Below are 144179 nucleotides of genomic sequence, written 5' to 3'. Positions count from 1 at the left end.
CCACTCATAAGTTTTTTCACTTGTTCCACCACCTGCACACCCATCAATCACCTTCTTGATGATAAAGGGATTGAGGCTGGACAGGGAGTGGGACCAACCGCATGGATCTGTACAAACTCGGCGTTTCTAAAATCAATGTCAAGACGGATACGTGTCTGGGGCCGTTCAGTCTGGGGTAGTCAGTCCGTGAGACAGTCGTGGGTCGGTCAGGACTACCTCCCCTGAAGGGGAGGGAGGCAGCAGTGGCGTCCGCCATAGTTACCACTTCCCCCGTGAGGGGGAAGTGGGATGAGAGAGAAAAACGACCAAGGGAGAAATTGCCCGGGGAACACACACCTAATCTGAGATTACCCTCTCAAACCACTCTCGGGAGGACGCGCCTGTGTGTAACTCACACCCCAGAGCGATCAGTGGGGGGTACACTCCAGAGGTGAATAAGCAAAGGCGATCTCAGTAATTAGATATAGACACCCACTATATCTAGTAAGGCCAGGGAGGAAAATTAGGTCTAGCTAACCTAACTTTATTGAAAAACGCCCTAGTGGCGAAAAAAGAAAAAGCTAACGCCGGTGAGGCAACCCTGCAGCTAGAGGGGAGATCAGCACACGTCCTTTCTCTCCGCAACCATCCATCAAAGTTCCGCAACCCCAACAGTGAACACGGTGTGAGTCACTAGTTCAGTTCCATCAGCCAGGGTTGCCAGGTCTGGTATAATTACGCCAGCATGGCTTATTTCGGGAGCGGTTGGCTGGAAAATGTCTAATCCATATACCAGGTACCGGCTGGCTATATATCTGGATGTCAAATTTAAATCTTTGCGTCAAATCAGATTAATTGATGAATTTTGAGCCAAATATTTGTCCTCACTACGTTTTGACCCAAGGATAATACTGCCTTATTATTTGTTCTTAAAAGGGAAATATATAATTGGAAATTTTCCTTTATCAAGCATATTATATTGTTAATCATGAATTACTGAATATATATGTTAAAATTTGTATGTATTTAAAATGTTTTTACAAATGTATTTAAGTACAGTTGATGTATTTAGTATTTAAATAAATTCATAAATTGTATTTAGTATTTGGTATTTCAATACATTTCTGCCATGTATTTAGTATTAGTATTTAAATACATTCAGTGTATTTAGTGCCCAGCTCTGCATGTGAGTAGCCTTGTTCACGTTAGGATACTGATGTCGATGTGTGGCGACCACGTGAAGCAGGTACTGCTTTTGGTCCTCGCATTTTGTAGCTGAAGTGTTTTAGTCCTGAATGAGTTTCACTGCTCTTTCAGCCACACCATTTACCACGTTCATCTGTTTGAGGAAAGATACATAATTCCTCCGAGCTTCAAACACTTCAGGAACCTTGAACCACATCGGACCATCGACAAGAGCAACAAAGCCGTGGTACGATTTTTCTCCTTGACAGTCAGCTGGATCTGGTGTTGAAACATGAATGTGTGGAGACAGTGCAATGCTCTAGACATACAGCGATCATGGTGTATATGGCAGGGACTATCCAAAACGATTCCTTTGGAGAGGAGTTCCATCCACGAAGATCACACAGAGTTCCATTAGTCGGAGGTAGTCATCCCTGGTCTGAGTCTGCTTGAGAGCTTCCATGTAGTAGTTGAGAACGTTTTACACCCATACAGAATTTTCCTTCAGCACTGCACTGATACGACTGCTTGTGTTTCCCGTCTGGAAATCGAACTGGTTGATTTGATGCCACTTTTTCCTTAAACCGTTGGAACAAGAGAACACTTGGTGTGTAAGGCTGTAAGTTTTGACTAAGTGTAGTCAAAGATTGTGTGCTCTGATAACCACAGTGCAGTGGCACAGTTATGAGAAGACAGTGCAGTGTTTGACGTATTTTGAATAACCCAACCAAAATGTTTAGAGTACAATCGCTAAAATGCCCTTTCCTCTTTTAACATGCCTCAGGAGTGATTAGGTTCTTGTGATGTGTCAGACAAGTGTGACGCTGAACTTTTTCAGTGTTTCAGCAACACAGAGAGTAGGCCAGCATGCTTTCCAGTAGAGGTAACTGCTTACACCAGACTACATGCATATTGTACAGTACACTTCCTATTCAAATTTTTAAAAATGGCGTCATATTACCATGCCTCGGAGTCTCCAAGGGGGGGGGGAAGGCCATCGAAGTCCCCACCATCTGCCCTCTCCCTGTGACGACCAAGCGAGATGCCTCAAACCACTAACTGGCTCACTTCCTCTACATTTCTGCAACATTCATGGCCTTTCCTATAACTGTCTCTCTGTTGAGCACCACTTCTCCTCCTCTAAACCTCACCTTCTCTTTCTAACTGAGACTTAGCTAAGACGACTGGTATCAAACCCTTCTCTGTATCCTCCTATTTTCTCTATACTCATTTCAAAGCCAAAGGTGGCTGTTGCGTACAGGTATGCAACAACATATCTTGCTGTCGTGTTCCTGAGCTTGAATCTTCTGAATTCTCTACTCTCTGGCTTTGGCTTTCCAGTTATTCTCTGACTGAATATATATGTGCTATTTACTTATCCCCCTATTCTACTGACCATGTAAAATTCTTTGACTATCTTACTTCTAAGATGGAACACATCCTATCAGATTCTCCTTTTTCTGAAATGTCCATTCTAGGAGATTTCAATGTTCACCACCACCTTTGGCTCTTGTCTCATTTCACTGATCCACCTGGTGATCATGGCTACAATTTTTCTATCCCCAATGACCTAGAGCAGCTTGTACAGCACCATACCCATATCCCTGACCACGTTAGAGAGAGTTCCAACATATTTGACATCTTCCTCACAACTAATCCTTCTGCTTACGCTGTTAATCTTTCCTCCCACTGAGCTCCTCTGATCACAACCTTATCACCGTAACCGGTCCTATCACTTCTATAAGGCCTCTGGACCCTCCCAAGAAGCATCGGTTGTGGCACTTTGGAACTGCTGATTGGGAGATCCTCAGGCAGTACTTCTTTGATTTTCCATGGAATGATTATTGCTTCCATGGCATCTGAGTGTGCCTTGCACATTGCGGAGGTTATTTCCTTGGGCATGGAAACATACCATCCTTTCTCATATTCTTTGACTAATGCAAGAAAGCCTTGGTTAAATCACACTTGTTCTAATGCTGTCCACAACAAGGAGAGGGCCTATAAAATGTACCAGAGCCAACTGACCCCTGAATCTCATCTCTCATGTTTCCGTCCTTAGTCGTGCTAAGTCTGTTCTTTGCTCTGCTAAAAGTAATTTCATTTGTACCAAATGCTCTGAACTCGCCAACTTGAATTCGTCCTGCTCCTTCTGGAACCATGCCATTCCACCTTAGATGATTCTGGTGCTGTTCCTCCATCACTTCCCTCATCTGACTTCCCATGGCTGACATTAAAATGTCTTTAATCGATGTATTTTCTGCCATCACTGGCCTCAAAACTGACAAGGCATATGGACCTGATGGGGTCCGTCCTGTTGTCCTCAAGAACTGTACTTCTGTGCTCACATTCTGCCTAGGTAAACTGTTTTGCCTTTGTTTCTCAACTTGTACCTTTCCTTCATGCTGGAAGTTTGCTCTCAATCATCCTCTCCCAGAGAAGGGTGACCTTTCCCATCTCTCTAACGATCGCCTAGTTGCTGTAACATCCTGTGTTTCAAAAGTTTTCGAGTCTATTCTTAACAAGAAAATATACATACTTGACCTCTTCCTCACAGCTAATCCTCTTCTTACACTGTTAATCATTCCTCCCCATTGAGCTGCTACGATCACAACCTCATTGCCTTAACCTATCCTATCGCTCCAGTAAGGCCTGTAGACCCTCCCAAGAAGAGTCGGTTGTGCTGCTTTGGAACTGCTGGTTGGGAGGCCCCTCAGGCAGTACTTCTTTGATTTTCTATGTAATGATTATTATTACTTCCATGACCGAGAGCTATCTGAGTGTGCCTTGCGCTTTACGGAGGTTATTCTCTCAGGAATGGAAACATACATTCCTTTGTCATATTCTTTGACTAATGCAAACAAACTTTGGTTTAATCACGCTTGTTCTAATGCTATCCACAACAAGAAGGCCTACAAAAGGTAACAAGCTAACCCACCCGTGAATCTCATCTCTTTAATGTTTCTGCCCGGAATCGTGCTAAGTCTGTTCTTCGCTCTGCTAAAAATAATTTCATTCGTACTTAATGCTTTGAACTCTCCAAACTCAGTTCTTTCTGCTCCTTCTGGCACCTTGGCAAAAACCTTTCTATCAACTTTACTTCATCATCCTTCCCTCCCTTTTTCCACTCTGATGACTCTGTAGCTATTTCTTCCACTGATAAAGCAGAACTCTTCACTCAGACTTTCTCCTCCAACTTCACCTTAGATGATTCCGGTGCTGTTCCTCCATCACTTCGCCCCTCTGACTTTCTCATGGCTGACATTAAAATTTCTTCAATTGATGTACTTGTATTTTCTGCCATCACTGGCCTCAGTACTAAGAAAGCATGTGGGCATGATGGGTTCCCTCCTGTTGTACTCAAGAACTGTGGTTCTGTGCTTACACATTGCGTAGGTAAACTATTTCGCTTTTGTCTATCAACTTGTACCTTTCCTTCTTGCTGGAAGTCTGCTCTCTTTCAGCCTGTCCCAAAGAAGGGTGACCATTCCCAACCCTCTAAATATCGTCCAATTGCTTTAACATCCTGTGTCTCAAAAGCTTTTGAGTCTATTCTTAATAGAAAAGTTTTAAAGCATCTTTCCTATCACAATCTTCTTTCTGATCGTCAGTATGGGTTCCGTCAGACGCTCCGCTGGCGATCTTCTCACCTACCTTTCAGACTCCTGGTCATCTTCCTTTCGGGACTTTGGCGAAAGCTTTGCCATTGCACTTGACATCTCAAATGCTTTCGATCGAGTCTGGGAAAAATCTTTAATTTCTAAACTGCCCTCTTCCGGTTTCTATCCTTCTGTGCCTCCATTTATAGCTTCCTTTCTGGTCATTTTGTATCTGCTGTTGTAGACGGCCACCGTTCTTTTCCTAGAGCTATCTATTGTGGCGTTCTTCAGGACTCTGCCCTATCACCAAGTCTCTTCCTTTTATTCATAATGTTCTAAGCTGTACTTCTAACCCTATGCACTCATGCGCTGATGATTCCACCCTTCACCTTTTCCATTCACTTCCCACATCGTCCATCTCAGCAGTTATTTCAACAAACAAGGGATGAGGCTATAGCACACCTAATGTCTGACTTGGCTCATATCTCTTATTGGGGTAAAAATAATCTTGTTGTTTTTAATGCATAAAAAACTCAGTTCCTACATCTATCAACTTGGCAAAACCGTCCACAGGAGCACCCTCTAATTTTTAACAACATCCAGCTCAATCCTGCATCATCTTTAAAACATACTTGGAGTTTCATTCACTCGGGATTTATCTTGGAAAGAACATATTTCCTCTCTTGTCAAATCTGCTTCCAAGATATTTAGGTGTGCTAAGCCGATTCCATGCCTTCTTTCCCCCATGCAGAGTGGTTGACTTTAATCATGGATTTCATTCGCCCCTGTGTAGAGTACAGCTCTCACATGTGGGAAGGCTCCCCACATACAGCTCTTCTCAACAAAGTGGAGGCCACAGGCTTTTCACCTCATTACTCCTCCTCCTATTACTGGTTCCCTTCAACCTCTGTCTCTTTGCCTCACTGTTGCATCTTTATCTCTTTTCTGTCGGTACTGGAATGGTCACTGCTCCTCTGAACTGTCTGCTTGCATCCCAACACCACTTCAGCAGGCACGTAGCACCCATCTAGCAACAAACTCTCATCCCTTTTCTGTCCAGCTTTCTAATGCTAGAGTTAAGCGTTACTCCCAGTCCTCCATGTATGCAACAGGTCATCTCTGGGACTGTCTCCCTCTGTCTGTACTTCCTACTGCCTATGATCTCCAGTTTTTCAAATACAGTGTGTCGAGGCATCTCGAAATGAACAGATCGTGAATTTGGCTCTGTGTTATCTTGTTTTTGTTTCTCTTGGAGAGAACATTTACGGGCTCTTGGCATTTGGTTCCTTCTTTCTTGCGTTAAAAAAAAAAAAAAAAAAGTATAGATTTCTTCCCAACCGCTCATCGATCAATTTACAAGCTCTACGAATACGATCTGTTTTAGCAGCTGTTGTATTGAAGAACATAGCAACAACTCTGTCGATGACGCTCCATTCCTTCAGGGTATACACTACGACATTAGCTTGTGCCATTCCTGTTCCACATGATATTTGTGGAATGCCTAGCAGTTGGACTTTTTCTCCTGAAGATGATACATTCTTCCCCGAGATCAGTATTGATAGCCGTTCAACAGATTCATTTTCTATCAGAGATGGAAGAGGCTTACCATCTCAATGGACTACATTTCCAGTTTTAGCTACAGAGGCTTCGACGCCTTGCTTCGTAGAAGTGATATGGTTTTCACGATATCAGATGCGGGCTCTCCTGATTTAGGGCAGCTCCCATAAGTTCATTCGAAGATTTGCTGCAGCAGCTGCCACAGTGTGAACGTCTTGTCGGTCATTTGTATTGGTTTTGTCCAAGGCAGCTGCGAGATGGCCGGAAAGTATGTTTCCAGCTTTGTTCCCAGTGACAGATGAGAAGTAGCAGTTGACGGACATGAACCGTAAAATTTGGATCCATTTTGACTCGGGGCTTCTTTTGACATGAAATGTGTTCATCATCATCAGAGCTGCTAGCTGACTCCAACTGAATGGTTTCTAGCACTTCATGTATCCGCTACCTTGCATTTTCCTCTCGCATTTTCTTTTGCTTTTTTGATACATTTGCTTCATTTCCCTCCTGGCTAGGGTTTTGCCAGACCGTCCCATGTGAAACTTAGCTTTTCCTTTTTGATCCTGCAGGAAAACCAGGTCTTCTTTCAGTTGAATCAGTTTTTCGGCATCACGATGCTTGATGTTGAACAGATTCAAGATTTTTTGTGAACGTCTCTTTCTGCGTGGTAGCTGATTGTTCCTGATAGAGCCCTTCTTCAACTTCTTCCAGGTGATTTGATTTCCATTTAACGTTCTTTTGATATTCCACTCCTCTTGCATGGGGATTCGAGCCATTTTCTATATATCCATTGTCTCCTTCACCATCATACTGATGCACTCCTTTTTTGAAGTTGTTGGTGTTCTTAGTTTCAAATGATGAAAAAAAAAAAAAAAATGAAGAATCTGTCTTATTGTAGGTAGACATGACTTTTGGATGACTTCAATAATTATACTTCCTGTACGGTAGATAGCTGTCTTTTTACCATAGTCGCCATTATTTCCGTCTGTGAGAAAACAGAATTTAATGAAAAATACATTATGCCATGCTAAAATGAAACACACATACATACTGAATAAATATACTCATATTCAGTAGTATCTGACACTCTCTATCTTTGCCAGACGCCTTAGTCCCGCACAAAGAAATTGCCTCCATGTCGCCCTGTCCAGAGCCATTTCACAGCCCTCTCATCAGCTCACACACCCCTCTCTCATATATGTCTCCACTCCATCCCTCCATCTCATCCTCAGCCACCCCAGCCGTCTCCCCCTCCACCCCCACTCACATTCACTCTCCTTGTTAGTTTCTCACTCTCAATCCTCTCTACATGGCCAAACCACCTCAGTGTATTTTTCCTAACTCTTTCCATCACATCCACATCCACACCACACCTTCACTTCCTTAATTGTCAGTCTGTCTCTCCACGTAACTCCACATGCTCCTCTGAGATAACTGATTTCCAGTGCTCTCACTCTTAATTTTGTGTCTTTCCAACTAGGTCCAAGTTTCACTTCCAAACGTTAGAGTTGGTATCAGAATAAAAATCACACGGCGACTTTTGTACTTCCATGCTCACTTCCCTATAAGTTATCTCTGCTTTAAAAGAACCAGCCACCTTTCTTCCTTGCTGTACCCATTCAGGCAAGTCATCCTCCAAACTTCCATTCTTACCGAGCACACTACCCAAGTACGTAAACGCACTTACATTTTCCATTTCCTCATCATCCAACTTCACTGTACATTCAGTGACTTCATTATTCTCGAAGATCTTAACATTACTCTTCCCTGCATTCACGTTTAGATTCCGTTTCTAACACACTCTCCCAAACTCATTCACCAAGCCTTGCAGTTCCCCTTCGCCTTCAGTTAACAGTACAGTATCATCTGCAAACGACAATACAGGAAGCTTCCAAACTTTGCCCTGTCTCATTAGGGTCGCTCCAACATCCACTGCCCTACCTTGTATCTCTTTTATAACCCTATCCATATACAGATCGAACAACCATAGAGACATGACACCCCAGTTTCAATTCAACATCCTATCTGAATGTTGGATTCACTCAATTCACTATCAACGCGCATTGCAACCTTAGTACCCTCAAACATACTCTTCACAGCATTGAACACCTTCCCATTTACTCCATATATTCTTAGTATTTTCCACATTCGTTGTCAATCCGCTCTGTCATATGCTTTCCCCATATCCGTGAAGGCTGCAAACAACTTCTTTCCCTTCTTTGAAACTTTTCCACTGAAGATCTAAGGATGAATATCCGATCTGCACAACCTGTTCCCTTCCTAAAACCTCCCTGTTCATCCCCAGCTAATTCCTCTGTTATATCTCTAACTCTGTCAACAAGTATCCTACCATATACTTTGCCTGTTACACTAAGAAGACAAATGCCCCTATGATGACCACATACTTCTTTTTCCCTTTATCCTTCGTACAGAAGAATAATTATACCTGATTTCCAATCCTTGGGGACTCTACCTTCCTTCGAAGCCAAACTGCACATCTTCCATATCCATTCTACTTCTATCTCTCCCTCATGTATCATAATTTCATCACACACCTCATCAATTCCTGAGGCTGTCCCCATTTTCACTTCATTGCTTCCACAGCTTCCATCTTACTGATTTCTTCCTTTCTTTGTACCTCCCTCATTCTCCCAGCCATTCCCCAACCACTTATACTCGCATTTCTTTATGTTTCACAGTTACTTATATTGTTCTCTCCATCTGTTCACGTTCTCTACCCTTTTCCACCAACAATCTACCATTTTTATCTTTCATTCCTCTACTAACTTCTCTATTGCCCTGTCTAACTCTGTTTGCCTCCTTCCAGAACATTTTCTTACATTTCCCCCACTTTACACTCAGATTCCTTCCAATTTCCTCACCCACTTTTTTCTTTCTCTCTTACTAATCATTTCACACCTCTCTTCCTCTCTTCCGTCTCTCAGCTTTCTCCTGCTTCCTCATCCCATCAGCTCACAATATGCTTTCTTCCTTTACGCCACAGCTTGCCTCACCTCTTCATTCCACCATGCTGTTCCTTGCACCCCATTTCGTCTTTTCTTCATCCCACACATCATCTCACATGCTGCACAGATTTCCTCTGTAAATATCTTGCGCACACCTTCGACCTTCCCCATCTGCCGCAAATCATATTTACCCAATCACTCCTCTGCTTTTCTCTTATATTCTGCCTTTTTTCCCATCCTTTTGCAACGTTTCTGCCCTCCTTGTATGGATTACTTTCTCCTGTCCTTCCCTCCTCCTACTCCTCCATTGCACTTGAACCTTGACTTTCACCTCCACCTGGTGGCAGTCAGAAAGTCCACTCCTCCAACCTCTGTATGCCCTTACATACATTCCATACCTTCTCATTTTGTCATCCACGCACACATAATGAGGCACTAATTAATGACATTAATTTACGTGAATCCGTATACATGATAAACGAGGCTTAGAGTTACAACTGAGCATTGCTGAACACATCTTACGTGCTACTGCACTGGAGTCGGCAGACTGAGCCAAGCAGCTAGGAAGTTGCTATGTCATACATTTCCCAGGGTGCAAGATGGGTTAGCAGAGATTGCAAATATAAGTTTCCTCTGCGTATACTGAGGAAATTTTTACAGGGTCATATATTGTCTTACAATACCGAACTTTTACTGAAGGACATGAATTACGGCTAACGTGTGCATACCCTAAAAATCATTAGATTTAAGAAAAAATTCATCCGAAGCGTTTTTTCATCCAGTGGATATGTTTGATTGATGAACACTAAAGAAAAAACGAGGGAAAAAATCACCCATAAATATACAGTATAATAGATCATATATATATATATATATATATATATATATATATATATATATATATATATATATATATATATATATATATATATATATATATTTAACGTTCCTGACCAGGAATCTCCATCATAAAAAGACGCTCGTGTACTAGCTGGGATAGTTTAAAACTGCTCTGTAACTTGCCGAGTTGCGTGGAGTTAAGCAAAAATCCTGGTGTGTTGAGACTGAAATATATCCTCAACGGAATTACCTGGTTCCTCGTAGAATTCAGGTGGCTAAGCTTTCATCACGCCATGGTATAGTGGTTACAGTGCCTGAATGTTACCTAGAAGTCTCGGGTTCGATTCCCGGTCAGGAGCGATAAAAATATTTGTACAGACGCATGTAATGTGTGTTTCTCTAATATATATATATATATATATGTGTGTGTGTGTATCATCTATCTATATATATAACCCTAGCATGGTCATTGAATATTACAATGATCATAATATCTCGATATATGTCAGTGAATACTTGTCCATCAACATCAAACTTGTTGTTCATGAGCTTGATGTTATTCAAACATATATTTAAGTTTGCTGTATTCTGATATTAAATGCTTTGACTTTAATTTTCCAAAAAAATAATCCTGGATTATATCAGTTTCGCTACTGTAAAATGTTATTTTAAACTAATTACACCAAAGAAATCTGCTGTGCATTAACAGATAGCTTAGCCTAGTCGACACAAACGTGCTCAACCGACGGAATGTAAGGCACATCCAGTGTCACCAAACCCACCACACAGTGTCCTGGGTATTGGTTGACCGCCTACAAGTGACCGTTTTGGATGCTTCCAGCCTTTGATTTCTTCTGTTCGAATAAAAAAGTATATACCTTGTTCACTGGACCGTTATATTCCCTTCCGTTTTGTTACAATGAGGAAATGTTAGTGTCAGTATTTATGTGTATGTGTGTTTATATGTATGTACATGTATGTAGCAGCGGTGGCTGAGTGGGTAGCATTGCTGACTGTGAAGCTGCCGGCCCGTCAGCACCAGGGTTCGAATCCTGGTACAGACAGCTGGCATCACTCAACTCAGATGTCCATCCACCCTTCGTGGGTTGGTAGGTAGAATGATTACCTATGATAACACCTAGGGGGGTAACTATGGTGGTCTGGATGGGTGAGTGGCCTTGTATCCCAGGATATTGGGTGAATAACCCACCACAGGCTCAAAGGCCATGTTATGGAAATGAGCACCGTGGCTAAGCGTCTCATACCGTCTGCATCCCACATTTATCTTTATCTCTATGTACGGTATGTATGTATACATGCATGTATATATGTATGTATACGTATCCAATATACTGTATTTCTGGGCGTGTGTGTGTGTGTGTGTGTGTGTGTGTGTGTGTGTGTGTGCAATCAAAAATGAAATAAACGGATTTTGGTGAAACTTGGCAGGATAATAGAAATCGGGTCCTAGATGGGCCAGTTTCAACTTCACATCGGTTGATGTTTTCTGTAGAGGTGTTTTAGCTTCAAATACCTGACCCCATTGGTGCTGCAATACACCCACTTGGAAGACGAGGCGGGGATTTCTGCAGAGATTCATACGTGTTTGCAGAGAGAGGGGTTGTACATGCACTGTCCAGTGTCTCATGCTTCACTGATGCCCAGAACAGACTATTTTATTCAGCAGAAAATGCTGGTAGCTGTGGTGGTGGTGGTGGTGGTTGTAATGATGGGAGCTGTGGTTGTGGTGGTGGTTATGGTGGCAGCTGTGGTGGTAGCGGTGGCAGCTGTGGTGGTGGTGGTAGTGGTGGCAGCTGTGATGGTGATGGTAGTGGTGGCAGCTGTGGTGGTGGTGGTAGTGGTGGCAGCTGTGATGGTGATGGTAGTGGTGGCAGCTGTGGTGGTGGTGGTAGTGGTGGCAGCTGTGATGGTGATGGTAGTGGTGGCAGCTGTGGTGGTGGTGGTAGTGGTGGCAGCTGTGATGGTGGTGGTAGTGGTGGCAGCTGTGATGGTGACGGTAGTGGTGGCAGCTGTGGTGGTGATGGTGGTGGTGACTGTTATGGTGGTGGTGGTGGTATCTATGATAATGATGATGGTGGTGATGGTAGCTCTGATGGTGACGATGGTAGTGGTGGCAGTGATAATGGTGTTGGTGGTGATGGTAACTGTGGTTGTGGAGGTGATGGTGGTGGTAGGTGTGAGGATGATCGTGGTGATGGCGGCTGTGGTGGTGGTGGCGGCGACAGTTGTCATGATGACGATGGTGATGGTAGCTGTGGCGTTGGTGGTGTTGATCGTTGCTGTGATGGTGGTGGTTGTGGTGATGATGATGGTAATAGCTGTGGTTGTGGTGCTTGCAGCAGCTGTTCAGAAACTGCTCACATTTGGCCAAGTGCACTGAGGTCAGTCAGGACCGCAGGGATCTTGTATTTCACAAATATAATTATAAGTAAATAGATATAGACTATATATATATATATATATATATATATATATATATATATATATATATATATATATATATATATCTGCCAGACGCCTCAATTCCGTACGGGATGGCCACAAACAAATCGCCTCCACGTCGCCCTGTCCTCCGCCATTTCACTGCCCTGCTTCCAGCTCACACCCCCATCTCTCATATACCTCTCCACTCCATCCCTCCATCTCATCCTCGGCCTCCCCCTCCCTCTCCTTCCCTCCGTCTCACTCACATACACTCTCCTCGTCAGTCTCTCACCCTCCATCCTCTCCACATGGCCAAACCACCTCGGTGTGTTCCTCATAACGCTTCCTATCACATCCACATCAACACCACAGCGCTCCTTTATATCCTCATTTGTCAGCCTGTCTCTCCATCTGACTCCACAGGCTCCTCTTAAATAACTCATTTCCACTGCTCTCACTCTTGACTTGTTTCTTTCCAACACCGTCCAAGCTTCACTTCCATACGTGTGAGTTGGTATCACAATACTGTCTTGTAGTAACTTTTTCACTTCCATGCTCACTTCCCTGTTTCTTATCACTGCTTTCGAGGAACCAGCAACCTTTCTTCCTTGTTGTACCCTTTCAAGCACTTCACCCTCCAAACTTCCATCCTTATTCATCACTCTACCCAAGTACTTAAACGTACTCACATTTTCCATTTCCTCACCATCCAACCTCACTGTACATTCACTGACTTCACCTCTCTCGAAGGCCATCACTTTACTTTTCCTTACATTCATCTTTAGATTCCGTTTCTTACACACTCTCCCAAACTCATCCACCAAGACTTGCAGCTCCCCTTCGTCTTCACTCAACAACACAGTATCATCTGCAAACAACAGTACATGGAGTTTCCAAACACTACCCTCTCTCACCAGGGCCACTCCACCATCCACTGCCCTACCTTGTACCTCTTTTATTACCCCATCCATGTACAGATTGAACAACAATGGAGACATGACACATCCCTGTTTCAACCCAACCTTCAAAGAGAAAAATTCTACTCAGTTCATCAGCCACACGCACTGCAGCCTTAACACCATCATATATATATATATATATATATATATATATATATATATATATATATATATATATATATATTCTCTCTCTTTTAACAGAAATGTCTAAATCCAACGCGACTCGCTTGAGATGGTGGCAGCCATCACAGGATGGGCACTTCGCTTCCCAATGGGCCATTGATCAGGTATGTATATTTGCACCAATCAGTAAGGCATCTGGAAAGATTAGTTCATGTCTTAGGACCTAGATCGCTTGCCTTATCTGTATTGTTTATAACTGTGAGTTCCTTTTCATATGTTCGCAATGAAAATCTATCATTTTGGATAGATATTATTGTTGTGGACTGAACAAACATCGGTATGATAACCATAGCTCTAGTGACGGTGATGCATGAATGCTGTTGCAGATTCACATAGGGAGCACGGCTGATGGTCTGCCAGCCTTCTCCGATACAGACACTGGTCATGGATGGCTCCTCCGACCTGGCTCAGTCCTCGAGCCTGTCTGTGGAAATTCTCACCCATCTCTTCATTTCACCAGTGAGTCTGTATAACGCATGTCAAAATGCAAGTTAATTCTTTACCCTTAAACCCGGGTTGACAGCATTTGAGATTTCAGCTTCCCACCATGAATCTTAATCAAGCATGGAATGGCTCTTTAGGTTTTCTTACAAGCAAATCGTGTCTCTTTTGCATGGTATGAATGGGAAATTAAGGAATGCTAGGATATATGGAGCGGTTCGAAAGTGGAGTGTGCCTACTGAGATGGAAAGAAATAGTAGTGTTTTAGTGGACGCCATTGTAAGTAAGGATTAGCAAAGAGTCAATATCCTTCCCAGGCACAAGATGATCTACAGGTATACACAGCAAGTGACGAGGAGGATGGGAGGTGGGTTAGATGAATGGAAGGCAATGACTGAAAGTGCGTGTGTGGATAATCTTACGAGAAGCTTTGAGCTTAACATGAGAGTGTATAGAAGTTGAGGGAGTGAACATTCTGATCACAACATAGCAGTATCTAAGACAGAGGTGCAAAAGCGATGGGGGAAAAGAGATAGGCGAAGTCAGAAGAAAACAATTCCTGCTAGGAGATTAGAAAGGCTGCAGGAGAAAGGAAAAAAATAAAGACAGAGTCCGAAAGAGAACTGGAGGAGCAATTTGGTAGATATAATTTGGAGGAGATGAAGGAGGTGGGTGATACACGAGCACACAGCGGTATATAAGTAGTACAGGTAACTGGAAGCCTATTGATCCATAAGGAGACCATAGGATAAAAGAGAAAGTCATCTAAGTTCAACTCAACCTGTGTGAGGAAAGGATAGAAAAGAGGAAGGCTCTCTTCCACCCACAACACCATCTTAAAATAAGAGACGGGAAAAATACCTGGCTATTTTGAAAGAAAAGGTTTGGAAATTGCTATAGAAAAGGCAAAAAAGGAAAAACTATGCAAATCTGTAATCACCAATATACAGACATGAAAAAATGGCACATAGGAATACTCTCACACAATATTCAAATAAATAATAAAATCGTGTCACTGTTGCCAGCATGGATATCAGCCTGGAAATGAGCAACACTTAGTTGTGGTCCATAGTTTTGTATAATTCCTGTAGCTCGATTAGAATAATATCTATGGCTCTTGCACAGACTGCTGTTGCTGGTAGCTTATTCCGTTGTTTCACAACTTGAATATGAATGTACTGCCACCAGCTCTCTTCCTTACTTTTTATTAATGCTCTGAGCTACACATCTAATCATATATATTCATATGTTAATGGCCCCACCCTTTACCTACCCGTCCGCATTTCACAACGTCCATCACAACAGTCCTTAAACAATCACGGAATGAGGTACACATAACTTCTGACTTGGCTTATATTTCTGACTGAGATAAAAGAAAGAAGGAAGGAAGGAACAATAAGCAACTAGCACCAGGCCACAGATGGCTATATGACACTTAAGGTTGGAGATAGCAGGTGGAATAATTAAATTAAATGCAAATGTGAAGACAGATTCGGCTCTGAAGTCGTAGGCGTTGATAGATTCGACGTTGACAAATTTGGCGTTGGCAGAATCAAACTGTGTGGGAGACCCTATCCAAAGGACAGTGAGATTCCCAGCCCCTACCACCTCCTAGCTTTTAGTCATCACTTACGACACCCAAGGAATACGGGGGTAGTATTCTACATCCCCAGTACCCAGATCCCCTACCCTTGGGGGATGAGGTAAAAATAGACCTTGCTGTTTTTTATGCATTAAAAACTCAGTTCCTACATCTTTCGACTCGCCAAAATCTTCTGCAGGAGAATTCCTTAATACTGACCAGTATACACCCCAGTCCTTCATCTTCTTTCAGTATTTTTGGGGTTTCATTCCCCTGGGACAAACCACAGAAAGACCACATTACTCCTCTCGCAAAAATTGTTTCCAAGAGATCAGGTGTACTAAGCAGACCCCATGCCTTTTTTACCTTCGTACAGCACATGACTTAAAATGGCTTGTATTCTCCTTGTGTGGAGTGTAGCTCTCCTGCTTGAAGGGACTTCTTACACACTGCTCTTCTAAACAGGGTTGAGTAAAAGATTTTTTTGTCCCATCAACTTGTCTCCTCCAAGAGCAAGGCCTCGTAACCACCTCGGCGCTGCAGGTCTAAAGGGTGTGAGAGCACCACGTATTCCTTTTGGATTCTCATACCCCGACTCATTGCGGTGGGGGTGACTGTGAATTTAAGTTAATACCGCCATGGTTGTTGACAAATATATGCAAAATGACAGTTTGCAATATACCATCAGGTCGATCTCACACTTTTTAGACCGGCAGCAATGAGGTGGCCTCGTTGTTTAATGGACCTGATGTACTGTATATTGCAAACTGTCGTTCTGCATTTATTTGTCAACCATAATGGATGCATTAACTTAAATTCACTGTCGCCTCCACTGCAATGGGTTGGGGTGTGGGAATGCGGAAGGAAACATCACTATCTGTGGTGCTCTGACACCTTTTAGGCCTGCAGTTGCAAGGTGGCTACGAGGCCTCGTTCTTAGAGGTGTTTAATCGACTTGACGATATATTGCAAAATGTCATTCTGTACTTCAATCAGTTCCAGTAGTTTTACCAGGGATGGCAGAATCATCGTCAGATCTAGGGGGTACACCATAGGCAACTAACTTCTTGTGGCTTTTCTTGAATTTCCTAATAAGGTCCCTATACTTCCTACGTATCTCATATGACCTGCCCGAAGCTGTATTATTAGTTCCTCCTACAGTAACAAATCCCAGAGCCCTCTGAGGTGTTGTTGACTAAGTCATGAACTCTCTAAGTCACCGCTGTATTCTATGCCCAGGAGAGCAAAATCACTTTCTCCATTAACTATTAGCACAAAGTTCCTTTTTTTTTTACCTGAGAGCCATTCACAAACGTAATCTGTGCATCATATGAGATCTTGTGCAGGGTGAAGAAAATATGTTAGGAGAGGAAAGAAACAGCGTCGTAGAATAATGAGGAGAAACAAGCTATGGAAGAGAAGGCTAAAGCATATAGTGACTGGATGGGGAGGAGTGGAATGGAGGATATGGAGGACTGGAAAGAAAGTTGTCTGTTAGGAAGAGGACAAGTGTAAAGAGACAAGTAATGAAAACTAATAAAAAGGCGATTATGAGTTTGGAAGAAGTGTAAAATGGAGTTAATTTAAGATTTTTTTTTTCTTTTTTACGCATCCATTAGGGGCGGCCAAACAGAGAGCATGTTCCTGATTGTGTCAGTCGTCACCCCCTCCCTCATTTACTCATTCACTGATTTACTGTACTTTCTTGAAGACTGGAGTCTAGGCCTTAAGGAAGGCGTATTAGGAAAAAGAAATTTTGCACAGTAGTAGACCTTCTTCTGGGCCAAATTTTAGGCAGAATGGGACCATCAAGGTAGGGCGGCCCCCTGGTGTCCCACTCCAAGCCGATGCAGGGCTTGTTATCTTTTTTAAGTAAGGGCAATAGTAGAGCATCACTCGCGCCAGGTCATGACCATGATGGGATCCATGACCCCCCCCCCCACCGACAGCTTGGCCTCCGGTGGTCTTCGTAACAATTGTTATGCACAGCTAAAGTTTTCAACTGAAGAATATGAAATGTTACATATTGATCGACGTTCACCCCTGCAACGTTTTGAGATTGGTGTTACCACCGAGGGTCGCCCCTCAAGCTGGAAGGGGTGTCCCCCAGGGTACCTGACAGACATTATGCACAGCCATAGTTTTTATCTGAGGAACACAAAATGCTGCAGATTGGTAGGCGTTTACCCAGCAACATTTTCTATAGGGAGGGACGCCTGATGACCACAACCATTGGTGACGGGGGCGACCCCCAGGGGCGACAGTGCAAAATTTATTTTTACCTAACAATATGAAGCTTTGCAGAATGGTAGCTCTGTACTGGGACTGTGTTTTAGGCAGGGTGAATACATCATAGGTCACCCCCACCTCCTCTGAGGGGAGGGAAGCCCCGTGGGTTTCCTGGCCAAAAACATTTTACACGGTCTCGGTCTTTAATGTTGGAACACTAAGTTCTGTATTCTGCTTGACGTTCCCCAACACTCGTGTTTTAGGCAGGGTGAGACCTCCAATGGACACCCTTGACCGGTGGGGGACGTTGTCCATGACGGATAACGCTGCAGTGTTTACATAGACATGTACAATTTTGCCAGAGATTACAGAGGGTGAGACCCTCAGGGTTCGCCTCTCCACCTCCCCTATGAATAATTGTTTCTTTCCCCCAGCAGTATTCAAGGGGAGTATGTGACTATCAAAGGATTCCTTTGCCTTGTTGGAAGGAGGCCGAGAAAGTAAGACAGAGGAGGTAGAAGAAGGATGAAAGATAACAGTGAGAGAATACTGGAGAGAGAGAGAGAGAGAGAGAGAGAGAGAGAGAGAGAGAGAGAGAGAGAGAGAGAGAGAGAGAAAGCAAAGCAGGTTGTTGAATACAGAGAATTAGTGTAGATATAAGTGGTTGAAAAATGGCAGGGAGAAAGAGGAGAGAACAAAGGAGATGAATGCGAGGGAAGTGTGTGAGGCATTGAGGGAAGTCAAAATGGTGAAAGCCACAGGAATTTATGAAGTGTGTGGCGAAATAATGAAATACAGTGGACTGTTAGTAACTGGCTGGATGTGACAAGCATGCAGATTGGCCTGGGAAGAAGGTAGAGTTCCAGAGGACTGAAAGTCAAGTATAATAGTTTCCCTATACAAAGGAAAAGGGAAAAAAGAAGTGTGTGGCAGTCATAGGAGCATTTGTTCTCTTAGTGCAATAAGAAAGATATATGGTAGGATTCTTGTTGACAGACTTAGGCAGATAATCGAAGACTTAGTTGGCGAGGAATAACTGGCATTACGAAGAGGAGGTGATGTGTTGATGAGGTACTTGTTCTAAGATATTTAGTGGAAAAGTAGTCAGGGAAGGGAATGAACCTGATTGCTGCATTTATGGATCTGTAGAAGGCGACCATCATCCACTCACTTGATGTAGTGCTGCCTACTTCTTCCTTAGCCTTTATCATTCTTTTTCTGTGCCTGCCCTCCTCTCTTCCTATTTGTCCTATCTTTCCTGTCACTTCTTATTCATTTTCTTTCCGTTACAGGTGGCTTTATATTGAGTGACAAGCCAAATGGTTTCCTGTAAGCCAAGAAACCATTTACAACGCTGGGTGGTAACCATATAACCAAACCACACGTGTTCCCTACGTGTCAAGTGGGTTGGTGGAGGGTTAGTGCCCCTCCCTGTAAAACAAATAACTCAGAGTCAAATGGCCACCCCGTAAGGGATTATGGCGTCTGGCAATAGATAGATAGATAGATAGATAGAAAGTGACGAGAAATTGTTGAAAACTGTCAAAAGTAAGTATGAGAGTGCAAGGACCATAGTACGTGTGGAAAGTGAACTAGCTCTTTAATCTGACTGTTGAACTGAACTGGGATGTGTCGTGTCTCTAGTTAGGTATTATAAATACGATGGTGTTATAATAGAAACTCCATGTAAGGCAGTGAATGTTGGAATGTCCTTAGTGAAAGAAGGTAGAAAATTGTCTGTACTGTTATTTGCTGACGATACTCTGTTGTTAAGTGAAGATGAATGGGAGTCACTGGGCTTAGTGAACGACTTAGTTAAGAGGGAAGTTACAGTCTTTGAGAGAAATGAAGTCATGGAATGAACATGAGTGTGTTAATAAGGGCACTTAAAATAATTAGGTTGTGTGATAAGTAATGATGTAAGCTTAGAAAATGAAGTGCAGGAAACGGTACAGTAGGGAAGAAAGGTTGCTGGAACACTGAAAGCAGCAATAAGGAATAGCGATGTGAGCATGGAGGTAAAAAAGTCGTTGCATAACAGGAACGTGATCTCTAAGTAGGAAAGTGAATCCTGGACCATGTTGGAAGGACACACGTCATACGTGACAGCAGCGGAAATGAGGTAACGGAGAACGCGTCCAAACGTGTCCTCCACAATGTGTTAACAGCAGATCGCAGCAAGTCTCGATGTATGTATGCAGCAATGTTTATACAGATATATGCAAACATGTTTCAGTGCTTCTTCCGACTTTGGGCCGTACTATAAAACCCCAGAATTTAGGCGGTCCAACGGCGACGTTCAGTCGTCAGACGTTCCTGAGCGTCAGTCATCCTTACTATAAAAAATTTGGACCGTCAGTCTTGGCGAAGCCCAGCTCTGGCATTTGAATGTCACAACAGTCGCTGGAGTGGGCGGGAATGCGCTGCATGAGTTCTAAAAGCGCGCAGATTTTGAATGTTTCTTCTGTTTAATAAACCAGACACTTCGCTAACCCATTCTAAACTTTTATTTTATTTTAGGAAATAAGTATATTTGCGCTAGAATTGGTATCAAGTGATTGTAGAACGCATGAGGATTCATTTACAAGCAAGATACAGTGTAATGTATGGCTTAGACTAAAATATGATTTATCCTCCTTTTGCAGTTATTTGCATGAAAATAATAACTGAGATTATCCAGACTTGATTTCATACGAGCAAAGTGAATGAATGTATTATTGCATTCTTCATAGATTTCCATGTTGTTCCTGGCCAGCTCACCAGTCATGAATTATACAGCAGTTTATCCAAATTATGTGCACTTTTACTAATGCAGCAGTACATCATGTGTTCCTAAATTTATATTGCAAATTGTAAACACGGAGTTACTGGAGAATTATTTTAAGCATGGAGACTAATTTACTTCTTTACAAAGCTGGTTGAATGGTGACATTCATTGCGGCACCAACATAAGAGGCAGGGACACTCCGTTCTTTTTCAGCTGCTTCTTTCCACACCTGTCATCCAGCCATAACCAGCAGACCATATTGGAAAATATAGGTTATGTGTGTACTGTAACAGTTGTTCTTTCAATTTCTATGTATATAGCTGTAGTTTTTTCCCTACATTATTGTCACCTTCCCTGTTTGAGGTATAGTGAATTTCCAGTTTAGCTCAGTAATTATACTACTCTGAGATTCACATTCTTTACCATTACCTTTCCCTTCAACCAGTATGCAATGATTTCCTAAGTTACATGGTATATACAGTAGCTAATTATTTCTGTCCCAGTCTGCTAGACAAGCTTTCCTTTTTGTTTCCCAGAAATCATTCCACTTCCATAGTACTTTCATCCAGTTCTGTTTTATATATTTTTAGACTATTTACTGTTCTGTTTTCCTGGCTTTCTCCTACTCTGGTCATGTGCTTGATGTTTGTCTCCTTCACTAAATATTTATCTCATTACTTCCTGTTTGTTAGTCATTACTTAACTGCACCTTTCTTACTTTTGTATAACCCTTCCACCCGAACCAATATTCCATGACTTTACTACACCTATCTACTCCTCCATTACAATAACTGTTATTTCTATCCAATTACTGTAACTAGTTTTTATATAATATATGCATGGAACAGGCCATTTCCTCAGGCCTGCAGCTATTTGTAAGAACAGCTCTTGGGATAGAAAGATGTTTTTTTTTTTTTTCCTTCATGAATAAATCTGCATATACTAACAAGTTTTGCTTCAAAGCCAACACACCTATGCTCAAATCTGAGTGCTTGATTGAAACAGGGGTAAATTTTTAGAAGTAGCCAAAGTTTTTTTTTACTATTATTCTTTTGGTTTCCAATGCAAAATAGTGTGTTCTAATTAATTTTGACGGTATAACTTTAGAAGTAACCAACGTTACCGATTTTCATTATATTACGTCCCTGAACTGTTCTAACTAAGACTTACCTTTTAGGCCTAGTTTGAGTTGGGGGAGCGAATTTTGTAGGGTTAGTCATGTAGTGGCTTAGGTTAGGCTGTTGCTCAGTAACGGATGAATGTCGCGCCATATTGGCTGGTGCAGGCGTGTGAACTCGGTCTATGTCAGGCCTTAGGTTAGGCCTAGGTTAGGTTAGGTTAGGTTAGTTTAATGCAAAATAGTGTTTTAAATTAATTTTGATCTTGATTTTGGGGGATAAACCCACTTTTGGAAATCTCACTCAAAATTCCAAAAGGGGGATTATCCCCCCAAAATGAAGGTCAAAATGGTAATATTTCAGCCAGCATCCTAACCAACCAATTCACTCATACCGGTATCTGGTAACCTTACCCAACTATCTTAACTACTGTACATCAGCTTTATCAATTTATTTTGGTGCAAAAACGAGTCACATTTTTCAAGAAAGGACTTAAGTGATTGCACATACTTGTCGGTACTGATGAAAAATTTGTCTGTTTTATTATCAATTTCAGAAACTTAACTGTGAGAGAACACTGAAACAGGTGAAAAATACAAACCAAACTAACCATTTATCAACGCTGACCAAACTCTGATATGTGTAATTTGTCATGTTATATAATATTGTATATGCACTTCTTACACGTCATTTATTCATGAGTTTTCAGAGGCAAGAAGTCACTTGCCCGAGTGCCAGGGGGTTAACTCATCCTCTTGATGCCCACAGTGGGGGCGGAGGGACGTTGGTTACAAGATTGTGACAACGTGAGTTAACTCTTACCTGGTCGTGGTATAGTGGTATGCTGCCTGGCTCTCATCTGAGAGTCCCTGGTTCGATTCCCAGCATATTGGTAATTTACCAGATGATTTTTCCTGTGTACAGTACAGGTTTCTCCCTTCATTCTGAGTTGCCGTAAGTGTTTGGGATAGATTAAAAGCATCTACTTGCCCGAGTGCCAGGGGGTTAACTCATCCTCTTGATGCCCACAGTGGGGGCGGAGGGACGTTGGTTACAAGATTGTGACAACGTGAGTTAACTTTTACCTGGTCGTGGTGTAGTGGTATGCTGCCTGGCTCTCATCTGAGAGTCCCTGGTTCGATTCCCAGCATATTGGTAATTTACCAGATGATTTTTCCTGTGTACAGTACAGGTTTCTCCCTTCATTCTGAGTTGCCGTAAGTGTTTGGGATAGATTAAAAGCATCTACTTGCCCGAGTGCCAGGGGTTAACTCATCCTCTTGATGCCCACAGTGGGGGCGGAGGGACGTTGGTTACAAGATTGTGACAACGTGAGTTAACTTTTACCTGGTCGTGGTGTAGTGGTATGCTGCCTGGCTCTCATCTGAGAGTCCCTGGTTCGATTCCCAGCATATTGGTAATTTACCAGATGATTTTTCCTGTGTACAGTACAGGTTTCTCCCTTCATTCTGAGTTGCCGTAAGTGTTTGGGATAGATTAAAAGCATCTACTTGCCCGAGTGCCAGGGGGTTAACTCATCCTCTTGATGCCCACAGTGGGGGCGGAGGGACGTTGGTTACAAGATTGTGACAACGTGAGTTAACTTTTACCTGGTCGTGGTGTAGTGGTATGCTGCCTGGCTCTCATCTGAGAGTCCCTGGTTCGATTCCCAGCATATTGGTAATTTACCAGATGATTTTTCCTGTGTACAGTACAGGTTTCTCCCTTCCCTCCCTTCAAGTCACAATGTTGTTAGACTAGAGGCTGAAGCTTACTGGCATGTCCTCAAATGTGCTAACTAACGCACTGAGCTGGCTAACACACAAACTTTCAAACAGCTTCCGTTTCAAAAATCTATTCAGAAAGTACACAGGTAGTCTGAAATAAACTAGAAAACATAATTTAATATCCTAACTCAATATTCCGCACCACATCGCCACCATATTAGTTTTTGTTTACTCGCATTCGTTACGGAAGCGTTAGTCTTGTAAAATCTTATGAACAGCCTTGTATTTCTCATATTTTAGCCTGCTAGGGAAAATTTGATTCATGAATTATTCAGTTTTTATAAATGGAAAAACCGGTTATCATATTTATGAATATTTAAATTTGTTATACGAAAGAGGGGTCTCTTGTGGCGTTTATCCTCCTATGACATTCCAATACTATTTAACGCCATAACCAGATGACGAACGCCTGGCGTGAACAGCACATTTATTTATGGTACGAAAAACAGGAACGTTAGACGCTCACTTTCGTCAATACTGACGTTAGTTTTTATAGTACGGCTCTTACAGGCAGCAGAGGTGCTGCGATGAATGTGTCCCTGGTGTGTGTCCCTATGACACAGCTGAGACTTCATCGTGAATTTCGTGATGTTGGCAACATGCCCTGGACGCTGGTCTTCCGAGCATGTGGCAGCTTGTTTGTTTCTGTGTTGTTTACACGTTGCCAGGATTTGTTTGAGCACATTTGTGGACGCGTCTTGAGAGGAGCAATGTGGATGAACGTGGTGAGACAGACAGGCATATGAGAAAGTGAAGGAGTGTTGTGGTGTTGACAAGGAGCATTAGGAGAAATGCTTTGAGTTGGTTTGGTTATGTACAGAGAACGGGGAATGAGAGACTGACTGACTGAGAGTGTGTATGTGAGGGAGGTGAAGGGGAAGGGGAAGAGGAGACCGATGATGAGATGGACGAATGGGGTAGAGGGGCATAATTATGGAAGATGGGGTACGAGAATTGGAGTGAGGGCAGCGAGATAGAGACGTCTGAAGGTACGGTGATAGGCAGATGGATAGATGACCTACATTTATAGTGTAGGGATCAGTCAGTTACTCAAAGATAATATTCATTATAAGACTGTATCAGAAATGAAATGAAAAGGATGTAAAAGAAATGACACGAAAAAGAAGAATAACTTGGAATAAAACAATTTGCATAGAGAAGGATAAAGGAAAAGACATCTACACATGTAAAAGAGCCACGTTGTTTGTTTATCCTTCAATCACGGCCAAACCAAGGGCCAGAGACCCCCAGACCCATATATATATATTCTGAATCAGGGTGACCCAAAGATGGTATTAGGGGGTCAAAATTCAGATTTGGGTCATTTGAGGTCACCGGTAGACTGTTCGCCTTTTTTGGACCGGGCAACACCGGGTACCCTTACAACCCAATTTATAGCATGGAGACACATGACCTCCAGTTCGGACATACGCTATGTGAGGTTGACCTCCGAGGTCATTTGAGGTCACTGGTCGGAGGTCATTTGAGATCACCGGTAATACGCGCTCGATTGACTGGACCTAGCAACCCAATTTTTGGCATGGAGAATCACATGACCTCCAGTTTGGACATAGGCAATGTGAAGTTGACCTCCGATGTCATTTTAGGTCACCGGTCGGAGGTCACTTGAAGTCACCGGTAATAGTAAACAAGTGTACACAAATACTGTGCGTTAGTCTGCAAAGGCTGAATTACAGAGTTCCTGGAACTCTTATAATTCCTTTTCAGATGCATGAGAGGTACAGTGCATGGTCTTTCTGGAATAGAAAGAAAAACTGAACTATAATAGGACAAATAGGATCAGAGTGTTCGCCTTTTTGGTCGGGCAACTCAGGGTAGCCTTGTTAGTCTCTAATATTTGGTACGGCAAATTTAAATTGCCATTCTTCAAAGTTACAAAGCAGCACATACAGGGGACGACAGCAGTATACTTACTACCATCGCTTATTTCAGAGATACAGACAAGGAACATGGAGTAGGATTTTACATTATCCTAGTATCAGTTGGTGATTTTATGCTTTCTGGCCTTGACCTTTATTGATAACGCAGTTACCCTTGTGGAGTCACTGGACCCACTCCAGAGTCCTCTCAAAGGAGTTTACGAGGTGCAGCCACTGGGACTTAGGATCTTCTGGGCCAAGACCAAGGTCCAGGCATTTACGGCCTCTTGGGTGAAGCAGTGCAGTTTTATTGAGCATATGGTATGGATATAATTATGGGTCATGAGAGATTCACTCATCTTGGTAGAGTGATCCATGACAGTGTTGGGGATTTCCTGTTGCATAAACCTGGCACTGGGGCTTCAGTGCTTGTGGATAGTGAATTAAATTAGTTCTTTTATCTAAATGTTGGACTGAAGCAGGGGTGTCATGTCTCCGAGGTTGTTCAGTTTGTATATGAATGCATGTTGGAGTGTCTCTACTGAGGGGGAGTTGGGTGTGGAAACTTCCTGTACTGCTGTTTGGTGATGATTCTGTATTGATGTTTACTGAAGGTGAATGTAAGCCCCAAGATTTGGTGAATGAGTCTGGGAGTGTATGGAGGACACGAAATCTGAAAATGAATGCAGATAAAAGTAAAGTTATAGTCTTTGAATGAAATGATATCACTGCATAAATAGTCAGGCTGAATGGCCAAGGAAAGGAGGATGTGAGTGCATTCAATTACTTGGTCAGTGTGATGAGTAAGGATGAAAGTTTAGATAGTGAAGTACATGAAAGGGTATAGCAGGGTAGAAAGGTTGATTGTTCCTGAAAGGAATGAAGTATAATAGTCGCTGCCGGACAGGTGATTCCCACACTAACGTATAAAGTGAAGCTGGAACACTGTTGTAAGGACGCAAATTAAGCAGTGGAAATTTGTTATTTGAGAGAAGCATCTGTAGGTACATTGAGAGACAGACAGATGAATGAGGAAATAAGTGAGCGTTGTTCTTTTGCTGTGGGTATGATTGAAAGTGATAAGGGAAATACTTTGCGATGGTTTGGCCAGGGGGACAGGACGGAGAATGAGAGACGACTAGAAGACTATATGTGAATGAAATGGAGGGGGAAAGGAGAATGAACGGGAAGATCAAGGATGAGATGGAAGGACAGAGTGAAGAGATCTGAGACAGGAGGGTGTGACGTTGCAGGGAGAGCAGTCAAATGGTAGAAGAGAGTGACTTGGAGGCGATTTGTTTGTGACCACACCTTGCGGGATTGAGATGTCTTGCAATAGATAGATAGATAAAGAGACACAGATAGACAGGCAGACAGACGGACATATAGATAGATAGAAAAACAGACAAACAGACAGACATATAGATAGATAGGCAAACCTGGCTTATGATGTTATGGATTCACTGAATTCGAGTATTTGGCGATGTAATTTGTGTAGGACGAAGATTTGCATCTTCAAGGCAGTGGTTGTCCCCGATTTATATGATACCTGTGAGACATGATCCAAACAGCACTTTGAAGCAACATACAACTTCACCGGTGCCAGGTGTCTTCGCAGAATCATTGGGTGTGTTTCGTATAAACGTGTGCATTGCTGGAGCAAGTTGATTGTTTGTGCGGAAGTTACTTACGATGGGAAGACTCGCTGCTTGGAGACTCACGGTTTTCGTGATCTGAGTGGGAAAACAAATAAGTATATGAACTGCCAAGGTCTCTGACCCAATGAGTGAGTGGGTGACTCTTTTCCGGTAGTCAGTCTATTGCCAGACGCCTTAATCCCGTAAGGGGTGGCCACAAACAAATCGTGTCTATGTCGCCCTGTTCCCCGCCATTTCACTGCCCAGCTCCCAGCTCACACCCCCCTCCCTCATATACTTCTCCAATCCATCCCTCCACCGCATCCTTGGCCTCCCCCCTCCCTCTCCCTCCCTCCACCTCACTCACATACATTCTCCTTGTCAGTCTCTCACTTTCTATCCTCTCCACATGGCCAAATCACCTCAATGTGTTGTCTCCTAACGCTTCCTATCACACCCACAGCCACACCACAATGCTTCTTCATTTCCTCATTTGTCAGTCTGTCTCTCTATGTGACTCCACAGGCTCCTCTCAAATAATTCATTTCCACTGCTCTCACTCTTGACTTCTGTCCCTCCAACAAGGTGCAAGCTTCACATCCATACGTCAGAGTTGGTATCACAATACTGTCATGTAGTAACTTTTTCACTTCCATGCTCACTTCCCTGTTTCTTATCACTACTTTTAAAGAACCAGCAACCTTTCTTCCTTGTTGTGCCCTTTCAAGCACTTCACCCTCCAAACTTCCATCCTTATTCATCACACTACCAAAGTACTTAAACGCATTTATATTTCCCATTCCCTCCTCATCCAACCTCACTGTACATTCAGTGACATCGTTTCTCTCGAAGACCATAACTTTACTCCTCCCTACATTTACCTTTAAATTCCGTTTCTTAAACACTTTCCCAGACTCATCCACCAAGCCTTGCAGCTCCCCTTCATCTTCACTTAACAACACAGTATCATCTGCAAACAACAGTACTGAAAGTTTCCAAACACTGCCCTCTCTCACTAGGTCCACTCCAACATCCACTGCCCTACCTTGTACTGTATCTCTTTTCTAACCCCATCCATATACAGATTGAACAATCATGGAGACATGAATCATCTATCTATCTATCTACTGCCAGACGCCTCAATCCCATTTGGGGTGGCCACAAACAAATCGCCTCCAAGTCGCCCTGTCCCCCGCCATTTCACTGCCCTGCTCCCAACTCATACCCCCCTCTCTCATATACCTCTCCACCCCATCCCTCCATCTCATCCTCGGCCTCCCCCTCCCTCTTCCCCCCTCCACCTCACTCACATACACTCTCTTCGTCAGTCTTTCACCCTCCATCCTCTCCACATGGCTAAACCACCTCAGTGTGTTCCTCATAACGCTTCCTATCACATCCACATCAACACCACAACGCTCCTTTATATCCTCATTCGTCAGCCTGTCTCTCCACGTGACTCCACAGGCTTCTCTTAAATAACTCATTTCCACTGCTCTCACTCTTGACTTGTGTCCTTCCAACAATGTCCAAGCTCCACTTCCGTACGTTAGAGTTGGTATCACAATACTGTCATGTAGTAACTTTTTCACTTCCATGCTCACTTCCCTGTTTCTTATCACTGCTTTCAAAGAACCAGCAACCTTTCTTCCTTGTTGTGCCCTTTCAAGCACTTCACCCTCCAAACTTCCATCCTTATTCATCACACTACCAAAGTACTTAAACGCATTTATATTTTCCATTCCCTCCTCATCCAGCATCACTGTACATTCAGTGACATCGTTTCTCTTGAAGACCATAACTTTACTCCTCCCTACATTTACCTTTAAATTCCGTTTCTTAAACACTTTCCCAGACTCATCCACCAAGCCTTGCAGCTCCCCTTCATCTTCACTTAACAACACAGTATCATCTGCAAACAACAGTACTGAAAGTTTCCAAACACTGCCCTCTCTCATCAGGGCCACTCCAACATCCACTGCCCTACCTTGTACTGTATCTCTTTTATAACCCCATCCATATACAGATTGAACAATCATGGAGACATGAAACATCTATCTATCTATCTATTGCCAGACGCCTCAATCCCGTTTGGGGTGGCCACAAACAAATCGCCTCCAAGTCGCCCTGTCCCCCGCCATTTCACTGCCCTGCTCCCAACTCATACCCCCCTCTCTCATATACCTCTCCACCCCATCCCTCCATCTCATCCTCGGCCTCCCCCTCCCTTTACCCCCCTCCACCTCACTCACATACACTCTCTTCGTCAGTCTTTCACCCTCCATCCTCTCCACATGGCCAAACCACCTCAGTGTGTTCCTCATAACGCTTCCTATCACATCCACATCAACACCACAACGCTCCTTTATATCCTCATTCGTCAGCCTGTCTCTCCACGTGACTCCACAGGCTTCTCTTAAATAACTCATTTCCACTGCTCTCACTCTTGACTTGTGTCCTTCCAACAATGTCCAAGCTTCACTTCCGTACGTTAGAGTTGGTATCACAATACTGTCATGTAGTAACTTTTTCACTTCCATGCTCACTTCCCTGTTTCTTATCACTGCTTTCAAAGAACCAGCAACCTTTCTTCCCTGCTGTACCCTTTCAAGCACTTCACCCTCCAAACCTCCATCCTTACTCATCACACAACCCAAGTACTTAAACGTACTCATATTTTCCAATTCCTTACCATCCAACCTCGCTGTACATTCACTAACTTCACCTCTCTCAAAGACCATCACTTTACTCTTCCCTACATTCACCTTTAGATTCCGTTTCTTACACACTCTCTCAAACTCATCCACCAAGCCTTGCAGCTCCCCTTCGTCTTCACTCAACAACACAGTATCATCTGCAAACAACAGTACAAGGAGTTTCCAAACACTATCCTCTCTCACCAGGGCCACTCCAACATCCACTACCCTACCTTGTACCTCTTTTATTACCCCATCCATGTACAGATTGAACAACCATGGAGACATGACACATCCCTGTTTCAACCCAACTTTCAAAGAGAAAAATTCACTTAGTTCACCATCCACACGCACTGCAGCCTTCGCACCATCGTACATACTCTTCACAGCATTCAGCAACTTCCCATCTACTCCATTTATTCTTAACACTTTCCACAATCCTTGTCTATCCACCCTGTCATATGCTTTCTCCAAATCCATGAAAGCCGCATACAACTTCTTTCCCTTCTCTAGAAACTTTTCCACTAAAGATCTAAGAATGAATATCTGATCTACACAACCTCTTCCCCTCCTAAAGCCTCCCTGTTCTTCTGCAACTAATTTCTCTGTTCTTTCTCTAACTCTGTCTATAAGTATCCTACCATACACTTTTCCTATTATACTAAGAAGACAAATGCCCCTATGATTACCACACACTTCTTTTTCCCCTTTTCCTCTGTACAAGGGAATAATTATACCTGACTTCCAATCCTCCGGGACTCTACCTTCCTCCCAGGCCAATCTGCACATCTTCCACATCCATTCTACTACTATCTCTCCCCCATGCTTCAGCATTTCACCACACACTCCATCAATTCCTGGTGCTTTCCCCGATTTAACTTTCTTCATGGCTTCCACAACTTCTATCCTACTGATTTCTTCCTGTCTTCTCACCTCCCTCCTTCTCCCAGCCATTCCCCAGCCACTTATACTCGCATTACTTCCATCCTCTACTTTCAACAATTCCTTAAAGTGTTCTCTCCATCTGCTCACTTTTTCTCCCTTCTCCACTAGTAATCTACCATTATTATCTTTCACTCCCCTGCTAACTTCACTTCCACCCTGTCTTACTCTTTTCACCACTCTCCAGAACATTTTCTTACAGTCCCTCCACTTTACACTCAAATTCCTTCCAAATTCCTCATCCACTCTCTTCTTACTCTTCTTACTAATCTTTTCACCTCTCTCTTTCTTTCCACATATAACTCTCTCTTCCGCCTCTCAACTTCTTCCACGCCCCTATTTCTCATCCATTCATTGTATGCTTTCTTCTTTTGTGCCACAGCCTGTTTCACCTCTTCAGTCCACCACGCTGTTCCTTGCACCCCCCTCCATCTTCTCTCCCTTCCACACACCACATCACATGCTGCACATATTTCTTCTGTAAATATCTTACACACACCCTGTTTCAATCCAACCTTCAAATAGAAAAACTCACTCAGTTCACTACCCACACGCACTGCAGCTTTAGCACCCTCATACATACTCTTCACGGCATTCAACAACTTCCCATCTACTCCATAGATTCTTAATACTTTCCACAGTCCTTGTCTCTCCACCCTGTAATATGGATTCTCCAAATCCATGAAGGCCGCAAACAACATCTTTCCCTTCTCTTGAAACTTTTCCACTAAGGATCTAAGAATGAATATCTAATCTACACAACCTTTTCCCATCCTAAAACCTTCCTGTTCTTCTCCAACTAATTCGTCTGTTATTCCCTTAACTCTGTCAATAAGTATCCTACCGTATACTTTTCCTATTACACTAAGAAGACAAATGCCCCTATGATTACCACATCCTCCTTTTTCTCCTTTTCCATAGTACAGGGGAATAATTATACCTGACTTCCAATCCTCCGGGACTCTACATTCCTCCCAGGCCAATCTGCACATCTTCCACATCCATTCTACTACTATCTCTCCCCCATGCCTCAGCATTTCACCACACACTCCACCAATTCATGGGGCTTTCCCCATTTTGACTTTCTTCATTGCTTCCACAACTTCCATCCTACTGATTTCTTCCTGTCTTCTCACCTCCCTCCTTCTCCCAGCCATTCCCCAGCAACTTATACTCGCATTACTTTCATTCTCTATGTTCAACAATTCATTAAAGTGTTCTCTCCATCTGCTCACTTTTTCTCCTTTCTCCACTGTAATCTATCATCATTTTTATCTTTAACTCCCCGACTAACTTCATTGCCACCTTGTCTAACTCTCTTTACCTATTTCCGGTTCTTACAGTCCCTCCACTTGACACTCCGATTCCTTCCAAATTCCTCATCCACTCGCATCTTACCCTGTCTTAATAATCTTATCACCTCTCTGTTCCTTTCTACATATAACTTTCTCTTCCATCTCTCAACACCTTCCACGCCCCTATTTCTCATCCATTCATTGTATGTTTTCTTCTTTTGTGCCACAGCCTGTTTCACCTCTTCATTCCACCTTGCTGTTCCTTGCACCCCCTTTCGTCTTCTCTTCGCCCCACACACCACGTCACATGCTGCGCATATTTCTTCTGTGAATATCTTGCACACACCTTCCACGTCCCCCATCTGCTCCAGTTCATATTTACCCAATCATTCCTCCACTTCTCTCTTATATTCTACCTTTTTCTCATCCTTGTAACCTTTCCACTCTCCTTGCATATACTACTTCCTCCCGTCCTTCCCTTCTTCTATTTCTCCATTTTACTTGGACCTTGATTCTCACCACCACCAAGTGGTGATCAGAAAGTCCACTCCCCCAACCTCTATATGCTCTTGCATCCATTACACATCTTTGGATCCTTTCATCCACACACACACACACACACACACTATCTATCTATCTATCTATTGCCAGACGCCTCAATCCCGTTTGGGGTGGCCACAAACAAATCGCCTCCAAGTCGCCCTGTCCCCCGCCATTTCACTCCCCTGCTCCCAACTCACACCCCCCTCTCTCATATACCTCTCCAATCCATCTCTCCATCTCATCCTCGGCCTCCCCCTCCCTCTTTCCCCCTCCACCTCACTCACATACACTCTCTTCGTCAGTCTTTGACCCTCCATCCTCTCCACATGGCCAAACCACCTCAGTGTGTTCCTCATAACGCTTCCTATCACATCCACACCAACACCACAACGCTCCTTTATATCCTCATTCGTCAGCCTGTCTCTCCATGTGACTCCACAGGCTCCTCTTAAATAACTCATTTCCACGGCTCTCACTCTTGACTTGTGTCCTTCCAACAACGTCCAAGCTTCACTTCCGTACGTTAGAGTTGGTATCACAATACTGTCATGTAGTAACTTTTTCACTTCCATGCTCACTTCCCTGTTTCTTATCACTGCTTTCAAAGAACCAGCAACCTTTCTTCCCTGCTGTACCCTTTCAAGCACTTCACCCTCCAAACCTCCATCCTTACTCATCACACTACCCAAGTACTTAAACGTACTCACATTTTCCAATTCCTCACCATCCAACACACACACACACACATAAATAATCATTGCCTTCCGTTCATTCAGTTCACCACCCACCCTTCTCATCATTCTCCATGTATACCTGTGGATCATTTTGTGCCTGAAGAGGGTATTGGCCATCACCAACCCAGCACAAATGTCAACTAAAGCACTGCCATTCTCATCTACTGCTGCAGGCACATCCCACTCACCAACTACTCCATCCACCTTCACATTCCCTACTTTTCCATTCATATCTCCAATCAAAAACACTCTCTTATTCCTTTCAAACTTTTCCATGCATGCTTCCACATTTGTCCAGAACTCTTCTCTCACTCTGCTTGCACGATCTTGCATTGGCGCATAGATGCACACAATCACCCACATTTGTGGTCCAACTTTCAATCTTATCCACACAATCCTTGAACCAACTGATCCATACTCTCTTATATTCTCCTTCCATATGCTACTCACAACAATACACACGCCTTTTTTGCTCTCTCATTCTCATCTACTCCTGCGCATAAACCCCATCCATACTCCCATTCGCATTCTCTCACCTCACTGTTTAGTTTCAGTTAATCCATATGCATCCACTTTCGCACCCTCAGGGACCTGGACAATTTCTCTCTCTTTCACCTCATCATTTGCACCCCTTACATTCCATGTAGCCATCCGTATCATGTCCTTTGTTCGGTCCTTATTATAGTCGTCATCTTTTGGTCAGTCCTGGTCTGAGGCTTCTTGTTCGTATTTTTAGCTAGTTGTTCTCCGGGGAGGGGTACTAACCCTCTCCCAACCCATTTGCTGTCACGCAGGGACCACGAGTTGATTGGTTATAAGGTTACCACCCAGCGTTGTAAATGCTTTCCTGGTTCACAGGAAATCATTTGGCTTGCTACTCGATGAAGAGCTACCTTGAAACAGAGTACCACTTCACTAAGTGGGTGGATGATGAGCGCCCCCACCTACCACAAATCGAAACTTCCATCCATCCATCCATGATCCAGTCCTACATTGCCCCATGAGGAGCGTAGAAGCCCGGGGCTAGGCAAATGGACCTGACATTTAAGATGAGAGTGACCAGCCTCACTCATCCCTGAGTGGCATTGCGTAAGCAGTAAACCCCAACCATCCCTTGGATATAAACCTTCACTGGCTCAATCCAATTGGAGCGCATTATTACCCACTAAACCACCAGGCTCCAAAAGATGGTTATATGGTTACCACCCAGCGTAGTAAATCGCTTCCTGGTGTACAGGACACCATTTGACTTGTCACTCAGTGTAGAGTCACGCACAGGCAGAAGGATAAGGAAAAGAATGGAGGAAAGAAGGACAGAAGCGGGAGTGTAAAGTCACCCGTTTGCAGAAGGACAAGGAAAGAAAGACAGAAAAGGATGGAAGGAAAGAAGGATGGAGGAGAGGAAACAGCAGACACCCGACAGCAGCACTACATCGAGTGATTGGATGGTAAGCGCCCCCAAATACCACATAATATCGAAACTTAAGTTCTTAAAATAATAAATAGCTAACCTGTTGAGCTAGGACACTAATACCCCTCAAAGTAGGCCCCTTCTAACTTGACACACGTAGCCCAGCGTTCTTTCCACCGCCTGAAACATTTTTCAAGGTCGGTTTTCGGTATCTCCTGCAGGTGCTTTGTCGCATTCGTCATGATCTCTTCTCTCGTCTCAAATCGGGAACCCATCAGTGGAGTTTCGAGCTTGGGGAATCACCAAGAGTCACACGGAGCCATGTCTGGTGAGTAGGGAACCTGCCGGATCTGCGGGATGTTGTGCTTGTCCAAAAATTTCTGAATCAGTTGAAGAGAAGGGGCAGGGGCATTGTCATGGTGCAGCTTCCAACTTGCCACTTTCTCCTCCACCGAACTGCGTCACGAAGACGACAAATAACGTCTGCGTAATAATGTTTCTTGACAGTCTGACCTTCTGGTGGGTATTCGTCATGTACAACACCACGGTAGTCGAAAAAAAAATGTCAACATGCAAGTGCATATCACCTTGCTGTGGACCCGTAGTGCATTTTTTGGCTGAGGCGACCCTGATTGCTTCCACTGGGACGACTGTGCTTTGGCTTCTGGATCGTACCTGTACGCCCAAGTCTCACCTCCAATGATTACAATATTCAGTTAGTTTGGGTCGCGATTTGCACATTGCAACATGTTATGAAGAACTTTCATCCGAGAGATCAGAACATGACGAATGCGACGACGCACCTGATGGAGATACCGAAAACTGGCTTTAAGAAGAGTTTTAGGCAGTGAAAAGTCCGCTGGGCTACATGTGTTAAGCCAGTAGAGGCCTACTTTGAGGGGGATTAGTGTCCTAGCTCAATAGGTTAGCTATTTTTTTTCGTTTTAGAGCCTAAGGTCAAATACTTTCTGAACAGACCTCGTATAAAGAAAAGTAACATCACTTTCACATTAATTTACTGTTGCTGTATTTTCCACGATGTTAAAGAGAGGAAACCATTTAATAAAGTTTTAATATTTTTCAACCACGAACGTCTGTAATCGGGGATTCAGATCTGGATACATATCCAATGATTTTGAGATGTCATTACTAAACTACAGTCTTCCACATTCCTACCCAATTTGTTTCACATGTTGATAACACTTGAAGAGTTATTGCTACGTTTGACAAGAAACATTTGCTGATGATTTTTATACCCGTTTCTTGTAGTGTAAATCGACAGGTTAACTGTGAACTACTTACGAGTAACCATATAGTCATGTCCTTTTTTTTTTTTGTTGTTGTTGTAATACTTGCATCAGTTTCTTTCGTAATGTTTGTGCTTTGATAGGTGAAATAGCATAACATTTCTGAACGTTCCTTATAGTCTACCGTTTGTACGTTCATGTACAGAACATCTGCGTATAACATGTTATTCTTTGCTGTATTCGTTCTAAGTTCTCCATGATTTTCTTGTAATATGGTGACCAAAACTGAAAACAATACTCCAGATGCAGACACACTAACAAATTGTAGAAGGATTATATTATCTTATTTGGATATGAAATGATCTGCCAATAAATACTTGGTTTTAAAACACATTGTTATAATTATTTTTTCAAGCTTTTTTCTTGGTTTATGTTCATAAGTTGAGGATCATTCAGTGTAGATAATTTTTTGTTTTCATTTTTATTCCCAATATTTAGGACTTTGCATGCTAAACATGAGTCCAGTCGAATACTTTAGTTTATCATGATCTCGAATCAGTTTTCTTTTCTTCTCTTTTCATTCCTTTTTTTTTTTTTTTTTTTTTTTTTTTTGTTCAAGGGTATTTGCCACTGAGCTCTGTAATATGGAGAAGCTTTCCAATGGGTAACACAACTTAATTTATGTAGCCGCCGCTAGGGCGGCGCTGGTGTAGCGGCAGCCATGTTACACCTCGCCTGATGCCCATGGTTTTTGAACTGAGGTGTTCGTTGGGTTTTTGAAAGCAGCCGATGATTCCGTAATATATAGCGCCAAGGTCAGCCGTGCAGCTTCTGGATGCAAAAATGAGTACAGGAATTCGTCAACGAGAGATGGCGTTACATTTCACAAGTAAGAAATATATCTTGTTGCTAATCTACAACATTACTGTCTTCTGGGGTGGGGCGGGAAGATTTTTTCCCCGGTATCCCTGCATGAATGAGGCCACTAAAACGGGCCCATTTATCTCCAGTCTTTCTCTCCATGTCCTCTTCTCTTCTGCTCACACTCTTCTGTAGATATTTCCATGTTTCTTCCGCCGTTATCAATCTGGATATTCGGTTTCATGACATGGGTACTCTAAGGACTTCCATCATTTCAACACCATTACTTCGACATAAAACAGATTTAACATCATTATCATTTCAACGGTCATACCACACTATCTTTTCCCTTTCTGCCATTACCTTTCTCTGTCTTAGTGCCATAAAGGGTAAGTTCTGCACTGCAGCAACCTATAGCGTTGTTTTATACTCATTGACTAAATGTACCCGATGTAAATCGTTGAATTAGGCAGAAAAGAAAAATCATAATCCATATATGTTTTTGTACTTTAAGCGACGAGTGTATCTTTATTAATAACCACTGCTTAGTGGAAATAAAGTATTTGAATTTGAATTTGAGTGCTGGTGTTCCAATATGGCGGCCAAAATCACACGCTCGCGGCGGAGATAGCCTCTCCATACCATAGAGCTCAGTGACATTTGCTCTGTTGCTGATTTTTCTACTGTCAGTGAGTCTGGATATTTTGCAACACAAACGATCGTCAAGACAATCGTTATAAATCGGAAATAGTATAAGACCTAAACCTGAACTCTGAGATACTGTACGTGCAACATTCATCGTCTGATTCTTTTCCGTTAATAACAACTCTACGTTCTGCGATCGATCCATCGCAATACTCTGCCTCTGATACTACAGACACTGAGTTTCTCAGGGAGTCGATTATAAGGAACTTTATCGAATGCTTTCAGGAAACAGATTACACCACCTGATTTATGTTTATCGTATATACTAATAACATAATTGAAAATGTTTGAGATTGATGAAACATGATTGTTTCAAATCAATGCAGTGAGTCTAGGACAAGATTATGTAGTGCTCAGTTTGTAAGTAATTGATCTCTGTTTAATTGCTTCCAACAGCCTGCATACAGTTGACACTAAGCTACTGAACGGTAATTTCCTGGTTTTGAATTTTTTACCTTTCTGTGTAATGGATTTACATTTGCCAGATTCCAGCCACGTGAGACAGTCCCACCATTTAGTGAACTGTAGAATATTTTGACTGAGGATTTTGATATTTAAGTCTCCTTTATAACTCTTGGAGATATTTCGTCTGATCCCGATTTTTCTTGACTTTTTTTTTTTTTAATTATTATTAAAAGCATTTTTCTCTTACTGAACCTGTCACTAAATATACTACTGCCCATTTAGTTTAAAATTAGTGGTTTGCAGATTGCTTGAAACAATTATCAGAGACAAGTTTGTGAAACACCTAGAAACGTACAAAATCATTACAGAATCGCAAACATGGTTTTCGAAATAATCTCTCTTGCCTCACTAATCTGTCGGACTTTTTCAATATAATATTGAACATGTATGACGGTACTAAACCTTTTGACAGTGTCTGCCTCGATTTTCAAAAAGCTTTTGACAAAGTTCCACACAAAAGACTCCTTTAGAAGATAAAGACATATGGTTTCAGCGGCAGTGTGCTCAGGTGGGTAGAAGATTGGCTCACCGGACAAAAGCAGAGAGTTGTAATAAATGGGAAAGAGCCAGCCAGGGTAAACGTTACAAGTGGAGTGCCGCAGGGTTCAGTGTTAGGTCCTATTCTTTTTCTAATATGTGTAAATGATAATGATGAAGAATTATATTGTAAGATTTCAAAATTTGCTGACGATACTAAATAGGTAACAGAGAAGATACATCACTGCAGAGGCATGCAGTTCAGAGAGATCTTGATCAGCTGTTTAACATGGCCCCAAACATGACAAATTGATTTCTATAATTATAAAAGTAAAGTTCTAAACATTGGCAGTAAAAATGTAAGAGCTAGTTTTAACGTGAATAATGTCCAATATGATAGCGTAAGCAATGAGATAGACGTAGGAGTTAAAATAACAAAATTGATTTAAAACCAAGCAAACAATGTATAGAAGCTGTAAAGAAAGCCAATAAATTGACTGGATTCATAGGTAGAGCATTTGAATACAAATCCGATAATGACATCCTTACTTTGTATAATTCGTCAGTATGCCCGCACTTGGAGTGTTGTATTTAGTTTTGGTCACCCTAATATAAAAGGGATGTGGAGAAAACTGAGAGTACAGTGAAGGGTGACAAAGATGGTTCCTAGATTGAGAAATAAGTCATTTGAGGAACGTTTAGAAGCCCTGAATCTCTTCATCCATCCATCATCCAATCCTATGTTGCCCCATGAGGAGCTTAGGAGCTAGGGGCTAGGCAAGTTGGTCCCTGAGTGGCAATACGTGAGCAATAAATCCCAACCATCCCTTGGATACAAACCTCCACCGGCTCAATCCGATTGGACACAGTAATTACCCACTAAATCACCAGGCTCCGGAATTTGGTTATATGGTTACCAGCCAGCATAGTAAATGGTTTCCTTGTGTACAGGAAACTATTTGTCCTGTCACTCAGTGTAGTCACCCACAGGCAGAAGGAAGAGGAAAGACTGAAGGAAGGAAATACAGAAGAGGAAGTGTGAAGTCATTTGTAGCCGGAAGGACAAGGACAGAATGAAAGAAAGAAAGACAGAAGAGGATGGAAGGAAAGAATGATTGAGGAGAAGAAAGGGCAGACACCCGAGAGCAGCACTACATCGAATGAGTGGATGTTAAACTTTACCCTAACTAAACGAAGGTTATGAAGGGATTTAGTTCAAGTATTCAAAATATTCAAAGGACACGTATATTTCACAGTGAATCGCTCAAATTATACTAGAGGGAAAGGGCATGAAACTGTTGATAAACGATTTCAGTCACATGAAGCTAAGTATTTTTTCTTTAATAGAGTTGTAAATATAGGAAAAAATTGCCCTCAAAAATAATGAACTGTGTTACAGTACTAACTTTTCATAATCGATTGGATTATCTGTCACATAACCCCTAGCTAAGTATGTTCACTCCTGAATAACATTTCTGTGGTGTGTTATTTTTTTCTTTTTCAGAGCCTGGAAGATATGACAACTTTTTTTTTTTTTTTTTTTATGCGAGGAAGAAGGAACCAAAGGCCATGAGCCCGCAGTAACAGTTCCCTCCAAGAGAAAAACAAAATACAATAGAGAGCCAAATTCAAGATCCGATCATTTGGAGATGCCTGGACACACTACGTTTGAAAGACTGGAGATCATAGGCAGGAGGAAATACAGACAGAGGGAGACAGTTCCAGAGCTGACCTGTTGCATAAATGAAAGACTGGGAGTAACGGTTAACTCTTGCATTAGAGAGTTGGACAGAAAAGGGATGAGAGTTTGCTGCTAGACGGGTGCTACGCGCCCGTCGTAGAGGTGGAGGAATGCAAGCAGACAGTTCAGAGGAGCAGTGACCATTAAAGTAGCGATAGAAAAGAGATAAAGATGCAACAGTGCGGCGAAGAGACAGAGGTTGAAGGGAGTCAGTAAGAGGAGGAGAGTTAATGAGACGAAAAGCCTTTGACTCCACCCTATTGAGAAGAGCTGTATGTGGGGAGCCTCCCACACATGAGAGTTGTACTCCACACAGGGGCGGATAAAACCCCTGTATAGAGTCAACAATTGTGCAGGGGTAAAGAAAGAGCGGAGTCGGCTTAGCACACCCAATCTCTTGGAAGCAGATTTTACAAGAGATGTAATATGATCTTTCCAAGATAAGTCCCGAGTAAATGAAACCCCAAGCATGTTCAAGGATGATGCAGGATTAATTTGAATATTATTAAACATTAGTGGGTATACCTGTGGAAGATTTTGTCGGGTTGATAGGTGTAAGAACTGAGTCTTAGATGCATTAAAGACAACCATATTATTTTTACCCCAGTCAGAGATATGAGCCAAGTCAGACATTAGGTGTGCCATAGCCTCATCCCTTGTTTCTTGAAGTAACTGTTGAGATGGGCGTTGCGGGAACCGAATGGAAAGGTGAAGGGTGGAGTCATCAGCGTATGAGTGGATAGGGTTAGATGTACAGCTTAGAAGATCATTGATGAATAAAAGGAAGAGAGTTGGTGATAGGACAGAGCCCTGAGGAACACCACTGTTGATAGATCTAGGAGAAGAACGATGGCCGTCTACGACAGCGGCTATAGAACGACCAGAAAGGAAGCTAGCGATGAAGGCACAGATAGAAGGATAGAAACCGTAGGAGGGCAGTTTGGAAATTAAAGATTTATGCCAGACTCGATCGAAAGCCTTTGAGATGTCAAGTGCAATGGCAAAGCTTTCGCCAAAGTCCCGAAAGGAGGATGACCAGGAGTCTGAAAGGTAGGTGAGAAGATCGCCAGTGGAGCGTCCCTGACGGAACCCATACTGACGATCGGAAAGAAGGTTGTGATAGGAAAGATGCCTTAAAATTTTTTTATTAAGAATTGACTCGAAAACTTTTGAAATACAGGACGTTAAAGCAATTGGACGATAGTTGGAGGGTTGGGAGTGGTCACCCTTCTTTGGGACTGGCTGAATGAGAGCAAACTTCCAGCAAGAAGGAAAGGTACAAGTTGACAGACAAAGGCGAAAGAGTTTGCCTAGGCAGGGTGTAAGCACAGAAGCACAGTTTTTGAGAACAACAGGAGGGACCCCATCAGGCCCATATGCCTTGTTAGTACTGAGGCCAGTAATGGCAGAAAATACATCAACTGAAGAAATTTTAATGTCAGCCATGAGGAAGTCAGAGGGGGGAAGTGATGGAGGAACAGCACCGGAATCGTCTAAGATGGAATTGGAGGAGAAAGTCTGTGCGAAGAGATCTGCTTTATCAGTAGAAGAAATAGCTACAGAACCATCAGAGTAGAAAAGAGGAGGGAAGGATGATGAGGTAAAGTTGTTAGAAAGATTTTAGGCAAGGTGCCAGAAGGAGCGAGAAGAATTCGAGTTGGAGAGTTGAGAGCATTTAGTATGGATGAAATTGTTTTTAGTAGAGCGAAGAACAGACTTAGCACGATTCCGGGCAGAAACGTAAAGATGATGTGATTCAGGGGTGGGTTGGCTCCGGTACCTTTTGTAGGCCTTCTCCTTGTTGCTGACAGCATTAGAACAAGCGTGATTAAACCAAGGCTTTCTTGCGTTAGTCAACATCGATAAATATTGATGATTTAATGTTACTCTCCCTTTCAGGTAGATAGTGTAAAACAAAATTTCCTGTCCCTCTTTCCTATGAAATTTCCATGACAGTTTTTCTATGCTGCATGGTGGTCCTTCTCACTATTTCCTGCCAGTTTTGGCTGGAGGGTTTGGTGGGTTTGGGAGGGAGCCTTCCTTCTTCTCTACCCTTGTCTTTGGCTGATAGATCAGTTTTGTTAGTTACAACCTTCCCTATACCACGCACCCACGAAAGACCCAACAGCTCTATTGCTTTTTCCTTTCCTATCTACTCCTTTGTACATGTACAAAAGAAAACAAAAGAATTAAGTTTGAATCTTGTACTAAAAATGTTGTAAAATATGAAATTGCTCGCCATCTCAGCTTTACTGTTTGTATGCAGATCTAACACCGGTAAAGTGAGCTTTGTGAGCGCGTGTCGAACGCGCGAGGGCCGTGTTTTGACAATTTCCCCCTGATATATTATTCCTTCATGATGGTAGCTGAACAATGAAAAATATTCTGGAATGAAAGACTATCTCTCTCATACACCCACACCTACACCCCCCCCACACACACACATACACACACACACACACACACACACACACGTAATAGTGAAAACGATTCCAATGGGTTCCAACGCCTTTATGGATGAGTTTTTAGTTGATAAAATTTATTACCTCGCCTGGACGGAATCCGACGATGTATTGTTTTTGGTAGTTTATTTATTCGTTTGTTTGTTTGTTTTTCATCAACATTGCGGAAAAACGGCTGAATGAAATTACATTAAACTTTCAGGATATGTGGGCATTGGTCCCAAAAGAAAGTAATTAAATTTTGGAGGTAACTGAGTGACCCTGAAAGGTCTAAACCGAAGTCACGGATTTTCAGAGGACTATAACTAGAAACCGGTTGAAGATAGGGACATTTACCATCATCAGCATAAGGGAACTCCAATATGGGCTTCCAGTTGGCACCAAAGCCTTTGACCTTGAGTGACCTTGAAAGGTCAAACTCAAAGTCACGGATATTAAGGGAGTTATAACTCGAAACTGGTTGCAGTAGATATTTACTATTATCAACATACAGGAAATCCCAGAAGGGCATTTAATTGGTACAATGAACTTTGACCTTAATTGACCCTGAAAGGTCAAACTCAAGGTCACGGGTATTCAGATGGCCACATCTCGAAGCTGCTTGAAGATAGTGATATTTACTGTTATCAAGATATAGGATGTCTCATATGGGTTTTCATTTGGCACCATGACCTTTGACCTTGAGTGAACTTGAATGGTCAAACACAAGCGCACAGATTTTTGAGGGCTATAACTTGAAAGCAGATGACAATAAAATAACTGCTATCGGGTGAGGTTTGTTGTGCCTGACACCTCTTGTTGAATTTATGTACCACATGCAGAAAAAATTTCAACTCTACTTCACATAGGAGTAGAGTTATTAGCTTCGCTTAGCGTGACAGTCAGGTCGGGCCAGGCCAGTTGGGGTCGGACCATTCATTTCCAAACTTAACTGAGAGTAAACATTGCTTGCTCGCTCGTAATAATTGTTGATGTAATTAAAGAATTCACTTGGGCTTGATTAAGATTGTTCTTGCTTTGTTGTATTTTGTGATTTCAGCGAGGATGGTGATAAGTATTTTTATTTTTTCCATTCCATGTGATTTTGTTGATAATGGAGTTTGTTTTGCTGTGCAACAGTTCTAAGCGATGCTATTCCACCATTTTAGTGTATAACTTTGTACAGACTGCATATTGTACAACCGTACACATTCCTTGATAGCTTCATTTGGATTTTCTAAATACCTTATCCATGTATTATTGGTAGTTGTCCAAATAATCGATTTTCAATTACTAACCATAATTATCTTAATTATTTGAAAGCCAGAATTTTTAAAGTATGGAATTTTCCTGTAGCATGATATTTATGCTGCTGTCACTGAGGTTAAAGTTTGTTGGATGATCGCTATCACTGAACTCATCTCTGCACAAAATTCATCTTCTACAAGGACATTATCGACCAAGTTTTCTGATGTAGCCAGTACAAGTTGGAGGATAATTTCTCCACGCGTTGGTTGTTGTATGAACTGTTGTAGTAACTTTCAAGCAAGTTTTTGTACAAGGTCACTTTTGTCTGAGGACAATGATTCATTTTATCTTCCAGTGGTTACATTAAAACCACCGTAAATTATAGTACTGTGGATGCAACTTATTTCCCAATTTGTTATATATAATTTATTGTCAGTTCCCCTTCACTAAGCTGGCTGACAATAGATTATTTCAGCCACTGTATTACAATGTGATTCATTTTAAACCTGAACGTTTATTGTGTCAGTATTGTCGATAGGTGGTTTTGAAATTAGTAATAGATGGAGATTCTTTGTAATATAAATAGGAATGCATCCCTTCCCATCCATTCATTTGTCACTGTTAATTATACTAGAACCAGGCAAATAATATTCCTGTATAAAGTCCTTGTTCAGTATTTACCCATGGTTTGGTAATTCCGATTACATTACAGTCGTCAACCGAACCACGAGTCCAATTCAATAAATTTCATATGCAGAGTTCGCGCATTTACGGGAGAAACTTTAACACGTTAATTTCTTTGACCGAGAGTTTGAGATTTCTGTCTTACCTTGGTCTGAGGTTATATTAACTTGCCCTTTCCCGTGATTCATAAGTGTTCTTTCTCCAGAAAGAGCGCATGTCATTCAAGAGACGGCCAAGAAGAAATGTGTGAGACTGATGTAAAGCGTTTTGGAATATGTACCTAATATGTCAAAATTTGCGGAAAGAAACAGCCGTGACTTGATGAATATCACTCAAAAGAGTGCAGGAATGAACGTTGGGAGGATACAACACTTGCCATTGTCCAAGCAAGGCTTACCCTGATACTGGTGCGTTGGACAGAAAATGGTACAATTTTGATCACCATAACCAGCATCACACTGTCTTGAATCAATGTCTGTCAGTTCCATGCATCAAATATCACATGTTTGAACACTGCTAACCCGCTTCACACTTCGCCCCATGCACCACAGTTCATAGGTGTATGGTAAATATCAGTTCAGCTGATTTTCAAGGTTTCAGCTAACACCCTCCTCCCATAACACAGGTGCATCAAAATGAGTAGAAACTGTATCTCAGTAACTTGGCAACATTTGGTTGTAGAACTTTACACATCCAATGCCTATGCCAAACCCCAGCCTACTGATTTTCAAATTGCTAGACACCATCTTGCATGTCAGCATTCCTTGAAATTAAATACATAACAGAACAAGAAAAATATATGTTAAAGTGATTGTTAAGGTGTACGAATGGAAAAGCTGCAGAAACAAGAGATGAAAAAGCACAGAACCAAGAGAGATTTAGGGTGGGAGGAGAACAAGTTCTATACCCATTACTACATTCTACCAGCAACAAACTTTTTGTGAGAACAGTGCGCAATGTAGTAATGGCTACAGAACTCTGACTCTCCACCCATCCCAAATGCTGTCTTGTTTAGTGTGCTTTTTTATGTATCCCTACATCTCAACAATCATTTTAGAATAAGATTTTTGTTTTTCTAGTTTATCATCTTTATGGAAGCAAGCTCCGAAATACACATTAGCTATACTATTAAACTGCTTAACTTTATGTTAATCGCAACAGCGATTACCAGTTCAGTATACGTAAAATGCTTATGTGGCACTGACTTGCACATTTCACAAAAAATTCCCAATGTATCTTGAGAACAGTTAAGAATATGTCAAAGGACTTAATATAACTGGTGAGGAATTGAACAGTCTTGGAATTTGCTGCAGACATATTTCTTTTCAGTGACTTGGGGGGATGAGCTGCAGCAAGTGATTGTTGAGCACAGCAGGGAACTGCAAACAGGAATGCTGTGATAACGAAAGTTATAGTATTTAATAAGGATATGGAATCACTGCCAAAATAATTAAGGAAAGATGGGGAATAAAACATAATTTTTATAATAACGAGGATATATTAATTTTGTCCCCCCCCCCCGTTGTAATTTATGGATGAAAACACTGTGTTTAACAAAGTCCCTAGAAAATAGCAATAGTAAGAAAAGAATGGAAATGATAGCATAAGTAACAGTGCTTACTGGGATATGATGAAAGTTCCTTAGGTAAGGAAACTGAAGGAAATTGAGTCCAAGCACCACAGTAAACCCCTTCATCTTGAGGATCTTTTTATTCGTTTTGTCAACTATACTGCTGGCGTTGAATCAGTCTGTATGTTTGTATGTCGTCATTTCCTGACAAACGTCCTATCCATACTTTGCACACGCACCCACTGTGGATCCCATTGGTGTAATTCCGAGGTTGGTTCAGGTTCTCGGCTTCATTCGTGAAATGTGGGTGGCAAGACGCTTAGAGTTAAAAAAATACTCTGACCATTTAGATATACTGGTAGATGTGCATGTGTTTGTGAGAGAGAGAGAGAGAGAGAGAGAGAGAGAGAGAGAGAGAGAGAGAATTTCCTTTAACCTGTCTGCGGCCAGTGTTGTCAGTATAGGACAGACTAGGCATTTTCAAAAGCTAATAAAGAAGTTAGCCTTGCTGAAAGGACCTGTGAACTTCGCGACTATGAGCCGATAGGCGGACGGCAGTACACATAGTATCCTTCCGGCACAATCCCTCACACAGGAACCCTGGGAGCTAATGGGTTAATGATGCATTTGGCTTTGTGCTGCTGCGACGGCGAAGTTGTCACGCCTCTGACAGGGCAAACAGCTTTGTATGCACAGCGAGCTGGTACGCATGTTCTACCTGCCAAGAGTCGATAACATTTTCAGCTGAAGAGATGCGCTGTAGCCGAGTGCATTGTGAAGTGTGTTTCTAACCCTTTCACCTTAATGGCTCCTATTGAGATTGATTAATTCGTCTGGCAAAGCGATAAAAAGAAATGGGCATAACCATGATCACACTGGAAACTAGGATAACAGTTCCAACCAATATTTGGAGAGAGAGAGAGAGAGAGAGAGAGAGAGAGAGAGAGAGAGAGAATGATATGGAGTAGTAATATTTGTAACCCAAGGTTCACCAAAATATGAACCCAGTAGACTGCAGGGTAGAGTTGCCTCATTCCTGCAGTCCACCATCCATCCTTCAGGGAATAGGGAGGGAGCTGAGGGGCGTTTGCATAACGAGGCAGCGGAGCCGTCCAGTTATGTCAGTGCCACCGCGCGAAGGCTCCCCTCTTCGGCACTAAAAAAGCTTTAATCCGTTTATATATGTCTAGTTTAAATGGAACAGAGTAACGACCAATTGATCAGAGAGCAGAAGTGTTGGAGAGGTTTTTGTCTGCAGCTCGTTGATACAGCCCGCCGATGATGATGATGATGATGATGATGATGATGATGATAATGATGATGATGATGATGTTTCTTCCACAGGCCGGGAAGGATACAGGATGGCAGAGACTCCAGACATTGTTATGAGTGAACACACCTACATCCAGTTCACAGTGTCTCTGGCCTGCAAGGAGTCTGTCGCTTGCTTCAGTGAGTCCAGCGGCTACAGGCTGGCCCCGACACCCGCCGTTAACTCTACATTTACTCTAAATAATGAATGGACTGAAACTATACACAACAAATATGGCTCTGTTTTAATAATTCTTTCAAGTAAAGCTAATTAAGAAGTAAGGAACGTGGAAAAATTATTCCATACTCATATTCTGCACACACCTGTACAGGTGTGGAGGTTGAGTACTCTGTAGACCACGGTGCGTCGTGGCGGGCAGTTAGAGAGGCGTGTCTGCCATCACAGCCAGACTGCACAGAGTACTGGTCAGCCTCCTCCCTCATCTCAGATTTGCACGTTGGTTCCACCAGCCTCATATATCCTCTGCCTAAATCAGTCAGGTGAGTGACTCCGGGTTTCCTCATTTTATGTATCCAGCATTTTGTACAAATGTATACCCAGTGTGTTTGCTAAACCTAAGGATTTTAGTTATGCAAACAAAAGAGAAGATCGTCAGGTATGTTCTTGATAGGAGTAGTGTTTAATGTCTTGACTGTGTAGAAAAAGAGTTACTGTGTCAGTTTACCGGTGAGAGCGATGAAGTGAGAGATCTGTGTATAGTGCGGACCTCTCAGTCATCTTGAATATTTTTCCCTCCTAATAATGTTTCCTTTTTACTCTGATGTAGAGGGCCCATATCAAAACTAAATATTATTGCGTGACCCTAATCAAAATATAGGTTAAAATAGTTTTCTTCCTGGAGGCAGTAATCTTGGCAAGGTTTCTAGTCAGGTTTTCTCAGAATTTCAGTCCGCGTTCTTCACAGAGTCTCCTTAACTGGTTTCTTTTCCATGTCTTCAAAGACGAACACCATAAGAAATAAAAGCCTAACTTTCTTAATTATAATATTAGGCGGTTGGGCAGATGTTTGCGGTGCTGCACATACAGTGAACACGGTTTGTGTCTGTAAATAAGGATATGCTGAGTATGGGCGAAGTCCTAAACAAGAACTCAGAGCGCAACACTTGCATCCTGCCTTTGTTTTAACCCTGGAACGCATTCGAGGACACTAACGTGACCCACGCAAACTTTGGCCACATGGCCCTTGCTTCCAATGTGGCCCAAGTGGGTGGTGTTCTCAGTAGCTTCCTAAAATGATTGGCTGTGTCGGGTGAAGGTAGTTGGTGCGCGCTCCTTGGCTAGGTTTTTCATATAACACAGGTGTGGGCTATAAAAGTGTCCACGAATGTGTTACACTACTAGACATTTAGTGCATGGACAAAATCGATGTTTTTTGCCAGGAGACAGGGAGTCGGCTTGCTGCCCCCCCCCCCCACACCCCCACACACCCCCACTGCCCACTGGTCAACGGACATCGAGTTCCATTCCTTATACTCGTGCCTATAGTCTTTACTTAATTTTTTAAAAATTGTCTTTGAGGAGGATGGATGGTGAACTTGTTGAACGAAAGGCAATGATAGACTACGTGTGTGTGGATGAGCGAATGAGAAGACAAGTGTTGGATGCAAGAGTGTGGAGAGGGTGGGGGAATGGAGTCTCGGACCATCACTTAGTGATGGCCAAGGTAGAGCTGCAAAGAAAGTGGTTGAGGAGACGAAGGAGAAGACAGGAGGAAGCAGCTCCTGTGAGAAGAGTGGAGAAATTGCAAGATAGTGAGAAAATAACAAAGTATAAGAGCATAGTGGAAGAAAGATTGGGAAGGTATGAGCTAGAGCAGATGGAAGGAGTGGAAGACGTATGTAAGATATTCACGGAAGAGATAAGCGCAGCGTGTGAGGCGGTTTGTGGAGTGAGGAGGAGATGCAAGGGTGTGCAAGGGACAGCATGGTGGAATGATGAGGTGAAACGAGCTGTGGAACAAAAGAAGAAGGCATATGGTGAATGGTTGGCGAGTAGAGGTAGGGGAGAAGATGAGAGAGAGAAGAGAGAGGTATATGTGAGCAGGAGAAGGGAGGTTAAGAGACTGGTGAAGGAGAGTAAGAAGAAAGTGGATGAAGAGTTTGGGAGGAATCTGAGTGTGAAATGGAGGGAGAGTAAGAAATTGTTTTGGAAGGAGGTAAAGAAAGTAAGGCAGTGTGAAAGGGGAAATAATAGGGGAGTGAAAGATAGGAATAATAGATTGTTGGTGGTGAAGAGAGAGAAATTGAGGAGATGGAAGGAGCACTTTGAGGATTTGTTGAATGTAGAGAGTGAGAGCAGTATGAGTATAAGTGGTTGGAGAATGGCTGGGAGAAGAAGAGATGAGAGGAGGGAGGAAGAGATCAGTAGGTCGGAAGTAGTGGAAGCGATGAAGAAGATTAAGCTGGGAAAGGCCCCAGGAATTGATGGAGTGTGTGGTGAAATGCTTAGGTATGGGGGTGAGATTGTTGTGGAGTGGATATGGAAGTTGTGTAGATTGGCTTGGGAAGAGGGAAGGGTTCCAGAGGACTGGAAATCAGGAATAACTGTTCCTCTGTACAAAGGAAAAGGGGAGAGAGAAGTATGTGGTAACCATAGAGGTATTTGCCTTCTTAGTGTGACTGGTAAAATATATGGTAGAATACTCATTGATAGGGTTAGGCATATGACAGAGAAGCTAGTTGGAGAAGAACAAGGGGGATTTAGGAAGGGAAAAGGGTGTGTAGATCAGATATTTGTTCTAAGATGTTTAGTGGAGAAGTATCTAGAGAAGGGAAGGAAAGTGTATGCTGCCTTCATGGACTTGGAGAAAGCTTATGACAGAATAGATAGGCAAGGTTTGTGGAAGGTATTAAGAATATATGGAGTGGATGGGAAATTGTTGAGTGCTGTGAAGAGTATGTACGAGGGAGCTAGGGCTACGGTGCGAGTGGATGGTGAGCTGAGTGAGTTCTTTGATCTCAATGTGGGACTGAAACAGGGGTGTGTGATGTCTCCATGGCTGTTTAATATATATATGGATGGGGTTGTAAAGGAGGTGCAAGGTAGGGCAGTGGATGTGGGGCTGGCCCTAATGAATGAGGGTGAGATTTGGAAACTTCCGGTGTTGCTGTTTGCTGATGATACAGTATTGTTGAGTGAAGATGAATGGGAGTTGCAAGGTTTGGTGAATGAATTTGGGACAGTGTGTAGGAGGAGGAAGCTGAAAGTTAATGTAAACAAAAGTAAAGTTATGGTGTTTGAGAGGAATGAAGTCACAGTGTGTGCAGTGAGGTTGGATGGTGAGGATATGGAGAATGTGAGTGCATTCAAGTACTTGGGTAGTGTGATGAGTAAGGATGGAACTTTGGGGGATGAAGTACGTGAAAGGGTACAGCAGGGAAGAAAGGTTGTTGGTACACTGAAAGCAGTGATGAGAAATAGGGAGGTGAGTATGGAAGTTAAGAAGTCACTGCATGATGGTATTGTGATCCCTACCCTGACGTATGGATGCGAGGCGTGGACCTTGCAAGAGGGGAACAAGTCAAGAGTGAGAGCAGTGGAAATGAGTTACTTGAGAGGAGCATGTGGAGTGACGTGGAGGGACAGGTTGACGAATGAAGAAGTGAAGGAACGTTGTGGGGTAGATGTGGATGTGGTTGAAAAGATTAGGAGAAATACACTGAGGTGGTTTGGACATGTGGAGAGAATGAAGAATGAAAGACTGACTAAGAGGGTATATGTAGGTGAGGTGGAGGGAGGAAGAGGGAGGGGTAGACCGAGGATGAGGTGGAGGGATGGAGTTGAGAGGTATATGAGGGAGGGGAGGGTGAGTTGGGGGTAGGGTAGTCAAATGGTGGGTGACAGAGTGACTTGGAGGCGTTTTGTCTGCGGCCACCCTTTGCGGGATTAGGGCGTCGGGCTATAGATAGATAGATAGATAGTCTTTAGTTACCCCTGGAGGATTACACTATTTTTTTTTTTTTTTTCTGTCAGACTGTAGTGTTAAGAGTACACTTTAAGTCCATACCTTGTAGGTTTAATAAAAACAACTCCAGTTTTTATTTTTTATTTGGTACACAAGAGTGACCGCGAATGTGGTGGCGTACCAAAAAAAAAAAAAAAAAAAATCGAATGGTTACCAGGGGCCAGACGTTTGACTTTGTCCTATAACCTTGACCTAGGACCGATGGTTCTAAAAATCAAATAACTTCATCCTTGACTGATCATCAACCAGTCCACCAAGTTTGGTTCAAACGGGATCAAATCTGTGAGCTGACCTTGCCCTTTAACGCAGTGATCACAAAATTTAATTTCTTAATTCTTGCCCGACATTCAACCCTTCTACCAAGTTTGGTCCAGAGCAATGAAAACTGTTGTGATAAAGGTTCGGTCATCTCACCGTGCTTTGTGACCTTGAACAATGTTCTTAAAATCGAGTAATTTCATCCTTGACTTGCACTCAATCCCTGGATAGCTCTCAACACTTACGTCAAGTCTGGTCATCACCCGCCTTTAGCCAGCAGAGCGACAATGTTTTTGCCTGCCTCTGTGTGTGTGTGTGTGTGTGTGTGTGTGTGTGTGTGTGTGTGTGTGTGTGTGTGTGTGTGTGTGTGTGTGTCCATTTTATCTCATGAACGGCTTGAGCTATCAACATGAAACCTTCAGGGTATCAAGATATGGGCAAAGTCTTGGCCGAGTTCGAAAATGAGCTCTTGGGGTCAAGGTCAGGGTCACCAAAATGGCTGCCAAAGGTCAACTAGTTTTTATCGCCCTCCTTAATCATCTCATCAATAATCAAATTTTTATCGTTTCGGTTTCGTCGACACGGCAGGTTGGCAGCGGAGATAGTTGAATTTAGCAATGTGCGTATGATGAATGCTACGGCGCCTCGCTTTACACCAGCACTCGCGTACCGTTAGAATCCATGTTGCTCAAACAAACTGGACTATTTTATTGTTTTCACTTTGACGTGTGTTTGTGTGTGTGTGTGTGTGTGTGTGTGTGTGTGTGTGTGTGTGTGTGTGTGTGTGTGTGTGTGTGTGGTGCAGGTGCTAACGGTGTATCTGTGGTTGCAGTGGAGGTGCTAATGGTGTGTGTGTGTGTGTGTGTGTGTGTGTGTGTGTGTGTGTGTGTGTGTGTGGTGCAGGTGCTAATGCTGTATGTGTGTGTGTGGTGCAGGTCAGAAGTGGGGCGGGTGCGGTGGGTGCAGCGGGCTGGGTGGAAGCAGCAGCAGACATGGGCTTTGTCTCACGTGTACGTTGGTGATGAGTGTGTTCATCGGTGCTCCGGCCGTGGCCTCTGTGACGCCGGGGTCTGCCACTGCAACAAGGGATGGACTGGTAAGAACTTGTCTCGCTGTGGTTGTTAAATCAGCTTCTTAATTAAACAAGTGTAAATACATCGACCAACCTTATTGCACCATGTTCTTCACTAATATAAACTGTGGTGGGTCTGTTCGTAGATTTAGTTCTCAGACAGTTAACAATGATATTAAGTGTTTTTGCTCAGCCTACGCTGCCTATTCCAGAAATCTGCTATTCCAACAACACAACAGCTTATTGCTAACCAACACTTTTCACCTGTGAATGACCATCAATGCTCAACGTTTGTGTTGCATGGTCGGTGGGGACGCCCATCTTGCACTTACTGGGTGTAATGGTACTCTGTTTCCGGGTGACTCAACATTGAGTGACAAGCCAACTGATTTCCTGTGAGCCAGGAAATCATTGTGTACGCTGGGTGATAACCTTATAACCAACCAACACGTGTTCCCTACGTGTCAACAAGTGGGTTGGCGGGGGGCTAGTGCCCCTCCCCGGCAAACAACTAACTAATGAGAAGCCACGGAACAGGACTGACCAACAGGTGACGACCAAGGATTGGACAAAAGACATAGTGCGGATTGCAACATGGAATGTCATGGGTGCGAATGATGAAGTGAAAGAGAGGGAGATTGTCCAGGTTCTTGAGGGTGCAACAGTGGACATATGTGTATTAACCATGACTAAATAGATAAGTGAGAGTGTGAGATGGAGAATATGGATGTGGTATATGCGTGGGAGTAGGTGAGAATGAGAGGGCTAAAGAGTGTGTATGCATTGTTGTGTGCAAGAGATGGAAGGAGAATATAAATGTGTATGGATGAGTTGGTTCAAGGATTTTGTGGGTAAAATTGAAAGTGGGAATACAAACGTGGGCGATTGTGTGTGTGTGTGTGTGTGTGTGTGTGTGTGTGTGTTTGTGTGTGTGTGTGTGTGTATGTATGTGTGTGTGTGTGTGTGTGTGTGTGTGTGTGTGTGTGTGTGTGTGTGTGTGTGTGTGTGTGTGTGTGTGTGTGTGTGTGTGTGTGTGTGTGCGCGCGCCAGTGCAAGATCGTGCAAGCAGAATGAAAGAAGAGTTATAGGCAAATGTGGACGCGTGCCTGGAAAAGTTTGAGAGGAGTGAGGGAGTGTTTTTGATTGGATAAATGAATGGAAAAATAGGGAATGTGAAGGTGGATGGAGTTGGTGAGTGGGGTGTGCCTGCAGCAGTGGATGAGAATGGCAGTACTGTAATGAACACTTGTGCTGGGAAGGGGTTGGTGATACCCAATACCCTTTTTAGGCACAAAATGATCCACAGGTAGATGTGGTGAATGATGAAAAAGGTGGGTGGTAAACTGAATGAATGGAAGGCAGTGATTGATTATGTGTTTGTGGATGAGGCAATAAGGAATGTAATGAGTGCGAGATCATTTTGAAGTTGGGGGAGTGGACTTTCTAACCACCACTTGGTAGTGTGATGGTGAAAGTCAAGGTTCAAGTGCAATGGGCGAATAGAAGGAAGGAAGAACAGGAGGAAGTAGTCCATAGAAGGTTGGTAGAATGGTTGCAAAAGCATGGAGAAAAGGAAGAATATAAGAGAGAAGTGGAGGAGCAATTGGGTAAAGATGATTTGAAGCAGATGGGGGAGGTAGAAAGTGTGTACGAGATATTCACAGAACAAATCTGTGCGGCATGTGAGGTGGTGTGTTGAATGAAGAGAAGATGAAGAAAGGGGATCCAAGGAACAACATGGTGGAATGAAGAGGTGAGACAAATTGTGGCACAAAAGAAAGCATATAGTCAGGGAATAGGAAGCAGAGGCATGAAGGAAGTTTACAGACGGAAGAGAGGGTTATATGTAGAGAGGAAGAGAGAGGTGAATAGATTAGTGAGAGAAAGTAAGAAAGAGTGGATGAGAAATTTGGAAGGAATATGAGTGTAAAGTGAAGGACATGTAAGGCAATGTTTTGGAAGCAGCTAAGGAGAGTAAGACAGGGAGATAAAGAGGTTAGTAGGTGAGTGAAAGATAAAAATGGTAGATTGACAGTGGAGAAGGGAGAAAAAGTGAGCAGATGGAGAGAACACATAAAGGAACTGTTAAATATACAGAATGAAAGTAATGCGAGTATAAGTGACTGGGGAATGGCTGATAGAACGAGGGAGGTGAGAAGGGAGGAATAGATCAGTAGTATGGAAGTAGTGGAAGCAGTGAAGTAAGTCAAAATGGAGAAAGTCCCATGAATTGATGGAGTGTGTGATGAAAAAATGAAGCATGGGGGAGATAGTAGTGGAATGGATATGGAAGATGTGCAGATTAGCCTGGGAGGAAGGTAGAGTCCTAGATGACTGTAAGTCAAGTATAATTAATCCCCTGTACAAAAGAAAAGGGCAAAAAGGAGTGTGTAATTATCATGGGGGCGTTTATCTTCGTAGTGTAATAGGAAAAGTATATGGTATGATACTTATTGATAGAGTTAGGGAAATAACAGAGGAATTAGTTGGAGAAGAAGAGGGAGATTTTAGGAATGGAGGAGGCTGTGTAGATCAGCTATTCATCCTTAGGTCTTTAGTGGATAAGTTTCTAAAGAAGGGAGAGAAGTTATATGCGGCCTTCATGGATTTGAAGAATACATATGACAGGGTGGATAGATATGGAATAAGGAAAGTACTAAAAATATATGGAGTAAATGTTAGGTTGTTGAATCCCGTTAGGAGTATGGATGAGGGGGCTAAGGCTGCAGTGCGTGTGGAAAGTGAACTGAGTGAATTTTTCTATTTAAATGTTGGATTGAAGCAGAGATGTGTCATGTCTCCATGGTTGTTCAATTTGTATATGGATAGGGTTATAAAAGAGATTCAAGGTAGGGCAGTGGATGTTGGAGCGACCCTAATGAGAGAGGTCAGTGTTTGGAAACTCCCTGTACTGTTGTTTGCAGATAATACTGTATTGTTATGTGAAGACGAAGAAGAATTGCAAAGCTTGCTGAATGAGTCTGGAAGAGTGTGTATGAAACGGAATCTAAGGATGAATGTAGGGAGGAGTAAAGTTATGGTCTTTGAGAGAAATGAAGTTACTGAATGTACAGTGAGGTTGGATGAGGAGGAAATGGAAAATGTGAGTGCGTTTAAGTACTTGGGTAGTGTGATGAATAACGATGGAAATTTAAAGGATGAACTGCTTCTAACGGTACAACAGGGAAGAAAGGTTGCTGCTTCTTTGAAGGCAGTGATAAGAAACTGAGAAGCGAGCATGGAAGTAAAAAAGTCGCTGCATGATAGTATTGTGATACCAGTTCTAACATTTGGAAGTGAAACTTAGACCTCGTTGGAAGGACAAAAGTACAAGAGTGAGGGTAGTGGAAATGAGCTGAGAGTCGCATGTGGAGTTACATGGAGAGACAGACTGACAAATGAGGTAGTGAAGGAGCATTGTGGTGTGTATGTGGATGTGATAGAAAGCGTTAGGAGAAAAACACTGAGGTGATGTGCCCATGTGGAGAGGATAGAGAGTGAAAGTCTAACGAGGAGAGTGTATGCGACTGAAGAGGAGGGAGGTGGAAGAGACAGGAGGAGGCCGAGGAGGAGATGGAAGGCTGGAGTGGAGAGGTATGTGAGAGAGGGGGTTTGAGCTGGGAGCAAGGCATTGAAATGGCGTTGGACAGGGCGACATGGAGGCGATTTGTCTGTGGCCACCCCTTACGGGATTGAGGCGCCAGGCAAAAGATAGATAGACAGAAGAAATGGGGAAAAAAGAAGTATGTGGTAATCATAGAGGCTTTTGTCTTCTTACTGTAATAGGAAAAGTATATTTTAGAATAATTACTGGCGGAGTTAGGGAAACAGCAGAGGATTTAGTTGGAGAAGAACAAGAAGGTTTTAGGAAGGAAAGAGATTGTGTAGATCAGATGTTCATCCTTAGGTCTTTAGTGGAAAAGTGTCTGGAGAAGAGAGAGAAGTTGTATGCGGCCTTCAGGGATTTGGAGAAAGCATGTGACAGAGTGGATAGAGAAGGAATGTGGAAAATATTGAGAATATATGCAGTAAATGGGAAACTGCTGAATGCCGTGAAGAGTATGTATGAGGGTGCTAAGGCTACATTGCGTATCGATAGTGAACTGAGTGAATTTATCTGATTATTGAATTGAAACAGGTATGTGGCATGTCTAGAAAGCTGCTCAATCTGTATACGAATGGGGTTATAAAAATGATACAAGGTAGGTCAGTGGATGTTGGAGCGACCCTAATGAGAGAGGGCAGCGTTTGGAAACTTCCTTTATTGTTGTCTGCAGATGATACTGTATTGTTATGTGAAGACGAAGGAGAACTGCAAGGCTTGGTGAATGAGTTTGGGAGAGTGTGTAAGAAACGGAATATAAAAGTGAATGTAGGGAAGAGTAAAGTTATGGTCTTTGAGAGAAATGAAGTCACTGAATTGAAGGTACAGTGAGGTTCGATGATGAGGAAATGGAAAATGTAGTGCATTTAAGTACTTGGGTAGTGTGATGTGTAAGGATGGAAGTTCTGTGGATGAAGTGCTCTAAAGGGTACAACAAGGAAGAAAGGTGGCTGGTTCTTTTAAGGCAGTGATAAGAAACATGGAAGTGAACATGTAAGTAAAAAAGTCGCTGCATGATAGTACTGTGATACCAACTCTAACATTTGGAAGTGACACTTGGACCTTGTTGGAAGGACACAAGCCAAGAGTGAGAGCAGTGGAAATTTGAGAGGAGCTTGTGGGTTACATGGAGAGACAGACTGACAAAATTATAAGGAAGTGAAGGAGCGTTGTGGTGTGGTTGTGGATGTGACAGAAAGCATTACGAGATATAAACTGAGGTGGTTTGGCCATGTGGAGAGGATGGAGAGCGAGGGATTAATGAGAGTGTATGTGAGTGAGGTGAAAGGAGGGGAGAGGAAAGGGGATGCCGAGGATGAGATAGAGGAAAGGAGTGGAGAGGTATATGAGAGAGAGTTGGTGTGACCTGGGGGGAGGGCAGTGATATGGCTTGGGACAGGGCGACGGGGAGGCTATTTGTTTGTGACCACCCCTTACGGGAGTAAGGCGCCTGGCAGTAGATAGACAAATACAGTAGTTTGTGTTGTGAAATGCTAAGATTCGGAGGTTTACAGCTTGACCACCACATTCTACTCCCTCTACGCTGTGTAACATCATAGAATGATTCTCAGCAGCAGCAGCACCACTCCTTGGTAGTCTACTTCAAAAGAAAGGCTTATGCCAACTCTGTCAACTCTGATCCTTAGGTTGTTGAGCTGTTAATGTAGTGGTGCTTGCTTCGTCCTTAGGTGACCCTAACTGAGTGACAAGCAAACTGATTTCCTTCATCACAGGAAGCCATATCCAAATGCTTTGATGTTTCTATGTAACTAAATATTGGGGTAATGTGCAGCCCTTTATAGTGCCACAGTTAACTAAGTGGAAAGACACAGTTGTGACATCCATTCAGGAACCAAACCCATGCACTAGCCCACACGTCGTTGTGCGAGATGCTGTCCACAGCAAGAGAACTTCAATTCACTGCACGAGTTGGCCGTGTAGGGGTGATTGCTTGCCTGAGGTTGATGGGTCTGCTGTACTACTACTACTACTACTACTACTACTACTACTACTACTACTACTACTACTACTACCACCACCACCACCACCACCACCACCACCACCACCACCACCACTACTACTACTACTACTACTACTACTACTACTACTACTACTACTACTACTACTACTACCACCACCACCACCACCACCACCACCACTACTACTACTACTACTACTACTATTACTACTACTACTACCACCACCACCACCACCATCACCACCACCACTACTACTACTACTACTACTTCTACTACTACTGCTACCACTACTACTACTACTACTACTACTACTACTACTACTACTACTACCACCACCACCACCACCACCACCACCACCACCACCACCACCACTACTACTACTACTACTACTACTTCTACTACTACTACTACTACTACTACTACTACCACTACCACCACCACTACCACCACCATCATCACCACCACTACTACTACTACTACTACTTCTACTACTACTACCACCACCACCACCACCACCACCATCACCACCACCACCACCACCACCACCACTACTACTACTACTACTACTACTACTACTTCTACTACTACTACTACTACTACTACTACTACTAGTACCATCACATCCCAGATCAGCATAATTATGAGTATTATCTTGTCATCAGGCTGTTACTCCATCTCTTGGTTGCCACCTTGTCATTGTTATTGTCCGCCTCGTGAGGTGATAATGTAATGCCTGCATCTGTGTGTGTGTGTGTGTGTGTGTGTGTGTGTTCTTACCTAATTGTTCTTACCTAATTGTATCTTTACAGGAATGAGTCAAGCTCGTACTGTCCCGTGTCTTAAACCATTTTTATCGAACAAATACTTGAATTTATGAATTGTTTTGGCACACTATTTCATTCGGTAGTGAATTCCACTGATCAATAACCCTATTTGGGAAACTAAATTTCCTTACATCTTTATCGCCTCTCTTTTTATGCAGTTTTTTGCAGTGTCCTCTTGGTGACGCATCCCCATAGATTATGTTATCATTTATGTCTATTTTCTCCTTCCCTGATATGCATTTGTATAGCGTAATCATGTCTTCTCTTTTCCTTCTCCTCTGTAGTGTAGGTAGATTCAGTTTTTCTAGTCTTTATTCGTAGCTTAGATCCCTTAAGCTTGGTACCCATCTTGTAGCTGCCCTTTGAACTTTTTCAATCTTATCTATGTGTTTTTTGAGATGAAGGCTCCAGACTACTGACGCATACTCCAGGGTTGGTCTGATGAATGATGTTATTATCTTTCTTAGCATGTCTTCATTTATGTATGTGAATGCTATTCTCATATTTGCAAGCAGTGTATACATGTTCAGTACCTTCTCACTGATGTGGTCAGCCGGAGATAGTCTGTTATTGATAATCACACCTAGGTCCTGCTCTTTGTCTGATGTGTGTAGGGTTTTACTTCCTAACTTATAATCCCAATCAGGTCTTTTTCCACTTTTACCGAACTTGATTACATGACACTTGTACTCATTGAATTCCATTTGCCATGTATTGCTCCATTCTTGAAGTTTATTTAATTCTTCTTGTAGCTCTTTACAGGAGTCTGCATTAGTAATTCTCCTTTGTATTTTTGCATCATTAGCAAACATATTTAGATAGCTTTCATTTCCAATGTTGCTATCTGTGTCATATATGTACACTAAAACATAATCGGTGCCAGCACTGAGCCCTGTGGAACTCCACTAGTCACTTCCCTCCATGATGAATAATTTCCCCTTAGTACTGTTCTCATTTCCCTTTTTTTGAGAAAATCTTGCATCCAACAATACAGTTTGCCTCGGATTCCTCCTTGATGGTACAGTTTCCATAAAAGTCTTTGGTGCGGTACTCTGTCAAACGCTTTCTTGAAATCTAAGTAGATACTGTACACCCATCCTTCTCTGTTCTGTAATGTTTTTGTTGCTCTATCACAGTAGCTCAACAAATTGGTAACACATGATTTTCCCTTTCTGAAACAAACCTGTCTTTTTGTTATCATATTGTGTTCTAGATGATTTACCCAAACTTTTCTTATCAGCTTTTCTAATACCTTGCTTACAACACTGGTTAGTTATACTAGTCGGTAGTTGAGTGTATTCTGTCTATTCTCCTTCTTGAATAACGGAACAATGTTTGCTTTCTTCCAAATATCAGGTAGTTTACCTTGTCTCAAGGATTCCATAAAAATTAAAGATAATGGTTTAATTAACTCCTTTGCACATTCATGTAGCACCCAACATGGAATTTCATCAGAACCATTTGCTTTTCCTTTGTCTAATTTACTTAGCACCTCCTGTATTTCTTTTTCTGATATATGTATATCTGGTAGTATGTGTGGGCATGCATGTTCCATATCATCCTTCTCAAATTTATTTTCTTCTGTAAAAACTGATTGGAAATTCTTATTGAGTGCTTCAAAAATATCTTTCTCTTGTGTATAGATGATCCCCTCATCCGTAATAGATTGTATTTTATGTTTTACTTTGGTTTTTGCTTCGGATGTAGTTGTATAATAGCTTCGATTGATCACTACTTGTATTTATGATGTCCTCCTCAAACTGTCTTTGGGCTTCCCTCCTTATTCTTGTATAATCGTTTCTTGCCTGTTTATAGTTGTTATATGCCCTCTCACTATTGTGTCTTCTGTATCTGTTCCACAACAAATCCCTTTTTTCTTTTGATTTTTTACATTCTGTATTAAACCATTTCTTTATTTTCTTTTCTGCTTCTTTGTGCTGTGGGATGTACTTCTGGACTCCTATTTCATAAAGTTCACAGAATTTTTTATATATAACATTTAAATCTTGTCCTCTAAGCTCCTTTTCCCAATCTGTTACTAAGAAGTACTTCTTTTGGTCATGGTAGTTTCCCTTTTTATAATCTAGGCTCTTTTTGTATCTTTCATTGCTGTTAACTGTGTCATAAGCAATCCTGAAGTTGCAATTTAGTATTGCATGGTCGCATTTGCCGAATGGAGGGTGATACATTCAACTGTCAATATCGTTTTCTTGGCCAGTAAATATAAGATCTAGTACTGAGGGTACATCCAGTCCTCTTTTTCTGGTGCTTTCCCTTGCATGTTGCGTTAGGAAAAACCGCACTAGATCCAGGAGCTGTTGCTTCCAACAGCTTTCTTGGCTTATTATATCTAGAGTATTCCAATTTATATTTGTATTAAAATCTCCAGTTAGTATAATTCTTTCCAATTTCTCCTCCATTCTATGCAGTCATGCTCTTAAACTCTGAATTGTACTCTCTGCCAGATCCTCATATTCGCCTCATTCCCATGAGTTTGATCTGAGTGGCATGTATAAATTTGCTACAGTTACTTTTCCTTCAGATGTATTGATCTCTACTGCAATCAGTTTTACTTGTGAGGGTATATCTAATTTTATTTCTTTGACTTTTAGATTTTTCTTTGTTAATATTATAATTCCTCCTCTTTTTTTTTTTTTTTTTTAAGTTCCTATCTCTTCTCCATATATTGTATTCCTCTAAGTTTAGGATGTCGTTTGATATCCTTGGTGTTAATTTTGTTTCAGTTAGGCATATATTATGTGGTTCATCTTCTCTGATGTAATCATTCATCTCTAATAATTTAGATCCCATTCCATCTACATTTGAGTACATCAACTTCATCATCTTGTTTACATACTTGTCATGACTTGGGCCTACTACCTTTCTCCTTTTTATTCCCTCCTGGTTATGTACCACTTTCGAACTTGCAGTCCAATTACTTTGTAAAAAAAATGTATTTTTCTCCTCTGATCTTCCCTTGTTATTGGTTTTTGCTTCCTCTCTCTTCTCTTTTAGTAATTCCAGTTCTTCTTGAATTAGGCATCTTTTTATCCATACATTTTTTAATTCCTATTTTTCCTTGTGTTTCTTTGCATTTTTTAGTATCTCCACAGTTTTTACACTCTGGAAAGTTACTTTTAGGGGCCTTGACTTATTTCTCTCATATTTCCCTAGCCTTTTGTGTTCCTCTATGTCTTTATTAGTGATTTCCTCTGATATGTCTTCATTATGTGTGTGTGTGTGTGTGTGTGTGTGTGTGTGTGTGTGTGTGTGTGTGTGTGTGTGTGTGTGTGTGTGTTTGTGTGTGTGTGTGTGTGTGTGTACCCAAAATATCTCAGAATCAAGTGGGCACATTGCAGCCAAACTCTGTAGGCAGTATTGTGGGATATATGGCTTGTTTGCTAAGAATGCTGGCAAAGCTGTGATGACATGCCTTAGATCGCCAGAGGATATTGCAAGAAAAAAAAAACTAACATTTTCTTTTAGCTTGCCATTAGCCACCATTTTCTGTTGTACCATCAACGATGAGAACAGCTATTAGAAATTCTTCAAAGGCCCTTTATACTCAGTGACCTTCACGACAATAATCTCCCTGTCTTCAGGCTTCTGAATGCTAGCGTGATAATTCATTAGTAGGAGCGATCTTCCAAAACTTTTTAGATTCGATTTTTGCGAATCAGTGATGAATGCCTCCGATCACCAGAGGATTACTGATCTAGGTTTTAAGTTATGGCGGGCAACACTCATTCATGGGCGAATGCTTTGGATTTCATTATCCATTTCTTCTCTTTTTTGCAGAATATTTGACATACTTATGAATACATGAAATCTACCCTAGTGTTTATTCTAACCATATAATTTTCAAAAATGATCATATCTCCTTCTTTCCATCCATTTGATTTTAATATGATGATTTCCACTTTTCTTTGGGAAATTACACACACACACACACACACACACACACACACACACACACACACACACACACACACACACACACACACACACACGCACACACACATAGATAGGTAGATATATAGATAGATATATAGGTAGATATGAGTGACTCTACACTGAGTAACAAGCCATGTGGTTTCCTGTACACCATTTACCGCGCTGGGTGGTAACCATATAACCAAATTACGGCGACTGGTGGTATAGTGGGTAATTAAGGTGCTCCAATCAGATTGAGCGTACGTATGTTTATATCCAAGAGATGGTTGGGGTTAATTCCTCACGTAATGCCTCTCAGGGATGAGTGAGGCTGGTCACTCTCATCTTAAATGTCAGGATCAACTTGCCTAGCCCCGGGCTTCTACGCTCCTCATGGGGTGACATAGGATTGGATGATGGATGAATGGATATACGAGAGTATGTATATATATATATATATATATATATATATATATATATATATATATATATATTGTTACGGAACAGAGAGATAATGAACACTTCAAGTGAGACTACTAAATCACTACTGTCCCGCAACGTTCCAGGTTCAAAACAAAAGAGTTAGGTAAAATTACAAGTTAAAGTTTAATGCTCAGACTAACAACTAAACATTCAGGACTCATAAGGATAATGTAATGGCAAAAACAGGTTAAATATATGGTTAACTGCAATAGCCTCTATTAACACGAAATTAGCAAGAGTAAATTTATCTAAGTCAGCCCTGATAAACTGAGAAAACCGGATAATGCTCAGTTAATGCAAGATATATTATTACAGATACAAAATATTATTACTACTGGCTGACAGTAAAACTTTACATTAATCACAAAAACCTCACCAGGCCCACGAATCAACACCTTATACTATACAGTACAAGAACAAAATGTAATAACACTTATACTCAAATTACACAGCAGCTAGATGGTTGGAGACTTCCTGAGCACTCACAAAAATAATAACAACTGTACAGGGGAGGACAGAGATGTGAACAAAATGAGGAGTAGATCTAAGTGGCAATTAATGCAGAGACTGAGCTCAATATATAGGGGCCGGCAGAGCTTGATACAACTTTTAAGAAGGACGGACAAATGAAGCCATAGGGGACAAAGAGTTGACACTCCTGTTCTGAACAACAGAAAGAACCACTTACTCTACTATAAGGGAGGAGAAGAGGGGAGGGAGGTAGAACACGGAAGCTTGGTCACTATGGAAGCCACGAGGCGAATCGTGATCAAACATGCAGCATACTGTACGTTAGAATTATGCAAAGGATGATGAAATCATAGGCTATGTAACACCTCCCCAAAAAAAAAAAAAAAAAAAAAAAAAAAAAAAAAAAATTACAAAGGAAATTTCTTATTACTCTAAAACAATCTGTCTAAAATCTAGATAAGCAATCTGCAATAACATTTTCTTTCCCCTTGACATGTTGTATGTCTAATGAATACTCCTGAAGAAGTAGACTCCATCTTGTCAATCTCTGATTTTTATCTTTAAACTTACTAAGGAATTTCAGTAGGTTATGATCGGTATAAATGACTATGGGGTCAAAACCAGGACACAAATAAAATGAAAAATGCTGTAAACCCAAAATCAAGGCCAAAAGCTCATTCTCAATAGTTGAGTAGTTCTTTTGAGGTGGAGTGAACTTCTTACTGTGATAAGATACAGGGTGTTCAATACCCTGATCATCCTCTTGCAGCAAAACAGCCCCAGCTCCTGTATCACTTGCATCAACAGCCATCTTAAAAGGCTTAGCAAAATTTGGAGTAGCAAGCACTGGCTGACTTAATAGGATAGCTTTAAGTTTACTGAAAGAGGATTCACAGTTATCGGTCCAGACAACTTTAACTCCCTTTTTCAGTGGGTCTGTAAGTGGTGATACGAGAATTGAAAAGTTAAGAACAAATCTCCTGTAATAACCTACCATTCCCAAAAATCTTTGTAGCTCTTTCCTACTTTTAGGTCTGGGAAGATCACTTATAACCTGAACCTTAGCTGCTGGTGGTGCAACATGTCCATCACCAATTACGTACCCAAGGTACTGAACTTTAGCTTGACCAAACTCACACTTTGATAAATTAGCTACAAGATTAGCCTGAACCAAACGCTCAAGAAATTTACTGACATGGCATAGGTGATCTTTCCAGTTGTCACTGAAGATTATTACATCATCAATATAAACAACACACCCTGCCAAACCCTCTGTTACAACATTCATGAGCTTCTGAAATGTGGCTGGTGCATTCTTCATACCATATGGCATTACAGAACATGCAAAAGTCTTTCCTAGTGTTACAAAACATGAGATCTCCCTAGCACGTTCAGTCATAGGTACTTCTTTGCCAGTATCCCTTTAACAAATCAAACTTACTTATGTACCTAGCCTTTCCAATCTTGTCTATGCAATCTTCCACGCGAGGGAGAGGGTAAGTGTCTGTTTTGGTTATCTGATTAACACGTCTGTAGTCGATGCAAAGCCGCTGTGACCCACCTGGCTTAGGGACTAGAGTGACAGGAGAACTCCATTCGCTCTGACAGGGCTCAATCATCTTGTGGTCCAACAGGTAGCCAAGCTCCTTCTGGATGAGAGGAACTTTCACTGGGTTCACACGGTAAGGAGGCAGTTTAATTGGCTTTGCGTCTCCAACATCGACATCATGCATCAACACAGTGGTTCTTCCTGGAGTGGCACGGAACACTTGCGGGTACTCCTGCAGTAATGCCGAAAACTCCTGCCTTTCCTCGGGAGCTAGATGAGAAAGCTTAGTCTGGAGATCATTCATGATATCAGGATTCTTCCCCAAACTATCACTCAGGCTCATACTGCATGGGAGAACTTCACTTGCAGACTCGGGTGGAACAGCTACAGTGGAGACTGGGTTATTTTCGTCCCGCCTGTGATATAACTTTAGAATGTTGATGTGACAAAATTGCTTGTTCTTTCTACGATCTGGTGTGGCGATGACATAGTTGACATCACTGAGTTTCTTCTCCACGAAATAAGGACCACTAAACTTGGCTTGAAGAGGATGTCCATGCACTGGTAGCAGAATCAAAACCTGATCTCCTGGCTGAAAGTGGCGTAACCTGGACTTCTTATCATACCAAGTCTTCATCTTCTCCTGAGCAGCTCCTAAATTCTCTCTCGCCAGCTGTAAAGAAGTGGACAGCCGTTCTTTGAACTTCATCACATACTCCAGCAGGTTGATGTCATCTTCCTCCGACAGCCAGCATTCCTTGAGTAGCTTAAGGGGTCCTCTTACTTCATGGCCAAACAGTAGTTGAAAGGGTGAGAAGCCCAGTGATTCATTTGGAGATTCTCTTGCAGCAAATACAACGAATGGAAGACTTTTATCCCAGTCTTTCTGATGTTCCAAACAGTATTTCCTGAGCATCGATTTGAGTGTTTGGTGATATCTCTCCAACGCTCCTTGGGTCTGGGGATGGTAAGCTGAAGACATGATCTGGGTAATGCTCAACTCTTTCAGAGACTGCTTGAAAACATTTGACATGAAATTACTTCCCCGGTCTGACTGTACCTCCTTGGGCAGACCAAACTTGGTGAAGAACCCTAGCATTTCCTTAACCACGTTCTTTGCAGAGATATTTCTAGGTGGAATGGCTTCAGGATAACAAGTAGCCATATCAATCAGGGTCAACACATAAGAAAATCCTGAAGAAGTCTTAAGAAGAGGGCCCACAATATCCACCAACACACGGGTGAAAGGCACCTCAAAAGGAGGAATGGGAACTAGAGGTGCAACCCTTTCGTTCTGATTACACTTCCCCACAACTTGACAGGTGTGACAAGACTTACAATACCAGGAAACATCTCTGAAGATACCTGGCCAGTAGAAGTTTTCAAAATGCATGCCACAGTCTTCCTCACTCCAAGGTGTCCTGCCAAACTGGAATCATGAGCCACTCTAATGATATCCTGCCTACAAACACGAGGGATGACAACTTGATGTACAACCTCCCATTCACAGTCGGCTGATGCTGTTGGGGGTCTCCACTTTCTCATAAGTACTCCTGACTTTATATAATAACAAGTAGAAGCACCAGCTGACTCTTCCTCACTGCAAGCAGAGTTAGCTAGACCTTTCAACTCAGGGTCAGCAACCCGCAACTCAACCAACTCTTGACGAGACAAATTATCAACACTACGGGGTACTGCCTCATCTGGTGAGTGGTCCAAATTAGCAAGAAAAGTGTCAGCTAGGATAACATCATCATCATCATTATCCTCTAAGTCACCAGTAACTTTAGACTTAGCCCTAGTGACAGCACATGCAAGGAACACATCAGGGATATCACAATCCTGGGTCGCAGTCACTGGCTCACCAGACAACTGAGGAGCTGGGCACACCTGACTTCCACCAATATCATTTCCAAGTAAGAAAGTTACACCTGACATTCGGTGTCTCAACCAACCCAACCATAACGGAACCATTAACAAAACCAGACTCTAAATTCACTCTGCACAGAGGGACAGAGAAGTAATTATTCCCTACACCTTGTAAGATTACAGTTTCATCAGAGGAATTAACATTAGAGCCTAGAACACTGGTTAGCATAAGGAATTGGCAAGCACCTGTATCACGATATATTTTAACTGATTTCCTGTCATTATTGTCCAGAGGACTGACAAAACCATCAGACAGGAAATTAGCACATGAACTCTTGTGCCCCACTTGTTTGCCTTACTCTTTATCTATTCTTCTCCTATGGAAGACTAAGTTCAGTTACATTAAGTCCAATTAAGTTAGTCAGATTTAATTAAGTTTCATTTTGGTAGCGCTGGATAAGTCCAAGTGGGAAACCCGACATAACAACACATCAAGTAAACACAAGTCCATTTAAGGCCGGCGCTACGTGGGAGCGTCTCGTTCCTTATTAAGAGGAAGGGATTCTAGGGTTACTCAAACTAATTTTCTTTCTTTTGTTTATCTATAAATTATGTACAATTTATATACTAAGTCAAAGCAATCAACTGATTTGGTCAACTCTATGAACTCCAAGTTATGCAACTACTTTACAATAAAACTATTAAATCATGCCACCTTACAATGGTAATCAATAATACAACTAAATTCCATTAAACAAGTAACAGTTCACGAATATTATCACTCGTCACTGAAGATAATATTCTCTCTTACTAAAATAAAACCAAGACTACTATGGTTAAACACAAGATAATACTAAAGGTAATATTCTCTTACACATAGGGTAATACTAAGAACAATACTCTAGCACATCATCATCTTCTCTTTGCAATATTACTACTAGAACATTAATGTCTGTAACATTTTATTCTCGTATCACTTTACCTCAAGTTATTTCAATATATTTCTGCAAAATTAACATCACTCTTTAACAGTCATGTACCCTAACTCAATACTTCTCCATAAAGACACTTAACTTTTATATAATCTTTGTTCCTTTCACCATTGAGCAAATAAGTTAATTTAACAATTATACAAACTATCTGGCCCGTCCTGTTATACCCTACCACGAATCTACAGTATACTCTTAATATTTTTCACAGTATATTTCACTTTCTTCTTTTTTCTTTCTCTTTCCTTTTCTCAGTTCCACTTTCCTCTATGTTCTCTAACAAGAATATCTACTCACTGATACCGTAGTGTACCAAGACATCGCCAGTCTCTGTCGTCGTGGTAGGGTGCTCAGGCGGCCTTCTCGCTAAGATCTTCCCCCAGGTGCTTCTCGACTCTTTGCCCTCTCTGCTTCTACTGACTCCCAACCTTCTGCTTCTCCCTCAGGAAAAGTACAGGGGCCGGAAGTAGGCGTGCACTCTACATATCCTTCGTTCACTTCTCTCAGCGTTCTTAGTCGGGTCTGATCCGCAACATTTTGAAACAATGTCCATTATATAACGTTAATTTACACTAGACATTACTACCCTTTAGTTTTGACTCACTCTTCTCTTATCTCTGTATCCATTAAGGTATCCATTAGGTCGTATCTAGCTCTCCGTCAAATCTAATTAAGTGTAGACAGTAGAGGGCTGTGAGAGTACTGTGTGCCTCGGCACTCCTCTTATTATTATTCATTGTTCATTCACTTTTCATTTTTCATTCTTCATCATTCACTGATCTGCGGCTTCTTCCATCTTTTCAAGGTGCCGCAGGTAACGATATTTGTCACGTAACGTTTTTCGATATCCTTTATCCCTTACTGATTGTTGTGGATGACGTGGTTGTGGTATGGGTGGTTGTGGTTGGATGCTGGGTGGTCCGATGGTGGGTGAGTCAGCCGCAGCCGCGTGTGCGCTCTCATCGAATGTCTGGTGTTCGTCATCAGCGTCGTCAGTACCGTCTTTGTCCTCCGTATTGCTGTAGTTGTTGCCGCAGCTTGCCGTGCGGCGACATTCTCCGATGCCAAGAATGTCTTTCCTCGTGACATCTCCTGACGACGAAACTCCTCGAAGGCCCATGATTCTGCACGTTGAAGAACTGGTAGTGGGGAGGTGGCTCGGTAGAAGCGATAGCATAGGAAAGCTACCACCACAAGCCAGGATAACCACACCAACTACAAGCACATAAGTCGTCAAAGGTGTAGCAGCGCTCAGGTGGTGACGCAGGGGTTGAATGACCTTCATACGGTGGATAAGGGTCTGCAGTGGAAGTGAGTCACCCAGCTCGACATCATCTGCTGTACTTTGAAATGATAGATTCAGTAATGCTGATTTTTCTAAGGGCGTCAGAGATACATTAATGGGAATCGCTATGGGGGTGATCTTTAATTCTTGCTCTCGAATAACTGTGGCATAAGCAGGCAAAACCAAGGCACTGCTATGAGCACTACATCCTTCACCTAGGGCAAGTAAGCCTGTATTTTGAGCTACATGCTCTGACTGAGACTCTACTTTATTAGGGCATGTGAGAGTGAAGTGAATTGGGTAGGGCGTAGAAAAAGCCCAACCAGTTTTATATCTGATGAAAACTGGGTTAAAACTCTTCAACACAACCTTTGAGCATAACTTACTAGCCTCAGGCTTATTCAAAAACAATGCAGTTTCACACGTTAGAACAGAGGTATCATATATTGGTCTTATAGGCGGACATATTAATAATTGACCATGCTCTCTACACAAGTCAAATGACTCTAGTGTTACATAATGTCTTCTGGTTTGGCTGATCGCCAAATATTGAGCAACTCTATCATGACGAACAAAGTATGGTGTGTCTGGGACTCTGAAAGGTAGAGACGTTATCTGATACACATCAAAAATGTCATCAGGATCACCCCTCAGAGGGACCAATAAGTAGAAATTAATTGTCTGAGAACTAGAGGATCTTTGTGGAACTACAGTTATAGCATCCTGATAAACAGCTAAAAATTCCAAACGTGCAGGATATAACAGGCCAGGTTTTAACAAGGAAGCTTCTCTCAGAAGTGATAAAAGTACCGAATTGGGAACTAGGAATGATGAAAATTTTCCTGCCAACATTTTCTCTAGACCTAACTTTAAACCGAAATGATCATTTTGAATGTCTATTAAAGCAAGGGACAGATCATTCATAGCCTCTGTTATCCTTATCCCCTCTTCATTTTTTAGTGTCAATAAGCTAACCTGTCTAACTAAATAGTTAGAGACATTAGCAGCCTTCTCTAATCGCTGTATAGCTTTCTGCATGGCACGCATGTCTCTTACAGTGGCATTTAGTATCTCAGAATGTAAATTAAGCTCTACTCTTTCCTCCTCTGTGAAAGATTCTATATTATCTAACTGGTGGTGTATAAGATCTATCTGCTCTTGTGTTGCTGTACCAAACAAAGCGTTAGAAATGGTTCCTAATATATTAAAGGCTCCTCGCTTACTGCGAGATCCCGACGGGGTAGTGGCATCATTTAATAATGAAGACAAATAATCATTAAGAGAGTGAAATAGTTTAGCAAATTCCAAATCAAAGGATGTTAATGTCTCTCGTAAAACGTTAACAATAACTGATGAATCATCCATATGGTCTATTGACCATGCAACATCGGCAGCTAGTTTACGAGCACGCATCAGGGGCTGATAAAACTCATCCATGTCAATAACATACGGTATAATAAAAGAATTTCCTGTAAAGTGGGCCTGACGCTGTGCGGTGAATGCAAGTCCCGCTCTCACTGGTAGGTCTTCCCATGCTTGACTTCCAAGTCCACTGATGATCACGGTCAGTAGGACCTGTAAAAAAGTTCAACTTTATTTTAGATATTCTATAGGCTTATCCATAATATTAGGTAATTCTGTTGCCTGTCCTTTAGATCTTAAACTATAGGTTTGTCTTCCTCCTTCGGCATTATCAATCAAATCAGCCACTGCACCTTCTTCTTGCTCTTCGTGCAAGCTCTGCACACTTTGAGTATTTTCCTCTGTTCCCTGCAATTGTGAGGCATTTCCTTCTTCCGCTCTTTCTACGTCTAAAATATCTCTCAATTCATAATCCTGCACTTCCTCTGGGGGTAGAGTGCCCTTATGAATGGGATATGCTCTCCGTACATTACCATTCATTGTCTCGTCTAAATTATCTTCATGGGCTAGCCTGACTCTGTCTGTGTGGACTTTCATGACTCTCCCCGTGTTTATGTCTACCAGTTTTACTATCACATCACTAATTTTCCCTTTTACTCTAAAAGGTCCATCATATAGGGGTTGAAGTTTCTTAGGCTCTCCTGGCTTGGGAATCTTTCGTACATAAACCCTATCTCCTGTACGAATCTCTTTTACTTTTGCTCTCGGTGTCTGTTGCTTCTCCATGGCCTCCTGACTTTCTTCAATGTACCTTAAACATCTCCTAAAGGTACGATTAGCCTTAATGGTCATTTCATTTTTATAGTCATCCAGATCATAACAGATCGGTTCCTGTTTTACGACATCATACGGGACACCAGGGTCCCTGAGGAACATGAGGTAGAATGGGGATTCCTTCAACACTCTGTGATATGCTGTGTTGTATGCCCATGTGGCAAAGCACAACATTGAATCCCATATTTGTGGATTATCCTCTACTAAACTCCTTAGGTATTTCATTACTGTGGCATTGGCTCTTTCAATCACCCCATTGGCAGACGGGTGATACGCTTTTGTTGTTGTCTTTTTCGTCTTTAGCAACTCAGCTATCCCTTTAAGAGTGGCATTGACGAACTCTGTTCCTTGGTCTGTAACCATCCAGCGTGGTGCTCCATGAACACACACGACATTTTTCACGAACGCTCTGGCAACCTCATCAGCAGTTTTCGTGCGAAGCGGAACGGATATCAAATATCGTGTCATCACATCTATTACTGTCATAATATATTTATATCCTTCTTCACTGGGATTTATGGGGCCGATCAAGTCCATATGAATTCTCTCAAAGGGTACTCCTACCCTAGGGTATCGCTGCAACGGCGCCGGGGCGTCCCCCGACGGCTTGAAGCGGTTGCAAGTAAGGCACGCCTTGCAATAACTCTCAACATCTCTACTCATCCGTGGCCACCAACTAAATCGTTTTAGTCTTTCTAAAGTTACTTTGATTCCTCCATGACCTACAGTAGGTAATTTATGAGCTATCTCTAGAGCACTCTGTTTGCATTCATCAGGAGTTACAACTTGTTTTAGACTCTCATCATACTCATTGGTATCATAATGATAGAGTAATCCATCTTCAACTATGAACTCACTAGTACTAACTCCTACAGCTCTGCGTTCATCTTTAATTTCTTCTCTAGTCACTTCTACTTCTCCATCTCGTATACACTGGAGATATTGTTCCTTCATTCTTTTATACAATGGATGCGCATCCTGTCTGGGTCTCACTACCAACTCTCTCCATCTTATTATGTCTCTCTCTCTATCTTCATCAATTCTGGATATTTGATAATCTTCTTTTTCGCACTCGCTATCATCATCATCATCTTTGGTTCTTTCTCTTATCTTTGGTTTTGTACCCGTAACTGCGAGAACTCTGTCCTCCGACAACACTTGACCTCGAAGTCTAGATAAGGCATCTGCTACAACATTATCTTTGCCTGGTATATAGGTTATCTTAATGTTATACTCGGCAACCAAAAGTTGCCACCTAGCAATCCGTCCACTAGGGCTAGTTGTGTTCAGCAGCCAGACCAGGGGTCTATGATCCACACGAAGCTCTACCTCGTAACCCAATATTAAGCTCCTATTTACCTGGAGACCATATACTATAGCCAAAGCTTCTCTCTCTATAGTGCTATACTTCACTTCAGCAGAATTTAACCGTCGGCTAAAATAAGTGATAGGCCGTAAATGACCTGCGTCGTCTTCCTGCTGTAATACTCCTCCTATAGCAGAAGAAGAAGCGTCTGTAGTCAGCACAAATTTCCTTGTGAAGTCTGGAAACTGCAAAGTCACTCCTTCAAGCAACTCGTGTTTCAGTGTTTGAAACACAGTCTCTGCTTCAACACTCCATTGTATCGGGGTGTTATCTCTCTTTTTATTCTTTCTACCACCTGTCAATTTAATGAGGGGTCCAGCCTTCTCAGCGTAACCCTGAATATACCGTCGGTAGTAATTAGTCATTCCGAGGAAGGACTGCAGTTCACAGACAGTTTTGGGAGTGGCTATATCACGAATAGCGTTCACCTTTTGGGGTTGTGGTTTTATGCCTGTGGCACTAACAACATGTCCCAAATAGTCCACTTCTGATTTTAAAAAATGACATTTGGACAATCTTAAAGAAAGATTTACATCACTCAATCTTCTCAGTACTATATCTAAATTTTTTAAATGTTCCTCCCAAGTCTCGCCCTGAATTATTATGTCATCCAGGTACACATGTGTGATGGAGCCCGTAAGCCCAATTAACACATGGTTAATCACTCTCTGAAACGCAGCTGGCGCTTCCTTAAGTCCAAAGGGAAGCACATTGTACTCCCAGTGACCTTCAGGAGAGGAAAAGGCTGTCTTTTCCTTACAATCCTCTGTTAATGGTATCTGATGGTACCCCTGACGGAGGTCCAAACAGCTGAAGTAACGACTCTTTCCCAGCTGTGCTAAGATGTTTTGAATGTTAGGTAGAGGGAATCGATCCTCTCTGATATTAGCATTCAGCTTCCTAAAATCCAAACATAATCTCAATCCGCCCTCTTTTTTAGCTATCGGCACCAGGGGTGCGTTGTAAGGACTTCGGGAGGGTCGTATAACTCCTTGCTCCAACATAGTTTTCAAGCTTTCCTTGACCTCTTCATGATGCTTTACCGGTATAGGATAAGGTTTTCTATAAGCTACTTCCGGGGTCACAGTTATTATTTCATGATAGTAGTAAGGGGTTACATTCAAAGGTTCATCCTCCAATGCGAACACTGTCGGATACTTCATTATCAGTACTCTCAGAGCTTCATTCTCCTTACTCATCAAATGTGGGGAAAACATACTATCAACTAAGGCAAACAGTTTCTTCGTTCGTGCTCTCTCGGTCATTCTAGTCTCTTTCATCATGACTCCTGATACAATTTCTCCTAGGCCTTTCTGTTTATTCTCATTTGTATTCCACAATACTCTACTACACGGCCTGATATGACCCAGACATGTACCTCTCTTGAGTTCGATCCTGTCCGGACTAGGATTGGCGAACCTCACCTTAAAATGAAATCGCGATTTCTCTCGTGCCTTCTCTACCTCCTCTAACTCTTCTCGTTCTCGTTCTCGTTCTCGAAGAACGTTCTCGTTCTCGTTCTCGTTCTGATTCTCGTTCTCGTTCTGGTTCTCGTTCTCTCTCTGGGATCCCAGCTTTCTCCTGTAATAACACTAATCCTGGACACAATGTAGATGCCAACATGTTTCCTTCCTGAGGTTCAAAGATAGCCGCTTCGCTTGACCGCATTCTTACCTCTAAAATGACGGTACCGCAAGTCCAAGGACCTAGCTCCGTACTCGTCGGTATCACAGCTTTTGCTACCTCTACGTCTGCTTCTGACTCACTGTTCACTGGTGCCGCTCCTTTATACTCTAGAGGGACAATATTCACAGATTCACCCTCTATATACAAGGTTAGAGGATTCGTTAGTAACTCCATCCTAGTGCTGAGCATAAAATCCATCCCAAGCAACATGGGTGCTGGTAAGCCTAAGCTTCCTACTATAATAAAAGTATGAGCATACCACTTATTTCCAATCTGAAGTTCAACTTTTATAGCTCCATCAGTCAATATCTCATCTCCACTTACGTTAAATAATTTAACCGTTTCCTCTGATTCCCAGTCATCTTGCTCAACGCTTCTTTTTAACTGTTGATATACTTCTCTCGTAATCAACGACCTAGCAGCTCCTGTGTCAATCAAGGCTAAGACACTTTCATCTAGGCCTTTCACATTCACCATCATTGCGACTAGTTTCTCGTAGCCCACGAGTGAGGCAATCGGAATTGGATCGGCGTTTTTTTTTTCTGAGTCCAAGGTACTGCACCTGACTGTCTTTCACCTGACGCCTGTCCCCATGGATCACTTCTCCCTCTTCCTCTATTATCTTCTCTCTCCCATTCTTGCGCTCTCCTTCTGCCTGCCCAACACTGACGTGCCTGATGACCAGGTTTATTGCAGTTATAACATCTTCCTGGCTGATTACTAGTAACGCCTGTCTGACTAGAAGTAGGGCCAAACCTCCAGTTGCATTCTCGAGCAATATGGCCTTTACCGTGGCAGTAATAGCACTCAGCCATGGGGCAATTCTTAGCAATGTGTCCTGTCTTTTTGCATGAATAGCAAGTAATAGGTGGAGGCCCACCCCCTCTTATTCCTTGAGCTCCACCACTTTTGAGGCCAGTGCGAGGTTTCGGCTTTTCTGTCGTCACTACATTTATATTTGATTTGTTTCTCTCTGTCCTCTCTAACAACTTTAACTTGGGATGTGTTTCTGCATATCTTAGCATGGCTGCCAAGATCCTATAAGGGTCGTCACGCTCCGCATCGCTCAACATGTCTTGCACCTCCGGCGGTACACTCTTAAGTAATGCACCTGCAGCTACTTTATCAACAACATCATCATGACCTGGCTCTAACTCGTTCGCTTGAGTACTCAAAGTCTCAAGACGCACAAAGAATTGGTGAAACGTCTCTCCAGGGGCGCGAACAGCAGATCCCAGTTCACTTAAAAGTGTACTGGCTCGTGCATCAGCAGGATAAATTCTTAAAAATTCAGCTTTAACAGCTCTCCAGTCCGCACCGACTTTCTTAATCGTATTGAGAAGATGTGAATAGGCAGCATCTATGCTATGTGTTTTAGCTAGCTCTAATCGACCTTCATCAGTCCAAAGTGGTCCAACTGTCATATCATCTATAGTTTGTAACCAACGTCGCGCACTTGTGATACATCTATACTGAGGGAAATCCGGTGATATCACTTCTCCACCACAGAAATAAGGAAGACCCGTTATCTTAGCATAATTATTTACAGCATTGCCAGTTAAAGTCTGACTCAATTTATCAGCAAGATTCTGCAAAGGGTCCGCATGAGCAGAGGCGGCAGCGGCCGCACCTCCTACTGGAGAGTGTGGTCTGCTCATGTTAACTTCTCTAACTCCCCCAAAATAATCTAATAAATGATCAGAAAACGCGGAGTCACACCGGGGTGGGGCTTGAATACGAAGATTCGCAAGATACTGATGTAACTCTTCCTCTGATGCGCACCTACGCAATCTAAACCACTCTTCAGGACTCTGTATTAAACCACGAGACACTGGGGATGGAGAACGTGGAGGGCTTAGAGGACCAATATTCATAACAAATCTGAATAACAAGTTTTTTCACCTTAGAATCCCACCACAGCTGCCACCAGTATGTCGTGCCCCACTTGTTTGCCTTACTCTTTATCTATTCTTCTCCTATGGAAGACTAAGTTCAGTTACATTAAGTCCAATTAAGTTAGTCAGATTTAATTAAGTTTCATTTTGGTAGCGCTGGATAAGTCCAAGTGGGAAACCCGACATAACAACACATCAAGTAAACACAAGTCCATTTAAGGCCGGCGCTACGTGGGAGCGTCTCGTTCCTTATTAAGAGGAAGGGATTCTAGGGTTACTCAAACTAATTTTCTTTCTTTTGTTTATCTATAAATTATGTACAATTTATATACTAAGTCAAAGCAATCAACTGATTTGGTCTACTCTATGAACTCCAAGTTATGCAACTACTTTACAATAAAACTATTAAATCATGCCACCTTACAATGGTAATCAATAATACAACTAAATTCCATTAAACAAGTAACAGTTCACGAATATTATCACTCGTCACTGAAGATAATATTCTCTCTTACTAAAATAAAACCAAGACTACTATGGTTAAACACAAGATAATACTAAAGGTAATATTCTCTTACACATAGGGTAATACTAAGAACAATACTCTAGCACATCATCATCTTCTCTTTGCAATATTACTACTAGAACATTAATGTCTGTAACATTTTATTCTCGTATCACTTTACCTCAAGTTATTTCAATATATTTCTGCAAAATTAACATCACTCTTTAACAGTCATGTACCCTAACTCAATACTTCTCCATAAAGACACTTAACTTTTATATAATCTTTGTTCCTTTCACCATTGAGCAAATAAGTTAATTTAACAATTATACAAACTATCTGGCCCGTCCTGTTATACCCTACCACGAATCTACAGTATACTCTTAATATTTTTCACAGTATATTTCACTTTCTTCTTTTTTCTTTCTCTTTCCTTTTCTCAGTTCCACTTTCCTCTATGTTCTCTAACAAGAATATCTACTCACTGATACCGTAGTGTACCAAGACATCGCCAGTCTCTGTCGTCGTGGTAGGGTGCTCAGGCGGCCTTCTCGCTAAGATCTTCCCCCAGGTGCTTCTCGACTCTTTGCCCTCTCTGCTTCTACTGACTCCCAACCTTCTGCTTCTCCCTCAGGAAAAGTACAGGGGCCGGAAGTAGGCGTGCACTCTACATATCCTTCGTTCACTTCTCTCAGCGTTCTTAGTCGGGTCTGATCCGCAACATTTTGAAACAATGTCCATTATATAACGTTAATTTACACTAGACATTACTACCCTTTAGTTTTGACTCACTCTTCTCTTATCTCTGTATCCATTAAGGTATCCATTAGGTCGTATCTAGCTCTCCGTCAAATCTAATTAAGTGTAGACAGTAGAGGGCTGTGAGAGTACTGTGTGCCTCGGCACTCCCTCTTATTATTATTCATTGTTCATTCACTTTTCATTTTTCATTCTTCATCATTCACTGATCTGCGGCTTCTTCCATCTTTTCAAGGTGCCGCAGGTAACGATATTTGTCACGTAACGTTTTTCGATATCCTTTATCCCTTACTGATTGTTGTGGATGACGTGGTTGTGGTATGGGTGGTTGTGGTTGGATGCTGGGTGGTCCGATGGTGGGTGAGTCAGCCGCAGCCGCGTGTGCGCTCTCATCGAATGTCTGGTGTTCGTCATCAGCGTCGTCAGTACCGTCTTTGTCCTCCGTATTGCTGTAGTTGTTGCCGCAGCTTGCCGTGCGGCTACACTCTTGAGAGTGTCACCCACGTTACTGCTCAAAAGAGGAGCTTCATCATGAGAATTTAATTTACCCCTCAAAACAGGTTCAGTTAACTCGGTTAAAGAATTCTGGGAACTCTCAAGGGTGGACACTAGACCAATTGACTGAATATTTAAAGACTCCTTTTTGTTCACATCACGCTGTCTCCTGAAACATTTCTCCGTAGTATGACCAAGCTTACTACAATAAATACATTTACTTTTCTGAAATCTAGAGGGGAAGCTGGTATTTACTTCTTGAGAAACATCATCTATATTCTCTTTCCTGTTACCTGTACTCTGAGTAGAGGCAATGTACTTACTCTCAGCTTTCCTCTTTTCTTTAGAATATCTCTTGTGAGTGAGAACATATTCATCAGCTAAAACTGCAGCATCAGACAAATTATCTATTCTTTTCTCATCAAGATATAGGCTTACATCTTTATTAATACACCTTTTGAAGTCCTCCAGCAAAATCATCTGCTTAAATTTATCAAAATCAGAACTTACATTCTTAGAATTTAACCACTGCTCTAACAGATCTTCTTTGATTTTTGCATACTCAACATGGGATTGCTTATCTTGCTTATAAGTTGTCCTAAATTTTACTCTATAGGCTTCAGGAACAAGCTCATAGGCCTTAAGAATCAAGCTCTTAACTACATCATATTTATCAGATTGATCCTGAGGCAAAGATGTATAAGTTACTTGAGATTTACCGGTGAGAACAGTTTGAAGGAGTACTGGCCAATACTTTTTGGGCAAATTAAAACCTGTAGCTACCCTCTCAAACAACTGAAAATACTTTGTTAAATCAGATTCATTAAAAGGAGGGACAAGTTTAACATTTTTAGCCACATCGAAATCATCAGAACTAGATAATCCAGTTCCACCTTGTTTCATGCGATACTCATGGTCTGCCTGAATCCTAGCAATTTCGATTTGTGCCTGTGCCTCCTGAATACGAGCCTGAGATTCAGCCTCCTTAGGACGAGCCTCCTGCAGGGCTGGCTGTAACTTAGCTATTTCAATCTGCGTTTGCTCATCTGGAGGACTTACATTAAACAAGCTTTTATTAATCATGTCAACAATTTGATCTTTAGACTGATGAGAGCAAACAGCAATTCCCAATTGTTGAGCAACAAGCTTAAGTTCATTCTTTGTTCTATTTTCAACATCACACACTGATTCCACATTTGACAAAAAATCTTTGGCTTCATCAAGCGCACTAATAGCAGACATCATGAATAAATCACAGTCACAAAATATCAAGCAATATCCTTATGATAATATCCTGAATATCCTGGCAAGGTCGCCAAATTTATGTTACGGAACAGAGAGATAATGAACACTTCAAGTGAGACTACTAAATCACTACTGTCCCGCAACGTTCCAGGTTCAAAACAAAAGAGTTAGGTAAAATTACAAGTTAAAGTTTAATGCTCAGACTAACAACTAAACATTCAGGACTCATAAGGATAATGTAATGGCAAAAACAGGTTAAATATATGGTTAACTGCAATAGCCTCTATTAACACGAAATTAGCAAGAGTAAATTTATCTAATTCAGCTCTGATAAAATAAGAAAACCGGATAATGCTCAGTTAATGCAAGATATATTATTACAGATACAAAATATTATTACTACTGGCTGACAGTAAAACTTTACATTAATCACAAAAACCTCACCAGGCCCACGAATCAACACCTTATACTATACAGTACAAGAAAAAATGTAATAACACTAATACTCAAATTACACAGCAGCTAGATGGTTGGAGACTTCCTGAGCACTCACAAAAATAATAACAACTGTACAGGGGAGGACAGAGATGTGAACAAAATGAGGAGTAGATCTAAGTGGCAATTAATGCAGAGACTGAGCTCAATATATAGGGGCCGGCAGAGCTTGATACAACTTGTAAGAAGGACGGACAAATGAAGCCATAGGGGACAAAGAGTTGACACTCCTGCTCTGAACAACAGAAAGAACGACTTACTCTACTATAAGGGAGGAGAAGGGGGGAGTGAGATAGAACACGGAAGCTTGGTCACTATGGAAGCCACGAGGCGAATCGTGATCAAACATGCAGCATACTGTACGTTAGAATTATACAAAGGATGATGAAATCATAGGCTATGTAACAATATATATATATATATATATATATATATATATATATATATATATATATATATATATATATATATATATATATATATATATATATATATATATATATATATATATATATATATATATATATATATATATATATATATAAAGGAGCGTTTCGGTGTTGATGTGGATGTGATAGGAAGCTTTATGAGGAACACACTGAGGTGGTTTGGCCATGTGGAGAGGATGGAGGGTGAAAGACTGACGAAGAGAGTGTATGTGAGTGAGATGGAGGGGGGAAGAGGGAGGGGGAGGCCGAGGGATGAGAGGGAGGGATGGGCTGGAGATGTATATGAGAGAGGGGGGTGTGAGTTGGGAGCAGGGCAGTGAAATGGCAGGGGACAGGGCGACTTAGAGGCGATTTGTTTGTGGCCACCCCAAACGTGATTGAGGAATCTGGTAATATATATATATATAAATATATATATATATATATATATATATATATATATATATATATATATATATATATATATATATATATATATATATATATATATATATATATTGCCAGACGCCTTAATCCCGTACGGGGTGGCCACAAACAAATTGCTTCCATGTCGCTCTGTCCCCCACCATCTCACTGCCCTTCTTCCAGCTGACACCCCCATCTCCCGTGTACCTCTTCACTCCATCCCTCCATCTCATCCTTGGCCACCACCTCCCTCTCTCCCCCTCCACCTCACTCACATACACTCTCATCATTAATCCCTCGCCCTCCATCCCTCCACATGGCCAAACCACCTCAGTGTGTTTCTCCTACCGCTTCCTATCACATCCATATCCACACCACAATGTTCCTTCACCTCCTCATTTGTTAGTCTGCCTCTCCATGTGAGTCCACATGCTCCTTTCAGATAACTTCACCCTCCAAACTTCCATCCTTTCTCATCACACTACCCAAGTACTTAAACGCACTTTTATTTTCCATTTCCTCCTCATCCAACCTCACTCTACATTCACTGACTTTACTTCTTGCGAAGACCATAACTTTACTCTTCCCTACATTCACCTTTAGATTCCGTTTCTTACACATTCTCCCAGACTCATTCACCATGCCTTGCAGCTCCCCTTCGTCATCACTTAAAAATACAGTATCATCTGCAAACAACAGTACAGGGAGTTTCCAAACACTGCCCTCTTTCATTAGGGCCACTCCAACATTCACTGCCCTACCTTGTATCTCTTTTATAACCCTATTCATATGCAGATTGAACAACCATGGAGACATGACACATTCCTGTTTCAATCCAACCTTCAAGTAGAAAATTTCACTCAGTTCACTATCCACACGCACTACAGCCTTAACACCCTCTACATACTCTTCACAGCGTTCAACAACTTCCCATCTACTCCATATATTCTTATTACTTTCCACAATCCCGTCTATCCACTCTGTCATATGCTTTCTCCAAATCCTTGAAGGATGCATACAACTTCTTTTCCTTCTCTTGAAACTTTTTCACTAAAGATCTAAGACTGAATATTTGATATACACAACCTCTTCCCTTCCTAAAACCTCCCTGTTCTTCTCCAACTAATTCCTCTGTTATTTCCCTAACTCTGACAATAAGTATCCTACCGTATAATTTTCCTATTACACTAAGAAGACAGATGACCTATTATTACTACACACTTCCTTTTCCCGTATTCCTTTGTACAAGGAAATAATTATACCTGACATCCAATCCTCCGGGACTCTACATTCCTCCCAGGCCAATCTGCACATCTCCACATCCATTCTTCTACAATCTCTCCCCCATGCTTCAGCATTTCACCACACACTCCATCAGTCCCTGGGGCTTTCCCCGATTTAACTTTCTTCATTGCTTCCACAGCTTCCATCCTACTGATTTCTTCCTCTCATCTCACATCCCTCCTCCCAGCCAGTCCCCAGCCACTTATACTTGCATTACTATCATTCTCTATGTTCAACAGTTCCTTAAAGTGTTCTTTCCATCTGCTCACTTTTTCTCCCTTTTCCACTAGTAACCAGCTATTTTTTCTCTCACCCCCCAACTAAGTTTATTGCCACCCTGTCTAACTCTCTTTACCTCTTTCCAGAACATTTTCTTACATTCTCTCCACTTTACACTCAAACTCCTTCCAAATTGCTCGTCCACTCTCTTCTTACTCTTTCTTACTAATCTTTTCACCTGTCTCTTCCTCTCTACATATAACTCTCTCTTCCTTCTCTCAACTTCTTCCACGTCCCTATTTCTCATCCACTCAGTATATGCTTTCCTCTTTTGTGCCACAACCTGTCTCACATCTTCATTCCACCTTGCTGTTCCTTGCACCCCCTTTCGTCTTCATTTCACCCCACACACCACCTCACATGCTGCACATATTTCTGCCACCCTGTCTAACTCTTTTTACCTCTTTCCAGAACATTTTCTTACATTCTCTCCACTTTACACTCAAACTCCTTCCAAATTCCTCATCCACTCTCTTCTTACTCTCTCTTACTAATCTTTTCACCTTTCTCTTCCTCTCTACATATAACTCTCTCTTCCGTCTCTCAACTTCTTCCACGTCCCTATTTCTCATCCACTCACTATATGCTTTCCTCTTTTGTGCCACAACCTGTCTCACCTCTTCATTGCACCTTGCTGTTCCTTGCACCACCTTTCGTCTTCACTTCACCCCACACACCACCTCACATGCTGCACATATTTCTTCTGAGAATATCTTGCACACACCTTCCAAGTCCCCCATCTGCTCCAATCCATATTTACCCAATCGCTCCTCCACTTCTCTCTTATATTCTGCCTTTTTCTCATCCTCTTGTAACCTTTCCACTCTCCTTGCATATATTACTTCCTCCTGTCCTTTCTTCTTCTATTTCTCCATTTCACATGGACCTTGATTCTCACCACCACCAAGTGGTGGTCAGAAATTCCACTCCTCCAATCTCTATATGCTCTTGCATCCATTACACCCCTTTGTATCCTTTCATCCGTACGCACATAATCAGTCATTGCCTTCCATTCATTCAGTTCACCACCCACCCTTCTCATCACTCGCCATGTATGCCTGTGGATCATATTGTACCTGAAGAGGGTATTGGCTTTCACAAATGTCCACTAAAGCACTGCCATTCTCATCCACTGCTGCTAGCACACCCCATTCACCAACTACTCCATCCACCTTCACATCCCTACTTTACCATTCATATCACCAATCAAAAACACTTTCTTATTCCTTTCAAACTATTCCATGCACACTTCCACATTTGTCCATAACTCTTCTCTCACTTTGCTTGCATGATCTTGCATTGGAGCATAGATGCACACAATCACCCACATTTGTAGTCCAACTTCCAGTCTTACTCACACAATCCATGAGCCAACTGATCCATACTCTTTTATATTCTCCTTCCATCTGTTACTCACAACAATGCACACTCCTTTTGCCTTGTCATTATCACATACTTCCGCACAAATACCCCATCCATACTCCCGTTCTCTCACACTCTCACCTCCCCATTTAGATTCAGTTAATGCACAGACATCCACTCTCGCACCCTCAAGCACCTGTACAATCTCTTTCTCGTTTGCCTTATCACTTGCACCCCTTCCATTCCATGTAGCTATCCGCACCATGTCCTTTGTTTGGTCCTTTGTCGTCACCTTTTGGTCAGTCCTGGTCCGAGGCTTCTTGTCCGTATTTTTAGTTAGTTGTTTTCCGGGAAGGAGCACTAACGCTCCGCCAACCCACTTGTTGTCTCGTAGGCAACACGTGTTGATTGGTTATAAGGTTACCAGCCAGCGCTGAAAATGATTTCCTGGTTTACAGGAAATCATTTTACTTGCCACTTATTGTAGAGCTACCCTAAAAACAGAGAACCACTACACTTAGTGGGTGGATGGTGGGTGCCCCCACCTACAACAAATATATATATATATATATATATATATATATATATATATATATATATATATATATATATATATATATATATATATATATATATATATATATATATATATATATATATATAAAATCATCATCAGCCGTTTCAGTATCCACTGCAGGACCGGCCAATCCCGACCGAAGTCGGGACAATACAGCCAGTGTATCTCTACCAAGTAACTTAGGCTAGGCTGTCTGGTAAAGATTGTATGTAGGGTGAGAAGTGCTTGTAAGTGTAACTGTAGTCTTGGAGTGGCTTTGGATGTGTGTGTAGTCTGTGAACCAAGTGTAATCGGCCCATGCAAGTCGACTGGGTGCAAGCATATTTTATAGTAAGCGACATTGGTTCAACCAGAGCACCCCTTGTGGCCGCCAATGCAGTACATGGCCGGGTGAACACTCCCAAAGTTTATTACCCTGGCGGGGCGCGAACCTTCGTTCACCCGCGTACGAAACGCACACTCAACCACTGTACCACACAGTCTCCATATATATATATATATAGAGAGAGAGAGAGAGAGAGAGAGAGAGAGAGAGAGAGAGAGAGAGAGAGAGAGAGAGAGAGAGAGAGGATCTGTGTGTGTGTGTGTGTGTGTGTGTGTGTGTGTGTCTACTGCAGTAATTATGGGGGACCAGTTTAAAGGTCCCCAAAGAGGTCAAAGGCGCGTCCACGCATGTCGTCGCACATGCTCACAACACAAGGCCATTACAAGTGTGGATGAATCTATGAAACATTTTTTAGATATGTGTATGGAAACATGTTCAAATACTGCTTCTAACTTACTGGCATCAGAGGTGCTGGCAACATGATCTGGACGCCGGTGTTCCGGGCATGTTTGCAGCTTGGTCGTTGTGTTGTTTACATGTTACCAGCACTTGCTTGAGCACACGTGTGGACGTGCCATATCAGGGGTAATTTTTAAGTAGAAATTTATGTGACTTAGGGCGCGTCCACATATGTGCTTCAACAAGCGCTTGCAGCATGTAAGCAATACATTAACGAACACACTGCCAACATGTTGGGAACAGCAGTGTCCAGATCATGTTGGCAACAGCATGATAAAGACTCAGCAGCCAAGTATGGACACACTTATCCCATCGCCTCTGCTGCCAGTGTTTGAAGCTGCACTGGAACATGTTTCCATACATCTGTCCAATTACTGCGTCATACCTGTACCCGAACATGTTGCCAGCCATGTTGCCAACATATGTTCGAGGGCACGTGTGGACGCGCGCTTAAAGTTACTAAGTTGCGCCCCTGATGACCAAAATTAGAACTGTTCGTCACTAGTCAAGTCAAGGTGATGGTACTTTGGGGTCAATTACCATAGAATTTTTTAACTTTCTCCCACAACCATACCAGTATTATTACAGTGAGCTGGGAGGCTGCGCGGGTGGGTGAAGTGGATGTGGTGTTGCACAGTGAGGTACCGTGGCTGAGTGAGTGGGTGGGAAGGGTACGTGGGCAGGTGGGACAGTGTGGGTAGATAGGTGATCATAGTAAGTGGGTGGGTGAATGGGTTTGAACCGGATGGGTAGGTGGGCAGGTTGAGTGGGTGAGTGAGTTTGAACAGGATGGGTAGGTGGGCAGGTTGGGTAGGTGAGTGGGTCTGAACAGGGTGGGAGGATGGGTGGGTGGACAGGATAAGTGCGTGGACAGGATAGGTGATTGGGTGGGTAAGTAGGAAGGCATGATGGGTGGCCAGGGTAGGTAGGTGGGTAATGTGAAACTAAGCTCATGGTGTACATCGGTTCATGGGGAATATATCCCATAGAAGCTGGGTCCAAGGAGAAACAGGAGTCCAGTGGGTAAAGTGACACCCCGGAGCTCGTCTGACCTTATGGAGATGGCCCTCCCTAGAGTCCCAGCCTATGCCAAGGTGCACGGTCATATTTTTTTTATTTCCCCGGTTCCTTGCTAGTATATATATATATATATATATATATATATATATATATATATATATATATAAAGTAAAATAATAATAATTTGGTTTTACGCCAGGTATCCCAGAAGGGCTAAGGCGTTGCCACTGAGCCACCGCTGATATATATATATATATATATATATATATATATATATATATATATATATATATATATATATATATATATATATATATATATATATATATATATACACACACACACAGTATATATCCCATTGGAGCCCAATGTTCACAGTTTTGGACAAAACTGGGAATCTTCCAATCTTAATAAAGTAGGGAATCCCCGGGTAGGGATCTATGAGCTTCGCGACTATAAGCCAATAGGCGAAGGGCGGTACACCTAGTACCCTAACAGCACGGTGCTTCGCCCTGCAGCTCTGGGATCCAATGGCATATATATATATATATATATATATATATATATATATATATATATATATATATATATATATATATCTGGACAGCCTGTGGAATGCATATAGGGATTGCTTTGTTAGGAATGCTAAAGCGGTGTGTGGTGTGGCAAGGGTAACAACAAAGAAGAAAGGTACGGCACGGTAGGATAAGGAGGTAAAGAGAACGGTGGAGGAAAAGAGGAAGTGGCTATGGTGGTTACAGAACTGGGGTTCAATTGAAATAAGAACTGAATATGTTGAGAGCAAAAAGCATGTAAAAAGACTAGTGAAGAGGAAAAAGAAGGAGGTAAATGAGGATCTAAGAAGAGTAATGATTGCGAACTACAGCACTCTGAAAATAGAAAGTTATTCTGGAAAGAGGTGCGGAAATTTAGAAGTGAAAGTGGAAAGAAATGTGATGGTGTGAAGGATGTAGGTGGTAGGTTATTAACCCTTGGAGATGAAGTAACAACCAGATGGAAAGAATATTTTGAAAGCCTGATGACTGGGAATAGAGAGAGCAGAGCGGTTGTAAACATGATTGGCTTTGGGGGTGTGCAGACATGGAATGCAGTACCAGGAGACGTGACACTCGCACAGGTGAAGAGTGCTATGAAGCAGCTGAAAAATGGGAAAGCAGCTGGGGTTGATGAGGTGTATGCAGAGATGCTTAAGTGTAGTGGAGAGAATGAAATGAAGTGCTTATTGGGGATATGTAAGAAGGCATGGAGGAGTGGAACTGTGCCTGCAGAGTGGAAGAAGGCTGTGATTGTACCTCTGTACAAAAATAAAGGTGAGCGAATTGAGTGCAAGAATTATCGTGGCATAAGTTTATTGAGTGTGGTAGGGAAGGTATATGGAAGAATTATTATAGAGAAAGTAAGAGATATCAGAAGTCCTAGTGAGTGATAAACAGGGTGGCTTTAGGGGTGGCAGAGGATGTGTGGACCAAATATTTGCAGTGAGACAGATAGTAGAGAAGGCATGTGAGAAGGACCATAAGGTATTTATGGCATTCATGGATCTGGAAAAAACATATGACAAAGTGGACAGAGATGGATTGTGGAAAATTTTGCGCATGTACGGTGTAGATGGTACGCTACTAGGTGCCGTTAAGAGTTTTTATGATGGTAGAGAAGCTTGTGTAAGGGTTAATGGGCATCTAAATGAGTGGTTCACGATTGGTGTGGGCGTGCGACAAGGTTGTGTGATGTCCCCATAGTTGTTATATATATATATATATATATATATATATATATATATGGAAGGGGTGATGAGAGAAGTAAAAACACGAGTATTGGAGAGGGATGGCGTTGGTAATGAATGGTGATGGATGTAATATCTCAAATTTGTTGTATGCTGATGATTCAGTACTGCTTGCAAGCACCGGACAAGAACTTGGTAGGCTAGTGCAGAGTTTTGCTGATGTCTGTAAGCGTCGTGCCTTGAGAGTGAATGCAGAAAAGAGTAAAGTGATGGTTATTGAGAGAGAAGGTGACTCCCAGTGCGATGTAACAGTGAATGGAGAGAGACTGGAATTCTCGAGAGAGTTCAAATACCTGGGTACAGTGATAGAAAAGAGAGGAAAATGAACAAAAGAAGTTGAAAGTAGAGTGACACAAGGAAGAAAAGTAGGTGGTGCAATGAAGGCCTTGATAAGAAATAGAGGCTTGATTGTTGCAGCTGCACGAGGCTTACATGAAGGAGTGTTAGTACCAACTTTAACATATGGATGTGAGACTATGGTGTGGCATGAAAACGTAAAGTCATGAGTAAGAGCAGTGGAGATAGGACTGCTGAAGAATGTATGTGGAGTACAGAGAGTGGATAGGATACGAAATAATGTGATTCATGAAAGATGCGGAGTGAGGAAATCGGCGGACATCCGAATTGAAGAAAGTGTACTGAGATGGTATGGTCATGTGGAGAAAATGGATAACAACAGAGTGGTGAAAAAAGTATATCTGAGCGAATTCGAAGGAGGGAGGAGACAAGGTAGGCCAAGGAGAAGGTGGGGAGATATGGTGGATGAATATGTGAGGAAGAGAGGTTTGGAAGTCTGTGAGGCTAGGGAACTGACAGGAGATCGAGCTGGCTGGATGAATGTTGTGAAGAAAAGTGCATGATCAAGGATTTTGGCACCCCTTTTCAACATGGCAGCATCTGGACTGACTCTATTGGATACGATTTTGTGAAGCTACAGAGCGTGGAGAATGTTTCTTGGCGTATCCGATAAAGTCAGGATTCCGGGGGCTTGGATGAAGAGTGAATGGAAGCGTGGCCCATTGGACTGGGCAAATTTGGGCTGTCTGGACATTGCTATGCCTCACCCTGCCCTAGGGTGGGAAAGGAGGTCCGGATGTTTATATATATATATATATATATATATATATATATATATATATATATATATATATATCAAATTTTCCTTTAACACACTGAGCAAAGCTAAATTCTGGTTCTCTTAACTCCATTTTGAAAGCCAGTTTGAAGATTGTCGTGTTGGACTCCGCAGTTACTTATTAAAACTACACCTTTCATTTTCTGCAGAGATCCATGACATAAACAACTGCAAGCATATTCAAACGATCATTATTCACGATTCGGTTACTCCTGCACTATTAATATCCTCTAAACACTCAGTAGAAACCTTTTGTTTTAATTATCAATATGTCTGACGTCTTTTTCTGTATGTTCTCCCTATTTTTGTATACGTTTATCATTTCAGTGTTATCTCTGCAGATATCTCCGTGTAGCTTCCAAGTATAGCAAGTATCCCTGGGAACAGGGGAGATAGATTACAACTCATATACTTCCTTCATTTCGTGAAGGTGACTAGAAGGGGAAGGATAGTGTGGACTGAGTATCGCAGAATTCTTTTTATAAAATCTTTTTAAAATCCGTAAGCCTTGGATCTGACTCCCTTGCTTGGCCCAGTAATTCTCGGCTGATTGTGTAGGATGCCAGAAATATGGACAAAAATATAAATGAATGGAAGAAATTAGTGTAATTAGGGAGGGAAGTTACGATGAAATGGGACTGTTAAAGACTAACACGAGAGAGTAAAAAATGAACGATTGAGGAATTATTACTTATATAATGTTAAGTATGATCACTTGTGGACGGTGTAAAGACGGAGCTGGTTTGCTGATGAACGATGAATAGCACAAAAAGGTGAGAGACAAAGAATGCATGTACAGTATGTCAGGTTCAAGTTTGAGAGGATCAAAATGGTTTTGAATATTACCTTTTTTTTTTTTTTTTTTTTGCACCATGTGATGATAGAGATGCCTGAGAGAAGGACGGGTTTAGCAATCACCTGGTTAAAGTGATGGAACACGGCAAGGAGTTACAGTGTGTGTGATGAGCTATTTGAATGGAGGAGTTGGCACAGGTCCGACGAATAATGTAATAGGTTGTTATAGAATATCAAGAATGATAATGGAAGTAAGCTGAAGGACATGTGTCAAGAATGAAATTTGTAACACTAAATTCGCGTTTTATACATAAAGATGTGCATAAGAATAAATGCTATAGAGAAACTGCACTGAGTGTTGTTACGGAACAGAGATAGATAATGAACACTTCAAGTGAGAACACCAAAATCTCTACTGTCCCGCAAAGTTCCAGGTTCAAAGCAAAAGAGTTAGGTAAAATTACAAGTTAAAGTTTAATGCTCAAACTAACAACTAAACATTCAGGACTCATAAGGATAATGTAATGGCAAAAACAGGTTAAATATATGGTTAACTGCAATAGCCTCTATTAACACGAAATTAGCAAGAGTAAATTTATCTAAGTCAGCCCTGATAAAATGAGAAAACCGGATAATGCTCAGTTAAAACAAGATATATTATTACCGATACAAAATAATATTACTACTGGCTGACAGCAAAACTCCACATTAATCACAAAAACCTCACCAGGCCTACGAATTAACACCTTATGCTATACAGTACAAGAAAAAATGTAATAACACTTATACTCAAATTACACAGCAGCTGGATGATTGGAGACTTCCTGAGCACTCACAAAAATAATAACCGTACAGGGGAGGACAGAGATGTGAGCAAAATGAGGAGTAGATCTAAGTGGCAATTAATGCAGAGACTGAGCTCATTATATAGGGGCCGGCAGAGCTTGATACAACTTGTAAGAAGGACGCGCAAATGAAGCCATAGAGGACAAAGAGTTGACAATCCTGCTCTGAACAACAGAAAGAACGACTTACTCTACTATAAGGGGAGAAGGGGGGAGTGAGGTAGAACACGCTCGTGATCAAACATGCAGCATACTGTACGTTAGAATTATACAAAAGATGATGAAATCATAGGCTATGTAACAGTGTTGATAGAAGGTGAATTGATTATGTGTGCCTGGGTGTGTCACTGACATGAACGTGAAGAAAACCTCATGCAGTGGGCTATATGGCCACCTAAACATGGCATACAAGTGAAACTAAGAGGATCATATAAGAACTGTGTGACAGGTTCTCGGGTGAAAAAGTCAAAGCACACACCTTTATAGAAGCATCCATCACGGCTGTATCCATCATCCCAGTACCCACCAAAATGCGTCATTTGTTTTTTAACATGATCCTCAGACACAAGCTAGACACACCACAGACACATTCTAGACACACCCCAGACACATTCTAAACGCACCCCAGACACACACGTGACACACACCTCAAACAAACCCTTGGCACACCCCAGACACACGCTTGACACCCTCCAGATGCAAACGGCACACACCTCAAACTCGCCCCAGACATGCTCCTGTGGATACAGCAAAAATCACCGATGGTGAAAGTGCATAAAACTCCCTACTTGCCAGACTGTGTCTTTCAAAAAGGTACAGTGACAGTGAATAAATCACACGTCAGGGACACACAACATTTAATCGCTCCTGTATGAGTGTCAAAATGTAAAAAAAAAATATATAAATAAAAACTAAAAAATAAAAGTGGCAGATAAATCTGAGCAACGCAGGAGGCGCTACGGTAGATGTGCTGTGATGTGGATAAATTGAGGAAATCTGAGAAAATTTTTGAATCGTCTATCGTCACGGACTGCGTAGCACATCGTAAGTAGGAGTGGCGCGGGTTCAGAGTGGCGTCCTCTCTTATAGGGTATAGGAACATTCGCGGGTAAACAGTCGTAAAGCTTAGGTCTAAGTTTGTGAACTAAAAGCCCTTCGCTGTTCAAGTGCAAAACTTCTCGCAGAGTTTTCTTAACCTTCGTAGGAGTCGCAAAATCGAACGGCAGAAATATCGATTTTGTTCTTTCTTTCTTCTTCATCACTCACAACTCCAAAACAAAAAGGCGTACGCGAGCGTACTATACAGTACACCAAAACCCTGCTTGTCAAGTAAGCCTACAGATGTTTCTTTCATGTTTAGAAAAGCATTCAGGCTGCGGTTCGCGAGTTACGGCTTGAAAACAGCATCGCATTAACCCGTGAGTGCGCCAGTTTAAGCAATATTGTTTAGCTACAGCTCGCCTGCAGTTAAAAGAACGTACCAAAAAACTTCATTTCACGGGAAGGCACCCTCGTCTGAGTCTTTAAGTACTATATGTTGTCCATGTAACAATTGTTACATAGCCTATGATTTCATCATCCTTTGTGCAATTTTAACGCACAGTATGCTGCATGTTTGATCACGAGCGTGTTCTGCCTCAGTTCCCCCCTTCTACCGTTATAGTAGAGTAAGTCGTTCTTTCTGTTGTTCAGAGCGGGATTGTCAGCTCTATGTCCCCATGGCTTCATTTGCGCGTCCTTCTTACAAGTTGTATCAAGCTCTGCTGGCCCCTATATAGTGAGCTCAGTCTCTGCATCATTGCCACTTAGATCTACTCCTCATTTTGTTCACATCTCTGTCCTCCCCTGTACAGTTATTGTTGTGAGTGCTCAGGAAATCTCTAAACATCTAGCAGCTGTGTGTAATTTGAGTATAACTGTTGTTGCATTTTTTCTTGTACTGTGTAGCATAAGGTTAATTCTTAGGCCTAGTGAGGTTTTTGTGATTAATGTAGGGTTTTATGTCAGTCATTTTTAATAATATTTTGTATCTGTAATAATTTATCTTGCATTAACTGAGCATTACCCAGTGTATTTTCATTTTATCAGGGCTGACTTAGATAAATTTACTCTTGCTAATTTCGTGTTAATAGAGGCAATTGCAGTTAACCATATATTTAACCTGTTTTTTGCCATTACATTATCCTTATGAGTCCTGAATGTTTTGTTGTTAGTTTGAGCATTAAACTTTAACTTGTAATTTTACCTAACTCTTTTGTTTTGAACCTGGAACTTTACGGGACAGTAGTGATTTTTAGTATTCTCACTTAAAGTGTACATTATCTTTCGCTGTTCCGTAACATAAATTTGGCGACCTCTCATCAGGATATTCAGGATATTATCATAAGGATATTACTTGATATTTTGTGACTGTTACTTATTCATGATGTCTACTATTACTACGCTTGATGAAGCCAAAGATTTTTTGTCAAATGTGCAAACAGTGTGTGATGTAGAAAACAGAACAAAGAATGAACTTAAGCTTGTTGCTCAACAATTGGGAATTGCTGTTCGCTCTCATCATTCTAAAGATCAAATTGTTGACATGATTAATGAAAGCTTGTTTAATGTAACTCCTCCAAATGAGCAAACGCAGATTGAATTAGCTAAGTTACAGCTAGCCCTGCAGGAGGCTCGCGTTAAGGAGGCACAGATACAGGCTCAGGCACAAGTTGAACTTGGCAGGATTCAGGCAGACCATGAGTATCGCATGAAACAAGGTGGAACTGGATCATCTAGCTCTGATGATTTTGATGTGGCTAAAAATGTTAAACTTGTCCCTCCTTTTAAAGAATCTGATTTAACAAGGTATTTTCAGTTGTTTGAGAGGGTAGCTACAGGTTTTAATTGGCCAAAAAAGTATTGGCCAGTACTCCTTCAAACTGTTCTCACCGGTAAAGCTCAAGTAACTTATGCATCTATGCCTCAGGATCAATGTGATAATTATGATGTAGTTAAGAGCTTGATTCTTAAGGCCTATGAGCTTGTTCCTGAAGCTTATAGAGTAAAATTTAGGACAACTTACAAGCAAGATAAGCAATCCCATGTTGAGTATGCAAAAATCAAAGAAGATCTGTTAGAGCAGTGGTTAAATTCTAAGAATGTGGATTCTGATTCTGACAAATTTAAGCAGATGATTTTGCCGGAGGACTTCAAAAGGTGTATTAGTAAAGATGTAAGCCTATATCTTGATGAGAGAAGAATAGATAATTTGTCTGATGCTGCAGTTTTAGCTGATGAATATGTTCTCACTCACAAAAGATATTCTAAAGAAAAAGGGAAAGCTGAGAGTAAGTACGTTGCCTCTACTCAGAGTACAGGTAATAGGAAAGAGAATAAAGATGATGTTTCTCAGGAAGTAAATACCAGCTTCACCTCTAGATTTCAGAAAAGTAAATGTACTTATTGTAGTAAGCTTGGTCATACTACGGAGAGATGTTTCAGGAGACAGCGTGATGTGAACAAAAAGGAGTCTTTAAATATTCAGTCAATTGGTCTAGTGTCCACCCTTGAGAGTTCCCAGAATTCTTTAACTGAGTTAACTGAACCTGCTTTGAGGGGTAAATTAAATTCTCATGATGGAGCTCCTCTTTTGAGCAGTAATGTGGGTGACACTCTCAAGAGTTCATGTGCTAATTTCCTGTCTGATGGTTTTGTCAGTCCTCTGGACAGTAATGACAGGAAATCAGTTAAAATATATCGTGATACAGATGCTTGCCAATCCCTTATGCTGACCAGTGTTCTAGGCTCTAATGTTAATTCCTCTGATGAAACTGTAATCTTACAAGGTGTAGGGAATAATTACTTCTCTGTCCCTCTGTGCAGAGTGAATTTAGAGTCTGGTTTTGTTAATGGTTCAGTTATGGTTGGGTTGGTTGAGACACTCCCAATGTCAGGTGTAACTTTCTAACTTGGAAATGATATTGGTGGAAGTCAAGTGTGTCCAGCTCCTCAGTTGTCTAGTGAGCCAGTGGCTGCGTCCCAGGATTGTGATGTCCCTGATGTGTTCCCTGCATGTGCTGTCACTAAGGCTAAGTCTAAATTTACTGGTGATTTAGAGGATAATGATGATGATGATGTTATCCTAGCTGACACTTTTCTTGCTAATTTGGACCACTCACCAGATGAGGCAGTACCCCGTAGTGTTGATAATTTGTCTCATCAAGAGTTGGTTGAGTTGCAGGTTGCTGACCCTGAGTTGAAAGGTCTAGCTAACTCTGCTTGCAGTGAGGAAGAGTCAGCTGGTGCTTCTACTTGTTATTATGTAAAGTCAGGAGTGCTTATGAGGAAGTGGAGACCCCCAACAGCATCAGCCGCCTTTGAATGGGAGGTTGTACATCAAGTTGTCATCCCTCGTGTTTGTAGGCAGGATATCATTAGAGTGGCTCATGATTCCAGTTTGGCAGGACACCTTGGAGTGAAGAAGACTGTGGCACGCATTTTGAAACACTTCTACTGGCCAGGTATCTTCAGGGATGTTTCCTGGTATTGTAAGTCTTGTCACACCTGTCAAGTTGTGGGGAAGTGTAATCAGACCGAAAAGGTTGCACCTCTAGTTCCCATTCCTCCTTTTGAGGCGCCTTTCACCCGTGTGTTGGTGGATATTGTGGGCCCTCTTCCTAAGACTTCTTAAGGATTTTCTTATGTGTTGACCCTGATTGATATGGCTACTCGTTATCCTGAAGCCATTCCACTTAGAAATATCTCAGCAAAGAACGTGGTTAAGGAAATACTAGGGTTCTTCACAAAGTTTGGTCTGCCCAAGGAGGTACAGTCAGACCGGGGAAGTAATTTCATGTCAAATGTTTTCAAGTAGTCTCTGAAAGAGTTGGGCATCACCCAGATCACGTCCTCAGCTTACCATCCACAGACTCAAGGAGCGTTGGAGAGATATCATCAAACACTCAAATCGATGCTCAAGAAATACTGTTTGGAACATCAGAAAGACTGGGATAAAGGTCTTCCATTCGTTGTGTTTGCTGCAAGAGAATCTCCAAATGAATCACTGGGCTTCTCACCTTTTGAACTACTGTTTGGCCATGAAGTAAGAGGACCCCTTAAGTTACTCAAGGAATGCTGGCTGTCGGAGGAAGATGACGTCAACCTGCTGGAGTATGTGATGAAGTTCAAAGAACGGCTGTCCACTGCTTTACAGCTGGCGAGAGAGAATTTAGGAGCTGCTCAGGAGAAGATGAAGACTTGGTATGATAAGAAGTCCAGGTTACGCCACTTTCAGCCAGATCAGGTTTTGATTCTGCTACCAGTTCATGGGCAACCTCTTCAAGCCAAGTTTAGTGGTCCTTATTTCGTGGAGAAGAAACTCAGTGATGTCAACTATATCATCGCCACACCAGATCGTAGAAAGAACAAGCAACTATGTCACATCAACATACTAAAGTTATATCACAGGCGGGACGAAAATAATCCAGTCTGCACTGTAGCTGTTCCACCTGAGTCTGCAAGTGAAGCTCTCCCATGCAGTATGAGCCTGAGTGATAGTTTGGGGAAGAATCCTGATATCATGAATGATCTCCAGACTAAGCTTTCTCATCTATCTCCCGAGGAAAGGCAGGAGTTTTCGGCATTACTGCAGGAGTACCCGCAAGTGTTCCGTGCCACTCCAGGAAGAACCACTGTGTTGATGCATGATGTCGATGTTGGAGACGCAAAGCCAATTAAACTGCCTCCTTACCGTGTGAACCCAGTGAAAGTTCCTCTCATCCAGAAGGAGCTTGGCTACCTGTTGGACCACAAGATGATTGAGCCCTGTCAGAGCGAGTGGAGTTCTCCTGTCACTCTAGTCCCTAAGCCAGGTGGGTCACATCGGCTTTGCATCGACTACAGACGTGTTAATCAGATAACCAAAACAGACACTTACCCTCTCCCTCGTGTGGAAGATTGCATAGACAAGATCGGAAAGGCTAGGTACATAAGTAAGTTTGATTTGTTAAAGGGATACTGGCAAGTACCTATGACTGAACGTGCTAAGGAGATCTCATGTTTTGTAACACTAGGAAAGACTTCTGCATGTTCGGTAATGCCATATGGTATGAAGAATGCACCAGCCACATTTCAGAAGCTCATGAATGTTGTAACAGAGGGTTTGGCAGGGTATGTTGTTTATATTGATCATGTATTAATCTTCAGTGACAACTGGAAAGATCACTTATGCCATGTCAGTAAATTTCTTGAGCGTTTAGTTCAGGCTAATCTTGTAGCTAATTTATCAAAGTGTGAGTTTGGTCAAGCTAAAGTTCAGTACCTTGGGTACGTAATTGGTGATGGACATGTTGCACCGCCAGGAGCTAAGGTTCAGGTTATAAGTGATCTTCCCAGACCTAAAAGTAGGAAAGAGCTACAAAGATTTTTGGGAATGGTAGGTTATTACAGGAGATTTGTTCTTAACTTTTCAATTCTTGTATCACCACTTACAGACCTACTGAAAAAGGGAGTTAAATTTGTCTGGACCAATAACTGTGAATCCTCTTTCAACAAACTTAAAGCCATCCTATTAAGTCAGCCAGTGCTCGCTACTCCAAATTTTGCTAAGCCTTTTAAGATGGCTGTTGATGCAAGTGATACAGGAACTCGGGCTGTTTTGCTGCAAGAGGATGATCAGGGTATTGAACATCCTGTATCTTATTACAGTAAGAAGTTCACTCCACCTCAAAAGAACTACTCCACTATTGAGAAAGAGCTTTTGGCCTTGATTTTGGGTTTACAGCATTTTTCATTTTATTTGTGTTCTGGTTTTGACACCATAGTCATTTATACCGATCATAACCCACTGAAATTCCTTAGTAAGTTTAAAGATAAAAATCAGAGATTGACAAGATGGAGTCTACTTCTTCAGGAGTATTCATTAGACATACAACATGTCAAGGGGAAACAAAATGTTATTGCAGATTGCTTATCTAGACTTTAGACAGATTGTTTTAGAGTAATAAGAAATTTCCTTTGTATATTTCTTTTTCTTTGTGGGGAGGTGTTACATAGCCTATGATTTCATCATCCTTTGTGTAATTTTAACGCACAGTATGCTGCATGTTTGATCACGAGCGTGTTCTGCCTCAGTTCCCCCCTTCTACCGTTATAGTAGAGTAAGTCGTTCTTTCTGTTGTTCAGAGCGGGATTGTCAGCTCTATGTCCCCATGGCTTCATTTGCGCGTCCTTCTTACAAGTTGTATCAAGCTTTGCTGGCCCCTATATAATGAGCTCAGTCTCTGCATCATTGCCACCTAGATCTACTCCTCATTTTGTTCACATCTCTGTCCTCCCCTGTACAGTTATTGTTGTGAGTGCTCAGGAAATCTCCAAACATCTAGCAGCTGTGTGTAATTTGAGTATAACTGTTGTTGCATTTTTTCTTGTACTGTGTAGCATAAGGTTAATTCTTAGGCCTAGTGAGGTTTTTGTGATTAATGTAGGGTTTTATGTCAGTCATTTTTAATAATAGTTTGTATCTGTAATAATTTATCTTGCATTAACTGAGCTTTACCTAGTGTATTTTCATTTTATCAGGGCTGACTTAGATAAATTTACTCTTGCTAATTTCGTGTTAATAGAGGCTATTGCAGTTAACCATATATTTAACCTGTTTTTTGCCATTACATTATCCTTATGAGTCCTGAATGTTTTGTTGTTAGTTTGAGCATTAAACTTTAACTTGTAATTTTACCTAACTCTTTTGTTTTGAACCTGGAACTTTACGGGACAGTAGTGATTTTTAGTATTCTCACTTAAAGTGTACATTATCTTTCTCTGTTCCGTAACATAATCCAAGTCTAACACTTGCTTTATGCATAATTATACTTCAGCAAAAAGATCATAAGCTAGAAAAAAAAAATTCTTCTATAATGATTGGTAAGTAGTAGAAATGGCAGAAGTGCATCGATAAGAGATGAAAAAACAAACAAACAAACAAACAAACAAGAGAGCATTCAGGATGGGAGGAGATTTGGAGACCTATACCCATTACTACATTGCACCAGCTACAAGTTTGTGGCTAAAGTGTGGAATGTAGGAATGGGTATAGGTCTCCAGATCTCCTCCCATCCTGAATGCTCTCTTGTTTCTGTGCTTTTTTCACCTGTTATCTGTGCACTTTCGCCATTTCTACTTCTTAACAATCATTTTAGAATAATTTTTTTGTTTTCCATCCAATATTGTACCTCACCTGAAAACAGGAGCGTGGGGGCTCGGGGCTATGCTAATTTGTCCAAATACTTACGATAAGGGTGACCATTCACCTTCTCCTGGGTCGCATCACGTGAGCAACAAATCTCAGCTATTTCACTTGCTCTAACCGTTATGGACCACATTCACATGAAGAGCTAGTAACTTCCTTAATACCAGGCTCTCTTCATCAGCACACAAATGTTTTTATTGTTCCTAACCACCACCCAGTCATTCGATGGAATGCTTTCCGGTAGCTTTACACAGAGTGAGGAACCAGTTGGTTTCTTGTACTCCAGAAAACATTTACTATATTGGATGGCACCCATATGACCAATAAATGGAGGCCTTGTGGTTTAAAAAGACATTATGATGGGATGTCGAGGCAGAAAGAGCAGTGGAAGAGAAAAGGAAGTAGTGGAGGTAGTGGACGTAAGACAGGAAGTTCGAGGAAAGAAAGAGGGAATATGTTGAGAGCAAGAAGTGTATGTGACTGAATTAAATTGTAATGACTAGACTGCGTCTAAACTGAACTGAATGGACTTAACTGGATGTGAAGACCAGGATGTAACTTTATTCGACCTGAATTAACCAAACCTGACTTGAGATGACCTGATTAGGCCGAAACGAATATAGGGAGACTGATTGCCCTGAAGTGGAGCTGGTGAACCTGAATGGACTTAGCTGACATGAACATGAGTTTATTTGACTGGGTATCACTGGATTTAAAAGAACGTGCATCAGTATTGGCTGGACTGCATGAATGTAATTTGACTTGAATGTCTGTAAAAACCACGGGATGGTGGGGGAGGGGGAGGGGGAAACAGAAGGAGGAAGACTTCCCTAGTTGTGCTGTACGGTACACGGAAAAGCGATGATACCAGTTTATCCTTTTATTAAATGGAAAACTGGACAGAAAAGCTGTGAGAGAAACCAGACAGGCGTTGTATGCCTATCCGAAAACGGATTGAATACAAGCATTGAGCTTAGACGGAGAGAGAGAGAGAGAGAGAGAGAGAGAGAGAGAGAGTAGAGGCTTGACAGTGACAACAGGCAAGAGGATAAGACAGAAAGCTATTGACGCCATCCAATTTAACCGCTTCACTGCGATGATTGATTTTAGAATTTTGTTCTTGCTGTTTTCAGACGATTTTTGTAGTACATACGATAGGCAAACCTCCAGTACTGAGGGGTTAATGAAGTCTATATCCAACCGCTCCAATTCGACAGCTCTCAAAATCTCAATAAAATCGTCCAGAAATATCAGCAATAAAAGAAAAACTATGACATAAGCATGGAGTGGTAAAAAAAGCTGCGTGCAGTAAGCTGCCACACAAGAGAGTCCAGCTAAAGGTGAAAGGAGAGTTCTATTTTACTTAAAAGTGAATAAGACCACGGCATAGTATCAACCATCGTGCAGTTTAAGAAAGAATGGAGTCAGTTCACCACGACCAGCTTTTGAGCTGCTGATTTTTGTAAGAGAAGTAATATGATGTCTAAGGAAAAAAAAAAAACTACCGAGACAAGATGGAAAAATGGCATTTTTATTACTAAAGGCAAGAGGTTAGTCTCACAAAAAACTCTTGCAAATAGAAAGACTAAGAAATATATTTTCTGGGCATTATAGGGAAAACAACCACAATAACAAATAAAATTTCCAGTCCCATAAAGAAATTGCAAAATATTTAGTTGTATTTGTTTTCCTTTTGGTAAGCTATATGAGTTCCAGTCATTCGTAACATCATCTATATCCTTATTTATAACATACTGTAGAAAATTATATTGCAGTAGCAAGATTCGTTAGAGCCATAATCGTTCTCTGAGACATTGACAGGTAATGTAACATCATTTTATAAGGATGGGATGTACAGTACGTAATATATTCAAAATGTTTTATTTTATGGTTTTCATTCACTTTCAGTAGTTTCAGGTGCATTGAAAAGTACACACACACACACACACACACACACACACATATATATATATATATATATATATATATATATATATATATATATATATATATATATGGGGGAGGCGGTGGCTGAATCGGCCTGCAATCCTAATGGACCCAGGATCGAATCCCGGCTGGGGCAGGGAACAGTTTAAGGATTTGAATTTCCTAAAAGCAGACTTTCCAGATCTATCAGATGACCCGCCGACATGTCGCAAAAATACCCCCGGTAATACCAATACACCAGTCCTGTATGAGACAGTCCTAGCATGTATTCAATATGGATGGCGGGTGTTAGCGCCAAAGTGGTGACATGTGGAGGTGTAGGAGGACTACTGTACTGGGCCTTGGACTAGGTCACTGCCCCCAAGAAATAGGCCCTGAAGCCTTTGCCCAGAGTCGGACACGTAAATATATATATATATATATATATATATATATATATATATATATATATATATATATATATATATATATATATATATATATATATATATATATATATATATATACTGTATGTGTATACAGACCTGGGCAGTATTTAAATACATATTTTAATACATTTGTGTATTTAGAACTATTTATAAATACATTGGTTTTTATGTATTTAAATATAGTATTTAAATACTTTAATGAGTATTAAAATAAAATGTATTTAAATCCTCAAAATATAAAAATATAAGTACTTTTTACCAGTTAATTTGGCCATAAACCCGTCCAACTATCTGGCAACCCCAACAGTGAACACGGTGTGAGTCACTAGTTCAGTTCCATCAGCCAGGGTTGCCAGGTCTGGCAAAATTATGCCAGCATGGCTTATTTCGGGAGCGGTTGGCTGGAAAATGTCTAATCCATATACCAGGTACCGGCTGGCTATACAGAGGGTATGATATATATATATATATATATATATATATATATATATATATATATATATATATATATATATATATATATATATATATATATATATATATATATATATTGAATGGAAGGAGGTGTCATCGAGACTGATGTGGGTGAAAGCGAAATTTGAACGTGAGTTGTGGGTGTTTGTGAGTGCATATGGGCCTGGTAGTGAAAGGGATGAACAAGAGAGGGAGTCGTTCTGGAATGATGTTGATGAGTGTCTGCAGAGTTTTGGAGCGAATGTGAATGTGGTAATGATGGGAGATCTGAATGCTAGAGTGGGAAATGTAGCAGTTGAAGGCGTAGTTGGTATGCATGGTGTGCCTGGAAGAAATGAAAATGGGGAACGAATGATAGCGATGTGTGTTGAGCGAGAGATGGTGATTGGGAATACGCTGTTTGAGAAGAAAGATATTTATAAGTATACATGGGTGAGACAGGAGGGTGGAAGGGTTGTTGATAGAGCTTTGATGGACTATGTGGTTGTGTCTAGGAATGTAATAGGAAGATTGTTGGATGTGAGAGTTCTAAGAGGGGAGGGTGGAGGTATGTCTGACCACTACCTGGTGGAGGGAAAGTTAAGAGTAGGTAAGAGATGGGTGAGAGCTAGGAGGGTTAGGTGTGGCAGGGAGGTTTTGAAAGTGAGTGAGTTGGATAAAAGAGAGAAAAAGATAGAGTATCAGGAGAAATTGAAAGATGAGTGGAACGCAGTGAAAGATCGGGAAAATGGCAGCGTGGAGGAGGAATGGCAGTTGTTTAAGAGTGCTGTGGTGGGGCATGCAGAAGAGGTGTGTGGTGTGAGATGTGTGGGTGGTGGTGTAAGAAAAGGAAGTGAATGGTGGTGCGAGGAAGTAAGTATGGCTGTGGCCGAGAAGAGACGTGCATATGAAGTGTGGCTGCAGAGGAAGGATGAGATGTCATATGAAAGGTATAAGGAAAAGAGGAATAGAGCGAGAAGGGCTGTGTGTGATGCTAAAGTGGCAGCAGATGAGAGGTGGGGTAGGCGGCTGACAGAGAATTTTCAACAGAATAAGAAAATGTTTTGGAAGGTGAAAAGGGTGCGAAAGGGAGAGTCTGGGAAGGAAGAACGAGTAAAAGCAGAGGATGGAGGGATGTTAATTGAGATGGATGCAGTAAGGAAGAGATGGGCAGAGTATTTTGAAAGATTATTAAATGTAGAGGAGGAAAGGGTGGCTGAGATTGTGGCGGATGGAAGGGTGCAAGGAATAAATGTGTTGGGAGAGTTGAATGATTCCTTGATCACGAAGGAGGAAGTGGAGAAGGCAGTAAAGGAGATGAAAACAGGGAAAGCTGCAGGTATGGATGGGTGTGCTGTGGAATGCCTGAAGGGTGGTGGAGTGACTATTGTTGACTGGTTAGTAAGATTGTTGAATGTGTGCTTTGAGAAAGGTATGGTGCCAGTTGACTGGGCAAGTGCTTGTGTGGTCCCGTTGTATAAAGGCAAGGGTGATAAGTATGAATGTACTAGCTTTAGGGGTATAAGTCTGTTGAGTGTTGTAGGTAAGGTGTATGGTAGAGTGTTAATTATGAGAGTTAGAGAGGGTACAGAGGGAGTGATTAGTGATGAGCAGTGTGGCTTTAGGAGAGGGAGGGGATGCGTTGATCAGGTGTTTGCTGTGAGACAAGTGTGTGAAAAGTATTTAGCGAAAGGCAAGGATGTGTTTTGGGCATTTATGGATTTAGAGAAAGCGTATGATAGAATTGATAGGGAGGCTTTGTGGACTGTTTTAAGATTGTATGGACTTGATGATAGGTTACTAAAAGGGGTGAAAAGTTTTTATGTAAATAGTAGAGCATGTGTAAGAGTGAGAAATGCTGTGAGTGATTGGTTTCCCGTGAGAGTGGGGCTGCGACAGGGATGTGTGATGTCACCTTGGTTGTTTAATATTTACATGGATGGTGTTGTAAGGGAGGTGAATGCAAGAGTTTTAGGTGGACTGAGTCTGGTAAATGTTGATGGTGGAGATTGGAATCTGAAGCAGCTGCTGTTTGCAGATGATACTGCACTGGTGACCGATTCAGAGGAGAGATTGAGACAGTTGGTAGAGGAGTTTGGAAGGGTGTGTGAAAGGAGGAATTTGAAAGTAAATGAGAATAAGAGTAAAGTGATGAAGTGTACGAGGTTGATAGATGGTAGGGGGATGAATATAGTTTTGAATGGTGAGTTGCTTGAGGAGGTAGATTGTTTTAAATATCTAGGGCCACATGTTGCTGTGGATGGAAGAATAGATGCAGAAGTGAAGTTTAGAATAAATGAAGTAGGAAAGGTGCTGGGAGGAATGAAAAAAGTGTTTAAATGTCATTCGCTTAGAATGGATGTAAAGAGAAGGCTGTATGAGGGTGTTGTGGTACCGACTGCATTATATGGGGCTGAAACATGGAATATGGGTGTAGCAGAGAGGAAAAGTTTGAATGTAATGGAGATGAGGTGTCTGAGGAGTATGTGTGGAGTGACGCGTATGGATCGGGTGCGAAATGATGAAGTGCGAAGGAGAACTGGAGTTGTTCAGGAGATGGCTGGTAGAGTTGAGCAGAGGGTGTTGCGATGGTTTGGGCATATGGAGAGAATGGATAATGAGCGATTGGTGAAAAAGATAACTAGATCTGATGTGAGAGGTGTAAGGCTGAGAGGAAGACCACGAATAGGATGGATGGATAGTGTGAAGAGAGCGCTGGATGCGAGAGGGATGTCTGTTGAGCAAGGAAGAGTGGCTGTGCGTGACAGAAATAAATGGAGAGAAATTGTGAATAAATAAGTGATGACGCAGCCCTGAGGGGATATTCTCCCGCATTTGGTCTGATCAGCTAGTCAGGTCAGGTGCGGGTAAGGGGATGGGTATGTTATGATGTGGCAGGGGTAAACCAGTTCTGCTGTCGGGCCCTGCTGCGGATGTCACTGATTCCATTGCGCAGTTGACCCTTGTGCGGTGTGGTGCGGTGAGGATCTGTCCGTTCTCCCCTTTGGGGCTAAGATGTGAATGAATGTGTTTAAATGGATGAGTAAATGGAGAGTGTGTCGTCCTGTCTCGGCTACCTCCCTTTCCTTGGGGGAAGCAGCCTAGGTATATAGATAGATATATATATATATATATATATATAATTAGGGTGCATCACGGTAGGCAGGGAATAAATAAACGTGGTCGGATTTCTTTGCTTGCACTCACAGATGTTCCACTTGAACGAGAAACAACGTGTGTACATTCTCTTCGGGATCGGCATCATTTAGTGGTCACGCAACGAAACTGAATTTCGGCTCTGTAATATTCCTCCTTCTGCATAATTCAGAATCACACTGGATACACCACGGCAAGTGATAGAACCCATTGAAGGGATATTTTAGCCCAGATCACGCTTGTTTGTCGTCTTCGGCTACTTTTGCCGAAGGTCTTCAACGACTTGACCCATGGCCTGGAGCTGACCCTCTTGCATGGTCCTGCCCTTGTTTGCAAACTCTTAATTGACGGTCATGCCGCGCTCTTGTGCGTCATTTGTCACTAGCAGCTTTGAAACATGTTCCTTCCCTCGAACATAGACTTATGTGATTGCTCAGGTCACAGGATCAGCGCCTCAAAACGAGGAGTCGATGTTCAGATGCTGGAGCACGATCTTCATCGTGCTGATGATGAACTCCGTCAGACTTCCTCACAACATCCTTGGGGGAGGAGCAGACACGGGCTTGGTTCTTCCAAACCCTCAACAGCATTTATGCAGTAAACCATTGCCCTTTTCACCGTATTGGACATCCTATTTTCGAACAGTGCGAGCCCAACTGTCACCTCAGACAGATGCCAAAGGTGACGAGCAATGGCTGTGGCCATGGCGTTCCTGATGGCTTAGTCCGTGTGCGATGCCAGTTCCATCAAGAGGGTGAGGTCCATGTGGGGAGCAACAGCTGCTGATGTGGTGGAGAACCAAGCTCGCATGAAGCAGTGCACAACGAAGATGCAGAAGTCCATCAGTTTCTCCAAGAAATTTTCAGTCCAACAGGGTCCACGCAAAGACGAGCATGTGGAATAAATTCGTTCAAACTGATCGAGGAACATCCAGAATTCAGGGCATAAATGGCCCTTGCCATCCATCTAGCGTGATGCAGCGCACCAGGGCCTTGGAATAATTGGACGAAGGAGTGGTTGTGGGATAGATGATCTTGTTGATGATCCAGTATGGAGCCACAGTTGAGATCTTTACCATATCCCATGCTTCAGAGAACATTTCTGCAGTCTGATTGATGCATTTTTTCAGCTCAGAGTCCTGCTTGTGGAAATGGAATGTCATGCGTGGCACTTCACCCCGGTTTGGCAACTTCGTTCCTGGAAAATGGCCAATTGGGTTCACTGTGAGCAGAACACCTTCGCCCCACCTCGTTTTCGGCTTTTAAGCATTGTTTGATGCCATGTTAGACCTGTGAATGGAAGAAAACAGAAATGCAAATGGATAACAGAGAGCCTGCAGAGAGAGATACACAATGTTGCAAAACTTCATCGCTTAATCTAAGAAATACAGTGGATTAAAATATCCAGCAAGCGAAACTTCATCACACCTCAACACAACAGCATAATGCAAAAATGCACACACACACACACACTAGCATGCAGTAATGCGTATACAGCTTGCTCAATTTTTTTTAATGCAAGAAAGAAAGAACCAAAGGCTAAGAGCCCACAAACCGTTCCTTCCAAGGGAAAAAAAAAAAAAACAATATAAAAGAGAGCCAAATTCAAGATCCGTTCATTTCGAGATGTCTGGACACACTGCATTTGAAAAATTGGAGATCATAGGAAGTAGGAAATACAGACAGAGGGAGACAATTCCAGAGTTGACCTGTTGCGTTAATGAAGGACTGGTAGTAACGGCTAAATCTTGCATTAGAGAGCTGGACAGAAAAAGAATGAGAGTTTGTTGCTAGACGGGTGCTAAGCGCCCATCTTAGAGGTGGAGGGATGCAAGCATACAGTTCTGAGGAGCAGTGACCATTGAAGTAGCGACAGAAAAGGGATAATTATGCAACAGTGCAGCAAGGAGACAGAGGTTGAAGGGAGCTAGTAAGTGGAGGAGAGCTATCGAGAAGAGCTGTAGCCCCCCCACACATGCGAGTTGTACTCTACAGAGGGTCGAAAAAAAAAAAAACGGTATAAAGTCAACAACTGTGAAGGGGTAATGAAGGTATGGAGTCGGCTTGGCACACCTAAATCTCTTGGAAGCAGATTATACAAGAAATGTAATATGATCTTTCCAAGATAAGTCCCGAGAAAATGAAACCGGAAGTATTTTCAAGGATGATGCAGAATTGAGCTGGATACTATTGAACATCAGTGGGTATTCCGGTTAGTGGTAGGTGATGGCGACCATCATCCACTAACGATGTAGTGCTGCCTACTTCCTTAGCCTTTATCATTCTTTTTCTGTGCCTGCCCTCCTCTCTTCTTATTTCTCCCATCTTTCCTTTCACTTCTTATTGCATTTGTTTCCATTACAGGTGGCTTTACATTGAGTGACAAGCCAAATGGTTTCCTGTAAGCCAAGAAACCATTTACAATGCTGGGTGGTAACCATATAACCGAGCCATACGTGTTCCCTACGTGTCAACAAGTGGGTTGGTGGAGGGTTAGTGCCCCTCCCTGTAAAACAAATAACTCAGAGTCAATGGCCACCCCTTACGGGATTATGGCGTCTGGCAATAGATAGATAGATAAATAGAGGGTATTCCGGTGGAAGATTTTGTCGGGTTGATAGGTGTAAGAACTGAGTCTTCGATGCATTAAAAGCAACCAGATTATTTTTACCCCAGTCAGAGAAACGAGACAAGTCAGACATTAGGTGTGCCATAGCCTCATCCCTTGATTGTTGAAGTAACTGCTGAGATGGACGTTGCGGGAGCCGAACGGAAAGGTGAAGGGTGGAATCATTAGTGTATGAGTGGATAGGGTTAGATGAACAGCTTAGGTCATTGATGAATAAAAGGAAGAGAGTCGGCGATAGGACAAAGCCCTGAGGAACACCACTGTTTATTGATCTAGAAGAAGAACAGTGGCTGTCTACAACAGCGGCTATAGAATGACCAGAAAGGAAGCTATATATGAAGGCACAGATAGAAGGATAGAAACCGTAATAGGGCAGTTTGGAAATTAAAGATTTATACCAGACTCGATCGAAAGCCTCTGAGATGTCAAGTGCAATGGCAAAGCTTTCGCCAAAGTCCCGAAAGGAGGATGACCAGGAGTCTGAAAAGTAGGTGAGAAGATTGCCAGTGGAATTTCCCTGATGGAACCCATACTGATGATCAGAAAGAAGGTTGTGATAGGAAAGATGCTTAAAACTTTTCTGTTAAGAATAGACTCGAAAATTTTTGAGACACAGGATATTAAAGCAACTGGGCGATGGCTATAGGGTTGGGAATGGTCACCCTTCTTTGGGACTGGTTGAATGAGAGCAAACTTCCAGCAAGAAGGTAAGGTACAAATTGATAGACAAAGGTGAAAGAGCTTACCTAGGCAGGGTATAAGCACAGAAGCACGGCTCTTGAGGACAACAGGAGGGACCCCATCAGGCCCATATGCCTTGTTAGTACTGAGGCCAGTGTTGGAAGAAAATACATCAGCTGAAGAAATTTTAATGTCAGCTGTGAGGAAGTCAGAGGGGGGGGGGAGTGATGGAGGAACAGCACCATAATCGTCTAAGGTGGAATTAGAGAAGAAAGTCTGAGTGACGAGATCTGCTTTGTCAGTAGAAGAAATAGCTACAGAGCCATCAGAGTAGAAAAGAGGAGGGAAGGATGATGAGGTAGTGTTTTTAGAAAAGTTTTTGGCAAGGTGCCAGAAGGAGCAGGAATTCGAGTTGGAGAGTTGAGAGCATTTAGTACAGGTGAAATTATTTTTAGCGGAACGAAGAACAGACTTAGCACGATTCCGGGCAGAAACATAAAAAATATGTGATTCAGGGGTGGGTTGGCTCCAGTACCTTTTATAGGCCCTCTCCTTGCTGTGGACAGCATTGGAACAAGCGTGATTAAACCAAGGCTTTCTTGCATTAGTCAAAGGATATGAGAAAGGATTGTATGCTTCCATGTGCGAGAGAATAACCTCAGTAATGCGCAAGGCACACTCGGATGGCCCCCGGCCATCGAAGCAATATTCTTTCCAGGGAAAATCAAAGAAGTGCTGCCTGAGGGCTTCCCAGTCTTCAGCTCCAAAGTGCCACAACCGACGTTTCTTTGGAGGGTCCACAGGCCATATTGGAGTGATAGGACAGGTTGTGATCAGAGAAGCCCAACGGAGAGGAAAGATTAACTGTGTAAGCAGAAGGATTAGTTGTAAAGAAGAGGTCATGTGTGTTGGAACTCTGTCCAAGGCAGTCAGGGATACGGGTAGGGTGCTGTAGAAGCTGCCCTAGGTTATTAAGGATAGAAAAGATGTAGGCCTGTTCACCAGGTAGTTCAGTGAAAGGAGAGGAGAGGCAAAGGTGGTGATGAACACTGAAATCTCCTAGAATGGAGATTTCAGAGAAAGGAGAAATGGATAGAATGTGTTCCACCTTAGAAGTAAGACAGTCGAAGAAGTTTTCATAGTCAGCAGAATTAGAGGATAAGTAAACAGCACAGATATATTTAGTCACAGAATGAAAGGAAAGCCGAAGCCAGAGAGTAGAGAACTCAGAAGAATCAAGCTCAGGAACACAAGAGCAAGATAAGTCGTTTGCTTACATATACATAACACCCATCTTTGACTTTGAAATGAGTATAGAGAAAGTAGGAGGATACAGAACAGGGTTTGCTATCAGTTCCTCAGACAGCTGAGTCTCAGTTAAGAGGAGAAGGTGAGGTTTAGAGGAGGCATGTTGGTGCTCAACAGAGGGAAAATTAGAGGAAAGGCCGCGAATGTTGCAGAAATGAAGAAGTTAGTCAGATAGTGGTTCCAGGCATCTCGTTGAGTCGTCACCTGGAGAGGGGTGAATGGTGGGGGCATTTATGCCTCCCCCCTGGGGACTCTGAGGCTACGTTGTATGACGCAATTTTTACTAAAATTTTGAAAAGGCAGCGTAGTGTGTAGTGTGCATGTAGTTTGATGTTGACAGAGAAACTTGAACTGGAGAGCATGCTGGCCTACTCTGTTACTGAAACACTGAAAAAGTTCAGCAAAGGGGGATGGTGAGGAACTAGTTCCGAAGGCTGACGAAACGGGAACTCCAGCTCTCCCTGTCATCAGCTTTCCGTCCACCTTGGGGGTACTGCCCTGCTCGACAGGTGTTACAGTCGACTTCTGCTACTACAACCCTGGGTAGCATAGGAATCGTCATACACATCACCTTTCTTCGCGACCGGTTAGCACGCAGCAGTCACACTAATATTTCTCCTGCCACATCACCATCTGAAGTGGATTCAAATATGCAGCGAGCGAAATAATATCACAAGTTTTCATTTTCAGATGTAACCTAATATACGCGATATACAGTATACTGTATATATATATATATATATATATATATATATATATATATATATATATATATATATATATATAGATAGATAGATAGATAGATAGATAGATAGATAGGTAGATAGATAGATAGAAAGATAGATAGATAGCTATAGATATAGATAATAGATAGTGCATAACAAGGTGAGATATATATATATATATATATATATATATATATATATATATATATATATATATATATATATAGATAGATAGATAGATAGATAGATAGATAGATATAGATATAGATATAGATAACAGACAGTGCATAACAAGGTGATATATATATATATATATATATATATATATATATAACCAGGTTATGTACAGTATATCTATCTACCTAACTATCTATTATGTATAGATAGATAGATAGATAGATAGATAGATATAGATAGATAGATATACCGTATATATGACAAAAAACGTGATAAAGTGCTTAAATAATAAACAGTGTTCTGAAATTATAGAGCATAAACTAATTTTTGAAATGCATTTTCTTAAGACTCTGCTTCGGAAAAAGGTTAAGCTGATTTTCATTTTTTCAGTCACACTGAAAAACTTCAGTTAGACATAAAAGAAGATGCAACTGTCTTGGTAAGAGACAAGTTTATATAAAAAATATGAATATGAGTACGAGATGTTTATTTTAGAAATCCTTAATCACTCAGATATTATCTTCTCTTTCATACATGTCATGAAATGTTACTACGGTTATACATGTTTAATCTGTACCTTTTGAACTAAATGAAAACCTTGAAGAGAAAAATTAGAGGAAGTATTAAGAAGAGCACCAACTGAATAGACGAGCTATTCAATACTATTATTTAGGATATTTAATTTGCTGCGAGAAAAAACAAAATTTACACATATTTTAGTTTTACTGTACATAGGTGTTTGGATGTACAAAACTTGTGTGATACCGGATGGAAACGGGTGTTTGGATGTACAAAACTTGTGTGATACCGGATGGAAACGGGTGTTTGGATGTACAAAACTTGTGTGATACTGGATGGAAATCAGGGTACAATGTACAAGACGTGACTGAATGAAATCAAATATTATTCCATACCTCATACTGAAATCTGGGAGAGGTCGAAGTCGGATGTGTCATAGCCTCTTCTCGGGAGTATTATAAAGTAGTTATTGCTGTGCAGGACGTAGTAACAAGAAGGTGAAAAGTGATGCATGGAATCGTCAGCTTGTGCGTGGGTAAGGCTTGATAAACTTCTTGGAAGGCCATTGATGAGAGGAGAGAAGTCTGAGGACCGCCATTGCTGATAATTTTCAAGAAAGAGCAGTGACCGTCTAAACAGATGTAAAACGGCCAGAAAAGGAACTTTGGCTGATGGCTTGGTCGAAAAGATGACACCTGGAGAGTACTGTATGGTATCAGAGATCTGTGACTGACTCTGTCAAAGGTCTTGGATAAGTCTGTCGCAGCAGTAAAAGTCTTGCTGAAGTCCTGAATGAGATGAATACGATTAGAAGCATGTAAGATAACCAGTGTAATGTCGCAGACACATCAACCCATACTGGTCGTCAGAAAGAATAGTATGAGAAGAATGGTGCTTCAGAATCGACCTATTGAGAATAGGCTAAAGAGCTTTATATATATACATATATATATATATATATATATATATATATATATATATATATATATATGAACAGATCACAGGAAGGAAAAACAAATAAATAAAGAAACTAATCCATACACCAGATGACTGGTGTCCTCTGTTCATAAATTATCTATAACAGTTAAACTTGAGCAGCTCTAGGTTGAAGTTTTGAGGGAAACAACTCTGGGGAAGCGAGTTCCAGAGAGATGCGGTTTGGGGAATGAAAGAATTCTGATATGCAGAGGTTCTGCAATATGGCCGAGTGGCATTCCAGTCATGAGTGCTACCAGATGTCCGTGTAGCACGAGGGAAGGCAAGGAAACAGCGCAACCTGATGATAGTTACATGATAAGAAACTGTCATCCTTCTTCAAGATAGGCTGAGTGGGAGCAAACTTCTACCAGGAAGGAAAGGAGGAAAGTGATAGACAAAGGCGAGAGAATTTGTTTTGGCAGAGACCCAGTATGAAAGCGCAGTTCTTGAGCGCACAAAGAGGGACACCATTAAGACCATATGCTTTATTAATACTAAAGCCAATGAGGACAGAAGGATCACCTTTAGAAGGGAGTGAAAATGTCTGAGAAGGAAAAAGCTGGAGGAATAGCACTGGCATCGTCCAGACTGGAAATGGAGACAAAAAAGTTGGCGTCATGAGAACAAATTATCGACAGAGTTATAGGGACAATGAAAACGCAGAGGAAAAGACGAGAGAGAGAGAGGGGGGGAGGGGAACGAGAGAAAGGGGGAAGAGGAAAAAGAGAGAAGGGAATGAAAGAAGTATTGAGAAAGAGAGAAGTAGCGGGAGGAGAGGCTATTGGCTATTGTATATACTAGAATGGATAGAAGGAGCCTGAACTTAAAAGAACACTGCATTTAGAACCGAAGAAGTGGTTTTTGGTAAGGCGAGAAAAAGTTTTAGCACCATTCTGGGGAGAAATGCGAAGTTCACTGTTAGACACAGGCTGGCTGCAATCATTACGAATGCCCCCTCCTTGTTGTGGATACCAATAGAACTCGGGTGACTGAAGCCATAGTGTTGAGGAATTAGTCAGAAGGTAAAAGAAAGAACTGTACAACCTCCAGCGGGCTGTAGACCATGGGAGGAATAGTCATTCTATGGAAGGTCAGTAAGATACTCTTTGAGAGATACCCAGTTCGCAGCGTCGTAGTGACACAGACGTTGCTACCTGAAAGAGTCCAGGGGCCTTACTCGATTGACAGGAGGACTCCAACAGAGATAAAAGGCTTACATATAAAGAAGAAAATTTAGTCGTGAGGAACAGGTAAAGTAAAATCTAAGCCTCCAAAACGGTCAGAGATACTTGCAAGGCGCTGTCCAGGCTGCTGTAGATAATGAGGAACAAATGAAGCACCAGGTGGACCATTGAGTGGAGAGTACAAATAAACGTTGTAATGAACGTCAATCTGGTGATGGAATTTCAGAGTGGAGAGATTAAAAGAACGTAATACACTTTGGAAGTAAGATAGTCATTTTAGATAGTAATGGAGAAGTTTTATTATGCGCTTAGGAACATTACTAACATGTCTTCCGAATGTGTTTGTCTGATTCTGCATCGTTACAATATTCTAATGTTACTCATGCAATCTATGTCGACTTCGAAAAGATATAAGAAAAAAAGTGGATATTAATGGCAGTTTGAAAAATAAGTCGTTAAGGAAGAGGTGGTAAGAAGCCTCCTTAACCGTCGAGAATACGGGCCATGGAGATTGATTTTGTTCTAAGGGAGTCTTTTGTAAGTGGTTATGTAGCGATAGCTGGCTTAGTGACTGTTAGTCAGACGTGATGGAGTAGTGATTGCTGTCGTATCTGATAGTGTAAGTGGGGTGCTTTGAAGGACCTGGTAATTAATTAGCGGACTGTCAAGAAGTAGTAGGATAAATGGTTGTGTAGGCATTGATGAAGTCATAGGTAGAAGAAAGCCGATGGAAGTGTTGGCATGAAAGGTGACATGCTTAGAGCTGGGACAATTAATTCACTTTGAATTATGATGTCTCTTCTTAGCGTAAAGAAACAGGCGTGGGGTAGCAAGGAAAAGAAATATTGTGACAACAGTGAAGGTTTTAACTGTACATGTCTGCAGGTGGCATGTGTGAGGAGCCCGCCCAACCTCTGCCTACTTTTCTGGTGGCGGACTTTGAAGAGGAGAACTGGACTGACGAGTGGGAGAGCGTGGTGGGTGCCCAGATCGCTGACCACTGTGGACCTGTCGCCGCCGGACAAGCTCTGCACTTCCTTGGGGTTGGTCTTTCCTCCATTATGCAGCTCCACATAGCCATGATATTACAGTCGCTCTAGGTCAAGCAAAAAAGACATTCACACAAAACTCTCTGCTCCTGTTTCTCTTTTACTAAAGATACAGCATGGGATTAGACTTTCGAATACATAAAAGAAAGACCAACGTCATGTAACGAGGTGGCATGAAGGGAATGGTGTAATTTCTTGATCCTTCCTCACCCTGGACTTAACACTGGTTGTATTAAAACAGTGCAGGAAAACTTTTCTTTGCACTACTTCGTTTGGCTTTTAGCATACAGGAACAAAAAAAAAAAACACTATGTTAACTTATTAACAGAAACTGAATATCCCACCTTCAAAGCATATAGTAAGTGAGTAGTTTTCCCGGCAGGATAATGGGTGAGAGGAGTGAGCCATATATGTCTCCGCAGGGATGCAGCAGATATCTAGAGACGAAGGATCTGGACCTGCAAGAAGCTCTGTTTGTGCAGTTTGAGGTGCGGAGTGGGTGCTCCAACCGTGTGAGTGGCAGCAAGGCCGGTGGGGACCACAGTTTGCTGCTCCAAGCCTCCTGTGACGCAGGCATCAGCTGGCACACGCTCAAAAAGCTCTTGCTTATCCACCATGAGCCCTCGTCAGTTTTATTTCCTCACATAAGAGTACTTCTTGAAATGACTGTTTATGCCAGAATAATATGTTGCATACATGTTCCGTGTCACTTGCATGCACCATTATAAGCATGCAACGCTTGTTTGTTCCTTCTCGTGTATGCAGTAGTCGTTTGTTTTGTCCTAAACAGGCAGCACTTGCTGTTTCCTGTCCTAAGCATAGAACACTTGTTCCTTGTCCCACGAATGCCGCCCTTGTTTGTTCCCTGTTCCAAGCACACAAGAATTGTTTATTCTGTGTCAGCCATGCAACATTTGTCTTGTCCTTTTGGTCCATGTTCCAAGTATGCAACACTTCTTTGCTCTGTTTCATGCATGTAACATGCATGCATGATTGAGAAAACTATATATCACACAATTATAATAGTTTCACTACATCAATCTTTTGTTTGCAGTTCGTACCTTGCTGAATTTTACTTTACATTTTTGCATGCTCCACCCTACAAATTTAGACAGCATCTTATTTATTTTATATTTGCCTCCACCAAGGAGGTTATGTTTTTGCCTGCATTGGTTTATTTGTCTGTTAGTCGGATTATTCAGTAAGTTATGGACAGATTTTGATGAAATTTCCTGAAGGGCTAAGGTGTGGCCCAAGGAACAGTCCCTTAGATTTTGGTGGTAATCAGGATCATATCTGGATCCACGAATTTTTTAAAGGATTCTTTACCAGTGGTGGATAGTGACAGTTTCAACATTATTGTTTTTAAATCGATAAATAATGCCTATCATGCTTGCACAAAAAGTACAAGATAACATCTCTGCTTTGGCAGGGGTTTGCAATCTCGGGTAGCTCTCGTCTTGTTATTAATTTATTTATTGCTGCGGTATTACCCCAGTAAAAAAAAAGATGGAAATGTCAAACAAATCTGCTGTCAAATGATAAAAACCATTTATTTCATTTGATATAATACTGTCATACTTGCTAAGCTGTTGTCCTATATATATTATTAGAAATTAGAAAGCTGAAATGTGACTGTTCACTGGGGGAGAGTTTATGAGGGTCAGTAAGAGGAAAGAACTGATGAAATTAAAATCCTTTGAATCCACCCTGCATAGAAGAGCTGCCTGCTGGGAGGCCCGCCTACCCTCACCACGCGCGCGCGCGCGCGCGCACACACACACACACACACACACACACACACACACACACACACACACACACACACACACACACACACTTGTACAAAATCAACAGCCGTGGAGAGTAAAAAAAAACGTACATAGTTGGCTTAGCACACCTGATCTCTTGAAAGGAGATTTGGCAAAGGAAGCAATGTGATCTTTGCATGATAGCTCCCGAGAGAAGGAAAGCCCAAGGGTATTAAGAGATGGTACTTTGTTGGATGTTCAGAGATATTCATGTGGATGATTCTAACGGACTGAAAAGTGTAGGAACTGAGGTTTTGATGCACAAAAAAGCAACAAAGTTTCTTTTGCCCCAATCAGAAATGATAGCCAGATCAGAAACTGGGTGCGCCATAGTCTCATTCCTAGTTGCAGATTCAACTACTGTAATGAACGCTGAGTAAAGCAGGCGTAAATGTGCAAGATGGAGTCATCAGCATATGATTGTATACGGCTAGAAGTGCAAACCTGATATTTTCTGAACAGAAGGAAAGGAGCTGGTGAGAAGACAAAACCATGAGGAACAAATCTAGCTCTTTCCACACATACGTCAAGTACATCACCCTTCATTTTTCAACCAACTCCTTGCAGTGGCCACGCAGGGAGGCTATGGCACACCTCATTTCTGACTTGGCTGTTATTTCTAATTCCAGTAAAAGAAATGGAGTTTGTAATTCAGCAAAAAATCAGTTGCTTCATCTTCCAATCTGACAAAATCTTCAACAATACACAACTCAGTTTTTCAGCGTCTCTCGATGTTTTTGCATATTGGAAGCGAGAGAAGCGGACGGAAGTGGTACACTTGAGGGATGTGATTCTCTCCTTCAAGGAGAATTCGAGTATCAGCTCTAGGAGAGCTCTGAGCGATATTCTTACGAAATTCAGAATTGCTCAGCTTGAATTTTTGAGTTGGTTTAATATGTCAGTTGCTGTGTCAGCTGACGCCATCAATCAAAATATCTATTGCCAGACGCCTCAATCCCGTACGGGGTGGCCATAAACAAATCTCCACGTCGCCCTGTCCCCCGCCATTTCACTGCCCTGCTTCCAACTCACACCCCTCTCTCTCATATATTTCTCCACTCCATCCCTCCCTTGGCCTCCCCCTCCCTCTCCCACCCTCCATCTCACTCACATACACTCTCCTCGTCAGTCTTTTACCCTCCATCCTCTCCACATGGCCAAACCACTTCATTGTGTTCCTCCTAACATTTCCTATCACATCCACATCCACACCACAACGCTCATTTATATCCTCATTTGTCAGCCTGCCTCTCCATGTGACTCCACAGACTCCTCTTCCACTGCTCTCACTTTTGACTTCTGTCCCTCTAACAACGTCCAAGCTTCACTTCCATACGTTAGAGTTGATGTCACTATACTGTCATGTAGTAACTTCTTCACATCCATGCTCACTTCCCTGTTTCTTATCACAGCTTTCAAGGAGCCAACAACCTTTCTTCCTTGTTGTACCCTTTCAAGCATTTCACCCTCCAAACTTCCATTCTTACTCATCACACTACCCAAGTACTTAAACGTATTCACATTTTCCATTTCCTGACCATCCAGCCTCACTGTACATTCACAGACTTCACCTCTCTCAAAGACCATCACTTTACTCTTCCTTACATTCACCTTTAGATTCCGTTTCATACACACTCTTCCAAACTCATCCACCAAGCCTTGCAGCTCCTCTTCGCCTTCACTCAACAACACAGTATCATCTGCAAACAACAGTACAGGGAGTTTCCAAACACTACCCTCTCTTACCAGGGCCACTCCAACATCCACTGCCATACCTTGTACCTCTTTTATTACCCCATCCATGTACAGATTGAACAACCATGGGGACATAACACATCCCTGTTTCAACCCAACCTTCAAAGAGAAAAATTCACTCAGTTCACCATGCACACGCACTGCAGCCTTAGCACCATCGTACATACTCTTCACAGCATTCAACAACTTCCCATCTACTCCATATGTTCTTAATACTTCCACAGTCCTTGTCTATCCACCCTGTCATATGCTTTCCCCAAATCCATGAAAGCCGCTTACAACTTTCCCTTCTCTAGAAACTTACCCACTAAAGATCTAAGAATGAATATCTGATCTACACAACCTCTTCCCTTCCTCAAGGCTCTCTTTTCTTCTCCAACTAATTCCTCTGTTATTTCCCTAACTCTGTCAATAAGTATCCTACCATACACTTTTCCTATTACACTAAGAAGACAAATGCCCCTATGATTACCACACACTTCTTTTTCCCCTTTTCCTTTGTACGAGGGAATAATTATACCTGACTTCCAGTCCTCCAGGACTCTACCTTTATCTCTCCCCCATGCTTCAGCATTTCACCACACACTACATCAAGTCCTGGGGCATTCCCCAATTTGACTTTCTTCATTGTTTCCACAACTTCTATCCTATTGATTTCTTCCTGTCTTCTCACCTCCCTCCTTCTCCCAGCCATTCCCAAGCCACTTATATTCGCATTACGTCCATCCTTTATGTTCAACAATTCCTTAAAGTGTTCTCTCCATCTGCTCATTTTTTCTCCCTTCTCCACTAGTACTATACCATTTTTATCTTTCACTCCTCTGCTAACTTCACTGCCACCCTGTCTTACACTCTTCATCTCCTTCCAGAACATTTTCTTACATTCCCTCCACTTGACACTCAAATTTCTTCCAAATTCCTCATCCACTCTCTTCTTACTCTCTCTTACTAATCTTTCCACCTCTCTCTTCCTTGCTACATATAACTCTCTCTTCCGCCTCTCAGCTTCTTCCACGCCCCTCTTTCTCATCCATTCATTGTATGCTTTCTTCTTTTGTGTCACAGCCTCACCTCTTCATTCTACCACGCTGTTCTTTGCACCCCCGTCCGTCTTCTCTTCATCCCACACACCACATCACATGCTGCTCATATTTCTTCTGTGAATATCCTGCACACACCTTCCACATCCCCCATCTGCTCCAGTTCATATTTACCCAATCGTTCCTCCACTTCTCTCTTATATTCTGCTTTTTTCTCATCTCTTGTAACCCTTGCACTCTCCTTGCAACTACTCTTTCATCCCGTCCTTCCCTTCTTCTATTTCTCCATCTTACTTGGATCTTGATTCTGGCCACCACCAAGTAGTGGTCAGAAAGTCCATTCCCTCAACCTCTATAAGCTCTTGCATCCATTCCACATCATCGCATCCTTTCATCCACACACACATATAATCAATCATTGCCTTCCATTCATTCAGCTCATCACCCACCCTTCTCATCACTTGCCATGTATATCTGTAGATCATTTTGTGCCTGAAGAGGGTATTGGCTATCATCAACTCCCTCCTGGCACAAATGTCCACTAACGCACTGTCATTCTCATCTATCTCAGCAGGCACACCCCATTCACCAACTATTCCATTAACCTTCACATTCCCTACTTTACCATTCATATCACCAATCAAAAACACATCCTCATTCCTTCCAAACTTTTCCATGCACACTTCCACATTTGTCCAGAACTCTTGTCTCACTCTGTTTGCACGATCTTGCATTGGCACATACACGCACACTATTGCCCACATTTGTATTCCAACTTTAAATCTTACCCACACAATCCATGAGCCAACTGATCCATACTCTCTTATGTTCTTCTTCCATCTTTTACTCACAACAATACTCACTCCTTCTTTTGTCCTCTCATTCTCACCTACTCCTGCACATATACCCCATCCATACTCCCATTCTCTCACACTCTCTCCTCTCCATTTAGTTTCAGATATACCACATACATCCACTTTCGCACCCTCAAGCACCTGGACAATCTCTCTCTCTTTCACCTCATCATTCGGCCCCCCCCTACATTCCATGTCGCGATCCGTACCATGTCCATTGTCCAGTTCTTGGTCGTCGTCTTTTGGTCAGTCCTTGTCCGAGGCTTCTTGTTCGTCTTTTTAGTTAGCTATTTTCCGGGGAGGGGCACAAACCCTTCGCCAACCCTTTTAGTCGCCTCGTATGACAAGCAGGGATACTGGAGGAGTATTCTTGAAAACCCCCCTTACCCCCAGGTGATTATTTAGCACTCTTCAATTTTGACCATAGGAGGCATTTTAATTTTAAAAAAAAATCACTATGAGTTTCAAAGACAGAAACTTAAAAAAACTGGCTGCGGTAGTTTTCGTCAGGTCCGTGAAGGTAGCCTCATGACCATCATGGAAAGATTGCTTTACCTCCTCCAAATCCGACTGCAAAACAGTGGATGTGCTAAGTCAACTCAGTAGTTTCTTTACCCACGTGAAGGTATTGATCTTGTACAGGGGTCTTATTCACTCGTGTGTGGAAGAGAACTCTCATGGGTACAGGGCACAATATAAAGCACTTTGGTTCATAAAACTTTTTGGTTCATAATCTACCTTCTTCCTAATGACTCGCTTCTATTTCTCTGTCACGGGTGGAGGGGAAATATCAGTCTCCAATTTAATGGGAGGAAAAGGAAGCTTGCCACTTGTCACAAGGAGATTGACTAATGAAATTAAAGTAATATGTTTTTACTTTTAATCTGGATTGCATAGCCGAGTCTCAAAAGACGAGAATTTTATAGACTTTCTATTCAAACTGTATTCAGCTAGAGATAATTACTCATGGATGCTGAATTTGTAGTAGCCCACTGTTGGCCTCAGAGAGAAAGTGTCCTTACCCCCTGACAATGAATAATTTATTTTACTGCAGAACTTAGGAATACTAAACAGATTCTTGCTTCCACTAACTCCTAGCTTGTTAAAGCGGTTTTATTATGAACTGGCTTACTACCAGATGTGGCTAATATCAAGAAAAGTTTGTGCAAACGGTACCAAGCAAATAAAGTGAGAACAACATGGAAAAATGAAACACGATTTTTACGATCAGTCAAACTCAAAGAGAAGAACTGTAAATTTATTAATTACAGCAAAATGAAATCTTACATTACAGGTTAAGCAAGTAAATTCAGAATCCCAAGTAAGCAAAATCACTCACTCACGCAATAGAGAGAGAGAAAAAAAAGATACTGTAACTTGGAAATGTGGAGTCATATGAAGGATAAATCTTCGACAATCCTGCATGAGCTCCTCCGTTGCTACGTCCACCTCCCTGTGGGTAGCAGGCTGCAGAAATATGGTGTCGAAAACTACAGTAGACTGGTTCACTGCTCTCAGCTACGTCCACAGTTCATGGCTACTGAGCAGCAGTTACTAACCATGGTGAGTGGAGAGGCCTGGCATTCCATAACTAAGGCCCACAACTCGAGACACAAGGGTGTAATCTCCGGGAGCCCTCGCACATCCTGGCATAAGGCTGTCCTTCACGAGTGTCTCAAATGACAGTTTGAATGTTTCTCATGTCCGGCACGAGCAGTGTTCAGTGGAAATGGGCGGAGCTTACTGTCCTCAACTCAACAGGCAGGGCAAACGATATGCACACAATAATTCACTCACTGATGCACCAAGGTCGTGCATAAGAACAGTCACTTATGAAACAATGACGAATGTTTTGAAAAACCATCCCAGTCAGAGTGCTTACCGGAATGGTTAAGTGAGCGAATTGCACTGGGTTTCCGCTTATGTTCGTGAGTTCTCATAATAATACAATGTCACGAATTTGCACAACAACACAATGTTGCAAATTCATGACATCACACCCCACCAAAATGAAATTTTTCTTAGAAAAGTTTGACAGGATATATAGATATATAGATATACAAGATATGTAGATAGATAGATAGATCGGTAGATATAAATATATATCCTAACTCAGTCACACACAATTCACACTGTGGTGTGTGTGCACTCCTGCTACAGGGGAAAAATCACTGTCATCAATGAGCTTAACCTGCCCCGTCCCGTCGACGTATGGATACGTTGCAACATTTTGCATTTGCCAGTCCCAGCGACGTACTGGTACATTGCGCAATTGCAAGGTTCATACTTTGCACAATTTTCAATTTTTGCACGTGATTTTTCGTATGTATACACGGGACACCTTCCTCTATTCCTCTACAAGATGCCAAGCAGGGACAATGCCTTACACTGCATAACATACCCCCCCCCACCTGCACGCCATTGTCTCGACAATTCACCTGTTACCAGTGACCTGGCCAATAAAGACATTCAGGGCCAGAGTGATTCCCCAATTGATGACAATGTGAAGGACAAAGTTTACATAGCATTAGAGGAAGAAACAGTCAGAAATGATGATCAGGTAATGTGGCAAAAAAAGGTCAGGTATGGTGATGAGTTAGTGAGTGAAACAATGCTTATAATGCCTATATTACTGTTTGAAAACCAATATACTCTCGTACTACATATAAATTCGTACCAAGTAAATAAATAAATACCGTTTATGAGTGGTGTGAAATAGTTACCCTCCCATAGAACTCGTTTTCTTTGGTGCCAGCCTGTTAGAAAACCCAGTAAGGTAAGGAGGTACTGCTACCTGGATCGAGTATTTTAAACCTCAAGTGAGCGATTTCTCTATGAATTTTCGATGTTTCTCACCAAAAGCGGAGGTTTTAGCCAAAAAAAAAAAATTTTCAAATATACCTCGGGACTGGGGAATGTCGGAGGTGCGAAATAGCTCGGAACGTGACGGGTTAAAAACCTCATATTTACATTAATAAAAGGAAGCTTGAGAGAAAAACTCCGTGATGACATTGACCAATAATGTACTCAGGTGAAACTGAGCAGTAGTTTGCTACATTGACTTTAACACAACTAACTGTTATGTGGTGTGGTGTATGTAATACATGGTGTAGGTGTGACGGTTGTACTGTAGTGTAACTGTACCTACGTATAAAATAGCCTAACACAATCATTAGTGATATGCTGATGATGAGGGTGGGGGGAGTTAGCAATGATGAACTTGATGAAGATCAGTGCAGCACAACTGCTCTGCCATCACAGTACCTGTGAAATCAATCAAGCTGGAACATCAGTAGTATCAGTGTGACAAACAGTGCATGTTAAATTACAATTACTGTCTCCCTAGTAGTCAACACATATGCTAACGACAACCCATGGTTGAGAAAAAATTTCCTGCTAGCCAAAGCTTCCAGCATTCAAGGTTGCCAATAAATTCTTGTCAGGTATACTATTAACCTGGAGATGTACTAGTTCTTGGGCTGATTAACAGCTTAGAACGGGTGTTCCCTGGTTAAACCCTGTATCTCTATTAACCGGAGAACAAGTTGTTTCCTGGTTAATGCAGAGACACAGTGTGGATATTAAGGGTGAGGCTCAGAGCCTTGCCTGGTGTTTTCAAGGGAGACAGCAGTCAATCAGGCCCAGTTCCCCTCCACTGCGAGACCATGCTTCAGTTTGGCTTATACTCCCCTGCAGGATCGACCCCTGGTACATTAAAAGGATCCCTATGGGTGCCCTCAGTGACCCACAGCCCATCACTCAAAAGCGAGAGCGGTGACTGTTAGCTCAGGGCTATCCATGCATATGCCCTAGTCTAAGTACTGTCTGGCAGTATTTCTTTATACACTCAAACATCTTATTATTCTTCACATATGACTAGGTTTGGTAAGCTGAAGAATCCTTATACAAACTCGGCAGGTCATATTCAGCACCCAGTATGGGTGTGAACAGTCATGTGAATAAGTTGGTCATAGCGTTAGTTCCACAAGGTAATTCAGACACAGCCTCCGAATGCCTCTGCAGGGTTCTTGAACTTCCCCTTAACCTATGGTGTGTGTTAATATACAGGCCCGGGATGAAATATGTCCTGTGGGACCAACAGGAGAGATATCAGGACTGTGCCCACACTTCCACTGCCCTCCATGAAATGGCTCAGAGATTAGGGGCATGGTTTTCAACGGCAGAGGACAGACACATCCTTGATGAGCGTAATGTTGAGACATGTCACAGGAATGCAAAGGCTTATTTATTTCATGTCAAGTGCCTGGCCAGAAAAAGTCAGTGTGGTTATGGTCAAAGTTTTTTTTTTTTTTTTTAACATTTGCGACTTCCCAGCGCTGAACAATGACCCAGTTCCAACACTGCTCAGTGATATTTTGCAGGAACGGAAAACTGCAGTTGAACCTCACCCCAGGGTGTTTGTGACACACGGTACAGTCGCCCTCATTTGCGAAGGAACCTGGCTTGACCTCCCCGTGAATGCTTAATCATATTACCCTTCAGTTTCTTGCACACTACGGCAAGTGTCGGGTCAGACTGCTGCTGCTGAACAACATCTTAACTAAAAATCAGATCTTACGGTGATACAATGGTCAGCGGGGTGACACGATTAGGAACCTCAGCCATGGTTCATTTTACTGCAGCAGCTGAAGTCTAAGTAGCAACATCTATGGTGCAACTATACGAAGCACATGGTGTGTTACCTATAATTAGGTGAAAGAGAGGTTCTGGCATGGCAACTGCAGCGGTCAGCTGGTATAAAATGGAAATGCTGCCTGAATACGTGTAGGAAACAATCTCACTTTCCTGGGGGTCATTAAGCCCCATATCTTTGGCTTCCTGTATGAACAGGTTAGGAGCTAAAGTACTAACTCACTGATCCGAAGAGATCTAAAAACTTATATACGAGCTGTGTTGTTTAGCAGTCAAAAGCTAATTATAATATGTTTATCAGAGTCATGTGCACTCTCAGCTTGAATATTGCTTACCCTTGTGGAATGAATGTGGAGAGGTTGCATTAAAACAACTAGACAAAATTCAAAACAAAGCTGTTGGAATTAATATTAACCCTGCTATTATATATAAACTACCTCCCCTACAAGTAAGAAGGAATGCTGCCTCCCTTGCATTGTTTTACAGATGTTTTTATGGCAAATGCTCAGACGAAGTTGCGTCCATTGTGCCACCTCTCCATGCCTTCCCTCGTGCTACACGGGCATCAGGTAACGCTCATGACTGGAATGTCACACGGCCATATTGCAGAACTTCTACCTATCTGAATTCTTTTATTCCCCGAACTGCATCTCTCTGGAACTCGCTTCCCCGGAGTTGTTTCCCCCCAAACTTCAACCTACAGCTGTTCAATTCCAACTGTTACAAATATTTTATGAATGGAGGACGCCAGCAATCTCGTGTATGGATATTTTTTTTTTTTATTCATTTGTTTTTCCTTCCTGTTCTGTTATTTTAAAAAATAATAATAATACAAAATTAAGAATATGGGCACAGGTTAAATTAAACTTGTAAACAACAAGCAATCCACAAAAACAAGGGAACTAACAATAACTAACCCTGTGGGTACCGGCGGTTTCCCAGAGAAGAGTAAAATCATCTGCCGTTAGCCAGAGTAAAATACTAAAATTGAGTTAAGTACTGTAAGCAGGAAATGGCTAACTAAACAGTAACCACCAGTAAGCTAGCATAAAAACTCACGATAATTACTAATGCCTATAAACTTTAATGCTTACAACAAATAAGTAGCTAGGAGTGAAAGAGTTTGTTAATGTTTCGTTAATAACTAGGAGTTAATATCCTGGCAAAGAGATCGTGCTAGGAGTCATTGGAAGAGAGGTCGCCAGCTGTCACTGTGAGGAAAAGAATACATCACTCCACTTTAATGGGAGGAAAAGGACAGTCGTCTCTTGACACAAGGAAGATTGGCTTACGAAAATAAATATTATGTTTTTACTTTATTCTGCCTTGTGTAGCCGATTCTCTAAAGACGAGGATATTATTGACTTTCTTTTCAAACCGTACACAGCGAGAGATAATTACTCATGGATGCTGAATTTGTAGCAGCCCACTGTTGGCCTCTGAGTGTCCTTACCCCATGACATTCAGTAATTTGTTTTACCATAGAACTTAGCAGCACCAAGCAGATTCTAGCTTTCGCTAACTGCCAGCTTGTGCAAATGGTTTTGTTATGATCTGGCTTACTACCAGTTGTGGTTAATGTCAAGAAAAGTTTGTGCAAATTGGAAGCAAATAAAGAGAGAACAATATTGAAAAATAAGAAGCGATTTTTACAATCAATCAAGCTCAAAGACGAGAACTGTACATTTATTAATTATGGCAAAATAAATTCTTACGTTACAGGTTAAGCAAGTAAATTCAGAATCCCAAGCAAGCAAATGCACTCACTTATCACGCAATCAAGCTTACTAATACTCTTAAGCCTAGAATACACACACACACACACACAAAGATACTGTTAATTGGAGATGTGGAGTCATGGGACTATAAAGCGGGAGTCGCCAAGACCTTGCCACATGAGGGGTAAATCTTCGATGATCCTGCATGAGCACCTCCGTTGCTACGTCCTATGGGCATCAGGCTGCAGAAATGTGGTGTCAAGAACTACAGTAGACTGGTTCACTGCTCTCAGCTACGTCCACATTTCACGACTATTGGTCACCACCTACTAACTACGTTATGAGCGGAGAGCCATGGCATCCCAGAACTAAGGCCCACAGCTCAAGACACAAGAGTGTAATCTGGCACGTCCAGGCATACGACCATCCTTCACAGTGTCCCTCTCCAACTGACGGTTTGACTGTTTCTCACACCCAGCGCAAGCAATATTCATTGGAAATGGGCGGAGCTTACTGTCCTCAACAGTCAACAAAGGCGGGGCAAACGATATCATCATCATCATCATCATTCGGACCTCCTTTTCCACCCTATGGGAGCCAGACAACCCAAATTTGCCCAGTCCATTCACTCACCATTCAAGCCCACGGAATCCTGGCTCTATCTGATACGCCAAAAACATTCACCACGTACTGTAGCTTCACATTAACGTATCCGATAGTCTGTCCGAACGCTGTCACATTAAAGAAGGGTGCCAAATCCCTGATCATGTGCTTTTCCTCACAATATTCATCCAGCCAGCTCGATCTCTTGTCGGTTCCCTAGCCTCACTGACTTCCAAACATCTCTTCCTCACACACTCATCCACCACATCCTTCGATCTTCTCCTTGGCCTACCTCGCCTCTTCCCCCTTTCCTCCTTCAAATTCGCCCAGATAAACCCTTTTCACCACTCTATTGTTATCCATGCTCTCCACATGACCATACCATCTCAATACACTCTCTTCGATTCGGGTGTCCACAGACTTCCTCACTCCATATCTTTCACGAATCACATTATTTCGTATCTAATCCAATCTCTGTACTCCACATACATTTCTCACCAGTCCCATATTCACTGTTTTCACTACTGATTTTTTATTTTCATGCCCCACCATGGTCTCACATCCATAGGTTAAAGTTTGCACTAACACTCCTTCATGTAAGCCTCGTGCAGCTGCAACAATCAAGCCTCTGTTTCTTATCAATGCCTTCGTAGCACCAGCTACTTTCCTTCCTTGTGCCACTATACTTTTCACTTCTTTTGCACTTTTTCCTCTCTTGTCTGTCACTGTACCCAGGTATTTGAACTCTCTCAACAATTCCGATCCCTCTCCATTCACTGTAACATCACACTGGGAGTCACCTCTCAGTTACCATTAGGTTACTCCTTTCTACATTTACTCTCAAGGCACGACACTCACAGACATCAGCAGAACTCTGCACTAGTCTACCAAGTTCTTGTCCGGTATTTACAAGTAGTACTGCATTATCAGCATAAAACAAATTTGAGATATTCCATCCATCACCATTCATTACCAACGCCATCCCCCTCTCCATTACTCGTGTTTTTACTTCTCTCATCACCCCATCCATATGTATATTGATCAACCATGGGGACATCACACAACTTTGTTGCACGCCCACACTGATCGTGAACCATTCACTTAGATGCCCATTAACCCTTACACATGCTTCACTACCATCACAAAAACTCTTGACGGCATCTACCCTCTACACCGTACATGCGCAAAACTTTCCACAATCTTTCTCTGTGTGCTTTGTCGTATGCTTTTTCCAGATCCATAAATGCCATAAACACCATATAGTCCTTCTCACAAGCCTTCTCCACAATCTGTTTTACTGCAAATGTTTGATCCACACATCATCTGTCACTCCTAAAGCCACCCTGTTCACCACTCACTAGGACTTCTGATATCTCTCTTATTTTCTTTATAATAAGCCTTCCATATACCTTCCCTACCACACGCAATAAACTATGTCACGATAATTCTTGCACTCATTTCGCTCACCTTTTTTATTGTACAGGGGTACAGTCACAGCCTTTTTCCACTCTGTAGGCACAGTTTCACTCCTCCATGCCTTCTTACATATCTCCAACAAGCACTTCATTCCGATCTCCCCACAACACTTAATCATTTTTGCATACACTTCATCAACCCCAGCAGCTTTCCCATTTTTCAGCTGCTTCACGATGCTCTTCACCCGTTCGAGTGTCACGTCTCCTGGCACTGCATTCCTTCTCTGCACCCCCCCAAAACCAATCATGTTTACAGCTGCTCTGCTCTTTCTATTTCCATTCATCAGGCTTTCAAAATATTCTTTCCATCTGGTCCTTATTTCATCTCTATGGGTTAATAATCTACCACCTACATCCTTCACACCATCACATTTCTTTCCGCTGTCGCCTCTACATTTCCGCACCATTTCCAGAATAACTCCTCATTTTCAGAGTAGTTTGCATTCATTTTTATTCGTAGATCTTCATTTACTTCCTTCTTTTTCTTCTTCACTAGTCTCTGTACGTGCTTCTTGCACTCAATATATTAAGTTCTTATTTCAAATGAACCCCTGTCATGTAACCACGCTAGCCACTTCTTCCTCTTTTCTTCCACTGCTCTGTTAACCTCTTCATCCCACCATGCCATACCTTTCTTCTTTGTTGTTACCCTTGCCACACCACACAGTGCTTTAGCATTCCTAACTAAGTAGTCCCTGTGTGCATTCCACAGGCTGTCCAAATCCATTTCATTGCAATTCACTGATTCTAACTCCTCCCGTACTTTGACCGTGTATTCATCTGCCATTTCTTTGATCCTCAGCTTCTCGACTTTCAGTCTTTCTCCCTGACTGCTTCTTTCTCTCCGGGTCCACCTCACTCTTCTTAGGTTGATCTTGCATACCACAATCATATGATCTGATAGACCTCCACATCGTCCTCTACTGGCCCTCGTATCAGCAACCATTCCCAGCATCGACGTCTCTACGAGCACATAATCAGCCAGGCTCCTTTCAACACGATCCCCGTTCCCTCTATACCATGTATATTTGTGCATCTTTGTGTTTGAAATAATAGTTACAAATGCACAACCTCATTTCCTGACACATATCCTTCAGTCGCTTCCCATTATCATTTTTTCCTGGTACTGCATTACAACCCATTATGTTATCCTCAGGACCAGTGCCTACTCTTCCATTCGTATCCCCCATTATGATCACTTTATAGCTCCTGAGCATTTCTCCCATTGCTTCATCAGCTCATCCCAAAACCTGTCTTCTCTCTCTCACCCCTGTCATCACACGGTATATACTCTACGATCACAATCACTTTCATCTTCTCAAACTAGACCTTGACACATACGTCTCGAGCTGACACATTTGTAGTCTCTCATTCCACTCTGCCGCACCTCATTCATCCACAAAGCAACTCCTTCCTTGCATCTTCCTCGCCCATTCATGCCCGGTCTTACACATGTCACACCCTCCCACTTCTCCACTTTACACCCTTTCATCTTTGTTTCACACAATGCCATCACGTCCTATCTTGCACTCTTGAACACATTCTCTCTCTCTCTCTCTCTCTCTCTCTCTCTCTCTCTCTCTCTCTCTCTCTCTCTCTCTCTCTCTCTCTCTCTTTTTCTGTCTGTCTCTCTCTGTCTCTGTCTGTCTCTGTCTGTCTGTCTGTCTGTCTCTCTCTCTCTCTCTCTCTCTCTCTCTCTCTCTCTCTCTCTCTCTCTCCTGCAGTATTGTTTCTTTGTGTTCTGCTGTCATTGTTTCAGTGTTCGCTGGTCATTTACGCTGTCTGTTTGCATTCTTCTTCCACCCATATATCAACACACTTGTCTCTCCAGCTCTCTGATGCATGAGTTAACTGATACTCTTTGTCCTTCAAGTACTGGTAAGTATCAAGTCAACACTGGAACTGTTTTCCTCAGTCTTTATATTTTCCCTCAGCCTATGAACCGCAGTCTTTTTACATAGAGTGTGTCCAGGCATCTGGAAATGAACAGATCTTAAGTTTGGCTGTCCACAGATCAGCTTTTCATAGAAAGAGCGATTTTTTTTTTTCCGGGGCGTCTTGCCTTTGGTTCTTTCAACTTGGCATAAAATAAAGTTAGTAATTTAAAGTGAGGGCAGGAATATGTACAATTTGTGATCATACCAATTCAGTATGATGGCGTCCAATATAATTTATTAGTGTTACCATCAAAAGGTTCTATTATTTCTATGGGAAACTTGTTTCCGGTGCAGGGAAAAAGAAATTTGTTTCCGGTGCAGGAAAAAAAAGTTTCATATAATTCATGATCAGACCACCAGAAACCTGTTGGCAATACGTCCAGTCTTTGACTCTTAACCCTTGGATTGCAACAGTCCCTCTGGGAAGACTGGGAAGGCAACTGTGACTGCCTAACTCTTGTTTGTGCCAGATGAGTGGGTCACGTAGAACCTCCCAGGCTGCCTCATTGTGTTGACCCACTCAGTCACCTGGTGGCCATCACAAACGTAGGATGTTGTCCTGTTTCTTCCAACAACCCCCCCCCCCTTCCTCCATTGCACAGCTGGCAGGAAAGTACATACAGCCACCTAGTGGTTTCACTTACCAACTAGTTATACCTATGACAATGACTTAAAAAGGGAAGAGATGGAAGGAAAGGAGAAAAAAAAATAGTGCACGTGTGACAATGTATGACGAATGCAAGGTTGGTCTTTGTCTGGGAGAGAGCTTCAGTGCCTACCACACCTCCAGATGATTCTACAGTGTCAGAAACAATTGTATATATGTGTAAATATCCTGGTTTAGTATATGCGAAATATGAAAGTGTCACAGTGAATAAGGAGAATAAAAAATAAAACAACTCACTCTCCCTCCGACTCTGGACGACCTACGGATCTCCAGTTTATTTAAAAGGTTAGTGGAAATACTGAGGTTTTTATTACTAAAACATAAACATGTTTCCTTGGTTTAAATGCGTCAAGTGCATCAAAACAGCAAGTGAAAACACCCTATTTTTTCTCAAATTTGCCACACCAGCTTGATACGAGCATAGGTTAGGAAACACGCAGTCACAGCCGAAGGGTTAATTAATGGACTTTTACTCATGTCCCATATTTCCCTTCAGTTGAATGTTGTATCTTTGAAATATTATCTTACGAAGTGATGAACAAATACTAAAAGTATATCAGTCTTTTATGAGGATTTGATCTCTTCCCATCCAGTTTGCCTAGTGGGGAGAGAGAGAGAGAGAGAGAGAGAGAGAGAGAGAGAGAGAGAGACTCAAACTTTCACTCACTGAAAATCACCTAGAGAAAGATAACCTGATGGGCAAACACCAACATGGGTGTAGGTCTGGGAGATCATATCTAACACTAATATCTCGGAGGTCTGGAAAATGCACAAGATGAAGGCTACAGTGTAAATGTAATTTATTTATCTATCTATTGCCAGACGCCTTAATCCCGTAAGGGGTGACCACAAACAAATTGTCTCCATGTCGCCCTGTCCCCCGCCATTTCACCGCCCTGCTCCCAGCTCACACTCTCCTCTCTCATATACCTCTCCACTCCATCCCTCCATCCCATCCTCGGCCTCCCCCTCCCTCCATCCCATCCTCGGCCTCCCCCTCCCTCTTCCCCCCTCCACCTTGTTCTCATATACTCTCCTAGTTAGACTCTCGCTCTCCATCCTCTCCACATGTCCATACCACCTCAAAATGTTTCTTCTAACGCTTCCTATCACATCCACATCCACACCACAACCCTCCTTCACATCCTCATTTGTTCGTCTGTCTCTCCATGTGACTCCACATGCTCCTCTCAAATAACTCATTTCCACTGCTCTCACTCTTGACTTATGTCCCTCCAACAAGGTCTCCAAGCTTCACTTCTATACGTTAGAGTTGATATCACAATACTATCATGCAATAACTTTTTCACTTCAATGCTCACTTCCTTGTTTCTTATTACTGCTTTCAAATGTAATTTATCTTTGCTGAAAGAAGAAAAATATTTTTTTGCACTGTTCCACACAGTAGATTTCTAACACGCTTAGAGCAACAGGGGTCGAAGGTCTAGTGCTAAAGTGAATTTAGAGCTTTCTCTTGACTAGGAAACAGCGAGTAGAACTGGAGGGAATTCATTCAGATTCTGTTGGCTTGACGGGTATAGTTGTGTCCCACGGGGAAGTGTTCTGGGTCCATAACTTTTTCTCATTTTTGTGAATTACTGTATTTTGATGAAACTCAGTGCAGTGGAAGTTATTTGCAGATTATTCTAAAGTCTAGAGAAGACTGTGCAGTAGAAAAGACAGAGCGTTACTGCAGTCAGATCTCAAACTGTTGAAATGGAGTCAGAATTGGGCGCTAACTTTCAATGAGTATAACTGCACGGTGATGTATACAGGTAGGAAGAACCCTGCATTTCACCATGAAATGAACAACATCTCCTTGCAGACGACCGAACAGCATAAAGACCTTTGTATCACAGTAACTATTAATCTCAAACTATTTACCCACATCTCAGAAGTTGCAGCAAAGTTAATTCCATGCTGGACAGCTTCAAAAGAACATTTATATGCATAGATTCTGGGACATTTTTGTCCCTTTACATAACCCTGGTTCGTCCCTATATCGAGTATGCAGTTCAGGCTTGGTCACCCTACATTAGGCGAGGGATTGATAAACTAGACAGGATTCAAAGAACGAGCAAACTTGTTAACCAGTTTGAATTATGAGGAGAGGCTTAGGAGACTGGACAAACAACAATAGAGAAGAAAAGCAAGAGAGGTGACATGAACGAGTCCTTCAAACTAATCAGAGGTTTGAAAATCTAAAGAGCATTTTTTTTTTTTTTTTTTTTTAAATTAGAACCCAGAAGCATTCCCAGTGCAAGGTAACACACACTAATGACCGTAGTCGTAAACTGTGGGTAGGGATTGACCTTGCCCTATCCGTATATTTTGGTAATCTTAAGGCACGAGAGGGAGTGCGTTCCACTCCCAGCGGAAGGGGATTACCAGAGCATAGTACTGCAATCCACGGGCAGTCTCATAGCACCCCTTCGCATGCCCTTTCGTCACAGTACACAAGCCTTATGCAGATAAAACTGTGTATAATTTGTAGGACCGTATGGTGTGTGTGATGAGAATTTTAATTTAATGATAAAAACATCGTGTAAAGAAAAAAATAAGCGTTAAATATTTTTATCGTTTGAAAAGACTTCACAGCATCTCCAAAGATGGTTAATTTACAACGAGACGAAAACAAAGTTGAGAAGTAAATGCGGGTATGTATCAGCCTACTGTATAGTGCAACATGCTGACGTAGGTGTACACCGTGGGTGGATAATTTACTGTAGGCTTACTATTTAACAGAGTATCCAAGAACAAATGCCAGTCTTTAATCATAAAAGAGGTAAGAAATGCTAATATTATGAGGTTATACTGTATGTGAATTGTAGAAAATGTCATACTTTTTTTTTTTTTTTTTAGATTTTAAACTTTAAAATTAATCAGGGCTACCAACTGTTTGTCGCGCCTACCCATACCAAGGGGTGTGCTCTCACGCTTTTAAGATCACCACTTACGTTGAAGATGTGGGTTTCCACTTCCAGCGGGGTGCAGAAAGGGTAACCCTTGCCCTCAGCTTCAAGACTACGGGCAAAAAACTCGATAAGCCACACAAAGGACCACAAAAAGGAATATATATATATATATATATATATATATATATATATATATATATATATATATATATATATGGAGCCTCTGTGGTAAAGTGTGCGTTTTCGTAAATTAGAGAGCGAGGGTTCGCGCCCCGCCAGGGTAATACTGTAAACTTTGGGAGTGTTCTCCTGGCCACGTACTGCTTGGCGAACACAAAGGGTGCTGTGGTTGAACCAGTGTCGCATACTGTAAAGTATGCTTGCACCCAGTCTGCTTGCGTGGGCCGACTACACTTGGTTCACAGACTACACACACTTCCAAAGCCACTCCAACACTACAATTACACTTACAAGCACTTCTCACCCTACATACAATCTCTACCAGACAGCCTAAGGCACTTGGTAGAGATACATTGGCTGTATCGTCCCCACTTCGGTCGGGATAGGCCGGTCCTGCAGTGGATACTCAAACGGCTGCTGCTGATATATATATATATATATATATATATATATATATATATATATATATATATATATATTGCGAAAGTGGTCAGTGATAGGAACTGACTACCAGTAAGGTCATCCGTAGTTCAACTATCAACGTACTGACTGGTATTTTAATGCAAATTTGAGAAGAGACAACCTTATGAGCTAAGCTCCCTAGCATCTTTATTATTACAAAGGAAAGCAGTCACTAAGGTAAACACTTACAGTCACGGACACCAGCCATTGTCACTATTATATTTGTAAAAGGTTGATTCATAATTATTTCTGTATTGATACAGCATTGTAGTCAAAATATTTCGTAAGAAATAAATCTAATGTACCTTAAATATTATAACCGTCGTCATATTACTGAGCTTGTAATTATCCCGGTGGATACCACAGAACTGAATAACATTTAGGAAATTTATATTATTAAAGGTCTATGAATTTGATGCTTTTAGCGACAATTTAAATTCTAGTCCAGTGATGATTTTTTTTTTATTATGTTCGTGCTACCACTAGAATATTGTCACCGGGCATAGAGTCTTCTTGAACCGGAGGAGACAGATGTAACCTTCATTAACCCCTTCCTTGTGTCACGGGTTTTTTATAATATCACGGTGTTTTATTTTATATAAATGCTTAAATATTATTTAAATTGATAATAATATTCAATAATACTGAAGAGCAAGGACAATGATTGTCTTGCTACATCAAGCAACGATTACTTTACGCTGACTTGCTACGATTCTCTAAGAACGAGAATTTATAAACTTTCTCAACAGTACACAGCAGAGACTAATTACTCACAAATGCTGAATTAGTACTGTTAGCCTCTGGAGAAAGTTACTTCACCCCTGACAATAAATAACTAATACTAATAATAATATCAGGTCCTTGCTGATGCATTAACTCCTATCTGGCACAACGGATTTTAAGTTAATACAACAAGACTGGTCTAAGTACCAGTTATGAATAGTAAACGTTTATGCAAGCTAGGAGCTATATGGAAAATAAGCTTTTAATTTGGAGAAATGAAACAAGATTTTACTTTACATTAAGCTCAAGAAAAAGAACTGTTAAATTTATTGATTACAAAAATAAATTTAACGTTACATGTCAGATCAAACCAATGAGACGCACTCACTCACTCACACAAAAGCTAAATACTTACGCCTAGAAAAAAAACACCTTAACTAAACTCTTAAGGCTACAAAATACACAAAGGAAATACCAGTCGATGAATGCTATGTATCACCCGGGGGGTGGGAGGACTGGATTAACTGTCTCAGTGAAGCTTGGGTGCTAGCGACCTCTCACACTTCTGGAGCGCAGGACCCTCTTCCGTCACAACAAACACTCGACTGAATTCAAAATACATTGTATGGGCAGGACGCACAAGCCACCGGAAGGCGTGGCTAACGGTTGAGGCAGCAGGGGCGAACAATAAACAAACAATAGTATCGCTCAGTAGCGCACTTAGTGACGTGCATTAAATCGGTCACTTTTGAACAGTGACGAATGTTTTGAAAAGTATACCCCGAAATGGAGAGAGAAACGGTTAACTGAGCGATACACAGTGAGTTTTCCACTAATAGTTCGTGGCTTCTCACAAAAGGGAAATGTCGCGAATTGATTCGTGACATTACGCCCCTACAAAATTAAATTTTTTCCTTATGGGAAAAAATTTGTGGATATATATATGTACACATCCTAAGTCATTCACACAAGATTCACACTGTGGTGTGTGTGCTATCCTGCTACAGGAGAAAGTCGCAGTCGCCAGTGAGCGAAAAAACCTCGTATTTACGTTAATAGAAGCAAGCTTGAGGGAAAAACTCCGTGACGACGGTGAAAATCCTGTACTCAGGTCAAACTGAGCGAAAAGTCGCTACATTTACACTGACAACTAATTGTTGTGTAGTGTGATGTATGTAATACACGGTGTAGGTGTGACAGTTGTAGTGTAACTGTACCTACGTGTAAAATGATATAGTAAATAATAACATGACGACGACGAAGGCAGAGGAGAAGAGGCGGCAGCGTGCGGCAGACGATCAGCTGGGCCGCACAGCAAAACTGCTACACCCATTGCTGAACCTGCAAAACCAATTGAGGTGGAGAATCAAAAGTGTCAATGAGACAAAATTTTATTATGTTACAATTACTCTCTCTGCCTAGCAGTCAGTGCTACGACGTACATTCGAGGTCGCCATTAATTATAGCACACGATTAGTTTCGACAAGCTGAGAATCCTTGTGCAAACTCGGGTCTTCCACAGCCTCGAACTGCACACGGGTCCTCAACCTGTGCCTTAACCTACAGTACTTATATTAATATCGGGAAGCTGAGAATCCTTGTGCAAACTCGGGTCTTCCATAGCCTCGAGTCGCCTCTGCGGAATTCTCACTTCCCCCTTAACCTACAGTACTTATATTAATATCGGGGAGCTGAGAATCCTTGTGCAAACTTGGGTCTTCCATAGCCTCAAGTCGCCTCTGCGGAATTCTCTCTCGAACTTCCCCCTTAACCTACAGTACTTCTATTAGTACCGGGAAGCTGAGAATCCTTATGCAAACTTGGGTCTTCCATAGCCTCAAGTCGCCTCTCAACTTCCCCCTTAACTTACGGTACATAATATGTATGTACAGGCCCTGGACATAATGTGTCCTGTGGGGCCAATGGGCGAGACGTCAGGTCTGCACCCACTTCACCACTACCCTGTCTCTCAACTGACTCAGAGATTACAGGTGTAGTTACAAATGGCACAGGAAGGGCATGTCCCTGATTAGTGGTGATACTTTGGCACACACTGCAAGAACGGACAAAACTATCTATGTCCCGTCCCATCCCTGGCCAGAAAAAGTCAGCTCGGATACGGCCCTGGGTCTTCCTTTTGCCCATGTGACCTCCTGAGACTGAACAATGACCCCATTGTAACACTGCTAGGCGGTACTTGGCGGGAACGACAAATTGCAGTCGATCCTCGCCCTCGGGTGTTCGTGACTCATGGTAGAGCCGTCCTTGTTTGCGAAGGAACTTGGCTCGACCTCCCCGTGAATACTTAATCACTCGACCCTTTTGTTTGTTCCGCACGGCAGCAAGTGTCGGGTCAGAATGTTGTTCTTGTACAACAAGTTGACTACACATCAGATCTTGCGGCAATTCAATGATCACTGGGGTGACACAGTCTGGAGCCTCAGTCATGGCTCGTGTTACCGCAGCAACCGAAGTCTGAGTAGCATCATCATCGGAGCAACTATCCTTGACTCCATTAATATTTCCAATGATGAGTTCAACTAAAGGTTCTGGCATGACAACTGCAAGTGTCATACCAGTATAAAATGGAGATGCCACCTGGATACATGCCTCAGGAAACAATCTCACTGATCCATCAATAAGCTTTGCATGGATCTGTCGACCTGTATACTGCTCAGGCCGAACTAAACTCTGCTTAACAGAGCAACCTGAGGAACCATTGTCTCTCAGGACCTGCACAGGAATGTCTCCCACAAACCCTGGCTGAACCTGTGGGAGGGCCTGTGGAGGAAGCAGCTAGCCACTCATGAGGCTGCTGAATTGATGCGGCAAACATTGTGCCTTGAGAGTTATATACTTGAGGGTTTGCACTCACTGCATGGGAAATGGAACATTGGCCATCTGTGGAGGGGGGTTCACTGTCACTGTGGGACTAGTGAACTGTGGGGGAGAACCCATACTGGTAGGGACGTGACCACCGTGCTGCTGCTGAGGAATGAAGGCTGCATTCGCTTCCTGCCTCTTTTGAGCTGGTGGTGAAAAAGTTTGTCCCAACGGTCGGTTGCGTGGCTGATACTGCTGCTGGTTAGGGTACTTGTTGTACCTCTTCCACTCAGGTTTCTGAGTGTTTTGCCCCTGGTCCTTCCACTGCGGTTTTGGACCTTGGCCATTATTCTGAGAATGGCCTTGTTGCTGGGGTTCACTCTGAGACGGCTTCCCAGACTTATCAGGTTTTCTGTTCCAGGTGTTTTGCTTACGAGTTTGATACCCGTATGCAGTAAAGAATGCGTCAGCCTTCTTTGCCATTTGGCTGGCATCTTTCACCTGGCAGATCTTAAGCTGTGCTATGAGCTCAGCAGGCCACGACCTCTCTAGCTGTGTACGCAGCATAAGGTCAATTATCCCCTCACGCGTGGAAGGAGTTTCATCTTTCTCCATCCACTCATTTAAGTAAGCTGTGAGACGATCAAGGAACTGAACAGCTGTCTCCTTGTCTTGGAGACGAGCTCGCATGAACTGAACTTTGGCGTCATCTACTGTGAGACCATACGCCTTAATGAGTGCAGCTTTCATCATCTCATATGTGAGATTGTCTCCACGAATTCTGTGGAGAATATCGAGGGCAGGGCCCTCAAATAGGCTAAGAAACTGAAGCCGCTTAGCTGCCTCATCCAGTTGATATAAGTCTGCCATGTCCTCAAAACGAGCTATGTACGGCTCGATTCGCTCGCTTTCCTTGTATGAAGGAAGCTTGATGCGTGGGGTCGCCAGGACATGTGCAGGGAGAACGCTCGTGGAGCTTGGACCAACTGCACCAGACGTGTCTAAAGCCGAGGAATCTCGCTTGAGCTTCAGCACTTCAAGTTCATGTTCTCGTTCTTTGTCTCGTTGTTCATGCTCGTATTCGCGCTGTTCTCGCTCTTTTTCTAACTCGAGCTCGCGTTGTTTCTGCTCGTGTTCGCGCTGTTTCTCACGCTGCTCTTGTTCATATGCACGCTCTCTTTCACGTTCCTCACGCTGTTCTCGCTCGTATTCGCGCTGAATCCTACGCTCTTCACGAGCATCTTTCTCACGTTCTTGCTCGTAATTGAACCGTGAGAGAACGTAACTCTGTATTTTCTCTGGGTCTGTGAGACCCATATCTTTGGCTTCCTGTACAAATACAGCGGTAGCCATGGCGCTAATTTATTAAGCAACCCGAAATTGAGTACTGACTGCTTAGCGACGAATACTAATGACACAAGTAAAGAGTACAGACACAAGCTAGTGGTGACCAGTCTTATCTAGTTAACTGGCAAAAATAAATCAAAAATGTAAATGACTGGGAAGACTCAATAATAAACACAATGGGTACGGCGACTTCCCAGGAGCGAATAAAATCGTCTGGCCTTACCAAGAATAAACTAGAGTTAAGTACTCTATTGATTAATAAAGCAAAAATTCACTTGCTAAATTAACGGTAAACACCAGTAAGCTTGTGCCTATAAACTTTAATGATAAATACCTAAATATGAATGAGTGAGCACTATCTCGTGAATAGCTTTAGAGCTAGGAGTTAATATCCTGGAATGAGGTCGCCAACTGTCACGGGGTTTTTATAATATCACGGTGTTTTTTTTATATAAATGCTTAAATATTATTTAAATTGATAATAATATTCAATAATACTGAAGAGCAAGGACAATGATTGTCTTGCTACATCAAGCAACGATTACTTTACGCTGACTTGCTACGATTCTCTAAGAACGAGAATTTATAAACTTTCTCAACAGTACACAGCAGAGACTAATTACTCGCAAATGCTGAATTAGTACTGTTAGCCTCTGGAGAGAGTTACTTCACCCCTGACAATAAATAACTAATACTAATAATAATATCAGGTCCTTGCTGATGCATTAACTCCTATCTGGCACAACGGATTTTAAGTTAATACAACAAGACTGGTCTAAGTACCAGTTATGAATAGTAAACGTTTATGCAAGCTAGGAGCTATATGGAAAATAAGCTTAATTTGGAGAAATGAAACAAGATTTTACTTTACATTAAGCTCAAGAAAAAGAACTGTTAAATTTATTGATTACAAAAAATAAATTTAACGTTACATTTCAGATCAAACCAATGAGACGCACTCACTCACTCACACAAAAGCTAAATACTTACGCCTAGAAAAAAAACACCTTAACTAAACTCTTAAGGCTACAAAATACACAAAGGAAATACCAGTCGATGAATGCTATGTATCACCCGGGGGGTGGGAGGACTGGATTAACTGTCTCAGTGGAGCTTGAGTGCTAGCGACCTCTCACACTTCTGGAGCGCAGGACCCTCTTCCGTCACAACAAACACTCGACTGAATTCAAAATACATTGTATGGGCAGGACGCACAAGCCACCGGAAGGCGTGGCTAACGGTTGAGGCAGCAGGGGCGAACAATAAACAAACAATAGTATCGCTCAGTAGCGCACTTAGTGACGTGCATTAAATCGGTCACTTTTGAACAGTGACGAATGTTTTGAAAAGTATACCCCGAAATGGAGAGAGAAACGGTTAACTGAGCGATACACAGTGAGTTTTCCACTAATAGTTCGTGGCTTCTCACAAAAGGGAAATGTCGCGAATTGATTCGTGACACCTTGTTACAAGTGTGTAGGCTACTAAGTTGAGGAAAGCCAAAAATTTAGTGGAATATACATCATCCGCCTCTCTCCCGGTGACGACTCTGAGAGATGCCTGGAACCACTGTCTGACTCACTTCTTCATTTCTGCAACATTCGCGGCCTTTCCTCTCACTTTCTCTCTGTCGAACACCACCTCTCCTTCTCTAAACATCACCTTTTCTTGACAGAGATTCACCTAACTGAGGCAACTGACTGCTATCCCTTTTCTGTTTCCTCCTACTTTCTCTATACTCATTTCAAAGCCAAAGGTGGATGTTGTGTATATGTATACAACGACCTATCTTGCTCTCGTGTTCCTGAACTTGATTCTTATGAATTCTCTACATTCTGGCTTCGGCTATCCTGTCATTCTCTGACTAAGTATATCTGCGCTGTTTACTTATCTTCTAATTCTACTATCAAAAATTCTTCCACTGTCTTTCTTCTGCAATGGAACACATTCTGTCCATTTCTCCTTTCTCTGAAATCTCCATTCTAGGAGATTTCAGTGTTCTCCACCACCTTTGGCTCTCCTCTCCTTTCACTGATCCACCTGGTGAACAAGCCTACATCTTTTCTATTCTTAATGATGTACAACAGCTTGTACAGCACCCTACACGTAGCCCTGACCACCTTGGAGAGAGCTCCAACATATTTGACCTCTTCTTTACAACTAATCCTTCTGCTTACACTGTTAATCTTTCCTCTCTGTGGGACTCCTCCAATCACAATCTTATTACCTTAACCTGTCCTATCGCTCCGGTACGGCCTGTGGACCCTCCAAAGAAACGTTGTCTGTGACACTTTGGAGCAGCAGATTGGGAGGCCCTCAGACAGTACTTCTTTGATTTTCCCTGGAATGATTATTGCTTCCATGGCCGGGAGCCATCTGAGTGTGCCTTGCGCATTATGGAGGTTATTCTCTCAGGCATGGAAGCATACATTCCCTTCTCATATCCTCTGACTAATACAAGAAAGCCTTTGTTTAATTACGCTTGTTCTAATCCTGTCCACAACAAGGAGAGGGCCTATAAAAGGTACCAGAGCCAACCCACCCCTGAATCACATCTTGTTTATGTTTCTCTCCGGAATCATGCTAAGGCTGTTCTTCGCTCTGTAAAAATAATTTCATCCATACTAAATGCTCTCAACTCTCCATGTCGAATTCTTCCCGCCCCTTCTGGCACTTTGCCAAAAACCTTTCTAACAACTTTATCTCATCATCCTTCCCTCTTATTTTCTATTCTGATGGCTCTGTAGCTATTTCTTCTACTGATAAAGCAGATCTCTTCATTCAGACTTTCTCCTCCAATTCCACCTTAGATAATTCCAGTGCTGTTCCTCCATCACTTCCACGCTCAGACTTCCTTATGGCTGTCATTAAAATTTCTTCAGCTGATGTATTTTCTTCCATCACTGGCCTCTATATTAGCAAGGCATATGGGCCTGATGGAGTTCCTCCTGTTGTCCTCAAGAACAGTGCTTCAGTGCTTACACCCTGCCCAGGTAAACTCTTTCACCTTTGTCAGTCAACTTGTACCTTTCCTTCTTGCTGGAAGTTTGCTGTCATTCAGCAAGTACCTAAGAAGGGTGACGATTCCCAACCCTCTAACCATCGTCCAATTGCTTTAACATCCTGTGTCTCAAAAGTTTTCGAGTCAATTCTTTTCAGAAATATTTTATAGCATCTTTCTTTTCATAACCTTCTTTCTGATCGTCAGTATAGGTTCCGTCAGGGGCGCTTCACTGGCGATCTTCTCACCTACCTTTCAGAATCCTGGTCATCCTCCTTTCGGGACTTTGGTGAAAGCTTTGCCATTGCACATGACATCTCAAAGGCTTTTGATCGAGTCCGGCATAAATCTTTAATTTCTAAACTACCCTCTTACGGTTTCTATCCTTCTATCTGTGCCTTCGTCTATAGCTTCCTTTCTGGTCGTTCTATAGCCGCCGTTGTAGAAGGCCATCGTTCTTCTCCTAGATCTATCAACAGTGATGTTCCTCAGGGCTCTGTCCTGTCACCAACTCTCTTCCTTTTGTTCATCAATGACCTTCTAAGCGGCACATCTAACCCTATCTACTCGTATGCTGATGACTACACCCTTCACCTTTCCATTCGGTTCCCTCATCGTCCATCTCATCAGTGACTTCAACAAACAAGGGATGAGGCTATGGCACACCTAATGTCTGACTTGGCTCCTATCTCTGACTGGGGTAAAAATAATCTTGTTGTTTTTAATACATCAAAACCTCATTTTTTACACCTATCAACCCGACACAATCTTCCACAGGAGTGCCCACTAATTTTCAATAATACTCAGCTTAATTTTGCATCATCCTTGAATATGCTTGGGGTTTCATTCACTCGGGACTTATCTTGGAAAGATCATATTGCATCTCTTGTAAAATCTGCTTCCAAGAGATTGGGTGTGCTAAACTGACTCTGTGCCTTCTTTACTCCTGCACAGTTGTTGACTTTATACACGGGTTTTATTCGCCCCTGTTTAGAGTACAACACTAATGTGTGGGGAGGCTCCCCACATACAGGTCTTCTCAATAGGGTGGAGTCAGAGACTTTTCGTCTCATCAACTCTCCTCCTCTTACTGGCTCCCTTCAACCTCTGTCTCTTCACTGCATTGTTGCATCTTTATCTCTTTTCTATCGTTACTTCCATGGTCATCCATGGTCACTGCTCCTCTGACCTGTCTGCTTGCATCCCTCCACCGACGGCGAGTTGTCGTAAATTGCTACCCGGGAAAATATGCGAAAATCATTTTCGATATTTTGGTCAGAATTGGTCACTGTCTGCACAGAAATGGTATAGAAACAAAGATAATGGTATTGGTTTTGTTTTTTCTTGGAAGGAACGGTTATGCAGGCTCCTGGCCTTTGATACCTTCTCCCTTGCATTAAAAAAAAGTTAGTCCTGTGAACTTTTTGCGGACAAGCACTAGCTTAGTTTCTTATGGTCTTTCAAAAGTACACAACAGTAGTGTCGTGAGAAAGTCATTAAGTCACCGCAAACTGGTTTATGACCTACGGTTTTGGCTAGTGGTCTTTTACCGT

This window comes from Coenobita brevimanus, chromosome 101 (genome assembly GCF_032717465.1).
Source record: "Coenobita brevimanus isolate Jiangsu-jjx chromosome 101, ASM3271746v2, whole genome shotgun sequence".
Taxonomy (NCBI): domain Eukaryota; kingdom Metazoa; phylum Arthropoda; class Malacostraca; order Decapoda; family Coenobitidae; genus Coenobita; species Coenobita brevimanus.
The sequence above is the reverse complement of the archived record's forward strand: the minus strand, read 5'-3'. Positions refer to the sequence as shown.